This window comes from Entelurus aequoreus, linkage group LG23 (genome assembly GCF_033978785.1).
Source record: "Entelurus aequoreus isolate RoL-2023_Sb linkage group LG23, RoL_Eaeq_v1.1, whole genome shotgun sequence".
Lineage (NCBI taxonomy): Eukaryota > Metazoa > Chordata > Actinopteri > Syngnathiformes > Syngnathidae > Entelurus > Entelurus aequoreus.
In genome coordinates this window covers 45,001,011-45,125,149 of record NC_084753.1, presented here as the reverse complement: position 1 = coordinate 45,125,149, position 124,139 = coordinate 45,001,011, and the positions used below count along the sequence as shown (strand labels likewise).

Here is a 124,139-nt window from a genome sequence, read left to right as displayed (position 1 = left end):
ATTGTAAACAACGGGGAATTGTGAGGAATACTAGCTCCTGTGACGTCACGCTACTTCCGCTACAGGCAAGGCTTTTTTTTATCAGCGACCAAAAGTTGCGAACTTTATCGACGTTGTTCTATACTAAATCCTTTCAGCAAAAATATGGCAATATCGCAAAATGATCAAGTATGACACATAGAATGGATCTGCTATTCCCGTTTAAATAAAACAAAATAATTTCAGTAGGCCTTGAAGTAGAGGGCCAGCAAATATAGACCCGCAGGCCACAAATGGAAGAAAAGTGAGTGGGCTAAGGTAAGGTCAGCAACAGAGCAGGGGATCAAGTAGTGTACTTGTCATTGTCCACATGCAGGTGACAAATCCACACTCTCCAGTTATTTATGACAGGAAATGGACAGAGGGGGTCCTATGCACGGCACCCACAAAGAGTCACACACAGGGGCTGAAAGCTGGCACTTGGCGAGGTGTTGTGAGACGTGGCCAACGCATCCTGTGCCAGCGTGGGAAGTAGACCACGGGTGTCACACTTCCCATGCACAGTGTCACATGAGTTCATCTTTGGCCCGTCAGAACCACGGCACACAATGGCTCCACTTGACAGCCTGAAGACCACCAGGAGAGCTGGCATGTGCGCAGACAAATGGTGTTCCCAGGTAGGCCCAGTCCCTAAACCTCTAACCCTGCCTTAGAAAGCAGGGCTTCTCAACCTTTTTGCCCAACTTTGTCCACTACGTTGAGTCCCGGGGCCACTCAAACTGAGTTCAATCAAGAATTAGATCTAAGCCACTTACAGTACTATAAGTAGGGGCGGTATAGCTCCATTTGTAGAGTGGCCGTGCCAGCAACTTGAGGGTTGCAGGTCCGATCCCAGCTTCTGCCATCCTAGTCACTGCCGTTGTGTCCTTGGGCAAGACACTTTACCCACCTGCTCCCGGTGCCACCCACACTGCTTTAAATGTAACTTAGATATTGGCTTTCACTATGTAAAGCGCTTTGAGTCACTAGAGAAAAGCGCTATATAAATATAATTCACTTCACTACAGTTTACAACCTTGTCTAAAGAGTTGATCACAAAGATTGTTATCAAGGCTTAGGTCAGGCTGATGATAAATGGCATTCAAACACTAAACTTTATGCCCACAGAAATGAAACAACAGCAAAGGTTGCACCGCGTGATTGTGACTCATCACAATTAAAGCTCAGGTGTATTGTTATCGCTGATAACCTCTCCACGCAGGAGAGGGGGGCAGAGCAGAAAAGAGAGACTGCAGATCAACTGGTCTAAAAAGGGGTCTATCTAAAGCAGGGGTCACCAACGCGGTGCCCGCGGGCACCAGGTAGCCCGTAAGGACCAGATGAGTAGCCCGCTGGCCTGTTCTAAAAATAGCTCAAATAGCAGCACTTACCAGTGAGCTGCCTCTATTTTTTAAATTGTATTTATTTACTAGCAAGCTGGTCTCGCTTTGCTAGACATTTTTAATTCTAAGAGAGACAAAACTCAAATGGAATTTGAAAATCCAAGAAAATATTTTAAAGACTTGGTCTTCACTTGTTTAAATAAATTCATTAATTTTTTTACTTTGCTTCTTATAACTTTCAGAAAGACAATTTTAGAGAAAAAATACAACCTTAAAAATGATTTTAGGATTTTTAAACACATATACCTTTTTACCTTTTAAATTCCTTCCTCTTCTTTCCTAACAATTTAAATCAATGTTTAAGTTTTTTATTTATTTTTTATTGTAAAGAATAATAAATACATTTTAATTGAATTCTTCATTTTAGCTTCTGTTTTTTCGACGAAGAATATTTGTGAAATATTTCTTCAAACTTATTATGATTAAAATTCAAAAAAATGATTCTGGCAAATCTAGAAAATCTGTAGAATCAAATTTAAATCTTATTTCAAAGTCTTTTGAATTTCTTTTAAAATTTTTGTTCTGGAAAATCTAGAAGAAATAATGATTTGTCTTTGTTAGAAATATAGCTTGGTCCAATTTGTTATATATTCTAACAAAGTGCAGATTGGATTTTAACCTTTTTAAAACATGTCATCAAAATTCTAAAATTAATCTTAATCAGGAAAAATTACTAATGATGTCCCATAAATTATTTTTTTTATTTTTTCAAAAAGATTCGAATTAGCTAGTTTTTCTCTTCTTTTTTTCGGTTGAATTTTGAATTTTAAAGAGTCGAAATTGAAGATAAACTATGTTTCAAAATTTAATTGTAATTTTTTTTTGTGTTTTCTCCTCTTTTAAACCGTTCAATTAAGTGTAAATATCATTAATTATTAATAATAACATAGAGTTAAAAGGTAAATTGAGCAAATTGGCTATTTCTGGCAATTTATTGAAGTGTGTATCAAACTGGTAGCCCTTCGCATTAATCACTACCCAAGAAGTAGCTCTTGCTTTCAAAAAGGTTGCTGACCCCTGGTCTAAAGTATACAAATTAGTTTTGAGATGTGACTTAAATGTTTGCCAGAGTCACTTTTATGAGTTATTTTATTAACAGTATAGCAACAGTTCTTACTATTTTTTTCCACCATGGACTACACTAGAGTGGTCCCCATACCAGTATTTTAATACCGGTACCAAAATGTATTTCCATACTTTTCTAAATAAAGGGGCGCACTAAAAAATGTCATTATTGTAACAACAAATGTTAGTGTACATGAAACATATGTTTATTATTGTCATTTAGTCCTTCAATAAAATAGACAACTTGTCTTTTAGTAGTAAGTAAACAAACAAAGACTCCTAATTAGTAGTAACATATTGTGTCATTTATACACCTATTATTTTGAGGGACAAACTGTAAAAATAGATTATTCATCCACTTGTTCATTTACTGTTAATATCTGCTTATTTTCTGTTTGAACATGTTCTATCTACACTTCTGTTCAAATGTAATAATCACTTATTCTTCTCTTCTTTGATACTTGACATTAGTTTTGGATGATACCACACATTTAGGTATGGATCTGATACCAAGTAGTTGCAGGATCATACATTGGTCATATTCAAAATAAAATAATGATTTATTCAACAGTTTATGTTGTAGTACAATAATGATTTATTCAACAGTTTGCCTCCACCAAACCAGACCTCCCAATGGTAAAAAAAAAGTCCATAATCCAGACAGTGATCCAGGTCATTCCCAAAATGTATGTTCAGGTCTAGACTCAGATGTCTTATAAATACATCATCATACATGTTTATGGAAAATGTAAAATCCCACAGAAAAAAGGAAATCCCCCATACCATCACACACTAATACACCCCCATACCATCACACACTAATACACCCCCATACCCTCACACACTAATACACCCCCATACCATCACACACTAATACACCCCCATACCATCACACACTAATACACCCCCATACCATCACACACTAATACACCCCCATACCATCACACACTAATACACCCCCATACCCTCACACACTAATACACCCCCATACCATCACACACTAATACACCCCCATACCCTCACACACTAATACACCCCCATACCATCACACACTAATACACCCCCATACCATCACACACTAATACACCCCCATACCATCACACACTAATACACCCCCATACCATCACACACTAATACACCCCCATACCATCACACACTAATACACCCCCATACCATCACACACTAATACACCCCCATACCATCACACACTAATACACCCCCATACCATCACACACTAATACACCCCCATACCATCACACACTAATACACCCCCATACCATCACACATGCTGCCTTTTACACTTTCACCCTAGAACAATCTGGATGCTTCTTATCCTCTTTGGTCCACAGTTTCCAAAAACAATTAGAAATGTGGACTCGTCAGACCACAGAAGACTTTTCCACTTTGCATCAGTCCATCTTAGATGAGCTCGGGCCCAGCCAAGTGTTTCTGGGTGTTGTTGATAAATGGCTTTGGATAGTAGAGTTTTAACTTGCACTTACAGATGTAGCGACCAACTGTAGTTACTGACAGTGGTTTTCTGAAGTGTTCCTGAGCCCATGTGGTGATATCCTTTACACACTGATGTGGCTTTTTGATGCAGTAGCGCCTGAGGGCTCCAAGGTGTGTAATATCATGGCTTACCTGCAGTGATTTCTCCACATTCTCTCAACCTTTTGATGATATTACGGAGCGTAGATGGTGAAATCCCTAAATTCCTTGTTGAGAAATGTTGTTCTTCAACAATTTGCTCAGGCATTTGTTGACAAAGTGGTGACCCTCGCCCCGTCCTTGTTTCATGGAAGCTGCTTTTATACCCAATCATGGCACCCACCTGTTCCCAATTAGCCTGTTCACCTGTGGGATGTTCCAAATAAGTCTTTGATGAGCATTCCTCAACTCTCTCACTCTTTTTTGCCACTTGTGCCAGCTTTTTTGAAACATGTTGCAGGCATCAAATTCCAAATGAGCTAAAATTTGCAAAACATATATCTTAGTATCTTGTCTTTGCAGTCTATTCAATTGAATATAAGTTGAAAAGGATTTGTTGTATTCTCTTTTTATTTAGCATTTACACAACTTTTTATTTAGCATTTACACAACTTTTTATTTAGCATTTACACAACTTTTTATTTACCATTTACACAACTTTTTATTTAGCATTTACACAACTTTTTATTTAGCATTTACACAACTTTTTATTTACCATTTACACAACCTTTTATTTAGCATTTACACAACTTTTTATTTACAATTTACACATTTTATTTACCATTTACACAACTTTTTATTTACCATTTACACAACATTTTATTTACCATTTACACAACATTTTATTTACCATTTACACAATTTTTTATTTACAATTTACACAACATTTTATTTACCATTTACACTTTTTATTTACAATTTACACAACTTTTTATTTAGCATTTACACAACTTTTTATTTAGCATTTACACAACTTTTTATTTACCTTTACACAACTTTTTATTTACCATTTACACAACTTTTTATTTACCATTTACACACTTTATTTACCATTTACACAACTTTTTATTTACCATTTACACAACATTTTATTTACCATTTACACAACTTTTTATTTACCATTTACACAATTTTTTATTTACAATTTACACAACATTTTATTTACCATTTACACTTTTTATTTACAATTTACACAGCTTTTTATTTACCATTTACACAACTTTTTATTTACCATTTACATAACTTTTTATTTACCATTTACACAACTTTTTATTTACCATTTACACAACATTTTATTTACCATTTACACAACTTTTTATTTACCATTTACACAACTTTTTATTTACAATTTACACAACTTTTTATTTACCATTTACACAATTTTTTATTTACAATTTACACATTTTATTTACCATTTACACTTTTTATTTACAAATTACACAACTTTTTATTTACCATTTACACAACTTTTTATTTACCATTTACACAACTTTTTATTTACCATTTACACAACATTTTATTTACCATTTACACAACATTTTATTTACCATTTACACAACATTTTATTTACCATTTACACAACTTTTTATTTACCATTTACACAATTTTTTATTTACAATTTACACAACATTTTATTTACCATTTACACTTTTTATTTACAATTTACACAACTTTTTATTTACCATTTACACAACTTTTTATTTACCATTTACACAACTTTTTATTTACCATTTACACAACTTTTTATTTACCATTTACACAACTTTTTATTTACCATTTACACAACATTTTATTTACCATTTACACAACTTTTTATTTACCATTTACACAACTTTTTATTTACCATTTACACAACTTTTTATTTACAATTTACACAACTTTTTATTTACCATTTACACAACTTTTTACTTACCATTTACACAACTTTTTATTTACCATTTACACATTTTATTTACCATTTACACAACTTTTTATTTACCATTTACACAATTTTATTTACCATTCACACAACTTTTTATTTACCATTTACACAACTTTTTATTTACAATTTACACAACTTTTTATTTACCATTTACACAACTTTTTATTTACCATTTACACAACTTTTTATTTACAATTTACACAACTTTTTATTTAGCATTTACACAACTTTTTATTTAGCATTTACACAACTTTTTATTTACCATTTACACATCTTTTTATTTACCATTTACACAACATTTTATTTACCATTTACACAACTTTTTATTTAGCATTTACACAACTTTTTATTTATCATTTACACAACTTTTTATTTACCATTTACACAACATTTTATTTACCATTTACACTACTTTTTATTTACCATTTACACAACTTTTTATTTACCATTTACACAACTTTTTATTTACCATTTACACAGCTTTTTATTTACCATTTACACAACATTTTATTTACCATTTACACAACTTTTTATTTACCATTTACACAACTTTTTATTTACCATTTACACAACTTTTTATTTAGCATTTACACAACTTTTTATTTAGCATTTACACAACTTTTTATTTAGCATTTACACAACTTTTTTTTAGCATTTACACAACTTTTTATTTAGCATTTACACAACTTTTTATTTACCATTTACACTTTTTATTTACCATTTACACAACATTTTATTTACCATTTACACAACTTTTTATTTACCATTTACACAACTTATTATTTACCATTTACACAACATTTTATTTACCATTTACACAACTTTTTATTTACCATTTACACAACTTTTTATTTACCATTTACACAACTTTTTATTTACCATCTACACAAATTTTTATTTACCATTTACACAACTTTTTATTTACCATTTACACAACATTTTATTTACCATTTACACAACTTTTTATTTACCATTTACACAACTTTTTATTTACCATTTACACAACTTTTTATTTACCATTTACACAACTTTTTATTTACCATTTACACAACTTTTTATTTACAATTTACACAACTTTTTATTTACCATGTACACAACTTTTTATTTAGCATTTACACAACTTTTTATTTAGCATTTACACAACTTTTTATTTAGCATTTACACAACTTTTTATTTAGCATTTACACAACTTTTTATTTACCATTTACACAACTTTTTATTTACCATTTACACAACATTTTATTTACCATTTACACAACTTTTTATTTAGCATTTACACAACTTTTTATTTAGCATTTACACAACATTTTATTTAGCATTTACACAACTTTTTATTTACCATTTACACATTTTATTTACCATTTACACAACTTTTTATTTACCATTTACACAACTTTTTATTTACCATCTACACAACTTTTTATTTACCATTTACACAACGTTTTATTTACCATTTACACAACTTTTTATTTAGCATTTACACAACTTTTTATTTAGCATTTACACAACTTTTTATTTACCATTTACACAACATTTTATTTACCATTTACACTACTTTTTATTTACCATTTACACATTTTATTTACCATTTACACAACTTTTTATTTACCATTTACACAACATTTTATTTACCATTTACACAACTTTTTATTTACCATTTACACAACATTTTATTTACCATTTACACAACTTTTTATTTAGCATTTACACAACTTTTTATTTAGCATTTACACAACTTTTTATTTAGCATTTACACAACTTTTTATTTAGCATTTACACAACTTTTTATTTAGCATTTACACAACTTTTTATTTACCATTTACACAACTTTTTATTTACCATTTACACAACATTTTATTTACCATTTACACAACTTTTTATTTACCATTTACACAACTTATTATTTACCATTTACACAACATTTTATTTACCATTTACACAACATTTTATTTACCATTTACACAACTTTTTATTTACCATTTACACAACTTTTTATTTACCATTTACACAACATTTTATTTACCATTTACACAACTTTTTATTTACCATATACACAACATTTTATTTACCATTTACACAACTTTTTATTTACTATTTACACAACTTTTTATTTACCATTTACACAACTTTTTACTTACCATTTACACAACATTTTATTTACCATTTACACAACTTTTTATTTACCATTTACACAACTTTTTATTTACCATTTACACAACTTTTTATTTACCATTTACACAACTTTTTATTTACCATTTACACAACTTTTTATTTACCATTTACACAACTTTTTATTTAGCATTTACACAACTTTTTATTTACCATTTACACAAATTTTTATTTACCATTTACACAACTTTTTATTTACCATTTACACAACATTTTATTTACCATTTACACAACTTTTTATTTACCATTTACACAACATTTTATTTACCATTTACACAACTTTTTATTTAGCATTTACACAACTTTTTATTTACCATTTACACATTTTATTTACCATTTACACAACTTTTTATTTACCATTTACACAACTTTTTATTTACCATTTACACAACATTTTATTTACCATTTACACAACTTTTTATTTACCATTTACACAACTTTTTATTTACCATTTACACAACTTTTTATTTACCATTTACACAACTTTTTATTTACCATTTACACAACTTTTTACTTACCATTTACACAACATTTTATTTACCATTTACACAACTTTTTATTTACCATTTACACAACTTTTTATTTACAATTTACACAACTTTTTATTTACCATGTACACAACTTTTTATTTAGCATTCACACAACTTTTTATTTAGCATTTACACAACTTTTTATTTAGCATTTACACAACTTTTTATTTAGCATTTACACAACTTTTTATTTACCATTTACACAACTTTTTATTTACCATTTACACAACATTTTATTTACCATTTACACAACTTTTTATTTAGCATTTACACAACTTTTTATTTAGCATTTAAACATTTTATTTACCATTTACACTACTTTTTATTTACCATTTACACATTTTATTTACCTTTTACACAACTTTTTATTTACCATTTACACAACTTTTTATTTACCATCTACACAACTTTTTATTTACCATTTACACAACGTTTTATTTATCATTTACACAACTTTTTATTTAGCATTTACACAACTTTTTATTTAGCATTTACACAACTTTTTATTTACCATTTACACAACATTTTATTTACCATTTACACTACTTTTTATTTACCATTTACACATTTTATTTACCATTTACACAACTTTTTATTTACCATTTACACAACATTTTATTTACCATTTACACAACTTTTTATTTACCATTTACACAACATTTTATTTACCATTTACACAACTTTTTATTTAGCATTTACACAACTTTTTATTTAGCATTTACACAACTTTTTATTTAGCATTTACACAACTTTTTATTTAGCATTTACACAACTTTTTATTTAGCATTTACACAACTTTTTATTTACCATTTACACAACATTTTATTTACCATTTACACAACTTTTTATTTACCATTTACACAACTTATTATTTACCATTTACACAACATTTTATTTACCATTTACACAACATTTTATTTACCATTTACACAACTTTCTATTTACCATTTACACAACTTTTTATTTACCATTTACACAACATTTTATTTACCATTTACACAACTTTTTATTTACCATATACACAACATTTTATTTACCATTTACACAACTTTTTATTTACTATTTACACAACTTTTTATTTACCATTTACACAACTTTTTACTTACCATTTACACAACATTTTATTTACCATTTACACAACATTTTATTTACCATTTACACAACTTTTTATTTACCATTTACACAACATTTTATTTACCATTTACACAACTTTTTATTTACCATTTACACAACTTTTTATTTAGCATTTACACAACTTTTTACTTACCATTTACACAACATTTTATTTACCATTTACACAACTTTTTATTTACCATTTACACAACTTTTTACTTACCATTTACAGAACATTTTATTTACCATTTACACAACATTTTATTTACCATTTACACAACTTTTTATTTACCATTTACACAACTTTTTATTTACCATTTACACAACTTTTTATTTACCATTTACACAACTTTTTATTTACCATTTACACAACTTTTTATTTAGCATTTACACAACTTTTTATTTACCATTTACACAACTTTTTATTTACCATTTACACAAATTTTTATTTACCATTTACACAACTTTTTATTTACCATTTACACAACATTTTATTTACCATTTACACAACTTTTTATTTACCATTTACACAACATTTTATTTACCATTTACACAACTTTTTATTTAGCATTTACACAACTTTTTATTTACCATTTACACATTTTATTTACCATTTACACAACTTTTTATGTACCATTTACACAACTTTTTATTTACCATTTACACAACATTTTATTTACCATTTACACAACTTTTTATTTACCATTTACAGAACATTTTATTTACCATTTACACAACATTTTATTTACCATTTACACAACTTTTTATTTACCATTTACACAACATTTTATTTACCATTTACACAACTTTTTATTTAGCATTTACACAACTTTTTATTTAGCATTTACACAACTTTTTATTTACCATTTACACAACTTTTTATTTAGCATTTACACAACTTTTTATTTACCATTTACACAACTTTTTATTTACCATTTACACAACTTTTTATTTACCATTTACACAACATTTTATTTACCATTTACACAACTTTTTATTTACCATTTACACAACATTTTATTTACCATTTACACAACTTTTTATTTAGCATTTACACAACTTTTTATTTAGCATTTACACAACTTTTTATTGACCATTTACACAACTTTTTATTTACCATTTACACAACTTTTTATTTACCATTTACACAACTTTTTACTTACCATTTACACAACATTTTATTTACCATTTACACAACTTTTTATTTACCATTTACACAACATTGTATTTACCATTTACACAACTTTTTATTTACCATTTACACAACATTTTATTTACCATTTACACAACTTTTTATTTACCATTTACACAACATTTTATTTACCATTTACACAACTTTTTATTTACCATTTACACAACATTGTATTTACCATTTACACAACATTTTATTTACCATTTACACAACTTTTTATTTAGCATTTACACAACTTTTTATTTAGCATTTACACAACTTTTTATTTACCATTTACACAACTTTTTATTTAGCATTTACACAACTTTTTATTTACCATTTACACAACTTTTTATTTACCATTTACACAACTTTTTATTTACCATTTACACAACATTTTATTTACCATTTACACAACTTTTTATTTACCATTTACACAACATTTTATTTACCATTTACACAACTTTTTATTTAGCATTTACACAACTTTTTATTTACCATTTACACAACTTTTTATTGACCATTTACACAACTTTTTATTTACCATTTACACAACTTTTTATTTACCATTTACACAACTTTTTACTTACCATTTACACAACATTTTATTTACCATTTACACAACTTTTTATTTACCATTTACACAACATTGTATTTACCATTTACACAACTTTTTATTTACCATTTACACAACATTTTATTTACCATTTACACAACTTTTTATTTACCATTTACACAACATTTTATTTACCATTTACACAACTTTTTATTTACCATTTACACAACATTGTATTTACCATTTACACAACATTTTATTTACCATTTACACAACTTTTTATTTAGCATTTACACAACTTTTTATTTAGCATTTACACAACTTTTTATTTACCATTTACACAACTTTTTATTTAGCATTTACACAACTTTTTATTTACCATTTACACAACTTTTTATTTACCATTTACACAACTTTTTATTTACCATTTACACAACATTTTATTTACCATTTACACAACTTTTTATTTACCATTTACACAACATTTTATTTACCATTTACACAACTTTTTATTTAGCATTTACACAACTTTTTATTTAGCATTTACACAACTTTTTATTGACCATTTACACAACTTTTTATTTACCATTTACACAACTTTTTATTTACCATTTACACAACTTTTTACTTACCATTTACACAACATTTTATTTACCATTTACACAACTTTTTATTTACCATTTACACAACATTGTATTTACCATTTACACAACTTTTTATTTACCATTTACACAACATTTTATTTACCATTTACACAACTTTTTATTTACCATTTACACAACATTTTATTTACCATTTACACAACTTTTTATTTACCATTTACACAACATTTTATTTACCATTTACACAACTTTTTATTTAGCATTTACACAACTTTTTATTTAGCATTTACACAACTTTTTATTGACCATTTACACAACTTTTTATTTACCATTTACACAACTTTTTATTTACCATTTACACAACTTTTTACTTACCATTTACACAACATTTTATTTACCATTTACACAACTTTTTATTTACCATTTACACAACATTGTATTTACCATTTACACAACTTTTTATTTACCATTTACACAACATTTTATTTACCATTTACACAACTTTTTATTTACCATTTACACAACATTTTATTTACCATTTACACAACTTTTTATTTACCATTTACACAACATTGTATTTACCATTTACACAACATTTTATTTACCATTTACACAACTTTTTATTTAGCATTTACACAACTTTTTATTTAGCATTTACACAACTTTTTATTTACCATTTACACAACTTTTTATTTAGCATTTACACAACTTTTTATTTACCATTTACACAACTTTTTATTTACCATTTACACAACTTTTTATTTACCATTTACACAACATTTTATTTACCATTTACACAACTTTTTATTTACCATTTACACAACATTTTATTTACCATTTACACAACTTTTTATTTAGCATTTACACAACTTTTTATTTAGCATTTACACAACTTTTTATTGACCATTTACACAACTTTTTATTTACCATTTACACAACTTTTTATTTACCATTTACACAACTTTTTACTTACCATTTACACAACATTTTATTTACCATTTACACAACTTTTTATTTACCATTTACACAACATTGTATTTACCATTTACACAACTTTTTATTTACCATTTACACAACATTTTATTTACCATTTACACAACTTTTTATTTACCATTTACACAACATTTTATTTACCATTTACACAACTTTTTATTTACCATTTACACAACATTGTATTTACCATTTACACAACCCTTCACTGCTTTTGGGGTTTGTATATAAACCTGGACATGTAGTTATAGTCCGGGGTTCAGCAACCTGCGTCTTTAGCGCCCCCTAGTGGCTACAAACTGGCATATGTATGTATATATGTATTTGTACATATATACCCACACCTATACACGTACACACACATGGATAAATGACTTTTATTGACAGTTGTTGCATGCTGTGTGTTGAAATGTTCCATCATAGAGCTTCTATGTCCTCCTCTAGAAGAACGAGCAGCCTTTGAATTGTTACCAGCAGAAGTGTTGTAATCTTTTCTTGTAAAACTAATGTTTGTTCCGCCTGAAGAAGAAGACATTGTGGACTCCCAGCCCTACTTGTGTGTTGAAGGCACAGCAGACAGTGGGAGCAGCTTGTTGAGTCAGCTGCCATGACTGGATGATCTTCTTACAAACAACACAAAAAGGAGTTTCAGTTCCACCAAAGCTGTTTGTGTGTTGTATGTAGAGCACATTGTTTGTGTGTTGTATGTAGACCACATTGTTTGTGTGTTGTATGTAGAGCACATTGTTTGTGTGTTGTATGTAGAGCACATTGTTTGTGTGTTGTATGTAGAGCACATTGTTTGTGTGTTGTATGTAGAGCACATTGTTTGTGTGTTGTATGTAGAGCACATTGTTTGTGTGTTGTATGTAGAGCACATTGTTTGTGTGTTGTATGTAGAGCACATTGTTTGTGTGTTGTATGTAGAGCACATTGTTTGTGTGTTGTATGTAGACCACATTGTTTGTGTGTTGTATGTAGAGCACATTGTTTGTGTGTTGTATGTAGACCACATTGTTTGTGTGTTGTATGTAGACCACATTGTTTGTGTGTTGTATGTAGACCACATTGTTTGTGTGTTGTATGTAGACCACATTGTTTGTGTGTTGTATGTAGAGCACATTGTTTGTGTGTTGTATGTAGAGCACATTGTTTGTGTGTTGTATGTAGAGCACATTGTTTGTGTGTTGTATGTAGACCACATTGTTTGTGTGTTGTATGTAGACCACATTGTTTGTGTGTTGTATGTAGACCACATTGTTTGCGTGTTGTATGTAGAGCACATTGTTTGCGTGTTGTATGTAGACCACATTGTTTGCGTGTTGTATGTAGACCACATTGTTTGTGTGTTGTATGTAGACCACATTGTTTGTGTGTTGTATGTAGAGCACATTGTTTGTGTGTTGTATGTAGAGCACATTGTTTGTGTGTTGTATGTAGAGCACATTGTTTGTGTGTTGTATGTAGAGCACATTGTTTGTGTGTTGTATGTAGACCACATTGTTTGTGTGTTGTATGTAGACCACATTGTTTGTGTGTTGTATGTAGAGCACATTGTTTGTGTGTTGTATGTAGAGCACATTGTTTGTGTGTTGTATGTAGAGCACATTGTTTGTGTGTTGTATGTAGAGCACATTGTTTGTGTGTTGTATGTAGAGCACATTGTTTGTGTGTTGTATGTAGACCACATTGTTTGTGTGTTGTATGTAGACCACATTGTTTGTGTGTTGTATGTAGACCACATTGTTTGTGTGTTGTATGTAGAGCACATTGTTTGTGTGTTGTATGTAGACCACATTGTTTGTGTGTTGTATGTAGAGCACATTGTTTGTGTGTTGTATGTAGAGCACATTGTTTGTGTGTTGTATGTAGAGCACATTGTTTGTGTGTTGTATGTAGAGCACATTGTTTGTGTGTTGTATGTAGAGCACATTGTTTGTGTGTTGTATGTAGACCACATTGTTTGTGTGTTGTATGTAGAGCACATTGTTTGTGTGTTGTATGTAGAGCACATTGTTTGTGTGTTGTATGTAGAGCACATTGTTTGTGTGTTGTATGTAGAGCACATTGTTTGTGTGTTGTATGTAGACCACATTGTTTGTGTGTTGTATGTAGAGCACATTGTTTGTGTGTTGTATGTAGAGCACATTGTTTGTGTGTTGTATGTAGACCACATTGTTTGTGTGTTGTATGTAGACCACATTGTTTGTGTGTTGTATGTAGACCACATTGTTTGTGTGTTGTATGTAGAGCACATTGTTTGTGTGTTGTATGTAGAGCACATTGTTTGTGTGTTGTATGTAGAGCACATTGTTTGTGTGTTGTATGTAGAGCACATTGTTTGTGTGTTGTATGTAGACCACATTGTTTGTGTGTTGTATGTAGACCACATTGTTTGCGTGTTGTATGTAGACCACATTGTTTGCGTGTTGTATGTAGAGCACATTGTTTGCGTGTTGTATGTAGACCACATTGTTTGCGTGTTGTATGTAGACCACATTGTTTGTGTGTTGTATGTAGAGCACATTGTTTGTGTGTTGTATGTAGAGCACATTGTTTGTGTGTTGTATGTAGAGCACATTGTTTGTGTGTTGTATGTAGAGCACATTGTTTGTGTGTTGTATGTAGACCACATTGTTTGTGTGTTGTATGTAGACCACATTGTTTGTGTGTTGTATGTAGAGCACATTGTTTGTGTGTTGTATGTAGAGCACATTGTTTGTGTGTTGTATGTAGAGCACATTGTTTGTGTGTTGTATGTAGAGCACATTGTTTGTGTGTTGTATGTAGAGCACATTGTTTGTGTGTTGTATGTAGAGCACATTGTTTGTGTGTTGTATGTAGAGCACATTGTTTGTGTGTTGTATGTAGACCACATTGTTTGTGTGTTGTATGTAGACCACATTGTTTGTGTGTTGTATGTAGAGCACATTGTTTGTGTGTTGTATGTAGACCACATTGTTTGTGTGTTGTATGTAGAGCACATTGTTTGTGTGTTGTATGTAGAGCACATTGTTTGTGTGTTGTATGTAGAGCACATTGTTTGTGTGTTGTATGTAGAGCACATTGTTTGTGTGTTGTATGTAGACCACATTGTTTGTGTGTTGTATGTAGAGCACATTGTTTGTGTGTTGTATGTAGAGCACATTGTTTGTGTGTTGTATGTAGAGCACATTGTTTGTGTGTTGTATGTAGAGCACATTGTTTGTGTGTTGTATGTAGAGCACATTGTTTGTGTGTTGTATGTAGACCACATTGTTTGTGTGTTGTATGTAGAGCACATTGTTTGTGTGTTGTATGTAGACCACATTGTTTGTGTGTTGTATGTAGACCACATTGTTTGTGTGTTGTATGTAGACCACATTGTTTGTGTGTTGTATGTAGAGCACATTGTTTGTGTGTTGTATGTAGAGCACATTGTTTGTGTGTTGTATGTAGAGCACATTGTTTGTGTGTTGTATGTAGAGCACATTGTTTGTGTGTTGTATGTAGACCACATTGTTTGTGTGTTGTATGTAGACCACATTGTTTGTGTGTTGTATGTAGACCACATTGTTTGCGTGTTGTATGTAGAGCACATTGTTTGCGTGTTGTATGTAGACCACATTGTTTGCGTGTTGTATGTAGACCACATTGTTTGCGTGTTGTATGTAGAGCACATTGTTTGTGTGTTGTATGTAGAGCACATTGTTTGTGTGTTGTATGTAGAGCACATTGTTTGTGTGTTGTATGTAGAGCACATTGTTTGTGTGTTGTATGTAGACCACATTGTTTGTGTGTTGTATGTAGACCACATTGTTTGTGTGTTGTATGTAGAGCACATTGTTTGTGTGTTGTATGTAGAGCACATTGTTTGTGTGTTGTATGTAGAGCACATTGTTTGTGTGTTGTATGTAGAGCACATTGTTTGTGTGTTGTATGTAGAGCACATTGTTTGTGTGTTGTATGTAGAGCACATTGTTTGTGTGTTGTATGTAGAGCACATTGTTTGTGTGTTGTATGTAGACCACATTGTTTGTGTGTTGTATGTAGACCACATTGTTTGTGTGTTGTATGTAGAGCACATTGTTTGTGTGTTGTATGTAGACCACATTGTTTGTGTGTTGTATGTAGAGCACATTGTTTGTGTGTTGTATGTAGAGCACATTGTTTGTGTGTTGTATGTAGAGCACATTGTTTGTGTGTTGTATGTAGACCACATTGTTTGCGTGTTGTATGTAGACCACATTGTTTGCGTGTTGTATGTAGACCACATTGTTTGCGTGTTGTATGTAGAGCACATTGTTTGTGTGTTGTATGTAGACCACATTGTTTGTGTGTTGTATGTAGAGCACATTGTTTGTGTGTTGTATGTAGAGCACATTGTTTGTGTGTTGTATGTAGACCACATTGTTTGTGTGTTGTATGTAGACCACATTGTTTGTGTGTTGTATGTAGAGCACATTGTTTGTGTGTTGTATGTAGAGCACATTGTTTGTGTGTTGTATGTAGAGCACATTGTTTGTGTGTTGTATGTAGACCACATTGTTTGTGTGTTGTATGTAGAGCACATTGTTTGTGTGTTGTATGTAGACCACATTGTTTGTGTGTTGTATGTAGAGCACATTGTTTGTGTGTTGTATGTAGACCACATTGTTTGTGTGTTGTATGTAGAGCACATTGTTTGTGTGTTGTATGTAGAGCACATTGTTTGTGTGTTGTATGTAGACCACATTGTTTGTGTGTTGTATGTAGACCACATTGTTTGTGTGTTGTATGTAGAGCACATTGTTTGTGTGTTGTATGTAGAGCACATTGTTTGTGTGTTGTATGTAGACCACATTGTTTGTGTGTTGTATGTAGAGCACATTGTTTGTGTGTTGTATGTAGACCACATTGTTTGTGTGTTGTATGTAGAGCACATTGTTTGTGTGTTGTATGTAGACCACATTGCTTGTGTGTTGTATGTAGACCACATTGTTTGTGTGTTGTATGTAGAGCACATTGTTTGTGTGTTGTATGTAGACCACATTGTTTGTGTGTTGTATGTAGACCACATTGTTTGTGTGTTGTATGTAGAGCACATTGTTTGTGTGTTGTATGTAGACCACATTGTTTGTGTGTTGTATGTAGAGCACATTGTTTGTGTGTTGTATGTAGACCACATTGTTTGTGTGTTGTATGTAGACCACATTGTTTGTGTGTTGTATGTAGAGCACATTGTTTGTGTGTTGTATGAAGACCACATTGTTTGTGTGTTGTATGTAGACCACATTGTTTGTGTGTTGTATGTAGACCACATTGTTTGTGTGTTGTATGTAGACCACATTGCTTAACAGAGTTCAGTGATGTAAATAGTTACTTTTCACAGTAACGCATTACTTTTTGGTGTAAGTAACTGAGTTAGTAACTGAGTTACTTTTGGCAGCCAAGGTCTACCCCCACAGTAAGTTCATCCTCAAACCGTTTCAGATTGTAATCAGGTGATTTGAGCACATGCACGTGGACTTGGTTGGCACCCTCTCTCCGTCGCAGGGTTTAACGCACCTACTTGCTATGGTGGATCGCATCACCAGACGGCCAGAGACGGTTCCCCTGTCCTCCAAAGCGTCTGTGGACGTTGCCCGTGCATTTCTGTCAGGCTGGGTTGCGTGTTTTGGCACGGCGTCTGATACAACCTGAGACAGGGGAACCCGGTTTGTGTTGAAGCTCTGGTCAGCATCGACGCAGTCCTTAGATGTGCAGGTGCATCGCACTACAAACTACCACCACAAGTTGCAATTGCATGCGGCACTCTAAGATGGCAGCTGGATCGACTGTTTGCCTTGGGTCATGATCGGCCCCAAAAGAGGACCTTGGTGCGGCATCCGCTGAGTTGGTGCGGCATCCGCTGAGTTGGTGCAGCATCCGCTGAGTTGGTGCTTGGTCTACCGCTCCGCATTCCAGGGGAGATTTTGCCTTAGGGTTCCGCCTAGCAACCTTTTCCTTTTTTTGTCAAAGGAGTCCCTTAGCTCCTGGCCCAGTTCCCCACTGTTTTCCTCGATCATTTGTGTTGTCAAAGCTTATTTCGATTTTGTACGGCAGCACTGTGGAACAGGGGTTAGTGCATGTGCCTCACAATACAAAGGTCCTGGGTTCAATTCCCGGGCGCGGGGTCTTTCTGTGTGGAGTTTGCATGTTCTCCCTGTGACTGCGTGGGTTACCGGCTTCCTCCCACCTCCAAAGACATGCACCTGGGGCTCGGTTGATTGGCAACACTAAATGGTCCCTAGTGAATTAATGTGAGTGTGAATGTTGTCTATCTGTGTTGGCCCTTCCATGAGGTGGCGACTTGTCCAGGGTGTACCCCGCCTTCCACTCGAATGCAGCTGAGATAGGCTCCAGCACCCCCCGCCACCCCGAAAGGGACAAGCGGTAGAAATGGATGGATGGATGATGGATTTTGTACGTCCTGATGCCCACCGTTCTACCTTCCAACCTCCATAAGATGGCCTGTTTTAGGTTTTGGAATGCGATCCTAAACGTTTGGTGCTAAATATAGGCAGGCACAGGGACCATGTTTCATTGGACAGGCTTAAGCCAGCACATAGTGTAGCAGGCGAGGAACTGCTGCCGGGCCAAGTCCCCCGCCATTGTTGGCCTCCTAAAGCTGTCAGGTTTGAGCCTTCTGCCCCACAGGCTTTGCCCGCTCCTCTGATAAAAAGACATTGTAGCCGATACGGCCGGCTGGTAAAGCACCTTTGGAGGTTTTAATTTTCCCCGTGAATTGCCTTCTGGGTGTTCGTGGGGGTGGGGAAGGAGCAAGGTTTCAGAGTCCATTTTGGGCGCACTGTTATGTTGTATGTTGGTTTTCATGTTTGCAATAAAAACCAGTAAAGAAACAGCAACTGTGTTTCCCATGACAGTAATAGCATGAAGTAGACACTGGAGTGACATCCTACAGTGCCCACCAGGTCCCCCTGCTCATGATGGTTTGACACCCAACACCTGAATGACCCACACAAGGCTGGGGAGAATGTTATGTAGTCAGAAGAGACTAAAACTGAGCTCTTTGGCATCAACAAGACTTCTCATGCAAAACTATTCTTCTCCAGACGCTAGTTGGCAGTAAAAGTGCGCGGATGACTCCGCCCAGTCCAGGTGTTACATTTTTAGAACTAGCACCAACAGTTTCCTATACAGCAGTTTGGCAACAAAATTCTCGTTTACAACTTCTCGAGTCAGAATTGTTATTTAGTCGGAGGAAGGATTTAGTCCCAGTAGGGCAAAATGTTATCTCCAAAGCAAATACAAAAAAGTAGGACATGGTTTTGGGATTTGTATTTACTCATTCAATACTCTGACCTGGCATCCGACGACAGAGAACAAAGTTTAGCTGGAAGAACTCCAGTCACCGATATTTTCTGCCAGTGGCTTTTTACCATTATTGTAAATATAGCTCTTGGGTATGGTGGCATCCTGAAGGCTCTACTCAACTCACTTCATGTTGGTACTCTTCTAGACCCACCACAACCTTTACACTTTTAAAGAGTACAGTCCATGATTTCAATCTTGAATCCTAAAGTAATTACAGAAAATAGTTCAAAGAGCTACCGATTCAAAGAGTGCCTGTGCTGCATGTGACGTCACATCGGGTTGCAAACTGGCCACTAGCTGAAGTCCTTTGCCAGGGGACCAGAAGTCCAGCACTCAGCCGGACTGCGTGTGGGTAATGTTACAGTTTTCCAAGTTAACGAAGCAAGACGAAGGCACTCAAAAAGGCCCCACTTCTCAAAACTCGCTCGTTGGATGCGAATTTGCATTGGATTGACCATAAACATGCTTAAGATTAGCATTACCAATTTTAGGTGGTGATTTCAACACCTCTAGGTTTGGTAATGGAAACTACAACTGAGACAGCGGCTGAGTAACAAATACAATATCAATACTTTAAAGTGCTTTAAAAAAGAAACTCAACATTCATTCAACTTAATGGCTAAGTAGTCTTTACAAAGTCTGCTATGAGTAGTAACACGCTACATTTACTCCGTTACATCTACTTGAGTAACTTTTGGGATAAACTGTACTTCTAAGAGTAGTTTTAATACAACATACTTTTACTTTTGAGTATATTTATAGAGAAGAAACACTACTTTTACTCCGCTACTTTTACTCCGCTACTTTTATCTACATTCAGCTCGCTACTGATTTTTATCCATCTGTTAATGCACGCTTTGTTTGTTTTGCTTTGTCAGACAGACCTTCAAAGTAGGATGACTCCGTTTCACCAATCAAATGCAGTCACTGGTGACGTTTGACTCCGTTTCACCAATCAGATGCAGTCACTGGTGACGTTTGACTCCGTTTCACCAATCAGATGCAGTCACTGGTGACGTTTGACTGCGTTTCACCAATCAGATGCAGTCACTGGTGACGTTTGACTCCGTTTCACCAATCAGATGCAGTCACTGGTGACGTTTGACTCCGTTTCACCAATCAGATGCAGTCACTGGTGACGTTTGACTGCGTTTCACCAATCAGATGCAGTCACTGGTGACGTTTGACTCCGTTTCACCAATCAAATGCAGTCACGGGTGACGTTTGACTCCGTTTCACCAATCAAATGCAGTCACTGGTGACGTTTGACTCCGTTTCACCAATCAAATGCAGTCACTGGTGACGTTTGACTCCGTTTCACCAATCAGATGCAGTCACTGGTGACGTTTGACTGCGTTTCACCAATCAAATGCAGTCACGGGTGACGTTTGACTCCGTTTCACCAATCAAATGCAGTCACTGGTGACGTTTGACTCCGTTTCACCAATCAGATGCAGTCACTGGTGACGTTTGACTCCGTTTCACCAATCAGATGCAGTCACTGGTGACGTTTGACTCCGTTTCACCAATCAGATGCAGTCACTGGTGACGTTTGACTCCGTTTCACCAATCAGATGCAGTCACTGGTGACGTTTGACTCCGTTTCACCAATCAGATGCAGTCACTGGTGACGTTTGACTCCGTTTCACCAATCAGATGCAGTCACTGGTGACGTTTGACTCCGTTTCACCAATCAGATGCAGTCACTGGTGACGTTTGACTCCGTTTCACCAATCAGATGCAGTCACTGGTGACGTTTGACTCCGTTTCACCAATCAGATGCAGTCACTGGTGACGTTTGACTCCGTTTCACCAATCAAATGCAGTCACTGGTGACGTTGGACCAATCAAACAGAGCCAGGCGGTCACATGAGCGTCACACGAGTTGAAAAACTTATTGGGGTGTTACCATTTAGTGGTCAATTGTAAGGAATATGTACTTCACTGTGCAACCTACTAATACAATCAATCAATCAATCAATCAATGCCTACTGATCTTATGGTGCTGTTAAGTTATTGTGGCTCAATTTGCCTTCATTTTTTAAAATGTCTTATTATTTAATATATATTATTGTTTTAGTTGCTTAAGAGATATTCCTGCCTCTGAATTTGCTCATTGCTATTTTTATGTTTTTGTGCATTATTTGTTGGCGTCATCATTAAAGGAACGGGTTACTCATCAGTTACTCAGTACTTGAGTAGTTTTTTCACAACATACTTTTTACTCAAGTACATATTTGGGTGACTACTCCTTACTTTTACTCAAGTAATAAATCTCTAAAGTAACAGATAAATGTCTTTGGTTTCCAAAGCTAATGTTTCTTTCTTTAAATGAATGACTACCACCCACTTTCTTTAAATCAGGGGTCTCAAAGTCAAAGTACCTGGGGGCCACTGGATGCAGCAACTGGGTGAGGCTGTGACGCAAGAAAAGATTTCTTAAAAAAAATCTAACATGCACTTTGTGATGAATTCACCTTCTTTGAACGTCTTTCCCGCCCTAGCAACCCTCTCGCGCACCATGTAGCTAGCTTTGACTGCTGCATCGCTCTTTTCGCTTGCTTTCTTGAAGAAATCTTGTTGCCTCAGTAGACTGCTTTTCAAATGTGCAACCCGGTTCACTCTCTCATCTCCCTGCTATTTTGCATACTCCTCGGCATGTCCAGTTGTATAATGGCGTTTCAAATTGTATCCCTTGAGCACCGCAACTTTCTCTGTGCAAATAAGACACGTCGGGGTGCCCCTGTGCTCAACAAAGAAATATTGCATCTCCCACTTTTCCTGGAATTGTCTTTGCTCATCACTAACCTTTCTCTTCACTGCAGGCTTTGAAAAAGACATGTTTGGGGTTGTGGAATATATTTCTCTGTCTGGAGCCAACGGGAGTTTACGGTTACGGTAGCACAATTAGCCCCGAACGGGCTAACATCACGACTAACGTGTTGCCCAGCGATTCTCTGTCGGAGTATCAGCGCTGGGGTCCAGTGCACCACACTTTTGTATTGTCGCTCGCTCCTTCGGCGGAATGCTTTGGAAGCTACCGGATTGCTCGTCTCCCCGGCCTGGACTGTTTACAGCGGCGGGAGCGAGCAGGCGGGCGAGCGAGGGAGGAAGAGCGTGTGCGGGTGTCGTGGAAAAGCGGCAAAATGTTTCTCTGCTTGCATCACGCAAGTGACGTCAATGCATACTTGCCAACCTTGAGACCTCCGATTTCGGGAGATGGGGTGGATGGAAGGGTTTGAGGGGATGTAGCGGGGGTGTTTTTGTAGCCCGGAAGAGTTAGGGCTGCAAAGGATTCTGGGTATTTGTTCTGTTGTGTTTATGTTGTGTTACAGTGCTGATGTTCTCCCGAAATGTGTTTGTCATTCTTGTTTGGTGTGGGTTCACAGTGTGGCGCATATTTGTAACAGTGTTAAAGTTGTTTATACCAACACCCTCAGTGTGACCTGTATGGCTGTTGCTCAAGTATGTCTTGCAGTGACTTGTGTGTGCCTGCAGATGCCGCATACAACATGTGACTGGGCCGGCACGCTGTTTGTACGGAGAAAAAGACTGCGCGATGACAGGTTCTAGAGGACATTAAAGGCAGTGCCATCACGGCATGCCCTCAATATTGTCGAGAGCCACATACCACACCGTGATTGGTAGACTCCTGCTAAGCGCCATTCATTTAAAACTAGCGGGCCGCACTAACATTAGACTTTCATATTAAGGTGGGGGCCGCAAAATAACGTCTCGCGGGCCGCGTGTTTGAGACCCCTGCTTTAAATGAATGACTACCACCCATTTTCTTTAAATGAATGACTACCACCCACTTCCCCCACACCCAGGTTGTAAGTTGGGCTAAACGTGCTAGTTGTTAGCTAATGCTAGCCAGTGACACGGCAGTTGTAGGGCAGGGGCCAAAGAGTCCAGGGCCCAAATGTTGATGAGCAGTCAAATGTAATGATGAAATGATATAGTGTTGGTGTTTAACAGATGAAATGATATAGTGTTGGTGTTTAACAGATGAAATGATATAGTGTTGGTGCTTAACAGATGAAATGATATAGTGTTGGTGCTTAACAGATGAAATGATATAGTGTTGGTGTTTAACAGATGAAATGATATAGTGTTGGTGCTTAACAGATGAAATGATATAGTGTTGGTGCTTAACAGATGAAATGATATAGTGTTGGTGCTTAACAGATGAAATGATATAGTGTTGGTGTTTAACAGATGAAATGATATAGTGTTGGTGTTTAACAGATGAAATGATATAGTGTTGGTGTTTAACAGATGAAATGATATAGTGTTGGTGCTTAACAGATTAAATGATATAGTGTTGGTGTTTAACAGATGAAATGATATAGTGTTGGTGTTTAACAGATGACATGATATAGTGTTGGTGTTTAACAGATGACATGATATAGTGTTGGTGTTTAACAGATGAAATGATATAGTGTTGGTGTTTAACAGATGACATGATATAGTGTTGGTGTTTAACAGATGAAATGATATAGTGTTGGTGTTTAACAGATGAAATGATATAGTGTTGGTGTTTAACAGATGAAATGATATAGTGTTGGTGTTTAACAGATGAAATGATATAGTGTTGGTGTTTAACAGATGAAATGATATAGTGTTGGTGTTTAACAGATGAAATGATATAGTGTTGGTGTTTAACAGATGAAATGATATAGTGTTGGTGTTTAACAGATGACATGATATAGTGTTGGTGTTTAACAGATGAAATGATATAGTGTTGGTGTTTAACAGATGACATGATATAGTGTTGGTGTTTAACAGATGAAATGATATAGTGTTGGTGTTTAACAGATGACATGATATAGTGTTGGTGTTTAACAGATGACATGATATAGTGTTGGTGTTTAACAGATGAAATGATATAGTGTTGGTGTTTAACAGATGAAATGATATAGTGTTGGTGTTTAACAGATGAAATGATATAGTGTTGGTGTTTAACAGATGAAATGATATAGTGTTGGTGTTTAACAGATGAAATGATATAGTGTTGGTGTTTAACAGATGAAATGATATAGTGTTGGTGTTTAACAGATGACATGATATAGTGTTGGTGTTTAACAGATGAAATTATATAGTGTTGGTGTTTAACAGATGACATGATATAGTGTTGGTGTTTAACAGATGAAATGATATAGTGTTGGTGTTTAACAGATGACATGATATAGTGTTGGTGTTTAACAGATGACATGATATAGTGTTGGTGTTTAACAGATGAAATGATATAGTGTTGGTGTTTAACAGATGAAATGATATAGTGTTGGTGTTTAACAGATGAAATGATATAGTGTTGGTGTTTAACAGATGAAATGATATAGTGTTGGTGTTTAACAGATGAAATGATATAGTGTTGGTGTTTAACAGATGAAATGATATAGTGTTGGTGTTTAACAGATGAAATGATATAGTGTTGGTGTTTAACAGATGACATGATATAGTGTTGGTGTTTAACAGATGAAATGATATAGTGTTTGTGTTTAACAGATGACATGATATAGTGTTGGTGTTTAACAGATGAAATGATATAGTGTTGGTGTTTAACAGATGACATGATATAGTGTTGGTGTTTAACAGATGAAATGATATAGTGTTGGTGTTTAACAGATGAAATGATATAGTGTTGGTGTTTAACAGATGAAATGATATAGTGTTGGTGTTTAACAGATGAAATGATATAGTGTTGGTGTTTAACAGATGAAATGATATAGTGTTGGTGTTTAACAGATGAAATGATATAGTGTTGGTGTTTAACAGATGAAATGATATAGTGTTGGTGTTTAACAGATGAAATGATATAGTGTTGGTGTTTAACAGATGAAATGATATAGTGTTGGTGTTTAACAGATGAAATGATACAGTGTTGGTGTTTAACAGAGCAGATGAAATTCATGTCATTGACTAGAAAAAGAGTCCTGTTGACTTCCTTGTTGTTTGCTGAGAGTCTGTGCTGGCAGACAGATCAACAGGTCAATAGGTCAACAGGTCAATAGGTCAACAGTCCCAGTAGCAGTGTTGTGTTGCAACAATGGTGTTGGTGAAAGTGATCAACACAATGTTGACTTTCTAACACAACTAGAAGGTTCTTCAAACAGTCCAGGTTAGCAAAAGTCTGTCTGAAATATATGGAAGTCATTCACTACTTACTCTGTCACACCTGCTGTACTATTGACTTCTCCTTATTGACTTCTCCTTATTGACTTCTACTTGGTGTTCTATTGACTTCAGTGGGTTCTCCTTTAGCTCCAGACTGAGGTTCAGTTCTGTCATCTAAAGGTGACACAGAGTCTTTCTCTCCACTTTGGCAAAGTTGCGATTTGTTGACAAATGATATTGTACTTATGTTTAACTAAATAGAATTGAATCCGGAGCCGTTTACGAAAAAGTCTCCAAAAGTATTTCCCGAATAAAAGCAAGCGTTGTTTCATTTAAAGCACTTCAATTACTGGACATTGAACACATGATCCACAGTCTCCATCATAACAGAACACATGATCCACAGTCTCCATCATAACAGAACACATGATCCACAGTCTCCATCATAACAGAACACATGATCCACAGTCTCCATCAGAACAGAACACATGATCCACAGTCTCCATCATAAAATAAATATTCATACCAAAGACTCCACATGTCATGTCCTGACATCTGCCTTCATCCATCCAGCTACCATTTCAGCCACTTGGCGCCCCGCGTCCAGAACGAAGGCATGGCGGAAGCCTCTTTCACACAGTCTGAAATCTCCTGCTGGGAAGTCCGCCTTCATCTCCTGGTAGTACTGCACAGGACACCAGGGGTCTGTGGCCCCGTAGTAGAATAGAAGCTGCACATGTGAAGAGAACATGAAGGTAATCTACATGTCCTGGTAGTACTGCACAGGACACCAGGGGTCTGTGGCCCCGTAGTAGAATAGAAGCTGCACATGTGAAGAGAACATGAAGGTAATCTACATGTCCTGGTAGTACTGCACAGGACACCAGGGGTCTGTGGCCCCGTAGTAGAATAGAAGCTGCACATGTGAAGAGAACATGAAGGTAATCTACATGTCCTGGTAGTACTGCACAGGACACCAGGGGTCTGTGGCCCCGTAGTAGAATAGAAGCTGCACATGTGAAGAGAACATGAAGGTAATCTACATCTCCTGGTAGTACTGCACAGGACACCAGGGGTCTGTGGCCCCGTAGTAGAATAGAAGCTGCACATGTGAAGAGAACATGAAGGTAATACCAAGTTGATGATCAAGCATGCACAGGTGTGGTCACAAGTTAGGCGTACATTCAGTTATTACATACCTTCTATATTTAAAGAAACAAAACAAGAATGAGGTGTGCAGTTTTGAATGTTGTGGCTTTTTCCCCCAGGTGGCATCCTGTGACAGTTCCACGCTGGAAATCACTGAGAGCGGCCCATTCTTTCAGAAATGTTTGTAGAAACAGTCTCCATGCCTAAGTGCTGGATTGTACACACCTGTGGCCGGGCCAAGCCATTAGGACACCTGATTCTCACCATGGGTGGCCAACTACTTTTGGCAATATAGTGTATTTAATATGGTAGTGTGGCCTTCATGCAGTTAGTGAGCAGAAGTTGCTTTGTTGGTCACGCCAAAGACATTTGGCACTTTTAAATTGGGCCTGCCTTTAATCGCCGACTTGTGATTAGCTATTAGCATGTGTGATTAGCTATTAGCATGTGTGATTAGCTATTAGCATGTGTGATTAGCTATTAGCATGTGTGATTTCCACGCAACAATTGTCTCTGAGCGCCTCTCGACATCAAGACAGATAGATAGGTCTTTATTGTCATTGCACAAGTGGTATATGTACTTCACTGTGCAATCTACTAATACAAGTTTCAATCAATCAATCAACAAAACTTTGTTTTCAGCACAAACCCGCTCAAGATGAGACAAACAAACAGTGTACAGGGCTACAGAACAGGAACGCTGATGGGTCGCCACAAGGCGCCCTGTAAAAGATGGGAAAAAGGTAAAACGCTGGGGAAAAAGATACAATCTAGACTGGGCTCCTAAGGGGGCCTAGTCGGGAGGTCAAAAGCGTCCATCATTGAGGTGTCCTCTGGGGTGTTTTTCAGAACAGCCTGGTCCTGTTTTCACAGCGTCAAGGCCATTCCAGGGGGTCAAATCGTAGATTAGGATGTTTGTTTTCCGCGAGCAGACAAAACAATGACTTGTCTGTTCTATTCGTCCATGCTGGGTGCTCTGGACATCAAATGGAATGCTTTTAAATGCCATGCGAGGCAAAAAACAAAGAATGACTCCTGCAGAATACTCTGTCTAACTTGCTTTCAAATCATGGATTTCATGACAAACATTGGCTTTAAGAACTTGATATAAAGCTGTCGGTGGAAAGACTTGGACAAAGACTAAGATGTTTCTACAGTTAGTAGGATGTGTCAAATACAGTCGGTGGAAAGACTTGGACAAAGACTAAGATGTTTCTACTGTTAGTAGGATGTGTCAAATACAGTCGGTGGAAAGACTTGGACAAAGATGATGTCAAAGAAGTGTCAAATACAAAGGCAACACGCCCACCACCCAGCACAAAGTAGCAGTTGGTTGTATCTTGTGAAATAATATTTGTTGAAAGGAGAGTTGTGTAACAGTTTGAATATTTGCTGACTGGTCATGTCTCGGTGCAAGGACGGCATCATAGGAGGTTGAATGTGTTCAGATGAAAGCAGTCGCTTCAAAAGAGCACACATTCCTTTGTTTTTGTCTTTGAAGGGAGTGCTTTTTAAACACGCTGCACCTCGGACGCGAGTAGTAGCAGGTCAAACCACTGCACTTGTATTTGTTTTATTTCTGTGTTGAAAAACAACAGCAAACGTAGCAGGTAAATCTACTGTTAAAATGTTGCTTACTGTACTTTTATTCTACTGTTAAAATGTTGCTTACTGTTGTAGTGGAATGTCCGAAGCTTAAGCAGGCAACAAAAGTAGTTTAGTACAACAAATGTATTTACCCATTATCAGAAGTGCAGGTTGAATTGAGTTGTCCGTGCAGACAGACCACATGTTACTCCGGAGCACACAAGACACACACAAGCCAAAATCTCTCCCAGTCCCGGTCTCTTCTCCATCTTTATCTGGGTCTTTGTGCGTCACTGTTTTGGCTTATCTGTTCCAAAACAACCTCGTATCTCTTAGTCATTTTTGGACAATCTAAACATTCTGTAGACAGGTTGGCATAACTCCATATTCACTTTTGTCCCACAACTGGTCCATTCAATGGCACAGAATAGAAGAGAAATGAAAATGAGCAGACATTCTTAATAGACAAGAAATATAGTTCAAAAGGTCAGAATTTCCACAACATTCCCCTCTTCCAGGGTTCTAAAAAACCCTGGATCATATCGATTTCTGACGTAGGCCACAACTTATAGTTCAAAAGGTCAGAATTTCCACAACATTCCCCTCTTCCAGGGTTGTAAAAAACCCTGGATCATATCGATTTCTGACGTAGGCCACAACTTACAGTTCAAAAGGTCAGAATTTCCACAACATTCCCCTCTTCCAAGGTTCTAAAAAACCCTGGATCATATCGATTTCTGACGTAGGCCATAACTTACAGTTCAAAAGGTCAAAATTTCCACAACATTCCCCTCTTCCAAGGTTCTAAAAAACCCTGGATCATATCGATTTCTGACGTAGGCCACAACTTATTGTTCAAAAGGTCAGAATTTCCACAACATTCCCCTCTTCCAAGGTTCTAAAAAACCCTGGATCATATCGATTTCTGACGTAGGCCACAACTTATAGTTCAAAAGGTCAGAATTTCCACAACATTCCCCTCTTCCAAGGTTCTAAAAAACCCTGGATCATATCGATTTCTGACGTAGGCCACAACTGATAGTTCAAAAGGTCAGAATTTCCACAACATTCCCCTCTTCCAGGGTTCTAAAAAACCCTGGATCATATCGATTTCTGACGTAGGCCACAACTTATAGTTCAAAAGGTCAGAATTTCCACAACACTGTACTTTACGGGGACGGCGTGGCGAAGTTGGGAGAGTGGCCGTGCCAGCAATCTGAGGGTTACTGGGGTTCAATCCTCACCTTCTACCATCCTAGTCACGTCCGTTGTGCCCTTGAGTAAGACACCCTTGCTCCTGATGGTTGGCGGTTAGTGCCTTGCATGGCAGCTCCCACCATCAGTGTGTGTGAATGGGTAAATGTGGAAATAGTGTTAAAGCGCTTTGAGTTCCTTAAAAAGGTAGAAAAGCGCTATACAAGTATAACCCATTTACCATTTTACTTTTATTCTACTGTTGAAATGTTGCTTACTGTACTTTTATTCAACATTACTTGGAGACTGAAAATGAGAAGAGAAAATGTTTCCTCTTGTTGTTTCACCTAAAGTGTTGCTTGCCTGCTGCAGTGGACATTTTGGTTTTGCATAACTGCCAGTTTTTTTTTTACAATTTTTACAAAGAATTGGAGCAAAAAAGGAGTGCAGAAGATGGTTCTTATGACATAGGACTATTCTGCCTATGATTCTCTTAACATCATCATTTTTTAGACTGCTCTTTGTTTTGCGAGTGTTACGACTGACTAAAGCTGCAAACATGTCCTTGCAGGAGTCTGACTTTTGGATGAACTGAGCTGGAGTGAAGTCAACTTGAGGTTTTGTGAGAAATCAGGCATGAAGTCACTACCTAATGATTGTGCCCTAGAGGTACATTTCAGCTTTTGCAAACAGCACAACTACTGAAGTTTCTAGCTGTACTCTTACCTTCTCAAGGTTTTTCTCGATGGTCAGGTTCTCTCTTTCCAGCACCTTCCTCATTTCCTGCCCCCCCATGTACACAGCATTAGCTACCAAGACAACAACAACACAGCAGTTAACATCGGCTTCTTTAACACTGGAGAGAACACAAACTTCTACTAAAACAACAATGTGGCTGATATTTAAAAGATAACAAATATATTTGTTAAAACTTCAAAGCTTGAAGTTATGGATCCAAATAGGAGCTGAACTATTGTAACTGTCAAGACACGTCATTAAATATATGCCTGTTTGACCTATTAGTTGTTGAAATATATGCCTGTTTGACTTATTAGTTGTTGAAATATATGCCTGTTTGACTTATTAGTTGTTGAAATATATGCCTGTTTGACTTATTAGTTGTTGAAATATATGCCTGTTTGACTTATTAGTTGTTGAAATATATGCCTGTTTGACTTATTAGTTGTTGAAATATATGCCTGTTTGACTTATTAGTTGTTGAAATATATGCCTGTTTGACTTATTAGTTGTTGAAAGATATGCCTGTTTGACTTATTAGTTGTTGAAATATATGCCTGTTTGACTTATTAGTTGTTGAGATATATGCCTGTTTGACTTATTAGTTGTTGAAATATATGCCTGTTTGACTTATTAGTTGTTGAAATATATGCCTGTTTGACTTATTAGTTGTTGAAAGATATGCCTGTTTGACTTATTAGTTGTTAAAATATATGCCTGTTTGACTTATTAGTTGTTGAAATATATGCCTGTTTGACTTATTAGTTGTTGAAAGATATGCCTGTTTGACTTATTAGTTGTTGAAATATATGCCTGTTTGACTTATTAGTTGTTGAAATATATGCCTGTTTGACTTATTAGTTGTTGAAATATATGCCTGTTTGACTTATTAGTTGTTGAAATATATGCCTGTTTGACTTATTAGTTGTTGAAATATATGCCTGTTTGACTTATTAGTTGTTGAAAGATATGCCTGTTTGACTTATTAGTTGTTAAAATATATGCCTGTTTGACTTATTAGTTGTTGAAATATATGCCTGTTTGACTTATTAGTTGTTGAAAGATATGCCTGTTTGACTTATTAGTTGTTGAAATATATGCCTGTTTGACTTATTAGTTGTTGAAATATATGCCTGTTTGACTTATTAGTTGTTGAAATATATGCCTGTTTGACTTATTAGTTGTTGAAATATATGCCTGTTTGACCTATTAGTTGTTGAAATATATGCCTGTTTGACTTATTAGTTGTTGAAATATATGCCTGTTTGACTTATTAGTTGTTGAAATATATGCCTGTTTGACTTATTAGTTGTTGAAATATATGCCTGTTTGACTTATTAGTTGTTGAAATATATGCCTGTTTGACTTATTAGTTGTTGAAATATATGCCTGTTTGACTTATTAGTTGTTGAAATATATGCCTGTTTGACTTATTAGTTGTTGAAATATATGCCTGTTTGACTTATTAGTTGTTGAAATATATGCCTGTTTGACTTATTAGTTGTTGAAATATATGCCTGTTTGACTTATTAGTTGTTGAAATATATGCCTGTTTGACCTATTAGTTGTTGAAATATATGCCTGTTTGACTTATTAGTTGTTGAAATATATGCCTGTTTGACTTATTAGTTGTTGAAATATATGCCTGTTTGACTTATTAGTTGTTGAAATATATGCCTGTTTGACTTATTAGTTGTTGAAATATATGCCTGTTTGACTTATTAGTTGTTGAAATATATGCCTGTTTGACTTATTAGTTGTTGAAATATATGCCTGTTTGACTTATTAGTTGTTGAAATATATGCCTGTTTGACTTATTAGTTGTTGAAATATATGCCTGTTTGACCTATTAGTTGTTGAAATATATGCCTGTTTGACTTATTAGTTGTTGAAATATATGCCTGTTTGACTTATTAGTTGTTGAAATATATGCCTGTTTGACTTATTAGTTGTTGAAATATATGCCTGTTTGACCTATTAGTTGAAAGGAGTGCCAAGGACTAAAGTGGTGGTGTAATAATTGTGGAGGCGTGAGGGTGGTGTAATAATTGTGGAGGCGTGAGGGTGGTGTAATAATTGTGGAGGCGTGAGGGTGGTGTAATAATTGTGGAGGCGTGAGGGTGGTGTAATAATTGTGGAGGCGTGAGGGTGGTGTAATAATTGTGGAGGCGTGAGGGTGGTGTAATAATTGTGTAATCCTCAGCTGATTTTGCAAGTTGACTTCTTTGCAAAGGCGTGATCTGGGTAAAAGTTTATTGGCAGCAACAGACCGTGACAATTTCAACAACAAACATTCTGAACAAAGCCAAAATAATCTATTTGTACTTGATCTAGCCAAATAAGTATGGTAGTTTTCGGACTATAGGGCACACTTAAAATCATTTTATTTTCTCCAAAATTGAGTGTGCACCTTGTAAGCCGGTGTTTCCTAATGTATGGCTTCATTCTGGTTGTGCTTACCGACCTCAAAGACATTTTATTTGGTACATGGTGTAATTATAAGTGTGACAAGTAGATGGCAGTCAAACATAAGAGATATGTTGACACCCCCGGTTCAATAAATGAGGCTAGCAAGCACAGGTTAGTGTTGTGTCCGTACTGTACATCTTTTAAAAGGACAACAACCATTGAACTGATACGTTTGGGGTTATCCACCACAACAACAACACCGTTGCACCCGGATGACGTCAGCGCTGCACTAACACTCCAAGGGACAACAACTGTTACATTAGCAAGCAAGCCCCAAACTTTGATGTTTCATGGAGAATATAGAACATTACACACGGCGCTCAAAAATCCATCAAAATGTTTTAGCAGGACTTTGGTAAGCCACGAAGCCACGTTACAGCTAAAGTAGTCAGACGTACTGTGCTTCCACATGCTGGGATTGTTATGGTGTGTGCAAAAAAAACTGTAACCAACCGGACCAAACTCACACGCATTACAAACATAGCAGCTAAAATCATCGGCCTACCCACACTCAACATTTCAGATCTAAACCCCAGGTCCATCATTCGACTGGCAAACACAATAGTCCAGGATATCACTCACCCACTACACCAATACATCATCCCACTACCATCAGGGCGCAGGTACAGAACTATCAAATTCTGGAGGGCCCGCCTCGGGAGAAGCCTTATCCCTGCAGTTCTAGCCGCCCTAAGAGTTTGACATAACGCCTAAACTGTCTGACAAGCCTGTAAATGTGTTGGTCATGTGTGATGTCTTTTTCTTATTTTTGTTCGTGATGTGTAATGTCTATTGTTTAAATGTACGGCAGTGAAAATGAATTTCCCCCAACGGGGGACCAATACATTTAAATCAAATCAATCAAAATAGCAGCTATTAGGAGATATTAACTGCCGTTTTGTTACGCAATATTATGGAAAAACAACGTTTCTTACCTACTGGTTCCTGCTTTTGTGTGCTTGGGATCTGCAAAAGTCCCGTAAATCTGCGTACTTCCACCATTGTAGCTAAAAGTTAATATTTTCCTCCATCCTCTTGTCATAATCAATTACTTACTTCCCTCAATCAATATATATATGTTTTATTCTTGAATTTGTTGTTGAAATTCTGTCTCTATTCAACCAGACCCAACCTAAAATGTATGCCATGTGTCTGTAAAGGAGTAAAAAAAAAAGAGGTAGGACACTGGAATTACCTGCACAGTCTCCACTGAGAAGGCCTACAGTTGCTTGGACTATGGACTGATCCCTACAGCGAAGGCCACCAAGAACCAGGTTGACCAGACTTCTTTTGAGCACCTCAGGCAGCAGAGAGAGCAGAAAGATGGGCAGGTAGGTCATGTAGCGCAGGTGACACAGTAAAGGTGTCATGGCCTTCCCTTGAGGAGTCAGGGCCATGCGTTCGATGGTGGGAAAAAGCATGACAGCCTTCACAACCTGTATCAAAAGAAAGAAAGAAAAAGCATACAAAGTTGCGGCCACAAGTTTGCATACACATCAGAGGCATTATGTCAAACTCTCACCGCTAAATTAATGATTTAAACCGTTCCTTTCACAATATACATATTATGTTTGGGATTTACTCTCATCGAAACAAAGCCCAAATGACACACATGTGTCATTTAAGACAACATGAACAAAGTTTGAATGGTCAGACAAGACGTAGTAGGAGCTATTTGGCAAGATTGACAGGATTGTTCACACCTAAGGATGCTGTACCAACTGTCAAGCAAGGCGGTGGTAGCATCAGGATGTGTGACACCAACAAGTAAATATATGGGAGATCACCTATTGGACATCCAAACAGGACATACTATACCTGGAGACTGGGGTCTCTCTTCAAGATCTCCAAAATGATGTAGCAACCAATGGAGTGTCCCACTAGGACCAGCTTGGTGTCCTTGGGGACATTCTTCTTGAGGAAAGCCAGTTTGTGGTCTATCTGCCCATCAAGACCAAACACGTCTCTGGCCCCCGTGGAGGAGGCATCTGCAACAACAATAGATAGTATGAATACACAACATACAGGCTGTTGACAACAATAGCTAGTATGAATACACAACATACAGGCTTTCCCCTTCATGTATTTCATTGTGACGGTGCACCATGGCAATATAATAGCTGCCACACCTTAAAAAATAGCATTTTTTAGGTGAAAACAAAATCAATCAATCAATCAATGTTTATTTATATAGCCCTAAATCACAAATAAAGTCATATCATGTATTAAGGTTGGACGGCAGTACCACTTACCAACTGAATTGAAAACTGTACTATACTGCCTTTATATGGTACTTTTTAGAGGTGGTATAGTACTGAATATGATTCATTAGCATCGCGGTACTATACTAGTACTGGTATACCGTAAAACCCTAATATATGGTATACTGATGTACATATATTGATGCATGGAATACACATGTTGGGCAAACAATCCATAACTGACGCCCTTTCTCTGTAAATCATGTATTCCGTAGATTAGGGGTATCAAACGTACGGCCCAGGTCCGCCAGGTGAGTTTGGTTAAGTATACAAATGAAATAAACTGCTGTTCCAAATATGTCGCCATAGCAATTCTTTCAAGTATTGAATTTGTCCACAGGTTGTACCTTGGACCATGTCCATGGACGCGGGGGGCACACAGTGTCCGGCATGACTCACAGCCCACACAGGGTGGTGGTGGCCAAAGACACTCCATAGTGTTAGCAGGAAGGTTCTGTAGAAGCCAACCACCCCGGGGTTACCTGCATGGAAGACAAACACATGAGTGGCTCCGAATAGAAAAGTAGTCTTTTCCACATACTTTAACATGAGGGGCTGAGGTGTTGACAACAATAATACTGCATGTAATCCAGCCCTATACGTGGCGTCCCACCACAGATACATTTGGACCACTGCTAAATATTGGTGCAACATGTTGAGGACTCTATGTTTACTTGCGGCTCAAAGAGCTACCGTCTTTCTACTTAATCATATATTGGGCTGAAAGTACTGTGTTGGTATTATTTAACTAAACCTGGCACACCGCCATGGCAAAATCTTAGCCGCCACACATTCAAAATATGTTTGTTTTAAACAAATTAAAGTAATATAATGTATTGTAGCCTCCAGAAGAAGTCTAAAATTATTTTAACTTTTATTGCCAATCTTATGCTAAAAAAGGGCTCTATTCCAACCGCTTTGGTCTCCGTGCAACACTTCCTCGCTCTCCGCCAGTCCACTTCCAGACACAATGTCTGTGGCGTTTTGCTAGCAGGAGACATCTACCACTTTTTATGGGCATTTAGTAGCAGTCGTGCAGTGCATCTACATTGACGCAACTTCTTTTTTCACTTCACTACTGTGCTGAAGACGCAACAAATGCATACTTCAAGAAGTTTTTATCATGTAGGACAGGGGTCACCAACCTTTTTGAAAGCAAGAGCTACTTCTTGGGTAGTGATTAATGCGAAGGGCTACCAGTTTGATACACACTTCAATAAATTGACAGAAATAGCCAATTTTCTCAATTTACCTTTAACTCTATGTTATTATTAATAATTAATGATATTTATCTTTGTGGAAACACTGAACATCTTAATGATTTCTCACAATAAATATATATAGAACAGATAAATATCAATATGCAACACTTTATGCACATTTTTCAAATTGAACATTTTCAAATGATGACTTCTAAGACAGTCTTGTGAAATCACAATATCCCATTTTAACTAGCTAGCCACTAACATTTTTTTTTAACAAATCATGAATTACTTTGCACCATGTTTGTACAAATAATAACTCATGTAAAATACAAAAGTCAACTTTCCAATTTTTAAATAAATCATGTCACACTTTGAACTGGACACCAAATGTGTTATCTGTTTCTTTGTCAGTTAGTGAAGACCAAGTCTTTCAAATATTTTCTTGGATTTTCAAATTCTATTTGAGTTTTGTCTCTCTTTGAATTAAAAATGTCTAGCAAAGCGAGACCAGCTTGCTAGTAAATAAATAACATTTAAAAAATAGAGGCAGCTCACTGGTAAGTGCTGCTATTTGAGCTATTTCTAGAACAGGCCAGCGGGCTACACATCTGGTCCTTACGGGCTACCTGGTGCCCGCGGGCACCGCGTTGGTGACCCCTGATGTAGGATGTATGTTGGTCATATATTTTCTACGTGAGAAAACAACAGTCATTTGAAAAAATACTAAAAGGACACCAAATTGCAGCAATTAAATTAATTTTAATCAGCCCATAAGTCCCCTAGCAAATATGAGATTAGAAAAGGATGTTGCTGAATCGAGGATGTGTCTAATATTTGTCATTTCTGACTGTCTAATTATGTTGAAACGTACACGTGACGTTAGGACATCTTTGGGCGCCTCTTGGGGGTAACAATTCAATTCAGAATCGATTCTCGATTCCAAAATCAATACTTTTTCATGACATTGTGTGCCAGTTCTATGATTGACTACATTCCTCCATAGAATAGTTAACAGCTCTGATAAATTCATGCCGTGAGTTTCCCACCTAGGCCTTCAGTGATGTCTGACTTCAATGATGACCTCTCAAAATAGCATCACTGATGTCACCACACGACCATTGCTGGATAAATACTACACAGGAACACATTTATGCAAAACAGGTTATTTTCTGGGGCATTTAAAAATCAATTAAAAAGGCATTAGCAATTAAAACATATACCTTGTATTTCTCTGCTTGACTTATGCAATTTCCGGTCAATAAAGTTTGATTGAAAGTACACACTTCTTAAAGATGTATTACCTGCCTTGACCACATGGTGGCGACAAATACACATGTAACAATGTTCATTAAATGACAAGCACTTTAACAACGAGAGTTTACTACTTCTAGTTGTAACAGAACAGCTACTGTCAACAACTTGGGATCTGATTGGCTATCACAACTGTCTATCAACTGTATGTGCCTGTTCACTTACGGTGCACACACATTGTTGATTCTGAAAGCAGATTTGGTACAGCATGGCAACATAAGCTAGCTGAATTCGGATTGGATAGGGTTAGGGCAGTGGTTCTTAACCTGGGTTGGATGGAACCCTAGGGGTTTGGTGAGTCGGGCTCAGGAGGTCAAGACACACCCGACACATCGTGTAAATAAAAACTTCTCCCTATCGGCGTATTACGGATACGACAACAGCAGAAGTCAGACTGATTTGCAGGTGTGTCATTTGTTGTGAGTTTATGTTGGTTTTGTTGTTTGAACAAGGTGATGTTCATGCACGCTTCATCAAGTGCACCACTAATAAAACATGCTAACACTTTAGTATGGGGAACATATTCACCATTAATTAGTTGCTTATTAACATGCAAATTAGTAACATATTGGCTCTTAACTAATCATTATTAAGTACTTATTAATGCCTTATTCGGCATGGCCTTATTATAACCCTAACCCTCTAACCCTCGCCCTAACCCTCTAATCCTAACCCTAACCAAATAACTCTAAATTAAGTCTTTGCTACTTAGAATATGTTCCCCATACTAAAGTGTTACCAAAAACATATAACTTTGTCTTGAATTTGAAGAAATACAACATTTTATTTTTCACTAAAGAAGGGGTCGGTGAATGCGCATATGAAGCTGGTGAGGTTCCGTACCTCCAACAAGGTTAAGAACCACTGGGTTAGGGTTATTGGCAGCACCAAGAAAGAAGGTGAGGATTGGCAGCACCAAGAAAGAAGGTGATGATTGGCAGCACCAAGAAAGAAGGTGATGATTGGCAGCACCAAGAAAGAAGGTGATGATTGGCAGCACCAGTAAAGAAGGTGATGATTGGCAGCACCAGTAAAGAAGGTGATGATTGGCAGCACCAGTAAAGAAGGTGATGATTGGCAAATAACTCACCAGGAACAATAAGAACCAGCAGTTTGTGTTCAGAGTTGAGATGTTTAGGACCACATGATTGGCAACTAACTCACCAGGAATAATAAGAACCAGCAGTTTGTGTTCAGAGTTAAGATGTTTAGGACCACATGATTGGCAACTAACTCACCAGGAATAATAAGAACCAGCAGTTTGTGTTCAGAGTTGAGATGTTTAGGACCACATGATTGGCAACTAACTCACCAGGAATAATAAGAACCAGCAGTTTGTGTTCAGAGTTGAGATGTTTAGGACCACATGATTGGCAACTAACTCACCAGGAATAATAAGAACCAGCAGTTTGTGTTCAGAGTTGAGATGTTTAGGACCACATGATTGGCAACTAACTCACCAGGAATAATAAGAACCAGCAGTTTGTGTTCAGAGTTGAGATGTTTAAGACCACATGATTGGCAACTAACTCACCAGGAATAATAAGAACCAGCAGTTTGTGTTCAGAGTTGAGATGTTTAGGACCACATGATTGGCAACTAACTCACCAGGAATAATAAGAACCAGCAGTTTGTGTTCAGAGTTGAGATGTTTAGGACCACATGATTGGCAACTAACTCACCAGGAATAATAAGAACCAGCAGTTTGTGTCCAGAGTTGAGATGTTTAGGACCACATGATTGGCAACTAACTCACCAGGAATAATAAGAACCAGCAGTTTGTGTCCAGAGTTGAGATGTTTAGGACCACATGATTGGCAACTAACTCACCAGGAATAATAAGAACCAGCAGTTTGTGTCCAGAGTTGAGATGTTTAGGACCACATGATTGGCAACTAACTCACCAGGAATAATAAGAACCAGCAGTTTGTGTTCAGAGTTGAGATGTTTAGGACCACATGATTGGCAACTAACTCACCAGGAATAATAAGAACCAGCAGTTTGTGTTCAGAGTTGAGATGTTTAGGACCACATGATTGGCAACTAACTCACCAGGAATAATAAGAACCAGCAGTTTGTGTTCAGAGTTGAGATGTTTAGGACCACATGATTGGCAACTAACTCACCAGGAATAATAAGAACCAGCAGTTTGTGTTCAGAGTTGAGATGTTTAGGACCACATGATTGGCAACTAACTCACCAGGAATAATAAGAACCAGCAGTTTGTGTTCAGAGTTGAGATGTTTAGGACCACATGATTGGCAACTAACTCACCAGGAATAATAAGAACCAGCAGTTTGTGTCCAGAGTTGAGATGTTTAGGACCACATGATTGGCAACTAACTCACCAGGAATAATAAGAACCAGCAGTTTGTGTCCAGAGTTGAGATGTTTAGGACCACATGATTGGCAACTAACTCACCAGGAATAATAAGAACCAGCAGTTTGTGTCCAGAGTTGAGATGTTTAGGACCACATGATTGGCAACTAACTCACCAGGAATAATAAGAACCAGCAGTTTGTGTTCAGAGTTGAGATGTTTAGGACCACATGATTGGCAACTAACTCACCAGGAATAATAAGAACCAGCAGTTTGTGTTCAGAGTTGAGATGTTTAGGACCACATGATTGGCAACTAACTCACCAGGAATAATAAGAACCAGCAGTTTGTGTTCAGAGTTGAGATGTTTAGGACCACATGATTGGCAACTAACTCACCAGGAATAATAAGAACCAGCAGTTTGTGTTCAGAGTTGAGATGTTTAGGACCACATCGTAGAAGTTCAGTGATGGCTCCGCAGCAGTAGATGAAGTCTGTCTGGGCAACATCGCTCATGTTTGCCAGCACAGCACCTGAGAAAAGGGAAACACGGTATAAAGTCCTTGGCAAGATTGTCAACACATGTCACGTGACAGTGGGTCCAAAGTGACTCCACGTCACGAGTACATAGTGACACTTTTCATAAGATCGTTTAAAAATGAGTATATAGTATATGAGTATATAGTATATGAGTATATACTATATGAGTATATACTATATGAGTATAGTAGGAGTATATAGTATATGAATATATAGTATATAAGTATACAGTATATGAGTATATAGTATATGAGTATATAGTATATAGTGACACACTTTTCATAAGATGGTTTAAAAAGATTGTTTATACCGAACTTGACGCTTAATTCTGTGTTTATTGGCTAACATTTCATTAGCTTGACGTCACCGTCGTGAATAATAATGCTTAATACCAATAATATTCCACATAACTTCTAACGCTAGGTTGAAAGTGTCCAACTTGATATTTGTCACATTTAAATGATAAAGATGAAGTTTATTCCTTCAATTTACCGCTGGCGGCTGCTGGGACGTCCATTGATGACTTCCTGTTTACTTCTGGGGCGGAAGACTTCTTCTTCGTGGATTGGCCGGAAGTCACCCTGACGAAAGACTTTCTGCCACCTAGCGGATTGCAGAGGTACTGACACTTTGCAGGGGCATGAAGCACAAGGCCTAGTTCAAAAAGGATGTATTTTAAATGATATTTATTCTGAAAGAGTTTACAAAATGTAAAATAAACTTCAATTATATGTATTTTTTAGCAAAAAAAAAAAAAAAAGCATTATTGTGGTAGAAGTATACTTGGATGAACAACATATACTCCACAGGGGGGAAAGCTACTTCGCTGACCAAAGTTCCAGAGTCAGAGCATGACACCATCACTCACACTAAGAACTTACATTGAGAGTCAGAGCATGACACCATCACTCACACACACAAATAAGAACTTAGATTGAGAGTCAGAGCATGACACCATCACTCACACACACACAAATAAGAACTTAGATTGAGAGTCAGAGCATGACACCATCACTCACACACACAAATAAGAACTTAGATTGAGAGTCAGAGCATGACACCATCACTCACACTAAGAACTTAGATTGAGAGTCAGAGCATGACACCATCACTCACACACACAAATAAGAACTTAGATTGAGAGTCAGAGCATGACACCATCACTCACACACACACAAATAAGAACTTAGATTGAGAGTCAGAGCATGACACCATCACTCACACACACACAAATAAGAACTTAGATTGAGAGTCAGAGCATGACACCATCACTCACACACACAAATAAGAACTTAGATTGAGAGTCAGAGCATGACACCATCACTCACACACACACATAAGAACTTAGATTGAGAGTCAGAGCATGACACCATCACTCACACACACAAATAAGAACTTAGATTGAGAGTCAGAGCATGACACCATCACTCACACTAAGAACTTAGATTGAGAGTCAGAGCATGACACCATCACTCACACACACAAATAAGAACTTAGATTGAGAGTCAGAGCATGACACCATCACTCACACACACACAAATAAGAACTTAGATTGAGAGTCAGAGCATGACACCATCACTCACACACACACAAATAAGAACTTAGATTGAGAGTCAGAGCATGACACCATCACTCACACACACACAAATAAGAACTTAGATTGAGAGTCAGAGCATGACACCATCACTCACACTAAGAACTTAGATTGAGAGTCAGAGCATGACACCATCACTCACACTAAGAACTTAGATTGAGAGTCAGAGCATGACACCATCACTCACACACACACATAAGAACTAAGTAATAACAAAATAAAAACTACAATAAACATAATAAAAATACAAAGCAGTGCTTTTGTGTCATGTGTGCAGGGTATTCATCCAGTGTGAATATACAAATGTAGACTACAAATGAATGATTTAATATAAATATATGTTACTCATGTAAATGATGTTTATATTGTTTCTGTATACATTGATTTATGAAACGTGTATACAAAGTATTGAATAATGGAAATTCAATACAGAACACTGCAGAAAGTAAAGAGCCTGTTTAAGAAACACTACAGTACAGTTGAGTGTTTGCAACGTGAACTAGCAAAGATAAAAACATGTGTGCCTGTCTCACATAAGGAGTGTGAATGACAGACACAAGAAGTTCAGTTCCTCTTTAAGGGGCTGATTAAAACTAATTCAATTGATGTGTTTTGATAGTTTTGGTGTCTGCTGGATCTTTTTTTATATGAAAAACCCCACTTCTTGCCATATCAATGTTCTTGGGTCTGGAACATTCCAACAAACGCCAGCAGAATGTCCCACTTCCTGAAGTCCCAGGAGACTTGAAGACCAAAGTTAAAGATGGGAGCTTGATTTGACTCAAGTCCAGTTGGATACAAATGGGGACCATAGCACATAACACAGAAGAGGGCATACCTGGAATGTTGCATCTTGGTGGACTGACCTTGTAAACCTGGACTCCAACCTGCTGCTGACCTTCTACCGCTCATCCATTGAGAGCCTGCTGACATACTGCATCACAGCATGGTACGGCAGCTGCACCGCTGCAGACAGGGAGAGGCTCCAGAGAGTGGTAAAGGCTCCCCTCCCTGGTAGACATGTACACCTCCCGCTACCTCAGCAGAGCTACCAACATCATCAAGGACAGCTTTGACCTGTTTGACCTGCTGCCCTCAGGAAGGCGCTACAGGGTCATCAGGTCTAAGACAAACAGACTCAAGAACAGTTTTTTCACTAAAGCCATAACCACGGTGAACTCTCATAGGCACTGATTTTAGTTTAGCACCGCTCTGTGTGCAATTTGTACTTTCCAGCCAGTCTGAATGCTTCTGTATATAGTATAATATTTATTCCTGTAAACACATTCTGAACATTCCTTCTCAGGACTGGACTGTGCAACTTACCTACTTTTGCACTATTTTTCTTTCTTTTCTTCTATGTTTTGCATATTTGTAGATAGTCACACTGATACTGGAGTTGCTTTTAATTGTACCTGTGTATAGTGACAATAAAAGACATTCTATTCTATTCATGTATTCAGTATTGTATTTTGTATCCCGAGGCGGTGGAAAACTTGATGTTTCTGTTTTATATCCTGTGATCTATTCAACTCTATGAAGGTTCTTGTGCTGGTCCTTGTCATCTCAGGGTGTTTAATTGATCGCAACCCAACTGTTTGGTTTGTTTTGGAAGACGTTTCTCAGATTATTCAGAACTAGTCCCAATCTAATGTAAGTCTATGAGCACGAACCGATGAAGCCAAGTCAGATGAAACGTCTTTCGAGCCATTGAACACCCTGAGAAGAGAGCAACTACAGTATGTTGTCTTGATTATGGTCTAAATGAAGCAGTATTGTGTTGGCACTGAGTGGTTCTACACGAAACTCAAAGCTATAGTTTGTTTACCAGAGTTCTTCATACAGTCGGTGTATGATGTACTCCCAAGCCCGTCCACAGACTCCACTTTGCTCTCTGCCAGAAAGATGGATGGTTGGAGCACATCTTGAGCTGCTGCCTTTGGAGACGGGCGTTATCGCTGGTGCCCTGATCAAGTGCTGCGGGTCATTGCAGAGGTCATCGGCACAGGGATCTCCACCAGCAAACACCAACAACCAGCAAGGCAGTCCATCACCTTTGTTAGAGTTGGGAAGAAGCCACAACGGCACCGGAGTCAAGCAAAGAGGCTGCTGGCAACATCTCGGGACTGGCAGCTGAAGGTTGACCTAGGGAGATAGCTCAAGTTCCCAGAGAACATGGTAGTGACCACACTCAGGCCTGACATAGTCCTGGTGTCTGAAACAACGAGGTTCAAGTTCCCAGAGAACATGGCGGTGACCACACTCAGGCCTGACATAGTCCTGGTGTCTGAAACAACGAGGTTCAAGTTCCCAGAGAACATGGCGGTGACCACACTCAGGCCTGACATAGTCCTGGTGTCTGAAACAACGAGGTTCAAGTTCCCAGAGAACATGGCGGTGACCACACTCAGGCCTAACATAGTCCTGGTGTCTGAAACAAGGAGGTTCAAGTTCCCAGAGAACATGGCAGTGACCACACTCAGGCCTAACATAGTCCTGGTGTCTGAAACAACGAGGTTCAAGTTCCCAGAGAACATGGCAGTGACCACACTCAGGCCTAACATAGTCCTGGTGTCTGAAACAACGAGGTTCAAGTTCCCAGAGAACATGGTAGTGACCACACTCAGGCCTGACATAGTCCTGGTGTCTGAAACAACGAGGTTCAAGTTCCCAGAGAACATGGTGGTGACCACACTCAGGCCTGACATAGTCCTGGTGTCTGAAACAAGGAGGTTCAAGTTCCCAGAGAACATGGTAGTGACCACACTCAGGCCTGACATAGTCCTGGTGTCTGAAACAACGAGGTTCAAGTTCCCAGAGAACATGGTGGTGACCACACTCAGGCCTGATATAGTCCTGGTGTCTGAAACAAGGAGGTTCAAGTTCCCAGAGAACATGGTAGTGACCACACTCAGGCCTGACATAGTCCTGGTGTCTGAAACAACGAGGTTCAAGTTCCCAGAGAACATGGTGGTGACCACACTCAGGCCTGACATAGTCCTGGTGTCTGAAACAAGGAGGTTCAAGTTCCCAGAGAACATGGTGGTGACCACACTCAGGCCTGACATAGTCCTGGTGTCTGAAACAAGGAGGTTCAAGTTCCCAGAGAACATGGTAGTGACCACACTCAGGCCTGACATAGTCCTGGTGTCTGAAACAACGAGGTTCAAGTTCCCAGAGAACATGGTAGTGACCACACTCAGGCCTGACATAGTCCTGGTGTCTGAAACAACGAGGTTCAAGTTCCCAGAGAACATGGCAGTGACCACACTCAGGCCTAACATAGTCCTGGTGTCTGAAACAAGGAGGTTCAAGTTCCCAGAGAACATGGCAGTGACCACACTCAGGCCTAACATAGTCCTGGTGTCTGAAACAACGAGGTTCAAGTTCCCAGAGAACATGGTAGTGACCACACTCAGGCCTGACATAGTCCTGGTGTCTGAAACAAGGAGGTTCAAGTTCCCAGAGAACATGGTAGTGACCACACTCAGGCCTGACATAGTCCTGGTGTCTGAAACAAGGAGGTTCAAGTTCCCAGAGAACATGGTAGTGACCACACTCAGGCCTGACATAGTCCTGGTGTCTGAAACAAGGAGGTTCAAGTTCCCAGAGAACATGGTAGTGACCACACTCAGGCCTGACATAGTCCTGGTGTCTGAAACAACGAGGTTCAAGTTCCCAGAGAACATGGTAGTGACCACATTTAGGCCTGACATAGTCCTGGTGTCTGATACAAGGAGGTGAGTGGTCCTTCAGTCACTGTAAACAAGTCCTCCGCAACAATTAGGACAAGTGCCATTAAAGCAAAACGTCTTTATTACTAAAAATTCAGTTTGATGGCACAAATAAAGAAGTAGAATATTCTAATGCCACCTGCAGATCTTCAACATTCAACCCCAGCAAATACAACCAAGCAAATTAAATGAAGGAAACAAAACAAGAACACATTGATGTGCATGGTGGCTTGAAGAAGATGTAGCAGTTAGGTGATTTTCCTGGGCCTGCCTCGAGGTTTTTTAACGAGTACAGGTGAGTCCTTCAAGGTTTCAGAGTCATCCTGCAATCCGATGCTTGGAGCCTTCTTAGGTGTTTGGGGCTTTGTAGGACTCTTCACACCACTCACGTCTGCATCAAAACAAAACAATGCTGTTTAGATTAAAGACTGTCCTAATACTACTTTTTCACTACCCATGTTGGAACCTTGAGTGCTGGCCAATACTGACACTATTCAAATACAATATGAGCAGGAATCTTAGTACATCATTTACTACCCTATTTTCACACCAGTATTTAAGCCACACCTACTACATTTTAGAAGAAAAAACTGTGTTCCATATATTAGCTGCACCGGACTATAAGCTGCAGATATATATACATATAGATATAAATATATATATATGTGTTGTGAAATGACTTATTTACACAGAAATAGTATGTAAATGTTTATTTACATACCTTACTTGTTTCCAAACTGTGTCTGTAACACGCCAGTAAAACGGTCAAAATTAAAAATAAGTTTCTTACAAGTAGCATTATCACTGGAGGACGAGGAATAGCTAAACATGCTTCACTACACACCGAAGGAGGATACAATAGCTCACCGCTAGCAACAAGCTAGCACTCCTGAATGTAAACAAATGCCATGGGTGCATCTACACCTGACATCCACTGTAATGATACCAATTACAAGAGCGTATCTAGTCAATACTACTATGATTACATCGATATTTTTTATCATTTTTATAAAATTCATATTATGTTTATAAAGTCAGTAAATATGTCCCTGGACAGATGAGGACTTTGAATATGAACGATTTATGATCCTGTAACTACTTGGTATCACATCCATACTGTTGGAAGCAGATCAGAATCATATCCATATTTAAGTGTTACTTCTTTCTAAACTCCTATAGTCATATAAAGAATGGCTAGTATTCTTCTTTCTTTAGAGTCTCATAGTAAGGTGTCGGCCTTCTAGATTGGAATGTGTCAGAGTAGAGATAACTCGGAGTAGTCTAAACAACGGGAGTGGGGGCGAGGGACAGAGGGAAGATCACGGGACTTCCGGGGGTTTGAGAGGAGACCGAGCTAGACCGGGCGAGGGAACGCTGGTGTACTAGATTGGTCTCACGTTTGTCCTCTAAGCTTTGAGAATAAACCACAAAATACCAACTACTGCCTGTTGATTGAATATAAACATCAGCTTATTGCCATAAAAAGAATCTGGGAGAGATTAGCAATTGAATTCTCCATTGGAGGAATGCTGGTCAACGCAACAATACCTAAATGTGTGGTGTCGCCCAAAACTAATGTCAAGTATCAAAGAAGAGAATAAGTGATTATTACATTTTAACAGAAGTGTAGATAGAACATGTTCAAACAGAAAATAAGCAGATATTAACAGTAAATGAACAAGTAGATGAATAATCCATTTTTACAGTTTGTCCCTCATAATGTGTACAAAATAATAGGTGTATAAATGACACAATATGTTACTACTAATTAGGAGTCTTTGTTTGTTTACTTACTACTAAAAGACAAGTTGTCTAGTATGTTCAACATTTTATTTAAGGCCAAAATGACAATAATAAACATATGTTTCATGTACACTAACATTTTTTGTTAAAATAAAGACAATAATGACATTTTTTTTGTGGTCCCCTTTATTTAGAAAAGTACCAAAAAGTATCAAAATAATTATAGTAGCGGTAGCAAAATATTGGTATGGTTCCAACAGTAATACAGACATTGTGATAGTTTGCCATATCAATATACCGTCACACTCAGATTTAGGAGGGAAAACAACATATTACCTTTGTTTTTGAAGACTTTTCTCCTTTTTGTTGGCGCGCCATCAGTGTCTTGACTCATCTCTGCCGCGTTCTTTCTCTTCATCACCCCCTAGAGGAAGAAGACAGTGCACTTTTTTACAACCATCAACTCCATTTGTCCAAACAGCAGACACTGGAGAGGCTATTGTAAATATTAGGCTACCAAATGACCACAATTTCAACTCATATTCCTCTCAGTCTACAATTCAATTCATCATAATTAGTCACCACTTGCAACTAGGGATGTCTGATAATGGCTTTTTGCCAATATCCGATATTCCGATATTGTCCAACTCTTTAATTACCGATACCGATATCAACCAATATATGCAGTCGTGGAATTAACACATTATTATGCCTAATTTGGACAACCAGGTATGGTGAAGATAAGGTCCTTTTTTTAAAAATTAGTAAAATAAGATAAATAAATTAAAAACATTTTCTTCAATAAAAAAGAAAGTACAACAATATAAAAACAGTTACATAGAAACTAGTAATGAATGAAAATGAGTAAAATTAACTGTTAAAGGTTAGTACTATTAGTGGACCAGTCATGTGTGCTTACGGACTGTAACCCTTGCAGACTGTATTGATATATAATGTAGGAAGCAGAATATTAATAACAGAAAGAAACAACCCTTTTGTGTGAATGAGTGTAAATGGGGGAGGGAGGTTTTTTGGCTTGGTGCACTAATTGTAAGTATCTTGTGTTTTTTATGTGGATTTAATAAAAAAACAACAAAAAAACAAAAAAAACAAAAAACGATACCGATAATTTCCGATATTACATTTTAACGCATATATCGGCCGATAATATCGGCAGGCCGATATTATCGGACATCTCTACTTGCAACCAATCAGTCTACAATATTCACTTTTCCACCGCATTACACCGAGTGAAAGATAGATGATAGTTCTACATAGTAACGGTGTAACGGTACACAAAAATTTGGGTTCGGTACGTACCTCGGTTTCGAGGTCACGGTTCGGTTCATTTTCGGTACAGTAAGAAAACAACAAAATATAAATTTTTGGGTTATTTATTTACCAAATTTGTAAAATCTTCCACTAAAAATATTTTTCTTAGTGTAATATTTGATGTGAAGTAATGGGAACCTTGGATAGGTCAATCATTCATAATAACATTGATTTTGATTCAATATTATGTTTTGAGCAATGACAGTTTGAAAAAAAACAAAACAGTTTTGTTTTATTAGTCAAAATTGCAACTTTTTCTAAATGACATTTAACCTTTAAGCTTTTTTATTTCACTTTTGTTATGTTTTTGTTTTTGAATAGTATTTTTAGAATGTGCCGTGGGCCTTTAAAACATTAGCTGCAAATGGCCTCCGGGGCACACTTTTCACACCCCTGCTATAGATAATACAAAATTAAATGTGATAAATCTATGGATAAAAAGCAGAGCCTGGCGACGCATGCGCGTTTATCATAACTCTCTCTCTCTCTCTCTCTCTGCCCCTCCCTCACCAATGCTGCTGTTTGTTTTGTTTTTAACCCCTTCTTAACCCTGAACGTACATTGAAAATACACGCAACCCTAACTCAAAATGCCGGACATTTGAGGCGTTTAAGAAACTCCGCCCTGACAGCTCCGCAAAAGAGGACATGTCCGGTGAAAAGGGGACGTATGGTCAGTCTATCCTAGCCTGTTAGCTGCTAGCATGCCGTGTGTTGTGCCTCGGTGTGCATTGTTTACACAACGTGCGTTACGCTACTTAATATGTTTGTGTGGAAACTCATTCGGTACACCTCCGAACCGAACCGGAACCCCCGTACCGAAACGGTTCAATACAAATACACGTAGCGTTACACCCTTACTACATAGTGAACATACTGTTGTTTATTACAGCGCCAGAAGAAATGAACACATTCTGCAAAACAACATATAATAAAGTTGTAGACTTTCATTTGTGCACTGGTGGCAAAGTTGTGTGCACAGTTGCAGGTTATTGCATGTATATACTGTGTGTGTTCTGGACTGGAACTTCTGCTCAATGCTTTATTGCCCAAGTTTGTCTGCTTTATACTCGGCTATGCACATCCTTTGGGCAGATTTCAAGGAGGCGCTAGCAGTGAACTCCCCTGGTGTTGCAATAAAGACTTTCCTGTAGCATCTGCAAAGATTGCTGGCCCCCTGCCACGTTCCTGGAGCGTACCGTGACACTCGGCTTTGGCATGGTACTTACAGCTTTGGTGAAACTGAAGCTACTTCTTGCTAATCACTTTGTTTGTTGACTCTGGGATCATTGATGAAATCTATGGATAGGGCCAGCTGGCTAACTTGTCCGATATGTTCCCATCAGCGTCATGTGAAGTGAAGTGAATTATATTTATATAGCGCTTTTCTCTAGTGACTCAAAGCGCTTTACATAGTGAAACCCAATATCTAAGTTACATTTAAACCAGTGTGGGAGGCACTGGGAGCAGGTGGGTAAAGTGTCTTGCCCAAGGACACAACGGCAGTGACTAGGATGGCGGAAGCGGGGATCGAACCTGCAACCCTCAAGTTGCTGGCACATGACATGCACTCGCATTAATGACATCACACAATTCCTATAATGTTACATACATTTGATACTACTGTTTTCTGGCTTTTTGACAGCGCTAGTAAATACAAAAAGAATACATTTGATTTGTTATGGTTTGTCAGTGTCAATGACTCATTAAAACAAGTCACTCAGCCCATCAATAATTTAGGGGTAAATCATTTTTTCTGCATACACACAAGGGAACCTGAAAGTCAGGTACTGCACTTTTGACTCCAATGTTGTGGATTACAATACCATATTTGGCGGTACATGTGCATATTTTGGAAGCAGTGAGAACTGGAAGGTTTCTTTCTGTATTGTATGGTAACGAGACTACTCCACTTCCATTTTCAAGAACCCGACTTAAACAAGTTGAAAAACTTCTTGGGGTGTTACCATTTAGTGGTCAATTGTACGGAATATGTACTTCACTGTGCAACCTACTAATAAAAGTCTCAATCAATCAATCAATCAAAAGAAAAGCAATCAGTCCATAAAATCATCACGATTGATTGCAAAAAGCTTGTGGTTTTTGGCAGGGCTTCAAATACTGACTTCCTGCATTCAAATATAAATCACTGGTTTATTTATACTACACAGGAAATCTCTTTCAGTACTAACAAGATGTAAAAATCATGATTATGAAAAACACAAGTGATTTAAGTGTTGTAAAATGAAAATATGGCTTTGTAATTGCCAACATCGAAAGTCACTATGTGAAAATAGGGGGCAGATAACTTATTTCTGCTCCTTTTCATTCATCATTTACTTCAATGTTATGTTGATTTATTTGTAGTTTTATTCCTTGGTTTGATTTTTGTGAAGGAAATAACAAACTGAAGTGAACAAACTGTCTGACCCATACAAAAGGGCAAAGTGCACATGAACTACACAAATGAGGTCTTTACTTTTCATAATCTCTAATCAGTATGTGGATAAAGACACACAAGACCAGGGACCACAGGAACAAGACCAGGGACCACAGGAACAAGACCAGGGACCACAGGAACAAGACCAGGGACTGCCACAAAACTGGATTGGTCTTAAGGACTATCAGCAAGAAGTCGTCCATTGCAATGCTGTTCAACTATCTTTTAACCATATTTATTAGGATCAATTCACATCCGAATCGCGATTCTTATCCATCCCGATTCTAAATAGATTCATAAATTTAAAAAAATCAATTAAAAAAAGTTAAATCTAATTTGTTTTATTTCTGGAGGAAACAGTTGAACAATAAATGGAATGGTTAGGTGGTTAACAAGGTTAACTAACACGAGTTTGAGTTGAATGGTCATGCCAGGAAGCGGCTGGAATGGTTAGGTGGTTAACAAGGTTAACTAACACGAGTTAGAGTTGAATGGTCATGCCAGGAAGCGGCTGGAATGGTTAGGTGGTTAACAAGGTTAACTAACACGAGTTAGAGTTGAATGGTCATGCCAGGAAGCGGCTGGAATGGTTAGGTGGTTAACAAGGTTAACTAACACGAGTTAGAGTTGAATGGTCATGCCAGGAAGCGGCTGGAATGGTTAGGTGGTTAACAAGGTTAACTAACACGAGTTAGAGTTGAATGGTCATGCCAGGAAGCGGCTGGAATGGTTAGGTGGTTAACAAGGTTAACTAACACGAGTTAGAGTTGAATGGTCATGCCAGGAAGCGGCTGTAATGGTTAGGTGGTTAACAAGGTTAACTAACACGAGTTAGAGTTGAATGGTCATCCCAGGAAGCGGCTGGAATGGTTAGGTGGTTAACAAGGTTAACTAACACGAGTTAGAGTTGAATGGTCATGCCAGGAAGCGGCTGGAATGGTTAGGTGGTTAACAAGGTTAACTAACACGAGTTTGAGTTGAATGGTCATGCCAGGAAGCGGCTGGAATGGTTAGGTGGTTAACAAGGTTAACTAACACGAGTTAGAGTTGAATGGTCATCCCAGGAAGCGGCTGGAATGGTTAGGTGGTTAACAAGGTTAACTAACACGAGTTACAGTTGAATGGTCATGCCAGGAAGCGGCTGGAATGGTTAGGTGGTTAACAAGGTTAACTAACACGAGTTAGAGTTGAATAGTCATCCCAGGAAGCGGCTGGAATGGTTAGGTGGTTAACAAGGTTAACTAACACAAGTTAGAGTTGAATGGTCGTCTCAGGAAGCGGCTGGAATGGTTAGGTGGTTAACAAGGTTAACTAACACGAGTTAGAGTTGAATGGTCGTCTCAGGAAGCGGCTGGAATGGTTAGGTGGTTAACAAGGTTAACTAACACGAGTTAGAGTTGAATGGTCGTCTCAGGAAGCGGCTGGAATGGTTAGGTGGTTAACAAGGTTAACTAACACGAGTTAGAGTTGAATGGTCATCCCAGGAAGCGGCTGGAATGGTTAGGTGGTTAACAAGGTTAACTAACACGAGTTAGAGTTGAATGGTCATGCCAGGAAGCGGCTGGAATGGTTAGGTGGTTAACAAGGTTAACTAACACGAGTTTGAGTTGAATGGTCATGCCAGGAAGCGGCTGGAATGGTTAGGTGGTTAACAAGGTTAACTAACACGAGTTACAGTTGAATGGTCATGCCAGGAAGCGGCTGGAATGGTTAGGTGGTTAACAAGGTTAACTAACACGAGTTAGAGTTGAATGGTCATCCCAGGAAGCGGCTGGAATGGTTAGGTGGTTAACAAGGTTAACTAACACGAGTTAGAGTTGAATGGTCATCCCAGGAAGCGGCTGGAATGGTTAGGTGGTTAACAAGGTTAACTAACACGAGTTAGAGTTGAATGGTCATCCCAGGAAGCGGCTGGAATGGTTAGGTGGTTAACAAGGTTAACTAACACGAGTTAGAGTTGAATGGTCATGCCAGGAAGCGGCTGTAATGGTTAGGTGGTTAACAAGGTTAACTAACACGAGTTAGAGTTGAATGGTCATCCCAGGAAGCGGCTGGAATGGTTAGGTGGTTAACAAGGTTAACTAACACGAGTTAGAGTTGAATGGTCATGCCAGGAAGCGACTGGAATGGTTAGGTGGTTAACAAGGTTAACTAACACGAGTTAGAGTTGAATGGTCATCCCAGGAAGCGGCTGGAATGGTTAGGTGGTTAACAAGGTTAACTAACACGAGTTAGAGTTGAATGGTCATGCCAGGAAGCGGCTGGAATGGTTAGGTGGTTAACAAGGTTAACTAACACGAGTTAGAGTTGAATGGTCATGCCAGGAAGCGGCTGGAATGGTTAGGTGGTTAACAAGGTTAACTAACATCCCTAATACTTGTGCAGGGAAGTTGTGGGTGTTTAGTAGACCGTGGTCAAACTTGGATCACTTCAAAATACATCAAAGTAAAGAAATGTCAAACATTTTCTGTGAACTCACTTTGCCAGATGTTTGCGTTCCAGCGGTGAAGTCAAGGTTACCGTCATCTACCGCCCGGATGCTAGTCAGTCCAGCCTGGAGGATGCTGCGCAACTTATCATATCTAGGTGTGTCCTGGTAGCCTAGAGACTTCACTTCCTCCATGAACTTCTGCAGCTCATCTACAACACACAACAATAATCACTTTCTTTCCGATCCTGAGACATGTGACCCTCTATTGTGGGTGTGGCAGATGCATGTATGCTAAGCTGTGACCAGACATCTGCGCTCATAAGAAATGTGTAAGATCTGGCCACATGTGGACCTGCTAGGAAATCAGTGTTTAGTTCTTAGGAACAAGAGATGCACATGCAATACCACCTTATAGCAGTTTATTAAATAGCTTTGTGGAATAAAGACAGGGGACTATTTACTTAAGATGTGACTAAGGTTTTACTACTTAGGTATAAAATACTAAAGAGTCTATCTTGCTGATTGTAGTGCACCATATGTCCCGGCAAGAAATCTTTTTAAGAACTCCGGTCTACTACAGACTCCCAGTGCCCCCAAAAAGTCTATAGTGTTTTCTGTTGGGGCTCCAGTACTCTGGAATGTTCTAGCAGTAACAGTTAGAGATGCTACCTCAGTAGAAGCATTTAAGTCCCATCTTAAAACTCATTTGTATACTCTAGCCTTTAAATAGACCCCCTTTTAGACCAGTTGATCTGCCGTCTATCTTCTCTGCTCTGCCCCCCTCTCCTTCGTGGAGAGGTTATCAGGTGACTACAGATGAAGTGCTAGCTGTTCCAAGTCGGGACCCATGGTGGACCACTCATCTGTGCATCAGTCTCTGTGCTGCTGACCTGTCTCTACTCAAGATGATCTCCTGCTGGTCCACTATGGACTGGACTCTCACACTATTAACTAGATCCACTATGGACTGGACTCTCACACTATTAACTAGATCCACTATGGACTGGACTCTCACACTATTATGTTAGATCCATTATGGACTGGACTCTCACACTATTAACTAGATCCACTATGGACTGGACTCTCACACTGTTAACTAGATCCACTATGGACTGGACTCTCACACTATTATGTTAGATCCACAATGGACTGGACTCTCACACTATTATGTTAGATCCACAATGGACTGGACTCTCACACTATTAACTGGATCCACTATGGACTGGACTCTCACACTATTAACTGGATCCACTATGGACTGGACTCTCACACTATTATGTTAGATCCATTATGGACTGGACTCTAACACTATTAACTAGATCCACTATGGACTGGACTCTCACACTATTATGTTAGATCCACTATGGACTGGACTCTCACACTATTAACTAGATCCACTATGGACTGGACTCTCACACTATTAACTAGATCCACTATGGACTGGACTCTCACACTATTATGTTAGATCCACTATGGACTGGACTCTCACACTATTATGTTAGATCCACAATGGACTGGACTCTCACACTATTAACTAGATCCACTATGGACTGGACTCTCACACTATTATGTTAGATCCACTATGGACTGGACTCTCACACTATTATGTTAGATCCACAATGGACTGGACTCTCACACTATTAACTAGATCCACTATGGACTGGACTCTCACACTATTATATTAGATCCACTATGGACTGGACTCTCACTATTATGTAAGATCCACTATGGACTGGACTCTCACACTATTAACTAGATCCACTATGGACTGGACTCTCACACTATTAACTAGATCCACTATGGACTGGACTCTCACACTATTAACTAGATCCACTATGGACTGGACTCTAACACTATTAACTAGATCCACTCCACGTCCATTGCACCGGTCACCCAGGGCGGGGGGTCCCCACATCTGCAGTCCCCTCCAAGGTTTCTAATTGTATCGCATTGGGTTGACTTTTTCCTTGCCCTGATGTGGGATCTGAGCCCAGGATGTGGTTGTGCAGACCTTTGAGACACTCGTGATTTAGGGCTACAAAAAGAGACTTTGATCGATGATTGACTATTTCCTAGACCATTGACATGCGTATTCATTATTTCTTCTACAACAATGGCCGCACCACACGGACTGTTCAGGGTCACGTCCTTGCAGTTCTCTGTCAGCGAGTGCGAGTTCATGTTAGGTCCTTGAGATAACTTACCTTCCTTTTTTCAAACCAGCCTCATTTCCTTTTAACTTACCCGGTCTGTCTTGGGAGGGGAAACATTTGGTCATGAACTCAGAGGTGCTTTTTTGACTCCTAGAGACCAAAAGTAGGATGTTTTACAATTTGTAGTTCCAGCATCCATCAACAGTTTGTGTGTTGGCAATTGACTTACTGGATCTTATAGTCTCTGACATAAAGTGGGTCCTGAAGCTTGTCCTCCCAGGGAAGAGAACCGCAGAGCCACTGAACCATGCAGTAACCCAGTATTTCCAGGTCACCCCGCCTTGAAGCAGCTGCGTGTCACATGTCAGAAGATGTGTTGACGTGATGGAACGAGATATTTTCCATATATCCATATTTAAGTGTTACTTCTTTCTAAACTCCTATAGTCATATAAAGAATAGCTAGTATTCTTCCTTCTTTGAGTCTCATAGTGAGGCGTTGGCCTTCTAGATTGGAATGTGTCAGAGTAGAGATAACTCGGAGTAGTCTAAACAAAGAGAGTGAGGGCGAGGGACAGACGGAAGATCACGGGACCTCCGGGAGAGAGGGCGTTAATTACCTCTACACCCTCTGTAGCACCTAAAGTACCACCCCACCTCGGTGGTGTTTCAAAGGCTCACATCCGTGCGTGCTAATGACATCACCACCGAAGGCCTGGTAACTTTGACCTTTGACCTTAGGAGCGGGTGCAGACAACCTGTGGCTCAGGTGGATGCCAAAACCTGGGTGACTGTGTTGCTTCTTCCGCTGGACTGTTGACAATGCCACCCGACTTCTTCCCTTTGTGGCCCAAAAGCTGAATTACACGCGTTTTCAAATTACAGGACCCTCTCCGTCCCCCAACAGGTTGGGTGACATCGACCGTTGCTGGTGCACCACACTGATAGATGGCTCTAGGATAGGCCCTTGGGCACGAGCTGACTTATTCTGGTGTTGTGGGAAGCACAGATTGTACATTAGAATCCCGACGTCAGCCGTTGGGCTTTGTGCTATGGTTAGACTGGTGACCCCACTCACCAAATTAACACCCCTTGGAACTCCTGTTTCAGCGGCCTCTCTAACTCCCCGCCGCCGTTGAGACTAACCAACCTGACTCGTGACGCCGTTGAGGGACTTGCTGAACAACTTGCCCCGACCTCCCTCAGGGCTGTTCAGATCCGCATAGCCCTTGACCGCATCCTAGCCAAGGAAGAAGGAGTGTGTGCAATGTTTGGTGACCAATGCTGTACCTTCATTCCTAACAACACTACCCCCGATGGCTCAGTTCAGAGGGCCTTAAAGGGCCTCCAGGCCCTGTCTAGGGACACATTAGACAGGTGGACTGACCTAATTAAGTCTGTCTTGGTCTCCATTCGGAGCTTTTTTGGCCATCATAGCCTCATGCGGTTGCTTTATCGCCCCTTGGGCTAAGTGTCACTAAAGGGGGTCTAGCAAAGTGGTAACTTTAAGACTTTCGAGAATTGTTGGTTTACTTCCCTGACCATGACGACATTGACGTGGACTCCCTCCATCTATCTCCCATGTAAATAAGCTGTTGTTTTATCGCTAGCTTGCTTAAAGAAAAAAAACAGCACCTACTTTAATGTAGGGCGTGCTTTAGAAGTGTTTAACTAGTAGTAAAAGATCTTATAAGAAGATCTTAAAGGGGGAGTGATGGAACGAGATATTTTCCATATATCCATATTTAAGTGTTACTTCTTTCTAAACTCCTATAGTCATATAAAGAATAGCTAGTATTCTTCCTTCTTTGAGTCTCATAGTGAGGCGTTGGCCTTCTAGATTGGAATGTGTCAGAGTAGAGATAACTCGGAGTAGTCTAAACAAAGCGAGTGAGGGCGAGGGACAGACGGAAGATCACGGGACCTCCGGGAGACCGAGCTAGACCGTTCTGGACCGGGCTAGGGAACGCTTGGGTGCTGGATTGGTCTCAGGTTTGTCCTCTAAGCTTGGAGAATAAACCACAAAATACCAACTTCTGCCTGGTGATTGAATATAAACAACAGCATATCGCCATAAAAAGAATCTGGGAGAGACTAGCAATTTGAATTCCCCATTGGAGGAATGCTGGTCAACACAACAGAAGTGAATGCAAGGACATGTCAGAAGATATGTTGACAAATGTGAAGTGAATGCAAGGACATGTCAGAAGATGTGTTGACAAAAGTGAAGTGAATGCAAGGACATGTCAGAAGATATGTTGACAAAAGTGAAGTGAATGCAAGGACATGTCAGAAGATGTGTTGACAAAAGTGAAGTGAATGCAAGGACATGTCAGAAGATATGTTGACAAAAGTGAAGTGAATGCAAGGACAAGTCAGAAGATATGTTGACAAAAGTGAAGTGAATGCAAGGACATGTCAGAAGATATGTTGACAAATGTGAAGTGAATGCAAGGACGTGTCAGAAGATATGTTGACAAATGTGAATTGAATGCAAGGACGTGTCAGAAGATATGTTGACAAATGTGAAGTGAATGCAAGGACATGTCAGAGGATATGTTGACAAATGTGAAGTGAATGCAAGGACATGTCAGAAGATATGTTGACAAAAGTGAAGTGAATGCAAGGACATGTCAGAAGATATGTTGACAAAAGTGAAGTGAATGCAAGGACATGTCAGAAGATATGTTGACAAAAGTGAAGTGAATGCAAGGACATGTCAGAAGATATGTTGACAAATGTGAAGTGAATGCAAGGACGTGTCAGAAGATATGTTGACAAATGTGAAGTGAATGCAAGGACGTGTCAGAAGATATGTTGACAAATGTGAAGTGAATGCAAGGACGTGTCAGAAGATATGTTGACAAATGTGAAGTGAATGCAAGGACGTGTCAGAACATATGTTGACAAATGTGAAGTGAATGCAAGGACGTGTCAGAAGATATGTTGACAAAAGTGAAGTGAATGCAAGGACGTGTCAGAAGATATGTTGACAAAAGTGAAGTGAATGCAAGGACGTGTCAGAAGATATGTTGACAAAAGTGAAGTGAATGCAAGGACATGTCAGAAGATATGTTGACAAATGTGAAGTGAGTGCAAGGACATGTCAGAAGATATGTTGACAAATGTGAAGTGAGTGCAAGGACATGTCAGAAGATATGTTGACAAATGTGAAGTGAATGCAAGGACATGTCAGAAGATATGTTGACAAATGTGAAGTGAATGCAAGGACATGTCAGAAGATATGTTGACAAAAGTGAAGTGAGTGCAAGGACATGTCAGAAGATATGTTGACAAAAGTGAAGTGAATGCAAGGACATGTCAGAAGATATGTTGACAAATGTGAAGTGAATGCAAGGACATGTCAGAAGATATGTTGACAAATGTGAAGTGAATGCAAGGACATGTCAGAAGATATGTTGACAAAAGTGAAGTGAATGCAAGGACATGTCAGAAGATATGTTGACAAAAGTGAAGTGAATGCAAGGACATGTCAGAAGATATGTTGACAAATGTGAAGTGAATGCAAGGACATGTCAGAAGATATGTTGACAAAAGTGAAGTGAATGCAAGGACATGTCAGAAGATATGTTGACAAATGTGAAGTGAATGCAAGGACATGTCAGAAGATATGTTGACAAATGTGAAGTGAATGCAAGGACATGTCAGAAGATATGTTGACAAAAGTGAAGTGAATGCAAGGACATGTCAGAAGATATGTTGACAAAAGTGAAGTGAATGCAAGGACATGTCAGAAGATATGTTGACAAATGTGAAGTGAATGCAAGGACATGTCAGAAGATATGTTGACAAATGTGAAGTGAAGGCAAGGACATGTCAGAAGATATGTTGACAAATGTGAAGTGAATGCAAGGACATGTCAGAAGATATGTTGACAAATGTGAAGTGAATGCAAGGACATGTCAGAAGATATGTTGACAAATGTGAAGTGAATGCAAGGACATGTCAGAAGATATGTTGACAAAAGTGAAGTGAATGCAAGGACATGTCAGAAGATATGTTGACAAAAGTGAAGTGAATGCAAGGACATGTCAGAAGATATGTTGACAAATGTGAAGTGAATGCAAGGACATGTCAGAAGATATGTTGACAAAAGTTAAGTGAATGCAAGGACATGTCAGAAGATATGTTGACAAAAGTGAAGTGAATGCAAGGACATGTCAGAAGATATGTTGACAAATGTGAAGTGAATGCAAGGACATGTCAGAAGATATGTTGACAAATGTGAAGTGAATGCAAGGACATGTCAGAAGATATGTTGACAAATGTGAAGTGAATGCAAGGACATGTCAGAAGATATGTTGACAAATGTGAAGTGAATGCAAGGACATGTCAGAAGATATGTTGACAAAAGTGAAGTGAATGCAAGGACATGTCAGAAGATATGTTGACAAATGTGAAGTGAATGCAAGGACATGTCAGAAGATATGTTGACAAATGTGAAGTGAATGCAAGGACATGTCAGAAGATATGTTGACAAATGTGAAGTGAATGCAAGGACATGTCAGAAGATATGTTGACAAAAGTGAAGTGAATGCAAGGACATGTCAGAAGATATGTTGACAAAAGTGAAGTGAATGCAAGGACATGTCAGAAGATATGTTGACAAATGTGAAGTGAATGCAAGGACATGTCAGAAGATATGTTGACAAAAGTGAAGTGAATGCAAGGACATGTCAGAAGATATGTTGACAAAAGTGAAGTGAATGCAAGGACATGTCAGAAGATGTGTTGACAAATGTGAAGTGAATGCAAGGACATGTCAGAAGATATGTTGACAAATGTGAAGTGAATGCAAGGACATGTCAGAAGATATGTTGACAAATGTGAAGTGAATGCAAGGACATGTCAGAAGATATGTTGACAAATGTGAAGTGAATGCAAGGACATGTCAGAAGATATGTTGACAAAAGTGAAGTGAATGCAAGGACATGTCAGAAGATATGTTGACAAAAGTGAAGTGAATGCAAGGACATGTCAGAAGATATGTTGACAAATGTGAAGTGAATGCAAGGACATGTCAGAAGATATGTTGACAAATGTGAAGTGAATGCAAGGACATGTCAGAAGATATGTTGACAAATGTGAAGTGAATGCAAGGACATGTCAGAAGATATGTTGACAAATGTGAAGTGAATGCAAGGACATGTCAGAAGATATGTTGACAAATGTGAAGTGAATGCAAGGACATGTCAGAAGATATGTTGACAAAAGTGAAGTGAATGCAAGGACATGTCAGAAGATATGTTGACAAAAGTGAAGTGAATGCAAGGACATGTCAGAAGATATGTTGACAAAAGTGAAGTGAATGCAAGGACATGTCAGAAGATATGTTGACAAAAGTGAAGTCAGATTAAATTAGAATGTGGGAGGAAGCTGCAACATAATACAGGGACAACATGCAAACTACACAAACATTTGGAATTATTTCCACATTTGCATAATGGTTCAAGACATTCTAGTTTTAAAGCAGGAATGATAACAGAATTAAAGAATAAAATAAAGACTCAACAAAACTAAAAAGTACATTACAAGCAGACACACATTTCTGCACAGGGTAATAAAACATTGTTACGGTACCTACCCACTCCTTTGTGAGCATCAATGCTGGTGAACTCGATAGTTCCGTCATGACACCTCTTTGGATTTTCCTTGTAGTCTTTTACAGAACCATCCGGTGCGTACCTATATGCCAGCCCATAGTCTACTAGATACACCTACAATTGACAATGGCAGCCATTCAGAAAAGCTCAAATCCGGCAGATATGAAAAGTCTACACATCACTGTTAACATGACAGCTTTTTGTGATACTGTTAACATAAATAAATAAATAAATGGGTTATACTTGTATAGCGCTTTTCTACCTTCAAGGTACTCAAAGCGCTTTGACAGTATTTCCACATTCACCCATTCACACACACATTCACACACTGATGGAGGGAGCTGCCATGCAAGGCGCTACCAGCACCCATCAGGAGCAAGGGTGAAGTGTCTTGCCCAAGGACACAACGGACGTGACTAGGATGGTAGAAGGTGGGGATTGAACCCCAGTAACCAGCAACCCTCCGATTGCTGGCACGGCCACTCTACCAACTTCGCCACGCCGTCCCCAAAACATGACAGCTTTTTGTGATATCAAACAAGTGAGATCAAGATGAATCATTTCAGAACTTTGAACAACTTAGTTGCATGACCAGTCTTCCTCGCAGGGAATAAAACACACTGGTCAATCCCAAAAGTGATCCCAAAAATGTTTTGGCCGTATCGGCTTCTAGTATTAAGATCTAGCTAGGCCCCTTGCATACTCAGTTAGTTTGGCGGCACACCACTTTGTTTACTTTGGTTCCAAAGTCATGTGACGGAATACAACCTATTCCTGGGAAGATCACAGTTTTTTCCTCATGACACTGATGTTAAACCACCATGGCAGCCTGCAGTTACCACTGTATGCTACAATGTATTGAGCCAGAACACTGCAAGAAAGTTTTGGTATTGAAAAACAAACAAACCAAAACATATTTGTAATGATACTGTAAAATGTCAAATCACAAATAAAACAGGCATTCAAAAAACAGTATTTTTGTATTGTTTTTCATTCTGTTATCCCCCCCTGCCATACTTAGTCATACCAAAGTATCATTTCAGTGTCTGAGCTATAAGACAGACCTGCCATACTTAATCATACCAAAGTATCATTTCAGTGTCTGAGCTATAAGACAGACCTGCCATACTTAGTCATACCAAAGTATCATTTCAGTGTCTGAGCTATAAGACAGACCTGCCATACTTAGTCATACCAAAGTATCATTTCAGTGTCTGAGCTATAAGACAGACTCAAAAGCTGTTATTGACTTCATGTTAATATCGGGGGTTAAGTTAGTATGTAACAAACCAAATGCCAGGGAAAACACTTAAGTAGTAAAAGTATATATATATATATTCTAGACATGATGGTGCTACTGACCTGGTTGGGATCACTGTAGCCCAACATGAGGTTGGATGCTTTAATGTCTGCATGCACATACTCGTGATTGTGGATGTATTCCAGGATGTCCAGCTGTATATAGAGAACAAAAAAAGACAATGATCACCGTTTTGTGAAAATACATTTCTGAGTAAGTAATTTTCAAGGTATTACATCATTTTACAAGCATCACCCTTTATTCTGAAATGCAACCTGCAATTTTCCTCAATGAAATGTCATAATGACAATAAAGAGCTGCTTCTTCTATTATTGTGTTTCTTATTACGCAGATTGTTGGTCCTTAAGGGGCTGTTCAGTCAAAAGGAGCTAGTTTGTCAAAAAAAGCTTATTCCTGTTTAAACAGTGATTTAAAAGGTAAATGTAGGCTACCATTGCTTAATGGTCAGAAGACAAAATGAAATAAATATAATTTAAAATAATGACTTACATGTAGCACGAGTGACAAAGTTTACACAAGGTAGTTCATTTTGATTTGAATTTGTTTGGAAGAAAACTTAAGCGTTGATGTGCATGCTCCGTAGCTCTTTTGGAATGTTGCCTATGATTCACAAACCAGCACACGTTTTTTCATGCACTCTATCCAGTAAATAAATGCCAGCAAAAGTCAGCTTAAAATAGGGCCCATGGGAGTCACTCTATAAAGCGCATAAAACAAATAAAAACATTCAACTCAGTCTAATATATACATGCTGTGAGTATATATGTAAAGTAGTAACCAGTCTAATATATACATGCTGTGAGTATATATGTAAAGTAGTAACCAGTCTAATATATACATGCTGTGAGTATATATGTAAAGTAGTAACCAGTCTAATATATACATGCTGTGAGTATATATGTAAAGTAGTAACCAGTCTAATATAAACATGCTGTGAGTATATATGTAAAGTAGTAACCAGTCTAATATATACATGCTGTGAGTATATATGTAAAGTAGTAACCAGTCTAATATATACATGCTGTGAGTATATATGTAAAGTAGTAACCAGTCTAATATAAACATGCTGTGAGTATATATGTAAAGTAGTAACCAGTCTAATATATACATGCTGTGAGTATATATGTAAAGTAGTAACCAGTCTAATATATACATGCTGTGAGTATATATGTAAAGTAGTAACCAGTCTAATATATACATGCTGTGAGTATATATGTAAAGTAGTAACCAGTCTAATATAAACATGCTGTGAGTATATATGTAAAGTAGTAACCAGTCTAATATATACATGCTGTGAGTATATATGTAAAGTAGTAACCAGTCTAATATATACATGCTGTGAGTGTATATGTAAAGTAGTAACCAGTCTAATATATACATGCTGTGAGTGTATATGTAAAGTAGTAACCAGTCTAATATATACATGCTGTGAGTGTATATGTAAAGTAGTAACCAGTCTAATATATACATGCTGTGAGTGTATATGTAAAGTAGTAACCAGTCTAATATATACATGCTGTGAGTATATATGTAAAGTAGTAACCAGTCTAATATATACATGCTGTGAGTATATATGTAAAGTAGTAACCAGTCTAATATATACATGCTGTGAGTTTATATGTAAAGTAGTAACCAGTCTAATATATACATGCTGTGAGTATATATGTAAAGTAGTAACCAGTCTAATATATACATGCTGTGAGTATATATGTAAAGTAGTAACCAGTCTAATATATACATGCTGTGAGTATATATGTAAAGTAGTAACCAGTCTAATATATACATGCTGTGAGTATATATGTAAAGTAGTAACCAGTCTAATATATACATGCTGTGAGTATATATGTAAAGTAGTAACCAGTCTAATATATACATGCTGTGAGTATATATGTAAAGTAGTAACCAGTCTAATATATACATGCTGTGAGTATATATGTAAAGTAGTAACCAGTCTAATATATACATGCTGTGAGTATATATGTAAAGTAGTAACCAGTCTAATATATACATGCTGTGAGTATATATGTAAAGTAGTAACCAGCACATTCATAACAGCATGGAATATTTACACACTCATCATTTCAAGCATACGGCGGCGTATTCATTTAAAAAAGGCATCACAACGTTCACCCTCTTTCCACTGCACACTGATTACTACTACTCACTGCACACTGATTACCACTACTCACTGCACACTGATTACCACTACTCACTGCACACTGATTACCACTACTCACTGCACACTGATTACCACTACTCACTGATTACTACTACTCACTGCACACTGATTACCACTACTCACTGATTACTACTACTCACTGCACACTGATTACCACTACTCACTGATTACTACTACTCACTGCACACTGATTACCACTACTCACTGCACACTGATTACCACTACTCACTGCACACTGATTACCACTACTCACTGCACACTATTTACCACTACTCACTGCACACTGATTACCACTACTCACTGCACACTGATTACCACTACTCACTGCACACTGATTACCACTACTCACTGCACACTGATTACCACTACTCCCTGCACACTGATTACCACTACTCCCTGCACACTGACTACCACTACTCACTGCACACTGATTACCACTACTCACTGCACACTGATTACCACTACTCACTGCACACTGATTACCACTACTCACTGATTACCACTACTCACTGCACACTGATTACCACTACTCACTGCACACTGATTACCACTACTCACTGCACACTGATTACCACTACTCACTGATTACTACTACTCCCTGCACACTGATTACTACTACTCCCTGCACACTGATTACTACTACTCCCTGCACACTGATTACCACTACTCCCTGCACACTGATTACCACTACTCACTGATTACTACTACTCCCTGCACACTGATTACTACTACTCCCTGCACACTGATTACCACTACTCCCTGCACACTGATTACCACTACTCACTGCACACTGATTACTACTACTCACTGCACACTGATTACCACTACTCACTGCACACTGATTACCACTACTCACTGCACACTGATTACTACTACTCACTGCACACTGATTACCACTACTCACTGCACACTGATTACCACTACTCACTGATTACCACTACTCACTGCACACTGATTACCACTACTCACTGCACACTGATTACCACTACTCACTGCACACTGATTACTACTACTCACTGCACACTGATTACCACTACTCACTGCACACTGATTACTACTACTCACTGCACACTGATTACCACTACTCACTGCACACTGATTACTAGTACTTACTGCACACTGATTACTACTACTCACTGCACACTTATTACCACTACTCACTGCACACTGATTACCACTACTCACTGCACACGGAATCATAACCAACAAACTTCATTAGTGTACAATGTCTGCTCTCACTGGGATGCTGACTGTTAAGATGTGGATATATTCCTGTTTGGATGAGGAATGACTCACAATCCTTGCGAAGGAAAAAAGGCAGTGGAACAAAGTCTTTTCAGGTCTTTTTTTTTACCATTTCCGGATCTAAGTTGGCTGTCAAAATGTACCAACTTCTCAATGTATGTCCACATTTTCTTGCTATCAAGATGAGAGGCATGATTTATTATCGAGAATGAACTTTTCACGAGCTCACCAGCCGATGAGGTCACTACAGCAGCATAAGGAGGTTACCTCTCTGTGACAATGCCCTGCTAAAGGTAGGTCCTTAGGGTTAGCACTTATAATACAAATACTGCTAATGTATTGTTAAAATGCAGGTCACAAAATGTAAATGGAGTATTGTTGGCGCTGTTTGGATGGTTATTTATCGGGTTTTAAGGTCGGTAATGACGTGGCATTTTTGCTAATGTTCTCTAAACGTTAGATCTTTAGAATATATAGTCAAATACGTTAGCTAAAAGATAAAATACTAAGACAAACACTTTCAGTGAAGATGCAAAATAGTGGGTTTTCTAAAAGTCTGTCTATTTTAGTTATGTTTTGAAAAAACAACTTGGTCAAAAGATTTCAGTGTGAGTAAAAAGTACTTTTTCAACACTTTCCGAGATAATTATGATAACCTTCACTAATTTTGGTCAAAATAACTGTGATATGACGTTTTCATATGGTTCCTGTACCTGAAGGTGTAAAACGAGCAGGAAGTAATCAAGACTCTAAAAGAAAGGTGTGTTTGGGTTCTCCACAGGAAAGGATGCAGAGTGCAAGTAAACACCATTTTCCCAGATGAATGTTCCTTCTCCTTACCATGACAGTATTTCAGTCACGTTACATCAATTGTGCAACGTTCCGCATTTCATATTTGACTGTTTATGTTGGCCAACTCTGAGATTTTGTCAGTTAAGGCAGAAATCATCTGCATAAGGGTGTGAGTGCTGCCAAACCAGAATGTTCTCTACAACCGGACATTTTTCATGCAAAAAGAGCATCTTTATATCTAGACAATTTCTTTATAATAAAAAAAGGTATTCAAAAATATTCCTTTCACGTGTGAAACAAATCATGATGTGGGTCAGATGAAGACATTCTTATTTTCTAGAACTGAAAGAAACCCACCAGTCGTAGACCAATTTGCAGAACCACTTTTCTGGGGAACCTTTTTCCATTTTCCTCCAACTTGCGCTGAAGATCTGTGCCAAGCCTGTCAATGACCATGAACCTGTACCTGCCAGGAGGGTTGGACAGGTTCACCTTTTGCATACACAACTGCAATCATGCTTCAAATTCACAGCACTATCAAGAAGATATTAGTAGGATTGCACATATTCAATGAAGCCTTCATAACGGTGCCCTCAAAAGTCTTCTGAAAACAAGAGTGCATAGTTTTATATCAAGCCATTTTTAAAAGTGCTCTGACACTTATCTAGTTTGGACAGTTGGCTGAACACAGAGTGCCTCTACGTTGTAAAATTTAGGTAATAGGTGGTCTTTGTCATTTCAGCCATGAATGCAATACTGCACAGGACGACACACCTTGATGGCATCAATTGCAGCTTAGTTCTATATTATATACAAGAAGGTACAGATATTTGTAGATCTCATATCATGGGGTTATTGCATGGTTTAGTCCAGGGGTCACCAACCTTTTTCAAAGCAAGAGCTACTTCTTGGGTAGTGATTAATGCGAAGGGCTACCAGTTTCAAAACACTTAAATAAATTGCCAGAAATAGCCAATTTGCTCAATTTACCTTTAACTCTACGTTATTATTAATAATTAATGATATTTACACTTAATTGAACGGTTTAAAAGAGGAGAAAACACGAAAAAAATGACTATTAAATTTTGAAACATAGTTTATCTTCAATTTCGACTCTTTAAAATTCAAAATTCAACCGAAAAAAAGAAGAGAAAAACTAGCTAATTCGAATCTTTTTGAAAAAATAAAAAAAATAATTTATGGAACATCATTAGTAATTTTTCCTGATTAAGATTCATTTTAGAATTTTGATGACATGTTTTAAATAAGTTAAAATCCAATCTACACTTTGTTAGAATATATAACAAATTGGACCAAGCGATGAAGTGGCGACTTGTCCAGGGTGTACCCCGCCTTCCGCCCGATTGTAGCGGAGATAGGCTCCAGCGCCCCCACGACCCCAAAGGGAATAAGCGGTAGAAAATGGATGGATGGATGGATGGACCAAGCTATATTTCTAACAAAGACAAATCATTATTTCTTCTAGATTTTCCAGAACAAAAATTTTAAAAGAAATTCAAAAGACTTTGAAATAAGATTTAAATTTGATTCTACAGATTTTCTAGATTTGCCAGAATAATTTTTTTGAATTTTAATCATAATAAGTTTGAAGAATTCTTCGTCGAAAAAACAGAAGCTAAAATGAAGAATTAAATTAAAATGTATTTATTATTCTTTACAATAAAAAAAATAAATTTACCTGAACATTGATTTAAATTGTCAGGAAAGAAGAGGAAGGAATTTAAAAGGTAAAAAGGTATATATGTGTTTAAAAATCCTAAAATAATTTTTAAGGTTGTATTTTTTCTCTAAAATTGTCTTTCTGAAAGTTATAAGAAGCAAAGTAAAAAAAAATAATGAATTTATTTAAACAAGTGAAGACCAAGTCTTTCAAATATTTTCTTGGATTTTCAAATTATATTTGAGTTTTGTCTCTCTTAGAATTAAAAATGTCGAGCAAAGCAAGACCAGCTTGCTAGTAAATAAATAAAATTTAAAAAATAGAGGCAGCTCACTGGTAAGTGCTGCTCTTTGAGCTATTTTTAGAACAGGCCAGCGGGCTACTCATCTGGTCCTTACGGGCTACCTGGTGCCCGCGGGCCCCGCGTTGGTGACCCCTGCTTTAGTATATTTGGTAAGTACTTATTTGTAATGTATCTTGTGGGATGTTGAACATCGTCAAATATTGAGGAGTGGAATATTCCAAGCACTGTATCTATTAAACCAGACCTGGGCAAATTAAGGCCCGGGGGCCACACCCGGCCCGTTGAGCTTTTCAATCTGGCCCGCCAGACATTCCCAGTGTAGCTGCCATTATGATGTGCACTCATGTTTTCTAATGACCGGAAGTCTTCAACTATACTAAGTCTTTCAATGCTTGAAATCGGCGCTTTTGCATGATATACTAGTTACTATGGTCATCTAATTAGTTACTATGGTGATTTAATTAGTTACTATGGTCATCTAATTAGTTACTATGGTCATTTAATTAGTTACTATGGTCATCTAATTAGTTTCTATTGTAATGTAAGCCACGAGGCACCAAGCAGTGTGGGTGTGGAGTGTTTCCACAGAGTGTTTCTAGAGACTGAAATGTGGGTGTCAGGGACAGACGTGGAAGGAGATTTTTTACAACAAAGTTCTGCAATAAAAGTGATATTATATCAGATTGTAGGTGGGTTTTTTTACTCTTCACGTTCATATTTCGCCGTGTTTGTTGCATTTTCGTTGTGTTTCGCTTGATTGTAAATAATGTAGATCGTGAAGGGGTGTGAGAAGTAAAAGAGGATCGACGTTCATATGTTGTCAATATTCAGTGTTTTATGCTTCATAGTTAATATTGTAAATCCCACATTATTGTCATGTACTTTCTGGGTGTCTCATTCAGTAGAAAATGTAAAATTCCATCCCTTTTTTAAGGCGGTCTGTCATAACGTTTTTAGCTTTCAATCAATAGCATAAAAGTCTGTTACAAACAACATTTAAAGAAGTCTTTAAATTAGTTCTAAATAACCATTATAGGCTTGCAAAAACTTTTGTAATACTTGCAATAAATATCTTCACAAGTACCCAATGGTAAAAAGGTATGGTATTGATCCCGTATTAGGTCTTACCTTTTCGCTCCTCTCTCGTGCATACCTGAGCCCCAGTACCTGGGTACGCCCAGACTCTTCAAACTATGGCTGCTCATCCAGCTCTTAACTGCAAAGGCAAGACAAAAGAAATGTCAGCTTGAAAGCACAAAGTAGGCTCGTTTACTGCAAGTCAACACAAACTGTCAAACTTCAATGAAATTAACCACCAAGGAATAGACGGAGACGTTTCATCCCAAAGGACGTCTCTCTGATTATTTATTTATCCATCCATCCATCCATTTTCTACCGCTTATTTCCTTCTGGGTCACGGGGGGGTGCTGGAGCCTATCTCAGCTACAATCGGGCGGAAGGCGGGTACACCCTGGACAAGTCACCACCTCATCACAGGGCCAACACAGATAGACAACATTCCCACACGAGGGACCATTTAGTGTTGCCAATCAACCTATCCCCAGGTGCATGTCTTTGGAGGTGGGAGGGGCCTATCCCCAGGTGCATGTCTTTGGAGGTGGGAGGGGCCTATCCCCAGGTGCATGTCTTTGGAGGTGGGCGGGGCCTATCCCCAGGTGCATGTCTTTGGAGGTGGGAGGGGCCTATCCCCAGGTGCATGTCTTTGGAGGTGGGCGGGGCCTATCCCCAGGTGCATGTCTTTGGAGGTGGGAGGGGCCTATCCCCAGGTGCATGTCTTTGGAGGTGGGCGGGGCCTATCCCCAGGTGCATGTCTTTGGAGGTGGGAGGAAGCCGGAGTACCCGGAGGGAACCCACGCAGTCTTAAATGGTCCCTAGTGTGGGGATTTATTATTGGCAAATAGATGAAGGTTTTTTAGTTATTTATGCATTAATTATTACATCATCATGACTGTTGACAAAAACAATGCATCATTGTTGTTTCTCTTACTTAGGCTAGATAAAACATGTATTGGCCAAAAAATCAACATGGCCACAAATTCCAAAAGGCTGCAAATCTGTATATAGGGGCCACCCTTACTGTTTCCCTATTTCTATTCTATATCCATGTGTGCTTCTTCTATTAATAAATGCCAGAAGGAAATATTCCCTTCCTACATATGACACAATACTCAGGTTTGCCAAGTTCTGACCAGCCAACTTAGCGGCTCCTTTGGGCGAGCATGTACAACAAGCATGTTGGGTACTGCAGTGGAATGTATACACACAATTGGGCAACAAGCACGTTGGGTACTGCAGTGGAATGTATACCGTATTTTCCGCACCATAAGGCGCCCCGTGTTATTAGCCGCACGTTTAATGAACGGAATATTTCAAAACTTTGTTTACCTATTAGCCGCCCCGTGCCATTAGCCGCACCTACGCTACGCTAAAGGGAATGTCAACAAAACAGTCAGATAGGTCAGTCAAACTTTAATAATATATTACAAACCAGCGTTCTAACAACTCTGTTCACTCCCAAAATGTAATGTGCAAATGTGCAATCACAAAAATAGTAACACTCAAAATAGTGCAGAGCAATAGCAACATCAATAACTCAACGTTGCTCATACGTTAGTGTCACACGACACACAAACCAAACATTTAAAGCTCACTTTCTGAAGTTATTACTCATCCACAAATCCCTCGAATTCTTCTTCTTCGGTGTGCTTCACTTGTTTTTTGACACAATCGATGATGTGGGCGCGCATGCAGTCGTAGATCAACAGGAACGGCGCTGCGTGAAAAAAGTCACCCGGTGTCTTCGCGTAAACGTCTATCAACCACTCGCTCATCTTTTCTTCATCCATCCACCCCTTCGAGTTAGCTTTTATGATGACGCCGGCTGGAAAGTTCTCTTTTGGCAAGGTCTTCCTTTTGAATATCACCGTGGGTGGAAGTTTCTGGCCGTTAGCATGGCAAGCTAGAACCACAGTAGGACGACTTCTCATTCCCTGTGGTGCGAATATTCACCGTACGTGCTCCCGTTGTATCCACAGTGCGGTTCACATGAATATCAAAAGTCAGTGGAACCTTGTACGCGTATCTCTTAGTAGGAGACATTTTGTGGTCTTTACAGAAATACACAAATGAAATGAAACGTAATATCCGCGCGCTTCTTCTTCTACGGGGGCGGGTGCTCACCTTGGCGGTTGCTTACAGTAGAAGAAGAAGCGCTTCCTCTTCTATGGGGGCGGGTGCTCACCTTGGCGGTTGCTTACCGTAGAAGAAGAAGCGCTTCCTCTTTTACGGGGAAAAAAGATGGCAGCTGTTTACCGTAGTTGCGAGACCTAAACTTTATGAAAATAAATATGAATATTAATCCATATATAAGGCGCACCGGGTTATTAGCCGCACTGTCTGCTTTTGAGAAAAATTGTGGTTTTTAGGTGCGGCTTATGGTGCGGAAAATACGGTACACACAGTTGGGCAACAAGCATGTTGGGTACTGCAGTGGAATGTATACTGTTGCGTTGACCAGCATTCCTCCAATGAGGAATTCAAATTGCTAGTCTCTTTCAGATTATTTTCATGGCAATAAGCTGATGTTTACATTCAATCAACAGGCAGTAGTTGGTATTTTGTGGTTTACTCTCCAAGCTTAGAGGACAAACGTGAGACCAATCTAGTACCCCAGCGTTCCCCAGCCCGGTCCAGATCAGCAGATCAGAATCATATCCATATTTAAGTGTTACTTCTTTCTAAACTCCTATAGTCATATAAAGAATAGCTAGTATTCTTCCTTCTTTTGAGTCTCATAGTAAGGTGTTGGCCTTCTAGATTGGAATGTGTCAGAGTAGAGATAACTCGGAGTAGTCTAAACAAAGGGAGTGGGGGCGAGGGACAGAGGGAAGATCACGGGAGTTGGAGGGCAGACCGAGCTAGACCGAGCTAGACCGATCTGGACCGGGCTGGGGAACGCTGGGGTACTAGATTGGTCTCACGTTTGTCCTCTAAGCTTGGAGAATGAACCACAAAATACCAACTACTGCCTGTTGATTGAATATAAACATCAGCTTATTGCCATGAAAAGAATCTGGGAGAGACTAGCAATTTGAATTCCCCATTGGAGGAATGCTGGTCAACGCAACAATACACACAATCTCATTTCTGAGCTGGCTCACTTGATTCAGGTTTAGCTGCTCTCATGTAGAACTTGAGCTCAGAGAAAAGTGGTCCGCTGTCAATTGGCTCCTGTGGAGAAACAAAGTACATGTTAAGTTTGGTTTTGGGGTGGATCTGTTCGGGACGTCTCTTGTACCTTTGGCAGCAATTACAGCCTCAAATCTTTTGGAATACAAGCTTGGCACACCTATCTATGGACACTTTCAACCATTCCTCTTTGCAGCACCTCTCAAGCTCCATCAGGTTGGATGGGAAGTGTTGTTTTTCATCCAGGATGTCTCTGTACATTGCTGCATTCATCTTCCCCTCTACCCTGACTAGTCTCCCAGTTCCTGCCGCTGAAAAACCATCCCCACAGCATGATGCTGCCACCCACACACAATCATGGGTACTTTAACTTTAACCAAACATGAGGCCTGGCATTCACACCGAAGACTTCAATCTTTGTCTCACCAGACCAGAGAATTTAGTTTCTCAAGGTCTGAGAGTCTTTCAGGTGCATTTTGGCAAACTTTGTACTAAGAAATGGCTTCAGTCTGGCCACTCTACCATGCAAGCCTGATTGGTGGATTGCTGCAGAGATGGTAGCCTTTCTAGAAGCTTCTCCTGTCCCCACAGAGGAATGGTGTAGCTCTGACATAGTGACCACCAGGTTCTTGGTCACCTCCCTGACTAGACTAAGATGAATGCAGCGTTGCAGCAATCACCAGGCCAATAACATCCCTACATGGTGGTGGCAGCATCATGCTGCGGGGGTAGTTTTCAGCGGCAGGAACTGGGAGTCCCATTAGCAGGACTCACGGCTAGCCATCATACTAAATAGGAGCCTGGAGACACTTTCCCCATCAGTGCCAACAGCAGCAAAAAGTGCTCCCTGTAGCAATCCAGGAAATGACAACATTTTGTAGTTCATCACCACTTGAAAAAAGCTATTCTAAAATGATCCGGCCCGTAATCATGGCATCAATGTTAGCTTGTATTGCATTTCGGCAAACAAAGAGTGTAGCCAGTACGTAAATAATAAATGAGCGTAAGTACGACATTTGATGGACACCTGATGCAATCCCAGTTCAAAAATAGAGACCAAGTCGTAAGTTCACTTTACAATAATGTCAAGAAAGTTGAGTCTTACCACTTTGATGACAAAGCGAGCGTCACCACCAACAGGTTTTGGAGAATCCTCATCAGCTAGAAAGAGAAACATATCAAAAATTCAAGTGATTTATACGACAAAAGTCAGGGCATCGTTGTAGAGTTTTTACTTATTTGATTTTGTTCATTCAAAGTTGGTCTTTTTGAGTCTTTTGGGAGCCATTTCTGAACGTCGTCAGACAGCAAGATCATCAAATGCATTCAAACTTACAATGTCTTACTTTGCTTTTGTTCTCAGCTAAAACTACAATTAAACATGGAATATTAACTTTTGTTTTTTGACCCTAGATAGTGTGGGCCAAACTAATTGAACTAACGGAGTGAGCGGACTAGTTCATTTTGACTGTACATAGATAGGGATGTCCGATAATATCGGCCTGCCGATATTATCGGCCGATAAATGCATTAAAATGTAATATCGGAAATTATCGGTATCGGTTTTTTTATTATCTGTATCGTTTTAAAAAAAAAATTTTTTATTAAATCAACATAAAAAACACAAGATACACTTACAATTAGTGCACCAACCCAAAAAACCTCCCTGCCCCCATTTCTTTCTGTTATTAATATTCTGCTTCCTACATTATATATCAATATATATCAATACAGTCTGCAAGGGATACAGTCCGTAAGCACACATGATTGTGCGTGCTGCTGCTCCACTAATAGTACTAACCTTTAACACTTCATTTTACTCATTTTCATTAATTACTAGTTTCTATGTAACTGTTTTTATATTGTTTTACTTTCTTTTTATTCAAGAAAATGTTTTTAATTTAGTTATCTTATTTTATTATTTTTTTTAAAAAGTACCTTATCTTCACCATACCTGGTTGTCCAAATTAGGCATAATAATGTGTAAATTCCACGACTGCATATATCGGTTGATATCGGTATCGGTTGATATCGGTATCAGTAATTAAAGAGTTGGACAATATCGGAATATCGGATAATGGTCAAAAAGCCATTATCGGACATCCCTATACATAGACAATGGATGCATGTCATGACCACTCTCTGCCCCTCCCCTATTAGCTCACCTGTCCAACCCTCACACCTGTGCTCTAAATCTACTGAGAGTTTCCCACACGTTCATTTAGTTTTACCTTTGACACTTCTCAGGGCATTCTGGACTGTTTGGTTTGTCTTAGAGGAAGTTTGGCCTCTCATCCAAGTGGGCAAAATATGCTAAATATTCCACCAAAAACATTTTTCTTAGTGTAATATTTGATGTGACGTAATGGGAGCCTTGGATAGGTCAATCATTCATAATAACATTGATTTTGATTCAATATTATGTTTTGAGCAATGACAGTTTGAAAGGAAAAAAAGAGCTTTATTTTATTAGTTAACATTGCAACTTTTTCTAAATGACATTTCACCTTTATGTTGACCTGCAAACTATGTTTTTGCTCTGGTCGGGTGCTGCTTAGCTTGAAGCTAACAGCTAGCCTGTCCCCATCCTGGAACGATGTCGCTTCAGAGGGAGATAAAAGTGAAGTTTCCATGGACTCAACGACTAAAACAAGTCATTTACTGGAGCCACGGCACAGGATGAAGTTAAACCTTAGTGTTTACCATCAAGTCTTTCTTTTGACAGCCCCTTCGCGCTAAACTTGTCCCAGTGCAAACTCAGGCAGTATTTGTCATTGAGAAAACTTTCGGCGAATCAAAATTTAAGAAATTGTACCAGAAAGTTCATTACTTTGAAGACGACCAATAAAAAGGCCATAAACGGGGACGGAAATTTGACCCGGAAAATATAAACAAAACACCAACAGAAAGCGATAATCGATAAAAAAACAAGTAAACTGGAATTTTGACCCAGAGAAGGTAGGGTATGTAAAGTAAAACAAAAATTAAAATCTGCATCCTGGGTACCTGCGGACTTCCGGAAATGTCCCTTCTGATTTCAATGCGTAAAAAGACACAAAAAGTGCATTAGCGCCAACACTGTCACCACTTAAAGGCCTACTGAAAGCCACTACTAGCGACCACGCAGTCTGATAGTTTATATATCAATGATGACATCTTAACATTGCAACACATGCCAATACGGCCGGGTTAACTTATAAAGTGACATTTTAAAATTCCCGGGAAATATCCGGCTGAAACATCGCGGTATGATGACGTATGCGCGTGACGAAGTCAGAGTAACGGAAGTTATGGTACCCCGTAGAATCCTATAAAAAAAGCTCTGTTTTCATTTCATAATTCCACAGTATTCTGGACATCTTTTGCAATTTGTTTAATGAACAATGAAGGCTGCAAAGAAGACAGTTGTAGGTGGGATCGGTGTATTAGCAGCGGACTACAGCAACACAACCAGGAGGACTTTGTTGGAGCGCTAGCCGCGCTAGCCGCGCTAGCCGCCGACTTCACCTTGACTTCCTACGTCTCCGGGCCGCCAAACGCATCGGGTGAAGTCCTTCGTCCTTCTGCCGATCGCTGGAACGCAGGTGAGCACGGGTGTTGATGAGCAAATGAGGGCTGGCTGGCGTAGGTGGAGAGCTAATGTTTTTAGCATAGCTCTGTGCAGTCTGGTTGCTAAGTTAGCTTCAATGGCGTCGTTAGCACAGCATTGTTAACCTTCGCCAGCCTGGAAAGCATTAACCGTGTATTTACATGTCCACGGTTTAATAGTATTGTTGATTTTCTATCTATACTTCCCGTCAGGGGTTTATTTCTTTTGTTTCTATATGCAGTTAAAGCAAGATGCTATCACGTTAGCTCGTAGCTAAAGCATTTCGCCGATGTATTGTCGTGGAGATAAAAGGCACTGAATGTCCATTTCACGTGCTCGACTCTCATTTTCAAGAGGATATAGTATCCCAGGTGCTTTAAAATACAAATCTGTGATCCACAATAGAAAAAGGAGAGTGTGGAATCCAATGAGCCAGCTTGTACCTAAGTTACGCTCAGAGCGGAAAAAGATACGTCCATCGCTGCCTCTCAAGTCCTTCACTGTAACGTTCCTCATCTACGAATCTTTCATCCTGGCTCAAATTAATGGGGTAATCATCACTTTCTGGGTCCGAATCTCTCTCGCTCCATTGTAAACAACGGGGAATTGTGAGGAATACTAGCTCCTGTGACGTCACGCTACTTCCGCTACAGGCAAGGCTTTTTTTTATCAGCGAGCAAAAGTTGCCAACTTTATCGTCGATTTTCTCTAATAAATCCTTTCAGCAAAAATATGGCAATATCGCCAAATGATCAAGTATGACACATAGAATGGATCTGCTATTCCCGTTTAAATAAAACAAAATCATTTCAGTAGGCCTTTAATTCACTGATGTTATGAAACCTAACTTTGTATTTTAAGTCCATTATTTCTTCAAATGTCATATTACTCTGTGTAACACTTTTGTCTTGCCCAAGTCGGACTTTTATGTGTTCATTAAATGATTAATCAGTGAAGAAAATGTATATTAAACATAATGTAGGAGGGTTTTAACTTTCATTTCTAAAACCAAAGGATGAATTAAAAGTCGGGTTTTAAGCTGTTGCTACAAAATGAATACGTGAGATCAACTTTACCCAAATATATGACCCCAAATCCTCCCTGGCCAATGGGAGCACCAAGCTTCCACAGGTTCTTTCTAGTATCTGTGAGTACTTCCCCTGGTGGAAACTCCTCTGCCAGCTTCCGCTTGGCCGGAGCTCTGCCTTTTCCTGCCGTCGGAGCTTTGCGGGGCATCTGCAAAAGACAAGTAGATGTTATGTCATTATTCTCTACCAGGGAAAATACACTTATTTAATAAACACTCAAATAATATGGCTTTAAAGAACTTCGAATACGTTCTGTACATTCCAGAGTAGAAGACGCTACACTTTGGACCCTGCAGCTTACAAATTGGGGCAGCTAATTTATGGATGTTTCCTCGCTGACGGCCATAAGACAAATAGTAAAAAAAAACGGTGTGTTATTGTTTGTGACATGGCGCCATCTTTTAAACTAGTTCACTCACTGCAAGTGCTGCAGTGTCCTTCCATTTAGTGCTTTCCTCTTCTTGCTGTCTACAGTGTTTCTACTCGTATGGATTCGTCATTCAAGCAACGTTTGTAAGATTCACAATATAACTAAAACTGTTTATGCTTCCTAAACCGTACCATGTGTGATTTTCATGCATCTACAGTGAGTAAGTTGTCACTATCTGAATCCCTATTCTAATATGAGTTCTATATTTTTCTGTGAGTCTGCCAAATATCTTTTACATTGGCCGATTCGCTGTTAGAATAATTATGTATAAGTTATCACACAACTCTTATGCTTAAAGGCCGTTGCTATAGTTATTATCAATTGTGCTAAAGTTGTACTTTTCTATCTGTGCAAAGGCACAACTTGTAATCTCCCATTGCGAGTTGCCTCGCAGCAGCAGTTTGTTTCCAGACCCTGCCTGCTGACAGCCGAGGACGGACATCGAGTACCTCAACGCAGATAAAACAGAGACAGGGCGAAATCACGAGCGTTAGCACATTTGCATTCTGAATAATCACGTATTATGTCTACTGGGGCTGCTTGCATTACCCCTCCCTTCAGAAGCAGCCTCAGTGATGTTAACTAGGGACTAGGGCTGCAACAACTAATCGATTAAAATCGATTACAAAAATAGTTGCCGATTAATTTAGTCATCGATTCGTTGGATCTATGCTATGCGCAGAGGCTACTTTCTTTAATTTATTTTTTTTAAACCTTTGTTTATAAACTGCAACATTTACAAACAGCTGAGAAACAATAATCAAAATAAAATAAGTATGGTGCCAGTATACTGGGTTTTTTTTTCAATAAAATACTGGAAAGGATAGAAATGTAGTTTGTCTCTTTTATCCGATAATTAATCGAAGTAATAATCGACAGATTAATCAATTATCAAATTAGTTGTTAGTTGCAGCCCTACTAGGGACCTCCCGAATAAATAGAGGAGCATGTGGGACTGTACCTTAGAGCGTAGTGTGAAACTAACTGAGTGTACAGCCCAATACGTCTCTCCTCATGAGCAAAATTTAACTCTGTCTCTGCCTGATTCCTTCTTCTTGTCTTGAATAAATAAGATAGTTCGGTGTTTGAACCAGACATTCGCACACTGATTTTTTTGGGACCCGACGATTTCCTGGTCGTTCTGATGTGACTCCCAAGTCTAGTCATGTTCACGCAAACTTTCCGTCAGTCTACCCCAGGGCAGCTGTGGCTACGAAAGTAGCTTACCACCACCAGGTGTGAATGAATGGCGGGTTTTTAAAAAACATGTAAAGCGACTTTGGGTACTTAGAAAAGCGCAAAATAAATCCCAGGTATTATTATTATTATTACACTTCCAATGCTCATTTTGTGAATTAAATCAACTAAAAATGCACTATAACTGTGAATCCACTTTATTCTTTTTTAGCAGGCTTTCCAGTGATGCAAACATTTATTAAATGGGGTAGTTATTAGGAAAATAATGACATTTTCAACAAAAAGGTCACACCTAAAATCTTGGACCCCGTTGACTTTGTATTAGAAATTAGCGCATTTTTTAACCGGTTCTTATAATTAATCACAGAAAAATGATTCTTGTCTCACTGGAATCGTCTTAATACTGGTTTTATGTAAATCAATTGTTTTTTTTTAATCTTACACACATACTTGCATAATAAATGTATGTGTCAACAGGCACACTATTATGGTCGTTTTGAGTGCAACATCCGGGTACTGGCACTAACAGTCGTGCACTTCCGGGGTGAACGCACTTATTTTAAGCCTGAAAATAGCAAGTAGGGAAATGAATATTCATTAACTGTCATTTTAAAACAAGCTTCCATCATACTACATAGGCATGTTCTCAAAAGCAAGCAAACACTTCAAAAAACTAACATTTTACCAAGTTGTGTCGGGAGCTAGCTTATTAGCAATGAGCACCGGACTTCAAGTTATGACATTTAGCATTCATTTAGTTGCCCATCAAAGTGTAAAAAGTGGTATTGTCAACATTAGGCGAGAAGAAGATGAATTGTACACAAACCGTAAATAGATCCAAGCTGCGGTGACTAGCAGCAAACTTCCCGCTACTGACTTATCAGGAAGTGACGTCACCTTGACCTCTTCTTCTTCGGCTACTGACCTAACCGGACGTGACGTCACCTTGACCTTCTTCGGCTTTCTGTTTTTCCGGATTGGTTTTGGCTCATGTTCGCCACCGTCTGGTACGGAGGTTGCATAAAGGCCAATAAACAATAGACGTACCCGCAAAAATGAAACAAAACGTAGATCATTATTATTATTGAAACGCTTTTGTGTGACATACATCTTTTTGAAAACTGCCTCCCAAAGTCTGTACACTTTACAACTCGAGTAGGGATGTACACTATATTGGCAGAAGTATTTGGCCACCCATCCAAATGATGAGAACGAGGTGATGTGTTGTCCTGAACATAGACATGTTATAAGTAGACGCAGCATTGGCTGCTATGACGCGAGAAATTGGGCCGCCATCTTGAAGTGGTGATGAGGAGCCGGCGAGCAGCCTAAACTGACAGTTAAGTCTATAAGATGTATAGATATCTAATGTATTCATACATTGTTTATGTAGCATGTATATATAACCTAATCATATTGTTTCTTCAACTTAAAAATAGCTGACCGTTTTTTTCCCCCTTCTCTGGGATTATATTCCCAGTTTTGATCTGGTCACTTCTAGCATATAAAAATATTCTATTACTGTTAAGCAAACTATGAATAATAAAACATGTGTCCTTTATCATAGCTACACGTATGACAAAAAAAGCGGATGAAAATCAGTGGTATTCAGTGAGGTAAGATGAATTAAATGCGCTGACAGATCATTGCTCCTGCCAAATGAATTGCACTGAGTGGAGCGGATCACCACTCCAAGATGGCGGCCCCGCGTCTCGTCAGCGCCAGTAGGCAGTAGAGCTCCAGTGACAGTACCCTTAGAACACGTCTATGGTCCTGAAGTCAATATGTTAATATTCTTTACATAATTAATTGATAATACTTTTGTATTGTTTGTACAATGTGCAAAGACATTCATACTGACTACAATGCTTTAATTTGGAGCTAAAGTTGTTTTTATTTCTTAATAATCGGTAAACGGCAGTTAGATGATGTCACTTCCGCTAAATTACTTCCTGTTGCTGACGTCCGGTATTCGTACGTGTTACAGCTGTCACGCCAATTTTCTTCCCATCACAAAAACCTTCCTAACCCCCATTTATTTCCGGGGTCATTTCCGTTTACGTCAGTTCCTCTTACTTACGTCATTTCCTCTCACGTCATTGCCAGCGATCGATAAATCCAAATCTCCTGAAAATGTTGGTGTCACTGGATGATATTCGTCTTTATGTGTCCCAGGGGACTTATGTCAAACACCAGCAGGCTTCGCAACATTTCAAGCGGAGTGCTGCGAACTTCTGTCTTTGTGGTAACGTGCAAAAAATATTAATTAATATATAATACTGTTAAATGTCTGTACTACTTTAAATCAACATTATTGTTGAAACCATTTCACTAATATTAATTCATATATAATACTGTTAAATGTCTGTACTTTAAATCAACATTATTGTTGAAACATTTCACTAATATTAATTAATATATAATGTTAAATGTCTGTACTTTAAATCAACATTATTGTTGATAATTCAGAAGTTTTGTTAACGCTGTATTATAAAAAAAAGAGTCAAACGAAGTGCTATCGATCGCTGTCAATGACGTAAGAGGAACTGACGTAAGCGGAAATGACCCCGGAAGTAAATGGGGTTAGGAAGGTTTTTGTGATGGGAAGAAAATTGGCGTGACACTGCCCTCTGTAGTCATCCTACACAAAGTAGCGAAGAAGCAATGTCGTAAGTTGTCGTTAACAAGTTAACATGTCAGGCACGTTGAAAAAGTGTAATAGTGCCGATATGTTGAATAGAATTGTCGAATTAGATACAACGTGTTCAAGTAATTCAGGCAGACGGGAGTCTCCCTCTGCTGGACATTGTGGGACATTACACTTGCATTTTGTATGTCATAGTAGACAAACATGTACAGATGCAATAAATGTGTTTGTGTCTCTTTGTTTTTTCACTTTTTCACCATCTTGTCCATGAAGAAATGTCAAAAGTAATCAAGCTTACAACAACGTTCTCTTCATTGACTCCGGTTTGGCTTGGTGTTGAGTCGGCGTTTCTACACGTCTCACGAGATCACTTAAGGTGTCCTAATCTAATCAATAAATGTAAATAAATCACTTGGTGTATCAAATCAAGCACTTAGGCATGGAGACTGTTTCTACAAACATTTGTGAAAGAATGGGCCGCTCTCAGTGATTTCCAGCGTGGAACTGTCATAGGATGCCACCTGGGCAACAAATCCAGTCCTGACATTTCTGATGGACCAGTCTGGGTTTGGAGGTTGCCAGGAGAACTGAGTGTGACATTTGGTGGAGGAGGAATTATGGTGTGGGGTTGTTTTTCAGCAGTTGGGCTTGGCTTCTTAGTTCCAGTGAAAGGAACTTTGAATGCTCCAGGATACCAAAACATTTTGGACAATTCCATGCTCCCAACCTTTGGAGCGGCCCCCTTCCTCTTCCAACATGACTGTGCACAAAGCAAGGTCCATAAAGGTCCATATGGGTTACAATGGGATGGCACTTCAACTTCATGTGAGTCAAGGCAGGCGGCCAAATACTTTTGGCAATATAGTGTATATTGTTAGGATTTAAACTATACAGATACCATTGTCGATATTCCTCATCGATACCGGTACGCATCGGTACTATATGTAATTGGTGTAAAAAAAAGATGCATTTGTATTATTTCTATTATTACTGCTTCCTTATTTGTGATCATTCCAAGCTGGAAAAGAAGAATCATTCTGATCTCGATTGATAACGCATCTTTTGACATGCAAAGCATCTGCACTAAAAACTAAATAAACTAAGGATGAGTTACACATTTTGTTGACATTCTATAGTACATCAATGAAGCACTAAGTAAGAACATAATGTGGCAACAAATCAGAGTTGACAGGCCTTCAAGTAGAAGAAAGTGTACACAAAGATGCATCAGTGACTATTCCAAGTTATTATTGTCCAATGAAAAAGCTCCTAGGGTTAGCAGCAGTAGCACGCTTGGTTTTCTGCGCTGCTTTTGCACGACAAGTCGTCATCAAATTAGAAAAAAACTAACAAAAACAAACCAGCAGACACGTAGAAGTCATTTGGGAACTGTTGGGCTCCGTATTTTGGACTTAGTTAGGTAGTTTGAGGTGGCCCCGTGTAGCAGAGCGATCAATCAATCAATGTTTACTTACAGTATTTAGCCCTAAATCACCAGTGTCTCAAAGGGCTGCACAAGCCACAACCACATCCTCGGCTCAGATCCCACATCAGGGCAAGGAAAAACTCAACCCAATGGGATAACAATGAGAAACCTTGGAGGGGACCGCAGATGTCTGGTAGCAAGAACACCAGCACCCAAGTCTGGTAGCAAGAACACCAGCACCCGAGTCTGGTAGCAAGAACACCGGCACCCGAGTCTGGTAGCAAGAACACCGGCACCCGAGTCTGGTAGCAAGAACACCAGCACCCGAGTCTGGTAGCAAGAACACCAGCACCCGAGTCTGGTAGCAAAAACACCAGCACCTGAGTCTGGTAGCAAGAACACCGGCACCCGAGTCTGGTAGCAAGAACACCAGCACCCGAGTCTGGTAGCAAGAACACCGGCACCTGAGTCTGGTAGCAAGAACACCGGCACCCGAGTCTGGTAGCAAGAACACCGGCACCCGAGTCTGGTAGCAAGAACTCCAGCACCCGAGTCTGGTAGCAAGAACACCGGCACCTGAGTCTGGTAGCAAGAACACCGGCACCCGAGTCTGGTAGCAAGAACACCGGCACCCGAGTCTGGTAGCAAGAACTCCAGCACCCGAGTCTGGTAGCAAGAACACCAGCACATGTTACAAAGATGTTGTGGCAGACAATCAGAAAGGAACAAACCTTCACAAGTGTATTTCCTCTAATAATTTTCTGGAGTAAAAATCAGTGAAGGTGCTAATGAAAATGTGGTGAGAAACCTTGAGGTGAAGTTGTGTGAAGCCTCCACTGTGCAGCCCAGTCCACCTTCTCAGTGTGCAGTCCTTCACCAACCAGTCCACCTTCTTAGTGTGCAGTCCTTCGCCAACCAGTCCACCTTCTCAGTGTGCAGTCCTTCACCAACCAGTCCACCTTCTCAGTGTGCAGTCCTTCACCAACCAGTCCACCTTCTCAATGTGCAGTCCTTCACCAACCAGTCCACCTTCTCAGTGTGCAGTACTTCACCAACCAGTCCACCTTCTCAGTGTGCAGTCCTTCACCAACCAGTCCACCTTCTCAGTGTGCAGTCCTTCACCAACCAGTCGACCTTCTCAGTGTGCAGTCCTTCACCAACCAGTCCACATTCTTAGTGTGCAGTCCTTCACCAACCAGTTGTCCTTCTCAGTGGGCATTCCTTCACCAACCAGTCCACCTTCTCAATGTGCAGGCCTTCACCAACCAGTCCACCTTCTCAGTGTGCAGTCCTTCACCAACCAGTCCACCTTCTCAGTGTGCAGTCCTTCACCAACCAGTCCACCTTCTCAATGTGCAGTCCTTCACCAACCAGTCCACCTTCTCAGTGTGCAGTCCTTCACCAACCAGTCCACCTTCTCAGTGTGCAGTCCTTCACCAAGCAGTCCACCTTTTCAGTGTGCAGTCCTTCACCAACCAGTCCACCTTCTCAGTGGGCATTCCTTCACCAAGCAGTCCACCTTCTCAGTGTGCAGTCCTTCACCAAGCACCCATGTCATGTTGGCTAAAACATGTATTTCCCATCATGACTTTGGACAGCTTTGTATGTCTTTGATGAAAGCGTGACATCATTCCTGCTCATCGCTCAACAAACTGCAAAAAAGAAGGTGATGCCATCTTTCTGCAGAGAAGAAACGTGCAACGAAAAAAAAATGAGGTGGACTTTTATCCCAAAGTAAATAACGAAACATTTCAGAAGATGAACAAGCCTTTCTGTATTATCCACCCATCCATCTTCTTCCGCTTATCCGAGGTCGGGTCTCAGGGGCAGCAGCCTAAGCAGAGAAGCCCAGACTTCCCTCTCCCCAGCCACCTGGTCCAGCTCCTCCTGGGGGATCCCGAGGCGTTCCCAGGCCAGCCGGGAGAGATAGTCTTCCCAACGTGTCCTGGGTCTTCCCCGTGGCCTCCTACCGGTCGGACATGCCCTAAACACCTCCCGAGGGAGGCGTTCGGGTGGCATCCTGACCAGATGCCCGAACCACCTCATCTGGCTCCTCTCCATGCGGCTTTACTTTGAGCTCCTCCCGGATGACAGAGCTTCTCACCCTATCTCTAAGGGAGAGACCCGCCACCCGGCGGAGGAAACTCATTTGGGCCGCTTGTACCCGTGATCTTGTCCTTTCGGTCATAACCCAAAGCTCATGAGGATGGGAACGTAGATCGACCGGTAAATTGAGAGCTTTGCCTTCCGGCTCAGCTCCTTCTTCACCACAACGGATCGATACAGCGTCCGCATTACTGAAGACGCCGCACCGATCCGCCTGTCGGTCTCACCATCCACTCTTCCCTCACTCGTGAACAAGACTCCGAGGTACTTGAACTCCTCCACTTGGGGCAGGGTCTCCTCCCCAACCCGGAGATGGCACTCCACCCTTTTCCGGGCGAGAACCATGGACTCGGACTTGGAGGTGCTGATTGTCATCGCAGTCGCTTCACACTCGGCTGCGGACCGATCCGGCGAGAGCTGAAGATCCTGGCCGGATCCCCTCAACGCCCTGACTGCACCTAGAAATTCTGTCCATAAAAGTTATGAACAGTATCAATTAGCTTTGATTTCATTTCTCATTTTATCTGACCAGGTAAAACCTGTAGACAGACCCGGTTGGACTTATTGCTGTCTTCAGTTTTGATTGTCCCTTCACTATTTATCATGTACTTCTTATCTGGTCCTGCATGTAGAGAAGTTGTAGTTTACTTACGGCTGTTAAAGTTAACGCCGTAACTAAAAGTTACGCGTCCTTAATCTACTTTGACCCCTACAGTTCTACAGGGTCCGTATCCCTCCGATGCTAAGACCTGGACATATCCGTGTGTACATTGGCAGTAAAATGCTTTCCTATTGTATAGAATGTTAAAAGTTTCACTGCTGCTTTGAACACTCGCAGACAACGGAGGCTCAGCCGGCTGCAGTAAAGTAAGACACTTTACTAACTGCTCCGTTGCAAAACACAGTACACACCAATCTAATTAAAAGTAGTTCTTGGGAAAATCCTTTATTTTGTCGGTGGACGGTGACGCTATTGTCGTACATTGGGGCGGCATGGCGGGCTGGGTGGAGCGGCCGTGCCAGGAACCTGAGGGTTGCAGGTTTGCTCCCCGCCTCTTGACATCCAACTCGCTGCCGTTGTGTCCTTGGGCAGGACACTTCACCCTTGCCCCCAGTGCCGCTCACACTAGTGAATGAATGATGAATGATGGGTGGTGGTTGGAGGGGCCGTAGGCGCAAACTGGCAGCCATGCTTCCGTCAGTCTACCCCAGGGCAGCTGTGGCTATAAAAGTAGCTTACCACCACCAGGTGTGAATGAATGATGAAAGTAGCTTACCACCACCAGGTGTGAATGAATGATGAAAGTAGTTTACCACCACCAGGTGTGAATGAATGATGAAAGTAGCTTACCACCACCAGGTGTGAATGAATGATGGAAGTAGTTTACCTACCACCACCAGGTGTGAATGAATGATGAAAGTAGCTTACCACCACCAGGTGTGAATGAATGATGAAAGTAGTTTACCTACCACCACCAGGTGTGAATGAATGATGAAAGTAGTTTACCTACCACCACCAGGTGTGAATGAATGATGAAAGTAGCTTACCACCACCAGGTGTGAATGAATGATGAAAGTAGTTTACCTACCACCACCAGGTGTGAATGAATGATGAAAGTAGCTTACCACCACCAGGTGTGAATGAATGATGAAAGTAGCTTACCACCACCAGGTGTGAATGAATGATGAAAGTAGTTTACCTACCACCACCAGGTGTGAATGAATGATGAAAGTAGCTTACCACCACCAGGTGTGAATGAATGATGAAAGTAGTTTACCACCACCAGGTGTGAATGAATGATGAAAGTAGTTTACCTACCACCACCAGGTGTGAATGAATGATGAAAGTAGCTTACCACCACCAGGTGTGAATGAATGATGAAAGTAGCTTACCACCACCAGGTGTGAATGAATGATGAAAGTAGCTTACCACCACCAGGTGTGAATGAATGATGAAATTAGTTTACCTACCACCACCAGGTGTGAATGAATGATGAAAGTAGCTTACCACCACCAGGTGTGAATGAATGATGAAAGTAGTTTACCTACCACCACCAGGTGTGAATGAATGATGAAAGTAGCTTACCACCACCAGGTGTGAATGAATGATGAAAGTAGTTTACCTACCACCACCAGGTGTGAATGAATGATGAAAGTAGCTTACCACCACCAGGTGTGAATGAATGATGAAAGTAGCTTACCACCACCAGGTGTGAATGAATGATGAAAGTAGCTTACCACCACCAGGTGTGAATGAATGATGAAAGTAGCTTACCACCATCAGGTGTGAATGAATGATGAAAGTAGCTTACCACCACCAGGTGTGAATGAATGATGAAAGTAGTTTACCACAACCAGGTGTGAATGAATGATGAAAGTAGCTTACCACCACCAGGTGTAAATGAATGATGAAAGTAGTTTACCACCACCAGGTGTGAATGAATGATGAAAGTAGCTTACCACCACCAGGTGTGAATGAATGATGAAAGTAGTTTACCACCACCAGGTGTGAATGAATGATGAAAGTAGCTTACCACCACCACGTGTGAATGAATGAGGAAAGTAGTTTACCTACCGCCACCAGGTGTGAATGAATGATGAAAGTAGCTTATCACCACCAGGTGTGAATGAATGATGAAAGTAGCTTATCACCACCAGGTGTGAATGAATGATGAAAGTAGCTTACCACCACCAGGTGTGAATGAATGATGAAAGTAGTTTACCACCACCACCAGGTGTGAATGAATGATGAAAGTAGTTTACCACCACCAGGTGTGAATGAATGATGAAAGTAGCTTACCACCACCAGGTGTGAATGAATGATGAAATTAGTTTACCTACCACCACCAGGTGTGAATGAATGATGAAAGTAGCTTACCACCACCAGGTGTGAATGAATGATGAAAGTAGCTTACCACCACCAGGTGTGAATGAATGATGAAAGTAGCTTACCACCACCAGGTGTGAATGAATGATGAAAGTAGCTTACCACCACCAGGTGTGAATGAATGATGAAAGTAGTTTACCACCACCAGGTGTGAATGAATGATGAAAGTAGCTTACCACCACCACGTGTGAATGAATGAGGAAAGTAGTTTACCTACCGCCACCAGGTGTGAATGAATGATGAAAGTAGCTTATCACCACCAGGTGTGAATGAATGATGAAAGTAGCTTACCACCACCAGGTGTGAATGAATGATGAAAGTAGCTTATCACCACCAGGTGTGAATGAATGATGAAAGTAGCTTACCACCACCAGGTGTGAATGAATGATGAAAGTAGTTTACCTACCACCACCAGGTGTGAATGAATGATGAAAGTAGCTTACCACCACCAGGTGTGAATGAATGATGAAAGTAGCTTACCACCACCAGGTGTGAATGAATGATGAAAGTAGCTTACCACCACCAGGTGTGAATGAATGATGAAAGTAGCTTACCACCACCAGGTGTGAATGAATGATGAAAGTAGCTTACCACCACCAGGTGTGAATGAATGATGAAAGTAGCTTACCACCACCAGGTGTGAATGAATGATGAAAGTAGTTTACCACAACCAGGTGTGAATGAATGATGAAAGTAGCTTACCACCACCAGGTGTAAATGAATGATGAAAGTAGTTTACCACCACCAGGTGTGAATGAATGATGAAAGTAGCTTACCACCACCAGGTGTGAATGAATGATGAAAGTAGTTTACCACCACCAGGTGTGAATGAATGATGAAAGTAGCTTACCACCACCACGTGTGAATGAATGAGGAAAGTAGTTTACCTACCGCCACCAGGTGTGAATGAATGATGAAAGTAGCTTATCACCACCAGGTGTGAATGAATGATGAAAGTAGCTTATCACCACCAGGTGTGAATGAATGATGAAAGTAGCTTACCACCACCAGGTGTGAATGAATGATGAAAGTAGTTTACCACCACCACCAGGTGTGAATGAATGATGAAAGTAGTTTACCACCACCAGGTGTGAATGAATGATGAAAGTAGCTTACCACCACCAGGTGTGAATGAATGATGAAATTAGTTTACCTACCACCACCAGGTGTGAATGAATGATGAAAGTAGCTTACCACCACCAGGTGTGAATGAATGATGAAAGTAGCTTACCACCACCAGGTGTGAATGAATGATGAAAGTAGCTTACCACCACCAGGTGTGAATGAATGATGAAAGTAGTTTACCACCACCAGGTGTGAATGAATGATGAAAGTAGCTTACCACCACCACGTGTGAATGAATGAGGAAAGTAGTTTACCTACCGCCACCAGGTGTGAATGAATGATGAAAGTAGCTTATCACCACCAGGTGTGAATGAATGATGAAAGTAGCTTACCACCACCAGGTGTGAATGAATGATGAAAGCAGCTTATCACCACCAGGTGTGAATGAATGATGAAAGTAGCTTACCACCACCAGGTGTGAATGAATGATGAAAGTAGTTTACCTACCACCACCAGGTGTGAATGAATGATGAAAGTAGCTTACCACCACCAGGTGTGAATGAATGATGAAAGTAGCTTACCACCACCAGGTGTGAATGAATGATGAAAGTAGCTTATCACCACCAGGTGTGAATGAATGATGAAAGTAGCTTACCACCACCAGGTGTGAATAAATGATGGCTTCTCACTTTTCTGTGAAGCGCTTTGGGTGTCTAGAAAGGCGCTATATAAATATAATCCATTAGTATTATTATTAGAAGGCTAAGCTAGCTACACAACAACTCGAGCGAACATTGCTAACGTATCCTTCGCACATTTCCCGACTACTGTTATTACTTACCATTTTCTTGTCTCTGTTGCAAATAAATAGTAGTCACCGACTGCACCACAGGGAGTAGATTTTCCAAAACTCCATCTTTTTGTGAAAAGGTGTGGGAAGCAGGACTCTTCTTCGCACACACCCGGAGCGACTTCTTCCGAGTTGAAGGTGCATTGCCACGAATGCCAAGAGTTAAAGGTAAGGCACTTTTTACTTCAGATGAGGCTAAAAGTTTGTAGACTTGCGCTGGTTGAAACTACAACAGCATTTTCGCTCTTCCTGTCGTACCTTTTTTGGACTACAATGATGAATAAAATGGCAGATTCACTTAGGTTGTACAAAAATATATTAAGAGCTTTTAACTTAAATCATGCTTGCAATTTAAAGCATAACAATAAGCCGAGAGACACCTCGTATCTCAAAATACTCAAGTTAAGGTAAATTAAGGTATTTGTAAATTGAGGTAACACTAACTCCGAAAATCTGATTTATTTTGTTTATGTGTTGTACTTCCTGTCCTGCTTATTCCCTTGTGTTTAGTTTGGGACTACTGAAATCCGTCCCTTATGTGGGGGTCCTGTTATGATCTGTTGCACCAGATTATATTTTTTGTTGTTTTTGTTATAGCAGTCCTTGTGTTTAGTCTTTAATTTAGTTTCTAGCACCACAACTTTCTGTTGCTAGAACAACTTGCTACTCACCTGTCCTCATTTTAGGAGTAGTGTTACCTACCACCTGTTGTAAAAGTCATTATTTCTACTGGTCTGGCCATGCCGGAATGTTGGTCCGTTGTTGGCTACAAGCGACTGTTATGTTGGGTTATGACTGTTATGTTGGGTTATGACTGTTATGTTGGGTTATGACTGATATGTTGGGTTATGACTGTTATGTTGGGTTATGACTGTTATGTTGGGTTATGACTGATATGTTGGGTTATGACTGTTATGTTGGGTTATGACTGATATGTTGGGTTATGACTGATATGTTGGGTTATGACTGATATGTTGGGTTATGACTGATATGTTGGGTTATGACTGTTATGTTGGGTTATGACTGTTATGTTGGGTTATGACTGTTATGTTGGGTTATGACTGTTATGTTGGGTTATGACTGATATGTTGGGTTATGACTGATATGTTGGGTTATGACTGTTATGTTGGGTTATGACAGTTATGTTGGGTTATGACTGTTATGTTGGGTTATGACTGTTATGTTGGGTTATGACTGATATGTTGGGTTATGACTGTTATGTTGGGTTATGACTGTTATGTTGGGTTATGACTGATATGTTGGGTTATGACTGTTATGTTGGGTTATGACTGATATGTTGGGTTATGACTGTTATGTTGGGTTATGACTGTTATGTTGGGTTATGACTGTTATGTTGGGTTATGACTGATATGTTGGGTTATGACTGATATGTTGGGTTATGACTGTTATGTTGGGTTATGACTGTTATGTTGGGTTATGACTGTTATGTTGGGTTATGACTGTTATGTTGGGTTATGACTGTTATGTTGGGTTATGACTGATATGTTGGGTTATGACTGTTATGTTGGGTTATGACTGATATGTTGGGTTATGCATTACCGGCTACGTTTGTGGTTACATGTTGTGTGTAGAGTGGTGAGCGGGCTACACTTCACGGGCGCAAGTAAGTGAAGCATGTCTTGTTGGGGTGATCTCACCTGCAAGTCACCTGCATCATTGGAATGGCAGACGCCACAACATGCCGCCTTGCATATTAAAACCTATGGATCCTATTAAAACCTATGGATCGTATTAAAACCTATGGATCGTATTAAGACCTATAGATCGTATTAAGACCTATGGATCGTTTAAGGCCTATGGATCCTATTAAGACCTATGGATCCTATTAAGACCTATGGATCCTATTAAGACCTATGGATCATATTAAGACCAATGGATCGTTTAAGACCTATGGATCCTATTAAGACCTATGGATCATATTAAAACCTATGGATCGTATTAAGACCTATGGATCGTTTAAGACCTATGGATCGTATTAAGACCTATGGATCGTATTAAGACCTATGGATCCTATTAAGACCTATGGATTCTATTAAGACCTATGGATCATATTAAGACCTATGGATCATATTAAGACCTATGGATCATATTAAGACCTATGGATCATGTTGAGTACTACAACCAGTGTAGAGCATGTTTAAGTAGACAAGAGAGGCTCTAACAAACAAGTAGAAGAGTTTTGGTAGGAACAACTTTAGAAGATCATTATTTATTACTCCTTCTAAGGCCATCACTTGGAATATCAGTTTTCTTGGGTATAGCTCGGTTGGTAGAGCGGCCGTGCCAGCAACTTGAGGGTTGCAGGTTCGATCCCCGCTTCCGCCATCCTAGTCACTGCCGTTGTGTCCTTGGGCAAGACACTTTACCCACCTGCTCCCAGTGCCACCCACACTGGTTTAAATGTAACTTAGATATTGGGTTTCACAATGTAAAGCGCTTTGAGTCACTTGAGAAAAAGCGCTATATAAATGTAATTCACTTCACTTCATTTCTATTGTCAAAAAAAGGGAATGAAGTCTTCCAGGGTTAAAATGATGACACAACCCCCTTGCCCTTATCCCATTACCCACACTAACCCTGCTAGTCCGCATGAGTAGCCAGCTGAAGTGGTCAGGGAGTGAGGTCCAGCCACGTACACCTGGTGTAACACGTACACCTGGTGTAACACGTACACTTGGTGTAACACGTACACCTGGTGTAAGGTGGCAAACATCATTAGTCAGCAATATTTGGCCACACCTTCCCCGTGAAGCCAAAAGGTGTCAGGGGTTGTTCTTCATCAAATATTCAGCCTGCAATGAGAACGAACATGAAGTAAATCAAGGATACCGGTCTTCAATTCAAGCCATCAAGTTCTTACCAGGAAGTCTACCGGGTCGTCTGGCCACGCTGCGCCGCAGGCTATCAAGCCCTGAGAAATAGTGGCCATGATGTTGGTGTCGATCAAGTACTTCTTCATCGGGACAGTCAGGACTTCCAACTGCTGCACTTCCCACTGGCTCTTCTCCTCCAAGGCCTTGGACTGACACAAACACATCACATCCAACTCAAATACGGCGGGGACGGCGTGGCGAAGTTGGTAGAGTGGCCGGGCCAGCAATCGGAGGGTTGCTGGTTACTGGGGTTCAATCCCCACCTTCTACCATCCTGTGGCGAAGTTGGTAGAGCGGCCGGGCCAGCAATCGGAGGGTTGCTGGTTACTGGGGTTCAATCCCCACCTTCTACCATCCTGTGGCGAAGTTGGTAGAGTAGCTGTGCCAGCAATCGGAGGGTTGCTGGTTACTGGGGTTCAATCCCCAACTTCTACCATCCTGTGGCGAAGTTGGTAGAGTGGCCGGGCCAGCAATCGGAGGGTTGCTGGTTACTGGGGTTCAATCCCCACCTTCTACCATCCTGTGGCGAAGTTGGTAGAGCGGCCGGGCCAGCAATCGGAGGGTTGCTGGTTACTGGGGTTCAATCCCCACCTTCTACCATCCTGTGGCGAAGTTGGTAGAGTAGCTGTGCCAGCAATCGGAGGGTTGCTGGTTACTGGGGTTCAATCCCCAACTTGTACCATCCTGTGGCGAAGTTGGTAGAGTGGCCGGGCCAGCAATCGGAGGGTTGCTGGTTACTGGGGTTCAATCCCCACCTTCTACCATCCTGTGGCGAAGTTGGTAGAGTGGCCGTGCCAGCAATCGGAGGGTTGCTGGTTACTGGGGTTCAATCCCCACCTTCTACCATCCTGTGGCGAAGTTGGTAGAGTGGCCAGGCCAGCAATCGGAGGGTTGCTGGTTACTGGGGTTCAATCCCCACCTTCTACCATCCTGTGGCGAAGTTGGTAGAGTGGCCCGGCCAGCAATCGGAGAGTTGCTGGTTACTGGGGTTCAATCCCCACCTTCTACCATCCTAGTCACGTCCATTGTGTCCTTGGGCAAGACACTTTACCCTTGGTCCTGATGGCTGCTGGTTAGCGCCTTGCATGGCAGCTCCCGCCATCAGTGTGTGAATGTGTGTGTGAATGGGTGAATGTGGAAATAGTGTCAAAGCGCTTTGAGTACCTTGAAGGTAGAAAAGCGCTCTACAAGTATAACCCACTTATCATTTATCATAATACATATACACACTTCATTCTAGCCTCATTCAGCCATTCCTTTAACACTTTTGAGGTGTGTTTGGGGTCATTGTCCTGTTGGAACACCCAATTGTGCCCAAGACCCAACCTCGGCGCTAATGATTTTAGCTTATCCGGAAGAATTTAGAGCTAATCCTCCTTTTTCAGATCAGATCAGGTAGGTCTTTATTGTCATTGCCCAAGTACAACGAAACTTTGTTTTCAGCACAAAGCCGTTGAAGATGAGACAAACAAACAGTGTACAGGGTTACAGAACAGGAACGCTGATGGGTCGCCACAAGGCGCCCCGTAAAAGATGGGAAAAAGGTCAAACGCTGGGGAAAAAAATACAATCTAGACTGGGCTCCTAAGGGGGCCTAGTCTGGAGTGGGGGAAAAACCTCCATGCAATGCACACATAAACATGCTACATTTAATCACGACAAACTCGCAACAGAGGGGGCGGGGAGTTGGGGCCCTGGAGGTCGACTGCTGCTATGAAGCGCTGCCATCCGACCATCACCCCGAGGGGAAACAAGCGGTGGTGAAGGCGTGGGGTGGGGGGAGGGTGTGTGTGTGTGTGCGTGTGTGCCCATTGTCTTGGGTGTGATGATGTAATGTTTTTTTAGACTGAGGCCGATCTGCAAAAGTTCGACTCCGGGTGTCGTTGAGGAGGGAGGGAGGTCAAAAGCGTCCATCATTGAGGTGTCCTCTGGGGTGTTTGTCGGAACAGCCTGGTCCTGTTTTCACAGCGTCAAGGCCATTTGAGGGAGTCAAATTGTAGATTAGGATGTTTGTTTTCCGCGAGCAGACAAAACAATGACTCGTCTGTTCTATTCGTCCATTCGTCATCATATATATATATATATATATATATATATATATATATATATATATATATATATATATATATATATATATATATATATATATATATATATATATATATATATGTGTGTGTGATTTAAAGATTTGCCAAATAAAGCCTCTTACCCACTTCTCCCAACGTTCAGACCTCTTCCTTGCATCCTCCACCTCCTTCCTCCCAAGGTCTTCTTCTTCTTCTTCATCTTCATCTTCATCTTCCTCGTGGCTGTCTGCATGCATGGCGCCCTCCTCCTGCACCTCCGTGCTGTCATAGTTCCTGGGCTGGCCCACTCCGTCACAGATCTGATCCATGGCTGTTTCCACACCGCTCACATCTGTGGACATCAACATCTGGATCTAGTGCACAAGTACTGTCCTACACCCTTCAGCGAGAACGACTCGAAGCCGCTACTTCTTTCCTACACTTTGCACCCTGCGGCTAGTAAGACGGTGCGGCTAATTTATGGATTTTTCTTTGCCGACGGCCATAATGAAAATGGCTAAAACAAAACAAGCAAATACACTGAGAAGGTGTTTTATTGTTTGTGGTATGGCGCCGGTGCTGCAGTGTCCTTCCATTTAGTGCGTTCAATCACAATTACAGTGCCCCCCTTCTAGCCGTCCATAGCGTTTTTACTCGCACTGATTATTCCTAACTCCAAGCAAGGTTTGTAAGTTTTACAATATAACTAAAACTGTTTAACGATTCCATTGAGAAGTGATTTACTATTCAAAATGAATACTTTTTTTAATAAAATTGGGTGCCAGTTCTACGTTTTACTGTATTTCTCCATAAAATAGGACAGATTAAAATGCTTTTAAATTGATTTCATTTATTTCCGATTATTTAAAGTCGATTAAGAATCGTAACAAGTGAGTCAGATTTCATGTAAATACTCTAACATTGTTCAAATTAGGTAATATGCTAACACGTTTACGAGTGTCTGTGTTGGTGTTATTAACTTACAGCGACATTCTTTTTGTATTGTTTCAAATTCCTCAGTAAATTCCCCAAAATGTCAGCGTGGAGTTATTGAGTCTGTTTAGCTGATTGGACAGCTAGCTTGCGCAGCTAGTGGATCCATGACCATGACTTCTGTTTTGTTTGATCGGCCGTTTTACTGCCCTGTTACAGACACCGTTTGTAAACAATTAAAATACATAAACATTTACAGAATATTTCTGTGTAAATAAGTCATTTCACAAGGTATATATCTGTGACTTATCATCCGGTGTGGCTAATATATGGGTGTGTCTTCACCGATGGACATGATGCAAAATGTTTATTAGTCATCTTTGTTAGTAAGCACAAGCCTAAAATAACTTAGAAGTCGATGGAAAAATTAGAGCCATTAAATATGTGAATGCGGTATTATCCGATTAATCGTTAAGATAATCGTTGACTAATCATTACAGTATAAATAAAAATGTATGAATTAGTCATCTTTGTTAGTAAGCACATGCCTAAAATAAATTAGAAGTCGATGGAAAAATTAGAGCCATTAAATATGTGAATGCGGTATCCAATTAATCGTTAAGATAATCGTTGACTAATCATTACAGTATAAATAAATATTTATTAATTAGTCATCTTTGTTAGAAGGCACAAGCCTAAAATAACTTAAGTTGATGGAAACATTAGAGCCATTAAATATGTGAATGCAGTATTATACGATTAATCGTTAAGATAATCATTGACTAATCGTTACAGTATAAAGAAATATTAATTAATTAGTCATCTTTGTTAGTAAGCACAAGCCTGAAATAACTTAGAAGTCGATGGAGAAATTAGAGCCATTAAATATGTGTACGCGGTATTATCCGATTAATCGACTAATGGTTAAGATAATCATTGACTAATCGTTACAGTAGAAATAAATATTTATGAATGAGTCATCTTTGTTAGTAAGCACAATCCTAAATAACTTAGAAGTCGATGGAAACATTAGAGCCATTAAATATGTGAATGTGGTATTATCCGATTAATCGTTAAGATAATCTTTGACTAATCATTACAGTATAAATAAATATTTATTAATTAGTCATCTTTGTTAGTAAGCACATGCCTAAAATAACTTAGAAGTCGATGGAAAAATTAGAGCCGTTAAATATGTGAATGCGGTATTATCCGATTAATCGTTAAGATAATCGTTGACTAATCATTACAGTATAAATAAATATTTATGAATTAGTCATCTTTGTTAGTAAGCACAAGCCTAAAATAACTTAGAAGTCGATGGAAACATTAGAGCCATTAAATATGTGAATGCGGTATTAACCGATTAATCGTTAAGATAATCGTTGACTAATCATTACAGTATAAATAAATACTTATTAGTCATTTTTGTTAGTGAGCACAAGCCTAAAATAACTTAGAAGTCGATGGAAAAATTAGAGCCATTAAATATGTGTACGCGGTATTATCCGATTAATCAACTAATGGTTAAGATAATCATTGACTAATCGTTACAGTATAAATAAATATTTATGAATGAGTCATCTTTGTTAGTAAGCACAATCCTAAATAACTTAGAAGTCGATGGAAACATTAGAGCCATTAAATATGTGAATGTGGTATTCGATTAATCGTTAAGATAATCTTTGACTAATCATTACAGTATGAATAAATATTTATGAATGAGTCATCTTTGTTAGTAAGCACAAGCCTAAAATAACTTAGAAGTCGATGGAAACATTAGAGCCATTAAATATGTGAATGCGGTATTAACCGATTAATCGTTAAGATAATCGTTGACTAATCATTACAGTATAAATAAATATTTATTAGTCATTTTTGTTAGTGAGCACAAGCCTAAAATAACTTAGAAGTCGATGGAAAAATTAGAGCCATTAAATATGTGTACGCGGTATTATCCGATTAATCAACTAATGGTTAAGATAATCATTGACTAATCGTTACAGTATAAATAAATATTTATGAATGAGTCATCTTTGTTAGTAAGCACAATCCTAAATAACTTAGAAGTCGATGGAAACATTAGAGCCATTAAATATGTGAATGTGGTATTCGATTAATCGTTAAGATAATCTTTGACTAATCATTACAGTATGAATAAATATTTATGAATGAGTCATCTTTGTTAGTAAGCACAAGCCTAAAATAACTTAGAAGTCGATGGAAACATTAGAGCCATTAAATATGTGAATGCAGTATTATACGATTAATCGTTAAGATAATCATTGACTAATCGTTACAGTATAAATAAATATTAATTAATTAGTCATCTTTGTTAGTAAGCACAAGCCTAAAATAACTTAGAAGTCGATGGGAAAATTTGAGCCATTAAATATGTGTACGCAGTATTATCCGATTAATCGACTAATGGTTAAGATAATCATTGACTAATCGTTACAGTATAAATACATATTTATGAATGAGTCATCTTTGTTAGTAAGCACAATCCTAAATAACTTAGAAGTCGATGGAAACATTAGAGCCATTAAATATGTGAATGTGGTATTATCCGATTAATCGTTAAGATAATCGTTGACTAATCATTACAGTATAAATAAATATTTATTAATTAGTCATCTTTGTTAGTAAGCACAAGCCTAAAATAACTTAGAAGTCGATGGAAACATTAGAGCCGTTAAATATGTGAATGCTGTATTAACCGATTAATCGTTAAGATAATCGTTGACTAATCATTACAGTATAAATACATAATTATTAGTCATTTTTGTTAGTAAGCACAAGCCTAAAATAACTTAGAAGTCGATGGAAAAATTAGAGCCATTAAATATATGTTAGCATTATAATCCGGTTAATCGACTAATGGTTAAGATAATCATTGATTAATCGTTACAGTATAAATAAATATTTATGAATGAGTCGTCTTTGTTAGTAAGCACAAGCCAGCAGTAAGTCATATTTACAAGAGTTACCAATGAAGATGCAGGTGATGTCCAGCTCTTCAAAGTATTTAAGGAGAGTTTCTTCCTCCATGTTGGTCTCTCTGTACTTGCTCAAGTTCTTCAGAAAGTTCTCCTGCTCGTACTTGTGCTCTTGAACCAACTTCTCAGGGAGCTTGATCACTAAGTCCTTCAGGAAGTCATCTGAGGCGTCCAGGCACACAACAAACTCTGCAAGGAAGTGTCAGGCCACTAAATACTTTGTCTACTTTACAACAAACTCTGCAAGGAAGTGTCAGGCCACTAAATACTTTGTCTACTTTACAACAAACTCTGCAAGGAAGTGTCGGGCCACTAAATACTTTGTCTACTTTACAACAAACTCTGCAAGGAAGTGTCGGGCCACTAAATACTTTGTCTACTTTACAACAAACTCTGCAAGGAAGTGTCGGGCCACTAAATACTTTGTCTACTTTACAACAAACTCTGCAAGGAAGTGTCAGGCCACTAAATACTTTGTCTACTTTACAACAAACTCTGCAAGGAAGTGTCAGGCCACTAAATACTTTGTCTACTTTACAACAAACTCTGCAAGGAAGTGTCGGGCCACTAAATACTTTGTCTACTTTACAACAAACTCTGCAAGGAAGTGTCGGGCCACTAAATACTTTGTCTACTTTACAACAAACTCTGCAAGGAAGTGTCGGGCCACTAAATACTTTGTCTACTTTACAACAAACTCTGCAAGGAAGTGTCGGGCCACTAAATACTTTGTCTACTTTACAACAAACTCTGCAAGGAAGTGTCGGGCCACTAAATACTTTGTCTACTTTACAACAAACTCTGCAAGGAAGTGTCGGGCCACTAAATACTTTGTCTACTTTACAACAAACTCTGCAAGGAAGTGTCGGGCCACTAAATACTTTGTCTACTTTACAACAAACTCTGCAAGGAAGTGTCAGGCCACTAAATACTTTGTCTACTTTACAACAAACTCTGCAAGGAAGTGTCAGGCCACTAAATACTTTGTCTACTTTACAACAAACTCTGCAAGGAAGTGTCGGGCCACTAAATACTTTGTCTACTTTACAACAAACTCTGCAAGGAAGTGTCGGGCCACTAAATACTTTGTCTACTTTACAACAAACTCTGCAAGGAAGTGTCAGGCCACTAAATACTTTGTCTACTTTACAACAAACTCTGCAAGGAAGTGTCGGGCCACTAAATACTTTGTCTACTTTACAACAAACTCTGCAAGGAAGTGTCGGGCCACTAAATACTTTGTCTACTTTACAACAAACTCTGCAAGGAAGTGTCAGGCCACTAAATACTTTGTCTACTTTACAACAAACTCTGCAAGGAAGTGTCGGGCCACTAAATACTTTGTCTACTTTACAACAAACTCTGCAAGGAAGTGTCGGGCCACTAAATACTTTGTCTACTTTACAACAAACTCTGCAAGGAAGTGTCAGGCCACTAAATACTTTGTCTACTTTACAACAAACTCTGCAAGGAAGTGTCAGGCCACTAAATACTTTGTCTACTTTACAACAAACTCTGCAAGGAAGTGTCGGGCCACTAAATACTTTGTCTACTTTACAACAAACTCTGCAAGGAAGTGTCGGGCCACTAAATACTTTGTCTACTTTACAACAAACTCTGCAAGGAAGTGTCAGGCCACTAAATACTTTGTCTACTTTACAACAAACTCTGCAAGGAAGTGTCGGGCCACTAAATACTTTGTCTACTTTACAACAAACTCTGCAAGGAAGTGTCGGGCCACTAAATACTTTGTCTACTTTACAACAAACTCTGCAAGGAAGTGTCAGGCCACTAAATACTTTGTCTACTTTACAACAAACTCTGCAAGGAAGTGTCGGGCCACTAAATACTTTGTCTACTTTACAACAAACTCTGCAAGGAAGTGTCGGGCCACTAAATACTTTGTCTACTTTACAACAAACTCTGCAAGGAAGTGTCGGGCCACTAAATACTTTGTCTACTTTACAACAAACTCTGCAAGGAAGTGTCGGGCCACTAAATACTTTGTCTACTTTACAACAAACTCTGCAAGGAAGTGTCAGGCCACTAAATACTTTGTCTACTTTACAACAAACTCTGCAAGGAAGTGTCAGGCCACTAAATACTTTGTCTACTTTACAACAAACTCTGCAAGGAAGTGTCGGGCCACTAAATACTTTGTCTACTTTACAACAAACTCTGCAAGGAAGTGTCGGGCCACTAAATACTTTGTCTACTTTACAACAAACTCTGCAAGGAAGTGTCAGGCCACTAAATACTTTGTCTACTTTACAACAAACTCTGCAAGGAAGTGTCGGGCCACTAAATACTTTGTCTACTTTACAACAAACTCTGCAAGGAAGTGTCGGGCCACTAAATACTTTGTCTACTTTACAACAAACTCTGCAAGGAAGTGTCGGGCCACTAAATACTTTGTCTACTTTACAACAAACTCTGCAAGGAAGTGTCGGGCCACTAAATACTTTGTCTACTTTACAACAAACTCTGCAAGGAAGTGTCGGGCCACTAAATACTTTGTCTACTTTACAACAAACTCTGCAAGGAAGTGTCAGGCCACTAAATACTTTGTCTACTTTACAACAAACTCTGCAAGGAAGTGTCGGGCCACTAAATACTTTGTCTACTTTACAACAAACTCTGCAAGGAAGTGTCGGGCCACTAAATACTTTGTCTACTTTACAACAAACTCTGCAAGGAAGTGTCAGGCCACTAAATACTTTGTCTACTTTACAACAAACTCTGCAAGGAAGTGTCGGGCCACTAAATACTTTGTCTACTTTACAACAAACTCTGCAAGGAAGTGTCGGGCCACTAAATACTTTGTCTACTTTACAACAAACTCTGCAAGGAAGTGTCAGGCCACTAAATACTTTGTCTACTTTACAACAAACTCTGCAAGGAAGTGTCGGGCCACTAAATACTTTGTCTACTTTACAACAAACTCTGCAAGGAAGTGTCAGGCCACTAAATACTTTGTCTACTTTACAACAAACTCTGCAAGGAAGTGTCAGGCCACTAAATACTTTGTCTACTTTACAACAAACTCTGCAAGGAAGTGTCAGGCCACTAAATACTTTGTCTACTTTACAACAAACTCTGCAAGGAAGTGTCGGGCCACTAAATACTTTGTCTACTTTACAACAAACTCTGCAAGGAAGTGTCGGGCCACTAAATACTTTGTCTACTTTACAACAAACTCTGCAAGGAAGTGTCAGGCCACTAAATACTTTGTCTACTTTACAACAAACTCTGCAAGGAAGTGTCGGGCCACTAAATACTTTGTCTACTTTACAACAAACTCTGCAAGGAAGTGTCGGGCCACTAAATACTTTGTCTACTTTACAACAAACTCTGCAAGGAAGTGTCAGGCCACTAAATACTTTGTCTACTTTACAACAAACTCTGCAAGGAAGTGTCGGGCCACTAAATACTTTGTCTACTTTACAACAAACTCTGCAAGGAAGTGTCAGGCCACTAAATACTTTGTCTACTTTACAACAAACTCTGCAAGGAAGTGTCAGGCCACTAAATACTTTGTCTACTTTACAACAAACTCTGCAAGGAAGTGTCAGGCCACTAAATACTTTGTCTACTTTACAACAAACTCTGCAAGGAAGTGTCAGGCCACTAAATACTTTGTCTACTTTACAACAAACTCTGCAAGGAAGTGTCAGGCCACTAAATACTTTGTCTACTTTACAACAAACTCTGCAAGGAAGTGTCGGGCCACTAAATACTTTGTCTACTTTACAACAAACTCTGCAAGGAAGTGTCAGGCCACTAAATACTTTGTCTACTTTACAACAAACTCTGCAAGGAAGTGTCGGGCCACTAAATACTTTGTCTACTTTACAACAAACTCTGCAAGGAAGTGTCAGGCCACTAAATACTTTGTCTACTTTACAACAAACTCTGCAAGGAAGTGTCAGGCCACTAAATACTTTGTCTACTTTACAACAAACTCTGCAAGGAAGTGTCGGGCCACTAAATACTTTGTCTACTTTACAACAAACTCTGCAAGGAAGTGTCGGGCCACTAAATACTTTGTCTACTTTACAACAAACTCTGCAAGGAAGTGTCAGGCCACTAAATACTTTGTCTACTTTACAACAAACTCTGCAAGGAAGTGTCGGGCCACTAAATACTTTGTCTACTTTACAACAAACTCTGCAAGGAAGTGTCAGGCCACTAAATACTTTGTCTACTTTACAACAAACTCTGCAAGGAAGTGTCGGGCCACTAAATACTTTGTCTACTTTACAACAAACTCTGCAAGGAAGTGTCGGGCCACTAAATACTTTGTCTACTTTACAACAAACTCTGCAAGGAAGTGTCAGGCCACTAAATACTTTGTCTACTTTACAACAAACTCTGCAAGGAAGTGTCGGGCCACTAAATACTTTGTCTACTTTACAACAAACTCTGCAAGGAAGTGTCAGGCCACTAAATACTTTGTCTACTTTACAACAAACTCTGCAAGGAAGTGTCAGGCCACTAAATACTTTGTCTACTTTACAACAAACTCTGCAAGGAAGTGTCAGGCCACTAAATACTTTGTCTACTTTACAACAAACTCTGCAAGGAAGTGTCAGGCCACTAAATACTTTACAGGACAATGTCAAGAAATAAGAACTTGTACTTTTACTGTATTAGCTAGTTTGACTTGAGGATATATTTGTTATAGGCTGGCAAAAAGGAGTACAATCTAAACACTTCAAAGGACTCAATGCATCTAACGGTACTTAGGCCACTCTTTTTTATAGGTTAGCCAAATATCAAACGTTAGTACCTGGCACTATCTTCTTGTTGTACAAGGAAACCATTGAAGGTCTGTCCTCGGACTCCGGTTCTTCAACTAAGAAAACAAATACATACTTTACATATATACATACATATATACATACATATACAGTATATATATTATATATATCAGAGAAAATTGTTCAGCAGGGTTGGAATTGCTATATTTTCCAAAAATAAATGCATTATTTTATATTCATTCATTTCTGTATCATTTATATTCTGTGTTTTGGAATTCTATTTATGGAAGAGTTACCTATCAGCTTTTTCTTTTTAATAATATTTAAAGATGTCTTATATTTTGCATTTGGTTCCAACTGTGGACTTAAACCCGAGGTACGTACCAAACCAGGATCATTACAGTCCTAATATGACACAGTCTGACAATGAAGTACTGTAGGTACCAAACCAGGATCATTACAGTCCTAATATGACACAGTCTGACAATGAAGTACTGTAGGTACCAAACCAGGATCATTACAGTCCTAATATGACACAGTCTGACAATGAAGTACTGTAGGTACCAAACCAGGATCATTACAGTCCTAATGTGACACAGTCTGACAATGAAGTACTGTAGGTACCAAACCAGGATCATTACAGTCCTAATATGACACAGTCTGACAATGAAGAACTGTAGGTACCAAACCAGGATCATTACAGTCCTAATATGACACAGTCTGACAATGAAGTACTGTAGGTACCAAACCAGGATCATTACAGTCCTAATATGACACAGTCTGACAATGAAGAACTGTAGGTACCAAACCAGGATCATTACAGTCCTAATATGACACAGTCTGACAATGAAGAACTGTAGGTACCAAACCAGGATCATTACAGTCCTAATATGACACAGTCTGACAATGAAGTACTGTAGGTACCAAACCAGGATCATTACAGTCCTAATATGACACAGTCTGACAATGAAGTACTGTAGGTACCAAACCAGGATCATTACAGTCCTAATATGACACAGTCTGACAATGAAGAACTGTAGGTACCAAACCAGGATCATTACAGTCCTAACGTGACACAGTCTGACAATGAAGTACTGTAGGTACCAAACCAGGATCATTACAGTCCTAATATGACACAGTCTGACAATGAAGAACTGTAGGTACCAAACCAGGATCATTACAGTCCTAATATGACACAGTCTGACAATGAAGTACTGTAGGTACCAAACCAGGATCATTACAGTCCTAATATGACACAGTCTGACAATGAAGTACTGTAGGTACCAAACCAGGATCATTACAGTCCTAATGTGACACAGTCTGACAATGAAGTACTGTAGGTACCAAACCAGGATCATTACAGTCCTAATATGACACAGTCTGACAATGAAGAACTGTAGGTACCAAACCAGGATCATTACAGTCCTAACGTGACAAAGTCTGACAATGAAGTACTGTAGGTACCAAACCAGGATCATTACAGTCCTAATATGACACAGTCTGACAATGAAGTACTGTAGGTACCAAACCAGGATCATTACAGTCCTAATATGACACAGTCTGACAATGAAGAACTGTAGGTACCAAACCAGGATCATTACAGTCCTAACGTGACACAGTCTGACAATGAAGTACTGTAGGTACCAAACCAGGATCATTACAGTCCTAATATGACAGTCTGACAATGAAGTACTGTAGGTACCAAACCAGGATCATTACAATCCTAATATGACACAGTCTGACAATGAAGTACTGTAGGTACCAAACCAGGATCATTACAGTCCTAATATGACACAGTCTGACACTGAAGTACTGTAGGTACCAAACCAGGATCATTACAGTCCTAATATGACACAGTCTGACAATGAAGTACTGTAGGTACCAAACCAGGATCATTACAGTCCTAATATGACACAGTCTGACAATGAAGTACTGTAGGTACCAAACCAGGATCATTACAGTCCTAATATGACACAGTCTGACAATGAAGTACTGTAGGTACCAAACCAGGATCATTACAGTCCTAATATGACACAGTCTGACAATGAAGAACTGTAGGTACCAAACCAGGATCATTACAGTCCTAATGTGACACAGTCTGACAATGAAGTACTGTAGGTACCAAACCAGGATCATTACAGTCCTAATATGACACAGTCTGACAATGAAGAACTGTAGGTACCAAACCAGGATCATTACAGTCCTAATATGACACAGTCTGACAATGAAGTACTGTAGGTACCAAACCAGGATCATTACAGTCCTAATATGACACAGTCTGACAATGAAGAACTGTAGGTACCAAACCAGGATCATTACAGTCCTAATATGACACAGTCTGACAATGAAGTACTGTAGGTACCAAACCAGGATCATTACAGTCCTAATATGACCCAGTCTGACAATGAAGTACTGTAGGTACCAAACCAGGATCATTACAGTCCTAATATGACACAGTCTGACAATGAAGTACTGTAGGTACCAAACCAGGATCATTACAGTCCTAATATGACACAGTCTGACAATGAAGAACTGTAGGTACCAAACCAGGATCATTACAGTCCTAATGTGACACAGTCTGACAATGAAGTACTGTAGGTACCAAACCAGGATCATTACAGTCCTAATATGACACAGTCTGACAATGAAGAACTGTAGGTACCAAACCAGGATCATTACAGTCCTAATGTGACACAGTCTGACAATGAAGTACTGTAGGTACCAAACCAGGATCATTACAGTCCTAATATGACACAGTCTGACAATGAAGAACTGTAGGTACCAAACCAGGATCATTACAGTCCTAATATGACACAGTCTGACAATGAAGTACTGTAGGTACCAAACCAGGATCATTACAGTCCTAATATGACCCAGTCTGACAATGAAGTACTGTAGGTACCAAACCAGGATCATTACAGTCCTAATATGACACAGTCTGACAATGAAGTACTGTAGGTACCAAACCAGGATCATTACAGTCCTAATATGACACAGTCTGACAATGAAGAACTGTAGGTACCAAACCAGGATCATTACAGTCCTAATGTGACACAGTCTGACAATGAAGTACTGTAGGTACCAAACCAGGATCATTACAGTCCTAATATGACACAGTCTGACAATGAAGAACTGTAGGTACCAAACCAGGATCATTACAGTCCTAATGTGACACAGTCTGACAATGAAGTACTGTAGGTACCAAACCAGGATCATTACAGTCCTAATATGACACAGTCTGACAATGAAGAACTGTAGGTACCAAACCAGGATCATTACAGTCCTAATATGACACAGTCTGACAATGAAGTACTGTAGGTACCAAACCAGGATCATTACAGTCCTAATATGACAGAGTACAGCATTAATATGTGTGTTAGTTACCATGGAGGAGCTCTTTTGCTTGTTCATATGTCTTTGGAAATCCATCCAGAACATATCCTTGGTTCTTACAGGGGTTGGACATCAGCTTGTCTACCATCACCTTCACCAACAGGTGGTCATCCAACGTACCTGATGGGCAAAAAAGGTGGTTTACCATCTGAAAGTCAAAACATTTAGAGAAGGGTTCAACGGGAAGACGAAAACCAATATGGCCGACTCCCTGTTGGTTTTCAGGTATGGGCTCCTGAGGCTTTTATGTGCGGCCCGTCTTGGCGGACGTATCCTGCGGGTTTCGCATTGATACGACAAACGGGTAGGAGTGGCTGATTTTTTTTTTTCAAGGTGTTCCTGTTGAAACTTAGCTTTCAGCTGCATGATGAATAGCAAACAAACTTGAAACTTAGCTTTCAGCTGCATGATGAATAGCAAACAACGTTGAAACTTAGCTCCAGCTGCATGATGAATAGCAAACAAAGTTGAAACTTAGCTCCAGCTGCATGATGAATAGCAAACAAACTTGAAACTTAGCTCCAGCTGCATGATGAATAGCAAACAAACTTGAAACTTAGCTCCAGCTGCATGATGAATAGCAAACAAAGCATTGACTCACACAACAAAAAGATTCTGAGCACTCACAGACAAGCAACCGCTAACCACTCCAACTCCACAGATAGCTGCAATTGTGTCTGTGTTTCCATATTATAAAGCAGCTGAAAGTCAAACATGGATACGTGTGGAAAGGGTGTTTTGCATGTTTCCCATAATGCCTTGCAATGGATATAAATGGGTGTAACTTTGAACTTTTTGTGGTGTGATGGGACGTTTTTTTATAATTTCTACAAAGTCCAGTAAGCAGGTTGTGTTATGTGTGACCATGTAGCGTTGACTTTTTGTGCAGGTTGATTTTTTTTTTCATGCACCATGACTAGGAAAGGTTGTTTGGATTGGGTCATATAAGTCAATGCTGCGCTTGATGTCCAGAAAGTACACATCATGGTCACTGACCTGAGTTTCTTACATTGCCTACAAGATGGTGACTATTAGCCGCCTGTCAGACTGAATCAGCCAATCACTATTTTAGTCAAGAAAAGTGTGAAAGTTGACGTAGTAGGATGAGGTCCTCCAATATGAGTAGACTAGTAGGATGAGGTCCTCCAATATGAGTAGACTAGTAGGATGAGGTCCTCTAATATGAGTAGACTAGTAGGATGATGTCCTCCAATATGTGTAGACTAGTCTACATCATCCTACTAGTCTACTCATATTGGAGGACCTCATCCTACTAGTCTACTCACATTGGAGGACTTCATCCTACTAGTCTACTCATATTGGAGGACCTCATCCTACTAGTCTACTCATATTGGAGGACCTCATCCTACTAGTCTACTCATATTGGAGGACCTCATCCTACTAGTCTACTCATATTGGAGGACCTCATCCTACTAGTCTACTCATATTAGAGGACCTCATCCTACTAGTCTACTCATATTGGAGGACCTCATCCTACTAGTCTACTCATATTAGAGGACTTCGTCTCTACCTCCATTCTGCTCCATATTGTCCTTCAAACTATTCAGGAGTTCCTGAGTTTCTGTGGCTGCTGTGGACTCCTCGTTCTCTGCATCTGAATTCATGTTCCTCACCGTATTCTCCTGGAGACGGACACAGAATGTGAGGGACAAGCAAAAACAAACAGGAAGTCTACAAAATTTTGCTCAGTCGGTATTATGTCGGGTGAAGCTGCTTTTTTCAAGCGATTCAGTTTGGAGAAGGGAGTCTAACCAGGTGTGAGATGGTCTCTGCCACGGTCTCACTCAGCCGGATGTGATGGAGCTTGTAGTGACCACAGATCTGTTGACACACACTGCTCTTCCCCACTGCCGGAGGACCCAGAACGCAGATCCGAATGGGCTGCGAGGAGAACAGGATGGTTTAGGATCTGTTGCTCCTTGGACAGACCAAATGATTCGAAGTTCACGTACATTGAAGTCTGTTTGCATACAAAGTGGTAGATCGGCCTACAAATGTCCAACCTTGGGTACTTATTGAGATATGACCCAAAATGTGGGTTACCAACCAGCTTCCGATACACCCCCCCCGCCAGTTGGCGTAGTGTAGCGAACCCCTTTAGATCCACCCAACATCCGGCGTCTCACTCGTTAGCATTAGCGTATAGTCTCAAGACAAAAGTGCTTTTCCAACTTGGTCTGAAGAAAGTGAAAGAAGTTCAGTGCTGAGAAGAAGCCCTGGATATTTATTCAATTAAAAAATAAACAAACTTTCCAATATGAACCATGCTGACAAAAAGTCATCTTTTAATTTAAATGTTTTTTTTACATGGAGGACATTTATCCATGAACATATGGAGAAGCTGCTGATGGTTGAAGGAGAAGCAGATGGTAGGAGGTATGGTCGAGGTCTTCTCTCCAAGTAAGTGCATATTATTATTTACTGTTGCAGTGTAGGACCGTGTGCGTTCTTTAGGGAACAAAATGACGTTTATGGCAAGCAGAAATGTGGTTTATTTCCTCCCAAAAAGGCATTGAGGGCAGTGAAATGTGTTTCATGGGATTGAACTGGAACAAAGTCACGGATATACTCCATGACTTGAACGATCCATACGTAGAACAGTCTATTGCAGGGATGACCAAAGTGTGGCCACGTTTCCTACTGACCTCGTTCAAGCTGCACAATCATGGATGCTTGAAAGATGGCAGCTTAGTTATTGGCAACTCATCAGATTTACAGGAACTGTCAAAATGGCTGTTGATTTTACTGTAAAGTCACAAGAATTTTAAGGTAAAACAAGGTAGAGTTTTTCAATATTCAGTCATTTGGTGTAAAAAACACCAAACATTTTACGGTAAAATTCTAATGACTGAGTTGCCATTTTTTTGTTTAACCTGTATACCAATAGATGTTTGTTTTTCCGGGCTAACTAGTTGCGTCTGAATGTGAGACCTGTGCTGTGCAGTAAAGTCGTAACTTTGTGACGCTCTATGGAGAAGGATACTCTTGGTCGCCATGCTACGCTACAAGCAAAACCTCAATGCTTCAAAGTCTTGGTGGATCCACTAAGTGCTGTTAAACACATCCTTGTGTTGACTGTGTGTCTTTTTAAACACCATCGTTGATGGTTGAAAACAAATGGTTTCAATCCTCAATAACCCAAAATGAGTATCATTTTCAGGATGAGTGTACAAACAAGCAGTACAGTATGTGTGTTTGATATGTTCCGACCAGTACTTACCACCAGTCCCCTGATCTGTCGGTACTCTTCCACTACCAGCTCTATATTCTCCACAAGACCAAACTCACATAACCAGCGGATGGAGGCCAGTTCCTTGAGATGTGTGGCCTCCATAAGAAGGTTGATACGCATTAAATCGATTTCCATGAGCTGTTGAAAAGAAGTGAGAAGCAACATCAGCAAACATCCTACTAGTCTACTTATATTGGAGGACCTCATCCTACTAGTCTACTTATATTGGAGGACCTCATCCTACTAGTCTACTTATATTGGAGGACTTCATCCTACTAGTCTACTTATATTGGAGGACCTCATCCTACTAGTCTACTTATATTGGAGGACCTCATCCTACTAGTCTACTCATATTGGAGGACTTCATCCTACTAGTCTACTTATATTGGAGGACCTCATCCTACTAGTCTACTTATATTGGAGGACCTCATCCTACTAGTCTACTCATATTGGAGGACCTCATCCTACTAGTCTACTCATATTGGAGGACCTCATCCTACTAGTCTACTTATATTGGAGGACCTCATCCTACTAGTCTACTTATATTGGAGGACCTCATCCTACTAGTCTACTCATATTGGAGGACCTCATCCTACTAGTCTACTTATATTGGAGGACCTCATCCTACTAGTCTACTTATATTGGAGGACCTCATCCTACTAGTCTACTTATATTGGAGGACCTCATCCTACTAGTCTACTTATATTGGAGGACCTCATCCTACTAGTCTACTTATATTGGAGGACCTCATCCTACTAGTCTACTCATATTGGAGGACCTCATCCTACTAGTCTACTTATATTGGAGGACCTCATCCTACTAGTCTACTCATATTGGAGGACCTCATCCTACTAGTCTACTTATATTGGAGGACCTCATCCTACTAGTCTACTTATATTGGAGGACCTCATCCTACTAGTCTACTCATATTGGAGGACCTCATCCTACTAGTCTACTCATATTGGAGGACATCATCCTACTAGTCTACTTATATTGGAGGACCTCATCCTACTAGTCTACTTATATTGGAGGACCTCATCCTACTAGTCTACTCATATTGGAGGACCTCATCCTACTAGTCTACTCATATTGGAGGACATCATCCTACTAGTCTACTCATATTGGAGGACCTCATCCTACTAGTCTACTTATATTGGAGGACCTCATCCTACTAGTCTACTTATATTGGAGGACCTCATCCTACTAGTCTACTCATATTGGAGGACTTCATCCTACTAGTCTACTTATATTGGAGGACCTCATCCTACTAGTCTACTCATATTGGAGGACCTCATCCTACTAGTCTACTTATATTGGAGGACCTCATCCTACTAGTCTACTTATATTGGAGGACCTCATCCTACTAGTCTACTTATATTGGAGGACCTCATCCTACTAGTCTACTTATATTGGAGGACCTCATCCTACTAGTCTACTTATATTGGAGGACCTCATCCTACTAGTCTACTCATATTGGAGGACCTCATCCTACTAGTCTACTTATATTGGAGGACCTCATCCTACTAGTCTACTCATATTGGAGGACCTCATCCTACTAGTCTACTTATATTGGAGGACCTCATCCTACTAGTCTACTTATATTGGAGGACCTCATCCTACTAGTCTACTTATATTGGAGGACCTCATCCTACTAGTCTACTTATATTGGAGGACCTCATCCTACTAGTCTACTCATATTGGAGGACTTCATCCTACTAGTCTACTTATATTGGATGACCTCATCCTACTAGTCTACTCATATTGGAGGACCTCATCCTACTAGTCTACTTATATTGGAGGACCTCATCCTACTAGTCTACTTATATTGGAGGACCTCATCCTACTAGTCTACTTATATTGGAGGACCTCATCCTACTAGTCTACTTATATTGGAGGACCTCATCCTACTAGTCTACTCATATTGGAGGACCTCATCCTACTAGTCTACTTATATTGGAGGACCTCATCGTACTAGTCTACTCATATTGGAGGACCTCATCCTACTAGTCTACTCATATTGGAGGACCTCATCCTACTAGTCTACTCATATTGGAGGACCTCATCCTACTAGTCTACTCATATTGGAGGACCTCATCCTGCTAGTCTACTCATATTGGAGGACCTCATCCTACTAGTCTACTTATATTGGAGGACCTCATCCTACTAGTCTACTCATATTGGAGGACCTCATTCTACTAGTCTACTCATATTGGAGGACCTCATCCTACTAGTCTACTTATATTGGAGGACCTCATCCTACTAGTCTACTCATATTGGAGGACCTCATCCTACAAGTCTACTCATATTGGAGGACCTCATCCTACTAGTCTACTCATATTGGAGGACCTCATCCTACTAGTCTACTCATATTGGAGGACCTCATCCTACTAGTCTACTCATATTGGAGGACCTCATCCTACTAGTCTACTCATATTGGAGGACCTCATCCTACTAGTCTACTTATATTGGAGGACCTCATCCTACTAGTCTACTCATATTGGAGGACCTCATCCTACTAGTCTACTTATATTGGAGGACCTCATCCTACTAGTCTACTCATATTGGAGGACCTCATCCTACTAGTCTACTTATATTAGAGGACTTCATCCTACTAGTCTACTCATATTGGAGGACCTCATCCTACTAGTCTACTCATATTGGAGGACCTCATCCTACTAGTCTACTTATATTGGAGGACCTCATCCTACTAGTCTACTCATATTGGAGGACCTCATCCTACTAGTCTACTCATATTGGAGGACCTCATCCTACTAGTCTACTCATATTGGAGGACCTCATCCTACTAGTCTACTCATATTGGAGGACCTCATCCTACTAGTCTACTCATATTAGAGGACTTCATCCTACTAGTCTACTCATATTGGAGGACCTCATCCTACTAGTCTACTCATATTAGAGGACTTCATCCTACTAGTCTACTCACATTGGAGGACCTCATCCTACTAGTCTACTCATATTGGAGGACCTCATCCTACTAGTCTACTCGTATTGGAGGACCTCATCCTACTAGTCTACTCATATTGGAGGACCTCATCCTACTAGTCTACTCATATTGGAGGACCTCATCCTACTAGTCTACTCATATTGGAGGTCCTCATCCTACTAGTCTACTCATATTGGAGGTCCTCATCCTACTAGTCTACTCATATTGGAGGCCAACATTTAGGGCCTTGCCACACCACCATGCTCCAGTCAAGAGTTACATCCAAATGATGGAGCTTCATTTGTCTTCATTACCAAAGCCTTTTTGGACACTGAATTGTTTGTGTTTGAATTTGGTGAACTGAATTCTTCTCCATCAAACAATGCTGACAATTTCTTTGAAAAAAAACTTCAGTGTTTTAAAATGTAGTGCATGAAAATGAAGTTCTGAAAAATGTGCTGCTTCAAAAAGCAAGACTCGCCTGCGGTAAATTAAGACTGAAGCAATGGATCCTGTCTCAGAAGCAGCCAATCAGGTGTCAAGTTGGAAGTCACGTGACATGGGTGTTGCAAAACAGCATCAAAAAGGTGGTTAATACAACATAATTAACATTTCAATGGATATTGTCAAAGTATAGAAATGATTCCAATGGTTAGAATGTGTACTCGGGAGTGAAATACAGGTCATGACATGCAGTTAAACTGACTGTGGTACACAATGTGACCAGCAGGTGGTGCTGCATAATGATGTTCAGGTAAACGTAGTGAAGAAGACGTGAGCTATAGATGTTTGGATGCATTCATGGAGGGAGGAATGAAGGTGTGAGCATAAGCTGCTTGTTCACAAGACAAAGTTTGCTCAATAATAAATGAACAACACACTACATACATGCAGACGAGGCAAAGGGCAAAGTGGGCGGGGCAGCAGATTTCTACAACAAAGTTCTGCACAACAGTGATATTATATCCAATATGTGGATGTTTTCTACTCTTGGCGTTTATGTTTCGCCGTGTTTGTTGCATCTTTGTTGCTCTTGCTCAATTATAAAAGATGTCAAACAAGGAGGTGGTCTGAGAAGTGGAGTTCATATATTTTAAATATTCAGTGTTTTATTGTTCATAGTCGATCTTTTAAATCCCACATTCGCTACTTTCATGTAAATTCTGAGTGTCTTCAACAAAAAACACAATCTCAAAAACAGAATGAACTTTAGTTTTTTTTGTACAGAATGATATGCCAGGGTAATGTACAGAATGTGGGATTTACAACATTAACTATGAACAATAAAACATTGAATATTGAGGATAAATGAACGTTGCTCCTCTACTCCTCAGACCTCCTCCTTGATCGACATCTTTTATCATCCAGCAACAACAAAGATGCAACAAACACGGCAAAGAAGGCAAAAGGATAAAAAAACACCCACATATTGGGTTTGATATCACTGTCCTGCGGGCTATAGAGCGTTTTCTATTGGGGCTCCAGTACTCTGGAATGCCCTCCCGGTAACAGTTAGAGATGCTACCTCAGTAGAAGCATTTAAGTCTCATCTTAAAACTAATTTGTATAATCTAGCCTTTAAATAGACCCCCCTTTTTTTAGACCAGTTGATCTGCCGTTTCTTTTCTTCTCTCCTCTTCTCCCCTGTCCCTTGCGAGGGGGAGTTGCATAGGCCATGGATGAAGTGCTGGCTGTCCAGAGTCGGGACCCCGGGTGGACCACTAGCCTGTGCATCGGTTGGGGACATCTCTGCGCTGCTGACCCGTCTCCACTCGGGATGGTTTCCTGCTGGCCCCGCTGTGGACTGGACTCTCGCTGATGTGTTGGATCCACTGTGGACTGGACTTTCACAATATTATGTCAGACCCACTCGACATCCATTGCTTTCGGTCTCCCCTAGAGGGGGGGGGGGGGGGGGGGGGGGGTTTACCCACATATGCGGTCCTCTCCAAGGTTTCTCATAGTCATTCACCGACGTCCCACTGGGGTGAGTTTTTCCTTGCCCGTATGTGGGCTCTGTACCGAGGATGTCGTTGTGGCTTGTGCAGCCCTTTGAGACACTTGTGATTTAGGGCTATATAAATAAACATTGATTGATTGATGTTCTGCAGAAATCTGCCTCCGTCTGACACTCGCTATCAGGCTTTTTTGCTCTGTAAATAAGCCCCGCCCACTCTGTTTGAGAAGCATGAAGCAGAGCTTCTATGTCCCTGGAAAGTGCCCATTTTAACCATTGGAATCATTTCTATAGTTTGAAAACATCCATAGAAATGTTAATGATGTTGTACCATGCCCAGGTAGCCCAGGTAACGTATGCTGCTTTGCAACACCCGTGTCACGTGACTTCAAACTTGACACCTCATTGGCTGCTTCTGAGACGGGACCGACCGATTGCTTCAGTCTTAATTTACCGGATGTGAGTCTTGCTTTTTGAAGCAGTACATTTTTTTTTACACTGAATTTTTCTACATTGAATTTTAAAACACTGAATAGTTTTTCAATGAAATTGACAGCAGAATTTGGTGTAAAAAAAAAGTAAGTTCACAAAATTCAAACGCAAAAAATTCAGTGTAAAAAGAAAGCTTTGGTAATGAAGACACAAATGAACCTCCATACAAATGTCCAACTCCGAAGCAAAGGTATTGGCAAGGCATCAATGAAGTTCTGTATCGACCTTGTTTTGAAGAAATAACAGAGGAGCAAAGATGTAGTTCATCCCGCCTTTGAAGGTTACTTAAAATGCTGGTTATGACCTACATTCAAGTCCTGCTCTAGGAAGGCCTCTTCAAATGGCTTCTTCTGGATGGTCCCAGGTCCAAGTGCTACGGCAATGGCCTGATAACAAAACAACAGTTCAATTGTACTGTCTCACAAATGGTTCAAGACCAGCCTGAACGTTGCAATCACATCTCAAGATAATATTACACTCTACAATGTGTGAAACAATTCATTCTCTTGAAAAGGACGTTAGAGAAGGAAAACTCAGGTCATGGACCGTGAGTAAGAGCATCATCCAAATGCCAGTGAATCCTGAGACATGGTCAGCCGCGGGGCCCTAACAATCCCTTCCATCCGCGGGTGCCCGCTCGGTTGTGACCAGATACCAAACACCCGCCAGTCGGATCATGCCACACAGCGGCACCTTAGTACCTTATCCGTGTAGAACTGTGGCTGAGTTGGTAAAAAACCAAGAATGACAATGATGATGGCCTCACAGAACATCTCAAAGGTGGGTTGACTCTGCGGTCCAGTATTTTCTGTTGGATACCACAAGTTCCTACACAAAACAAGTGGTGTTGGATTCAGTTCTGCATTAGCTGTGCTAAGACTCTCTAGTAATTCTTCGATCACTGACAAGAGTTAGATTTACCTCTATGGGGTGCCAAATGTCCAAATTAAATTGCACTTTTCTAGCTGAGATTTTGGAATATTTTGCTGACTTTTCTCACATTTAGCTCTTTGTTTGCTTTTTATAAAAGTGTGTTGTGAACCAACGACCGGGTCATCCCATGCTGTGTGTGGGAATGATCCGAGATTGTATATGAAGTTGGCTGGTAAAGTTAGCCCATATGGTCGGTTTACTCAGTCTGTTCAATGTCCGAATATTGCCTACTATCAATTGTCTTCTGATGTTTATCCCCAACTAGTTTGTCCGTCTGGATCCAGTAGTCCCGCAGGACTTTGGCCTTGTTGTTCTCAACCACCTTCAGTTCTATCTTGACTCTTGGACCTCCAGTCCATATTTGGTACAGATGTTACGGTATACTATTTCTGCTATCTGGTTATGGCGCTCCATTTATGCCTTACCATTTATGCTTTACCTGCTAGCATCTTACACCCTGCTGCCCTGTCTCTGAGGCTTCTTTGCACAGTCTGCACTTCGTCTTTCAGTCCAGCCTTTTCCAGCCACTGGTATATTTTCCAATGCCAGCCACTTATTTCATTTGTCTGTAGTACGTGCCATGCGGGGTCTTAATTGCTGGAAGGGCATAGGTGGTAATGGCCTGGATCTTATTCTTGCCGTTAAGCTCACTCTTCAGAATCTGCCTCATCCTCTGTCGGTATTTGGCCGTGGCTGACCTCCAACCTGCCTCCTCGTGGTTGCCATAGGCCAGTGGAATCCCTAGCTGCATCTGTTGTTGCTCTCAGGTAGTTCAATTCCTTCAGTTGCTATCATCTTCCCTGGATATCATTTGCCCACACTTTAGTCCAAATTATATTCAGATATCTGTGGTGTAAAATATTCTTGTCAGGCGAATCAGGAAGTCAATGCCATGCTCGTTCTTGGCACACAGCTTGATGCCATCCATGTAGAGGCAGTGGCTGATCGTTGTTCATCTTCCAAACTGGTACCAGGTCCAGGCCAATGAAGGATAGCAGTGGAGAAAGAGAGCATCTCTTTGGAATAGGATTTTACGCCTGCCTGTGCAACTGGCTCTGAGAAGTGTCTTCCATGGCATTATTGAGATATTGATGAATGTCCTTAGCATCCTGTTGATGTTATACAGTTCCAGACACTCCAGTGTCAAAGTGTGTGGCACATTGTCAATCTATGCACCTCAAAGGTTGTTCTGGTCTTGCAGTCTTGAGCAATTGCCCTGTCAACAGGTAGATGGTATTTTGTTCATCTGGTATTAATGCCAATACCTTTCTGCGCTCTGCTCAAGAAGTATTTAGCCAAAAATCTACACCTTTTGGCTGCTATTATGCCTGGTAGGAGCTTCCATGTGGTTATATAGGGGTTAGTAGCTTGATGGAACCGTTCCCTTTCCTGATTAGGACTATCCGACCCTGATTTAGCCACTATAGGTGTGTCCTCAATGTTAGAATCTGGTTCACTTGTGCTGCCAGGCGTTCATGAAGTGCAATTAGCTTCTTAAGCGAGTAGGCGCGATGCTCGTTGGGCCCCGGTGCTGCCCAGTTCCTCATGTCAGAGACTCTTGCTTGGATATCCGCAGTTGTTCCGACTACTGGGTCTTGTTTAGGGAGTTGCTGTTCTTTGCTTGCAAGTCTGCCAGCCAGTGTTGTATCCTTCTCCTAGAAACTCATCCAGTATTTGTCAGTCTCAGCCTCGGGTGAGTTTTTTTCCCGTCTTTCTACCTGGCCACTGAGAGTAGACCTCAGCTGGGTTGTTAGAGAATATCATGCTTCATTTCCTGGCTTGGATTTAGGCGTGTAGTTGGGGCTATAAGTCTTCATTCTCAGTGTCCACACCTTTGCTCAGCTCGGTTACGAGGCTAACTTCTCTCTGCTTTGTTTTGCCTGCAGCCTTCTCTTCCATGGTAGAGGGCCTTGCTACTTCTGGCTACTCATGCTGGTCATCATGTAGCCAAGCATCTCTCGGAGGACAGATGCTGCTGCATATATCCGCTAATGGGTCTCGGTGATGTTCTTTGTAGCGAAAGATAGCACTTGATGTCATCCAGTAGGGATGTTACTGATGATTGTGATGGTGCCTTGGTAAACAGGAGGTTCATGAGTTACCCCAGGACTTTATCCTAGTCTACCTCATGTCAATTGCTTTTGTGTTTAGCCCTTCTGTTTCTGGGGCTCGGTACCCAATCTCCACGTTGGGGGTGATAAATAAACCTGTCTTGTGACGACAATTTTTTGCCAGAGTGTCCTGGTTCCCAACACCAGACATGTACCTTGTTGATAGTCCATGCCAGTATGAATAATGATTTATTGTATCACACATGTGACTTATCGGCGTGTAACAAAACAGGGTCTTGCCAAGAAACCCACCTGGATCTTGCAGTGTGCCCTTCTGGGTTTAAATGTCCTCCATGGTGTTTGCACATCATTACTATACACACCTTAACAATGTCCTCCATGGTGTTTGCACATCATTACTATACACACCTTAACAATGTCCTCCATGGTGTTTGCACATCATGACTATACACACCTTAACAATGTCCTCCATGGTGTTTGCACATCATTACTATACACACCTTAACAATGTCCTCCATGGTGTTTGCACATCATTACTATACACACCTTAACAATGTCCTCCATGGTGTTGTTGGAACAGTCCACAGCCAGCAGGTAGTAGGGATTGGGCCGAAGCTCAATTATTTTTTGAATCACACTTTATTGAAAACAACAAAACAAAAAAGTTACATACAGTAAATACATACACACACACACACACACACACATATATATATATATATATATATACATATATATATATATAGAGAGAGAGAGCTTAACTGTGCATAAATAAATGCTAATGTACATGCTTGATGACATGGTGAGTGCATGTACATGTGAAGGCAATGTTACAACATGTAGATACGCACTGTCTAGCTACAGGAAATGTAGATACGCACTGTCTAGCTACAGAAAATGTAGATACGCACTGTCTAGCTACAGGAAATGTAGATACGCACTTTCTAGCTACAGGAAATGTAGATACGCACTGTCTAGCTACAGGAAATGTAGATACGCACTGTCTAGCTACAGGAAATGTAGATACGCACTGTCTAGCTACAGGAAATGTAGATACGCACTGTCTAGCTACAGGAAAGTCAACATTGAAGATGTGTGAATGTGTTTTTGTATCCAACCTTGCAAGATCATTGATGTGAATAGTGGGAACAATGTTGGTGCCGTCTCCAAATACTGGTATTGTGTTTCCTTGTCCCAGCCATGACATCTAGAACAACAACACCCACAATCAAATACTGGTATTGTGTTTCCTTGTCCCAGCCATGACATCTAGAACAACAACACCCACAATCAAATACTGGTATTGTGTTTCCTTGTCCCAGCCATGACATCTAGGACAACAACACCCACAATCAAATACTGGTATTGTGTTTCCTTGTCCCAGCCATGACATCTAGGACAACAACACCCACAATTCAAGCCAACATGATAATAAAACAATGTAAGTTGTGTATGCTTGTCAACATGTCAGTGAAACATAGTCCTGCTGTGGTGACATCTAGGACAACAACACCCACAATTCAAGCCAACATGATAATAAAACAATGTAAGTTGTGTATGCTTGTCAACATGTCAGTGAAACATAGTCCTGCTGTGGGGATGGAGGGAAAGATGAATGCAGCCATGTACAGAGACATCCTGGATGAAAAGCAGAATGGTTGAAAGTGACCACAGATAGGTTGACTATTTGCTGCAATGAGGGACAAGCGGTAGAAAATGGATGACTATTTGCTGCTATGATGTATGCTGCTGACTATTTGCTGCTATGATGTTGACTATTTGCTGCAACGATGTATGCTACTGACTATTTGCTGCTATGATGTTGACTATTTGCTGCTATGATGTATGCTGTTGACTATTTGCTGCTATGATGTTGACTATTTGCTGCTATGATGTATGCTACTGACTATTTGCTGCTATAATGTTGACTATTTGCTGCTATGATGTATGCTGCTGACTATTTGCTGCTATGATGTTGACTATTTGCTGCTATGATGTATGCTGCTGACTATTTGCTGCTATAATGTTGACTATTTGCTGCTATGATGTATGCTGCTGACTATTTGCTGCTATAATGTTGACTATTTGCTGCTATGATGTATGCTGCTGACTATTTGCTGCTATGATGTTGACTATTTGCTGCTATGATGTATGCTGCTGACTATTTGCTGCTATGATGTTGACTATTTGCTGCTATGATGTATGCTGCTGACTATTTGCTGCTATGATGTTGACTATTTGCTGCTATGATGTATGCTGCTGACTATTTGCTGCTATAATGTTGACTATTTGCTGGTATGATGTATGCTGCTGACTATTTGCTGCTATAATGTTGACTATTTGCTGCAATAATGTATGCTGCTGACTATTTGCTGCTATGATGTTGACTATTTGCTGCTATGATGTATGCTGCTGACTATTTGCTGCTATAATGTTGACTATTTGCTGCAACGATGTATGCTACTGACTATTTGCTGCTATAATGTTGACTATTTGCTGCAATCATGTATGCTGCTGACTATTTGCTGCTATGATGTTGACTATTTGCTGCTATGATGTATGCTGCTGACTATTTGCTGCTATAATGTTGACTATTTGCTGCTATGATGTATGCTGCTGACTATTTGCTGCTATAATGTTGACTATTTGCTGCTATGATGTATGCTGCTGACTATTTGCTGCTATGATGTTGACTATTTGCTGCTATGATGTATGCTGCTGACTATTTGCTGCTATGATGTTGACTATTTGCTGCTATGATGTATGCTGCTGACTATTTGCTGCTATGATGTTGACTATTTGCTGCTATGATGTATGCTACTGACTATTTGCTGCTATGATGTTGACTATTTGCTGCTATGATGTATGCTGCTGACTATTTGCTGCTATGATGTTGACTATTTGCTGCTATGATGTATGCTGCTGACTATTTGCTGCTATAATGTTGACTATTTGCTGCTATGATGTATGCTGCTGACTATTTGCTGCTATAATGTTGACTATTTGCTGCTATGATGTATGCTGCTGACTATTTGCTGCTATAATGTTGACTATTTGCTGCTATGATGTATGCTGCTGACTATTTGCTGCTATAATGTTGACTATTTGCTGCTATGATGTATGCTCCTGACTATTTGCTGCTATAATGTTGACTATTTGCTGCTATGATGTATGCTGCTGACTATTTGCTGCTATGATGTATGCTGCTGACTATTTGCTGCTATGATGTATGCTGCTGACTATTTGCTGCTATGATGTTGACTATTTGCTGCTATGATGTATGCTGCTGACTATTTGCTGCTATAATGTTGACTATTTGCTGCTATGATGTATGCTGCTGACTATTTGCTGCTATAATGTTGACTATTTGCTGCTATGATGTATGCTGCTGACTATTTGCTGCTATAATGTTGACTATTTGCTGCTATGATGTATGCTGCTGACTATTTGCTGCTATAATGTTGACTATTTGCTGCTATGATGTATGCTCCTGACTATTTGCTGCTATAATGTTGACTATTTGCTGCTATGATGTATGCTGCTGACTATTTGCTGCTATGATGTATGCTGCTGACTATTTGCTGCTATGATGTATGCTGCTGACTATTTGCTGCTATAATGTTGACTATTTGCTGCAACGATGTATGATGTTGACTATTTGCTGCTATGATGTTGACTATTTTCTGCAATGTTGTCTCAGTTGCTGCTATTATGACTCTTTTCAGGCTAAACTATGAAGCTAACTAACAATAGTCTTCTTGTTATAAATTCCTTCAGATGTAACAGTAATAACTTATCCCAGGTGTTTGTGTACGTACTACACTGACGTGTGCAAACATGATCCCAGGTGTTTGTGTACGTACTACACTGACGTGTGCAAACATGATCCCAGGTGTTTGTGTACGTACTACACTGACGTGTGCAAACATGATCCCAGGTGTTTGTGTACGTACTACACTGACGTGTGCAAACACGATCCCAGGTGTTTGTGTACGTACTACACTGACGTGTGCAAACATGATCCCAGGTGTTTGTGTACGTACTACACTGACGTGTGCAAACATGATCCCAGGTGTTTGTGTACGTACTACACTGACGTGTGCAAACATGATCCCAGGTGTTT

General features: G+C 39.4%; 3 protein-coding genes across 11 annotated transcripts in view; all 3 read right to left on the bottom strand.

Annotated features, from left to right (window-relative positions):
* Nucleotides 1-13,137: 13,137 nt before the first annotated feature.
* On the bottom strand, nt 13,138-41,822 carry ldah (lipid droplet associated hydrolase). Of its 7 annotated transcripts, none has more exons than XM_062034886.1 (8): nt 41,748-41,822; nt 41,114-41,248; nt 36,227-36,361; nt 35,437-35,606; nt 34,814-35,054; nt 31,138-31,220; nt 27,008-27,211; nt 13,514-13,652 (listed from the first exon to the last, which is right to left on the bottom strand). In XM_062034886.1, the coding sequence occupies exons 1-7, from the start codon at nt 41,770-41,772 to the stop codon at nt 27,023-27,025; spliced, it is 978 nt and encodes a 325-aa protein (XP_061890870.1). In that variant the 5' UTR covers nt 41,773-41,822; the 3' UTR covers nt 13,514-13,652; nt 27,008-27,022. The 7 variants fall into 7 exon arrangements, with proteins under 7 accessions (XP_061890873.1, XP_061890872.1, XP_061890870.1 ...); XM_062034887.1 differs by having other exon boundaries at nt 13,533-13,649; XM_062034889.1 differs by lacking the exon at nt 27,008-27,211 and having other exon boundaries at nt 13,138-13,649.
* A 4,825-nt stretch (nt 41,823-46,647) lies between these two features.
* LOC133640722 (serine/threonine-protein kinase VRK1-like) lies at nt 46,648-85,408 on the bottom strand. 2 transcript variants are annotated; one of them, XM_062034294.1, is made up of 13 exons: nt 85,221-85,408; nt 78,701-78,860; nt 75,141-75,196; nt 74,008-74,077; nt 70,955-71,042; nt 68,199-68,307; nt 63,667-63,759; nt 62,286-62,418; nt 56,911-57,031; nt 56,773-56,831; nt 54,577-54,737; nt 48,663-48,750; nt 46,648-46,974 (listed from the first exon to the last, which is right to left on the bottom strand). In XM_062034294.1, exons 2-13 carry the CDS (start codon nt 78,858-78,860, stop codon nt 46,832-46,834), a joined length of 1,281 nt encoding a protein of 426 aa, XP_061890278.1. In that variant the 5' UTR covers nt 85,221-85,408; the 3' UTR covers nt 46,648-46,831. The 2 variants fall into 2 exon arrangements, with proteins under 2 accessions (XP_061890278.1, XP_061890277.1); XM_062034293.1 differs by lacking the exon at nt 85,221-85,408 and adding an exon at nt 81,166-81,316.
* Nucleotides 85,409-93,562: 8,154 nt separating this feature from the next.
* LOC133641042 (adenylate kinase 7-like) overlaps nt 93,563-124,139 on the bottom strand; it is a 47,696-nt gene continuing 17,119 nt past the window's right edge. For both annotated transcript variants that reach the window (XM_062034845.1, XM_062034846.1), the window contains exons 7-18: nt 121,135-121,223; nt 120,563-120,653; nt 117,320-117,397; nt 111,607-111,756; nt 110,139-110,267; nt 109,897-110,008; nt 108,357-108,485; nt 105,002-105,067; nt 100,204-100,401; nt 96,424-96,632; nt 94,202-94,363; nt 93,563-94,133 (exon numbers count right to left, since the gene is read on the bottom strand). In XM_062034845.1, the coding sequence (XP_061890829.1) occupies nt 94,104-94,133; nt 94,202-94,363; nt 96,424-96,632; nt 100,204-100,401; nt 105,002-105,067; nt 108,357-108,485; nt 109,897-110,008; nt 110,139-110,267; nt 111,607-111,756; nt 117,320-117,397; nt 120,563-120,653; nt 121,135-121,223 (1,443 nt within the window). In that variant the 3' untranslated portion in view covers nt 93,563-94,103. The remainder of the gene's footprint in view (nt 94,134-94,201; nt 94,364-96,423; nt 96,633-100,203; nt 100,402-105,001; nt 105,068-108,356; nt 108,486-109,896; nt 110,009-110,138; nt 110,268-111,606; nt 111,757-117,319; nt 117,398-120,562; nt 120,654-121,134; nt 121,224-124,139) is intronic.

Coding starts and splice junctions, on each gene's coding strand:
- LOC133640722 (XM_062034294.1), bottom strand. CDS start 78,860: ATGCCCCGCAAAGCTCCGACGGCAGGAAAAGGCAGAGCTCCGGCCAAG. Junction 74,078..75,140: donor CTCGCTTTGTCATCAAAGTG/GTAAGACTCAAC, acceptor GTTTCTCCACAG/GAGCCAATTGACAGCGGACC. Junction 68,308..70,954: donor CACGAGAGAGGAGCGAAAAG/GTAAGACCTAAT, acceptor CCCTCCTGGCAG/GTACAGGTTCATGGTCATTG.
- ldah (XM_062034886.1), bottom strand. CDS start 41,772: ATGGACGTCCCAGCAGCCGCCAGCG. Junction 36,362..41,113: donor GCTGGTTCTTATTATTCCTG/GTGAGTTAGTTG, acceptor TCTTCCATGCAG/GTAACCCCGGGGTGGTTGGC. Junction 31,221..34,813: donor TCTCAGTGGAGACTGTGCAG/GTAATTCCAGTG, acceptor TTGTCTTGGTAG/CTAATGCTGTGTACATGGGG.